Here is a 108359-nt window from a genome sequence, read left to right as displayed (position 1 = left end):
AACAAAAGTTTATCTCAATACTTTGTTATATACCCTTTGTTGGCAATGGCAGAGGTCAAATGTTTTCTGTAAGTCTTCACAAGGTTTTCACACACTGTTGCTGGTATTTTGGCCCATTCCTCCATGTAGATCTCCTCTAGAGCAGAAATGTTTTGGGGCTGTTGCTGGGCAACACGGACTTTCAACTCCCTCCAAAGATTTTCTATGGGGTTGAGATCTGGAGACTGGTTAGGCCACTCCAGGACCTTGAAATGTTTCTTACGAAGCCACTCCTTCGTTGCCCGGGCGGTGTGTTTGGGATCATTGTCATGCTAAAAGACCCAGCCACGTTTCATCTTCAATGCTCTTGCTGATGGAAGGAGGTTTTCACTCAAAATCTCACGATACATGGCCCCATTCATTCTTTCCTTTACACGGATCAGTCGTCCTGGTCCCTCTGCAGAAAAACAGCCCCAAAGCATGATGTTTCAACCCCCATGCTTCACAGTAGGTATGGTGGTCTTTGGATGCAACTCAGCATTCATTGTCCTCCAAACACGACGAGTTGAGTTTTTACCAAATAGTTATATTTTGGTTTCATCTGACCATATGACATTCTCCCAATCTTCTTCTGGATCATCCAAATGCTAGCAAACTTCAGACGGGCCTGGACATGTACTGGCTTAAGCAGGGGACACGTCTGGCACTGCAGGATTTGAGTCCCTGGTGGCGTAGTGTGTTACTGATGGTAGGCTTTGTTACTTTGGTCCCAGCTCTCTGCAGTTCATTCACTAGGTCCCCCTGTGTGGCTCTTGGATTTTTGCTCACCGTTCTTGTGATCATTTTGACCCCACAGGGTGAGATCTTGCATGGAGCCCCAGATCGAGGGAGATTATCAGTGGTCTTGTATGTCTTCCATTTCCTAATAATTGCTCCCACAGTTGATTTCTTCAAACCAAGCTGCTTACATATTGCAGATTCAGTCTTCCCAGCCTGGTGCAGGTCTACAATTTTGTTTCTGGTGTCCTTTGACAGCTTTTTGGTCTTGGCAATAGTGGAGTTTGTAGTGTGACTGTTTGAGGTTGTGGACAGGTGTCTTTTATACTGATAACAAGTTCAAACAGGTGCCATTAATACAGGTAACGAGTGGAGGACAGAGGAGCCTCTTAATGAAGAAATCTTGCTTTTTTGTAGGTGACCAAATACTTATTTTCCACCATAATTTGCAAATAAATTCATAAAAAATCCTACAATGTGATTTTCTGGATTTTTTTTCCTCATTTTGTCTGTCATAGTTGAAGTGTACCTATGATGAAAATTACAGGCCTCTCATCTTTTTAAGTGGGAGAACTTGCACAATTTCTGGCTGACTAAATATTTTTTTGCCCCACTGTAGATGGTTGAAACGATCCAGTCAGTGGTAGGGTGGGGACAGGGGTGTATATCCCAGATTTCAGAGTATGTAAGGGGTTAACTGATTATGTGTCAGTGTATGCAGCCGAGTTGATGGCCATGATTACAGGTCTGAGATGGGTGGAGGAGGTGAAAACTCTCAGTGGTGATCTACTCTGATCCGGCTGCAGTGTTGAGCAGTGTGAAGACGGGCAGGTCGGATAGGGGAGACTTACTTGTTTGTGGAGATGATGGTACTGTTAATGGGATTGGAGTGGATGGGAGTGGTGATAAGCTTTTGCTGGGCCTGTCATGCCAAATAATGTCCCCCAGACAAATAGTGTCCCCCTCTATGTCACAATGGGATTCGATAAACTATTAGCGTCAGTGTTATATCAATGGTGTGATGACCTTGAAGGTCATTACAGCCAATGAAGAGAAAGAGGTGCGGCTCTGTTCTGGGCCAGCTGCAGCTTAACTTGGTATTTCTTTGCAGAATTTGACCATATGCAGTGTTGTATTACTCAAGACAGGACTCAGACCATACTCAAGACCAGACTCCGGTCTCGAGTCCAGTCTCGAGACCACATTTTGAGTTTCTCGGTCTTGTCTCAGTGTTGGATACATTTGCACTTGGTCTTGACTGGGTCTCCAGGACTCCTAATTTCTTCCAGAGACTAGCCGAGACCAGTGGAGTAAAAACAAATAATTATCAGCTTCCATTCAGAAAGCGCATAAAACTGCTTCAGCCGGCCAAATATATACACTCCTTTCTTGAAACATTAATACCTGCAGACTTTATATCTATTAGAGCCATCTTTGCTCAGTGGATAACATATTGAACCTAGGCCTTCAATGTGTGACAGGTTCGTGATGGTGAAAGGACAACAACGGTAATACCAGCGCACTCATGTAGGAGAGTGCACTTTTTGTAAAATACAAAGGGCCAGTGCCATAGTGGAGGATATACGCAGGTATGCCTCCCCCATGCACAAATTAGCCTACACAATCGCAAAGCGTGTGGAATATATTCACATGCACACCGCACACATAGCTTAGTTTCAGCAGAATATCATCTGCAGGCAGAAACAGCAACAGCTCTCAACTGGTTTTGGCATGGAGCAGCTCACAGAAGAATGACATTGGTAGGCGGTAGGGTAGGTAGGAAAGACCTACCAAACTTATATCTACCAGTAAATGCTAACTAAGACAACAATGGGTATGCAAACCAGGTATTGAAAACGTTTGGTCCGAAGTCTTTGTCAGTAGGCTATTTGTGATGCCCAATTCAGTCATCATGTCCTGTTTGTATCAGGGGCGTAGGAAGATTGAGCAAAAACAAAAAAAGAATGCATTATTATTACAAAAATACTCCTCAGCAACAATGTTTCACACAACTTATTTTCAAAGAGATGGATAACAACAGCAAGCAAACTCCAATAAAAAAACACAGTACCACTCACCAGATGATGATAATTTGAAACACAACTTCTTGTTGAAATTTAGGAGAAATTAGCCACAACATTCTCTTCAATAACACCTGCCACAGCCGCTGCAAACTAGCCTACAACAAAAGATAGCTAGCTAGACCTTGGGAAAACTACTGCTCGCTGTTGTGCAGTGACCTGTTGGCCTTTGAGAAGGCAGAAATGTCCAAATTTTTTGTAAAAACGGTCCCACCCATTTCAAGTAAAAATGTAATTGGTTGATTACACTGACACTCCAAAATGTTGCCCTAATACAGCTGAACGGCAGATGCCTTCTATCTATCTATCTTCTGATGGCCTAGCCAACCGAGCAGTTTTCTTTTTTCCCAAAACAGACTGCAACTCTTTGTTAAGGGTTTCAGTGACATCATTTGAGGTGGTTGCTGATGTGTATATGGTTGAATCATCAGCATACATGGACACACATGCTTTGTTTAATGCCAGTGGCAGGTAATTGGTAAAAATAGAAAAGAGTAAAGGGCCTGGAGAACTGGTGCGGTACATCACTTTATATGTTTTACATTAAAAACTTCCATTAAATGAAACCCTCTGAGTTACATTAGATAGAAAGCTCTGAATTCACAATATGACAGAGGTTGAAAAGCCGTAACACAAATGTTTTCTCAACAACAGGTTATGGTAAATAATATCAAAAGCTGCATTAAAATCTAACAGTGCCGCTCCAATAATTTTATCATCACTGTCTTTCAGCCAATCATCAGTCATTTGTGTCAGTGCAGTACATGTTGAGTGCCCTTCTCTATAAGCATGCCGAAAGTCTGTAGTTCATTTGTTTACAAAGAAATAGCATTGTATTCGGTAAAACACCATTTTTTCCAACAGTTTGCTAAGAGCTGGCAGTAAGCTGATAGATCTGCTGTTAGAACCAGTAAAGGCTGCTTTACCACTCTTGGGTAGCGGAATGACTGACTTCCTTCCAGGCCTGACGACAAAGACTTTCCTCTAGGCTCAGATTAAAGATGACAGATAGGAGTGGTAATAGAGTCAGCTTCCATCCTCAGTAGCTTTCCATCTAAGTTGTCAATAACAGGAGGTTTATCACAATGGCTTCAAGTGATTCAACACGAATTTGAAGATGGAGCAGTTTTTTAGCTACATGGTGACATTCAACCATATATGTTTCAAACAGAATAGAGCGAAGAGGATTTGAAAAAAAGAGTTGGATTTAACTAGAAGCTCAGCTACAGCCAATGTCATCACTAATAGTAGGCGGAACAATAGAAGGAGTCAAAATTCACCCAAATCTGAAAAATGGCCAAAGAGCATTAGCTGAGCTGGAACACTAGTGCGAGGCCATAGCAAATTGAATTGAAACTAACCTTTGCTGAGCCTCTTCGGACTTGATCGATGCTTAGAATTCAATTTTCCCTAAATGTCACCAAAAAATGTGTACCTTCATATTTTACCACTATAATCCGTTCTTAGGACGAAACGGAAAAATAAAACTTGTGTAGAAAGTAAACATCCACACCTCGGTGTCAAGTGTGCTTATGTCTGCGTAATGAGGAAGTAGGAAAAAATGATAACTTCTGACTATTTCGGATCTGGCAATCGATGACAGCAGAGTACGCTGCCCAAATGTATGTCATAAGAAAGAGATTATCCTGATTAAAATGGTGTAGAACTTCAAAACATATACATTTTGAGATATTTTGCAAAATAGAGAGACATGTCCCTATTTCCCCAAAACAATGGCAGTCTGAAAGTTCTAAGAGCAGTCTTTTATTTAACCAGCTTACCATTTATCTGCTACCATTTGCCTTTTAGTGTTTAAATTTGTAGTTTGAACTAGGCCTCAATATGAGTGTGGCAATAACTTATTAATTTTTCATTATTCACAAATCTACTCTGATGACATGGCAGGCAGACTCCTCTGATGACATGGCAGGCAGACTCCTCTGATGACATGGCAGGCAGACTCCTCTGATGACATGGCAGGCAGACTCCTCTGATGACATGGCAGGCAGACTCCTCTGATGACATGGCAGGCAGACTCTTCTGATGACATGGCAGGCAGACTCCTCTGATGACATGGCAGGCAGACTCCTCTGATGACATGGCAGGCAGACTCCTCTGATGACATGGCAGGCAGACTCCTCTGATGACATGGCAGGCAGACTCCTCTGATGACATGGCAGGCAGACTCCTCTGATGACATGGCAGGCAGACTCCTCTGATGACAGGCAGTCAGACTCCTCTGATGACATGGCAGGCAGAGTCTTCTGATGACATGGCAGGCAGACTCCTCTGATGACAGGCAGGCAGACTCCTCTGATGACAGGCAGTCAGACTCCTCTGATGACATGGCAGGCAGACTCCTCTGATGACATGGCAAGCAGACTCCTCTGATGACAGGCAGGCAGACTCCTCTGATGACAGGCAGTCAGACTCCTCTGATGACAGGCAGTCAGACTCCTCTGATGACAGGCAGGCAGACTCCTCTGATGACATGGCAGGCAGACTCCTCTGATGACAGGCAGTCAGCACACTTCTGAAAACAAACTGCTCAGCAAAGCAAAGTATTTTTTTGAAAGCTACCAGATTTATTTTAAAAAGCTCATTTTCAATGTCTGTGTCCAGTGTCTATGTGTTTATATGTTAAGGGGGTATTACTTGTTATGTTATCCATGTAAAGAAATATAAACATTTTTATAATTAAATGTATGGTGTATTCCGTTTATGCGCAAAGCCAGTCAGTTTCATTGTTATGCTCTAAATTGTTATATTATGGTTGTAAGTGATAAAATCAAGTAATTACTACTTCAGTAAGGATATACACTTTATTCAGTGACTTTAGGTTTGAAACTTTTTGATCTGATCGACAGTTCCAAAAAATTTATGAAGTGCAATTGCTAAATAATTCCAATAGATAGCAGCATAAGACCACGAATGACATTGAGGAAGATGAGTTTTCTCCCTAGATACACCACGCCCCTTCATCAGCAGCCAGCTTGCGGTCACAGGAAACCGCCCGTGCATGCTTTTTTCTGTCCCTTTCCACACCGCTAACGCAATATGAAGGACTGAAAAAGTAACAGATTACTACGACTGGTCCTATCTGGCCGGACCGCCAGCAGGGCCCATCTGGCCGGCAGACCCTATCCGGACCTACCTACATGGCCGGCCGGACTAATCTTTGGAATTAATAAGAAAAATACACTTGATTTCTCAGATGCCTCTCCAATGTCTTTATGGTCTGCTATGAAATAATAACTTTTAATTGCTAAATAATTCCAATAGATGGCATACATAAGACCACGAAGTATCAGTTATAGGCTACAAGCAGCAATATGATTGACATAAAATAGCATGCAACCAAAGACTATATGCCCCATGATTTTCTAAAAATGATTACTCATTACTTTACAGTATATACACTACAGTTCAAACGTTTGGGGTCACTTAGAAATGTCCTTGTTTTCCATGAAAACATACATGAAATGAGTTGCAAAATGAATAGGAAATATAGTCAAGATGTTGACAAGGTTATAAATAATGATTTCTAATTTAAATAATAATTGTGTCCTTCAAACTTTGCTTTCGTCCAACAATCCTCCATTTGCAGCAATCACAGCCTGTTGAGGTAATCTGAAGAGGTTTCACCCCATGCTTCCTGAAGCACCTCCCACAAATTGGATTGGCTTGATGGGCACTTCTTACGTACCATACGGTCAAGCTGCTCCCACAACAGTTCAATAGGGCTGAGATCCAGTAACTGTGCTGGCCACTCCATTAGAGACAGAATACCAGCTGCCTGCTTCTTCCCTAAATAGTTATTGCATAGTTTGGAGCTGTGCTTTGGGTCATTGTCCTGTTGTAGGAGGAAATTGGCTCCAATTAAACACCGTCCACAGGGTATGGCATGGCATTGCAAAATGGATAGCCTTCCTTCGTCAAGATCCCTTTTAGCCTGTACAAATCTCCCACGTTACCACCACCAAAGCACTCCCAAACCATCACATTGCCTCCACCATGCTTGACAGATGGCGTCAAGCACTCCTCAAGCATCTTTCCATTTTTTCTGCGTCTCACAAATGTTCTTCTTTGTGATCCGAACACCTCAACCTTAGATTTGTCTGTCCATAACACTTTTTTTCCCAATCTTCCTCTGTCCAGTGTCTGTGTTATTTTGCCCATCTTGATATTTTATTGGCCAGTCTGAGATATGGCTTTTTCTTGCAGCTCTGCCTAGAAGGCATCCCAGAGTCGCCTCTTCACTGTTGATGTTGAGACTGGTGTTTTGCGAGTACTATTTAATGAAGCTGCCAGTTGAGGACTTGTGAGTTGTCTGTTTCTCAAACTAGTCACTAATGTACTTGTACTCTTGCTAAATTGTGCACCGGGGCCTCCCATTCCTCTTTCTATTCTGGTTAGGGCCAGTTTGCGCTGTTCTGTGAAGGGAGTAGTACACAGCGTTGCACGAGATCTTCAGTTTCTTGGCAATTTCTCACATGGAATAGCCTTCATTTCTCAGAACAAGAATATACCGACGAGTTTTAGAAGAAAGTACTTTGTTTCTGGCCATTTTGAGCCTGTAATCTAACACACAAATGCTGATGCTCCAGACACTCAACTAATCTAAAGGCCAGTTTTATTGCTTCTTTAATCAGAACAACAGTTTTCAGCTGTGCTAACATAATTGCAAACTGTTTTTTTAATTATCAATTAGCCTTTTAAAATTATAAACTTGGATTAGCTAAAACAGCGTGCCATTGGAACACAGGAGTGATAGTTGCTGATAATGGGCCTCTGTACCCTTATGTAGATATTCCTTTTTTTTTTTTTAAATGGCCGTTTCCACCTACAATAGTCATTAACAATGTCTACACTTTATTTCTGATCAATTTTATGTTATTTTAGTGGACAAAAAATGTGCTATTCATTCAAAAACAAGGACGTTTTTAGTGACCCCAAAATTTTGAACGGTAGTAGAAATATACACTGCTCAAAAAAATAAAGGTAACACTAAAATAACACATCCTAGATCTGAATGAATGAAATATTCTTATTAAATACTTTTTTCTTTACATAGTTGAATGTGCTGACAACAAAATCAAGATTATCAATGGGAATCAAATGTATCAACCCTTGGGAGGTCTGGATTTGGAGTCACACTCAAAATTAAAGTGGAAAACTACACTACAGGCTGATCCAACTTTGATGTAATGTCCTTAAAACAAGTCAAAATGAGGCTCAGTAATGTGTGTGGCCTCCACGTGCCTGTATGACCTCCCTACAACACGCTAGCTCCTGATGAGGTGGCGGATGGTCTCCTGAGGGATCTCCTCCCAGACCTGGACTAAAGCATCTGCCAACTCCTGGACAGTCTGTGGTGCGACGTGGCGTTGGTGGATGGAGCGAGACATGATGTCCCAGATGTGCTCAATTGGATTCAGGTCTGGGGAACGGGCGGGCCAGTCCATAGCATCAATGCCTTCCTCTTGCAGGAACTGCTGACACACACCAGCTACATGAGGTCTAGTATTGTCTTGCATTAGGAGGAACCCAGGGCCAACCGCACCAGCATATGGTCTCACAAGGGGTCTGAGGATCTCATATCGGTACCTAATGGCAGTCAGGCTACCTCTGGCGAGCACATGGAGGGCTGTGCGGCCCCCCAAAGAAATGCCACCCCACACCATGACTGACCCACCACCAAACCGGTCATGCTGGAGGATGTTGCAAGCAGCAGAACGTTCTCCACGGCGTCTCCAGACTGGCACGTCTGTCACATGTGCTCAGTGTGAACCTGCTTTCATCTGTGAAGAGCACAGGGCGCCAGTGGCGAATTTGCCAATCTTGGTGTTCTCTGGCAAATGCCAAGCGTCCTGCACGGTGTTGGGCTGTAAGCACAACCCCCACCTGTGGACGTCGGGCCTCATGGAGTTTGTTTCTGACCGTTTGAGCAGACACATGCACATTTGTGGCCTGCTGGAGGTCATTTTGCAGGGCTCTGGCAGTGCTCCTCCTGCTCCTCCTTGCACAAAGGCGGAGGTAGCGGTCCTGTTGCTGGGTTGTTGAGCTGCACTACCTGAGCCACTTGTGTGGGTTGTAGACTCCGTCTCATGCTACCACTAGAGTGAAAACACCGCCAGCATTCAAAAGTGACCAAAACATCAGCCAGGAAGCATAGGAACTGAGAAGTGGTCTGTGGTCACCACCTGCAGAACCACTCCTTTATTGGGGGTGTCTTGCTAATTGCCTATAATTTCCACCTGTTGTCTATTCCATTTGCACAACAGCATGTGAAATGTATTGTCAATCAGTGTTGCTTTCTAAGTGGACAGTTTGATTTCACAGAAGTGTGATTGACTTGGAGTTACATAAGTGTTCCCTTTATTTTTTGAGCAGTGTATATATAAACAAATCAAAATATATTTTATATTTGAGATTCTTCAAATAGCCACCCTTTGCCTTGATGACAGCTTTGCACACTCTTGGCATTCTCTCAACCAGCTTCACCTGGAATGCTTTTCCAATAGTCTTTAAGGAGTTCCCACATATGCTGAGCACTTGTTGGCTTTCAGTTGAATGCATCCAGTTGTACAACTAACTAGGTATCCCCGTTTCCCTTTCCCTAATACTGGTTGTTCTCCATTTCTGTTATCATGTATTAGGGAAAGGGAAACGGGGATACCTAGTCAGTTGTACAACTGGATGCATTCAACTGAAATATGTCTTCTGCATTTAACCCAACCTTCTGAATCAGAGTGGTGCAGGGGGCTGTCATAATCGACATCCACTCCTTGGGTTAACTGCCTTGCTCAGGGCCAGAACGACATATTTTTACAATGTCAGCTTGGGGATTCGATCCAGCAACCTTTTGGTTACTGGCCCAACTCTCTAACCACTAGGCTACCTGCTGCCCCTGTAAAAAAAATAGAAATTTCTAACATTGACAGTGTTCAGCAGCGAGAACCTCTCGTTCCAATAGTTGAGTACACCCTTGTGGCTGATTGACAGGTAGCGTCCATTGTGGGCACGGCCCTTAGGACCCCTGAGGTCCGGCCATGATCCCCAGAGTCTGTCTGTATTCTTTTTTGGGCTGGGGGCTTGAATGGGTAGAACTTCAGCCGGACAATGACCTCACAGTGTGCACTACACAGGCACAAATATTTCAAGGATGCACACAGTGCACACATACTACTTAGGAACCTGTAAAACATATTAAATGCCACTTATACAGGCACAATCTTGAGTGGTTTGGGAAGGTAGAGTGGTCTGTACTCTAAAAGCATGTAGTTTAGATATTCATCCTGTATAAACAACACAAAGCTTTTGTTAAAGAGAGTAAGAATTTAAATGTGTTAACATGTTTTTCACATACCAGAGGAGTTGGTCAACTGATGACAAAACAGCACTCCCATTCATTGTCTTGTTTTCCTCTCTCACCCAGTCCACACTGCCATCACAGTTGGTGTCCACCTTCATAAAGATAATGTCCAGATCCTCATCATCCACATCGCATCCCGAAACTGATCCATATCCAACCCTGACAGAGAGAATGAGAAGGACTTAATGGTATGCGTGTTTGTATGACAACACTATGTAAAAATGTGCAGCCGGTGGGTGAAACTGGCAGGGATCCACTAGGGGCTAAAATTGATACTGGGGTAGACCACTAGTTATGGGGAGGGGGAAAAATATGGTCAGGTCACTCACCCCCCTCCTCCATCCGTGTCAGACTCTCTGAATATGCTTTCGATGTGGCGAAGTTGCTGTTTGTTGATCTGATTCTCCACTCCCCCCTGAGCCTGCATGTCCTCCTCCCAGAGGTCACTGTTCTTCCCGAATGCTCCGTCTCCCCCGCCATACCCTGCAGAGGGAGCATATAGAGGACCTCAGTCAGGATTAAGTCCACAATTGATATTAAAACCATCTTGGATCATTTTTTCACTTGAAAATGTCTTAGGAATGGGAGATTAATCTAAAAAACTGTGAACAAAATGTGGGTGACAAGGTCACAAAAACCAAATTAGAATGGAAATGTTGTCTGTGCCAATAAAAAAAAAGCACTTTGGTGAGCACACCAGTATGTGGATTTATTTTGTTCTGGATTTACTTGAGTTGTGGTATGTTTCTGCTTGTCATCAGAGGCGGAGCTGTGAACGGTTTTGATTACACAGGCAATTTTATTCAATGAATAGTCAAGGGATTCCAAATGTGATTTAGTGATCAAACACATGCATTTACAGTTTAAACCTAAATTGATATTACCGTCTGACCTTCACAGTGCCCCTGTGACAGTCCACAAGCTCACACTGGCCATGGCTGTACACCTTTGACACTGGCTCAAATTCTCACAGAAGAGTAAAGCTCTTTTGGTCTTCATAACATTGTATTCAGTGGTATCTAGAGGAAGTTTTTCTTTTTCAGCAACAATTCAACCAAATTCTGACTACAGCAATCAAAATGTGGGGGATATAAAAAAGTTGTTTTCCAAGCATTTTTCTGTTTATAAAAACACCCTACTCTGGATGGCACAAAGATGACAGTCGGAAGACAGAAAGGAAGACGGAGAAGTCCTTACTATTTGACACAATTGTTACACGAAAAGAAGTTGACCAGTTTTCCAAATCTGTTTTTTATCGACACACACTGAGAAGCTTCTGGATGAAGAGATGCAGGAAAACATGTCCAATGACCCAGTGAATAGCCTTGTAGACAAACAACCTCTGCAGTTACCCAAGGCCTGGGCCCCATACTGGGCCAAGCAGATGGAAGCAGAAACCGGATGCCAGATCAAAATGCAAGAATGGGGGTCAGTAAAGGACAACAGAATGAAGAGGCAAACCCAGCATGGAAGATCTAGACGAGGACCTGTACGTACTGACCAGCGTGAATGACAAGGCAGAACACGCCAGGGTCAGAATGAGGAAAGCGTTGGAGGTCAGGAGAATCCTGGTGCTTACAGCAGAGGGAAAGAAAACATGAAGATGCCAATGGAGCTGGCGATTCTCAATGGAACATACCAGAATCAAGACACGAATAGGTCCTCTGTCCCACAGTGGCCGCCACAAGGCAGGTTCTCCCTATTGCGGACCCCCAGAGACCAGGCAGGGAGCCCCATCAGGAACAGCATCCGGCCTATCCAAAGGGCTGCCCTGTTGCTCAATGATGGCAGCATCAACACCACCCCAAAAAACCACCCTGCTACCAACGTCTCTGCTTGGGTCCCCCATCACACAGTGGGGCTCTAGACCTTTATTGTTTTTATGGCCCTTTACTCTGGGTATGTTTACATTTATATTTAATGATCAGCCAATACCAAGAACCTTCTGCCAATAGCAATGCAGAAGTCTGTCAGGACATTTTAATGGAGAAATAAATAAATTGAATTAGAAAAATGTATACATTTGAGTTTTTAATAACATAAAACTTGTCAAAACAAGTTATTTCTTCAACCTAAAAACATTTAATTTCTCCAATCAATACTTTATTTCTAAAGACAAGAGATGCTTATGGAAACCTTATATTGCTCCCAAGTTTAAAACAGACTTCCGAGGTCTAAAAGACAGCTCTCAGTTCTTCTGCTAAGAGCATATAGTTCTGCTCTTATTGTAGACTAGAAGGAAGTATTTCTTCAGTGTGGACAGGCAACCATACATCCGGTCTTTGCCTTACATGAGGAAGTAAATTAGAACATAGGTCGGTAGAGATGCTAGTCTCTAGTCTAAAACTAGCCTACATACAACACACAAATGTCAGAATGAGTCTATAATTTAGCATTTAAGTAAAAAGTACAGTATTTTATTTAAAGGTTATCAATAAAACATGACTTTTTTTACTTCAAAAAAAGTAATGTGATGAATAACTCCCCAGATAAACAGGAAACTAAATACAAATGCTGATCGCCTAAACCACAAATTTGAACTCAAGTATAATGAATATGCGTAAACATACCATAAAAATTACAGTAATTTCCATTGGCAGAGTAAACATATTCATATATCTTTAATAATTAATCATATTTGCAAATATATCAAAATCACCTAGTACAGTTTTGTTTAGGTCAATTGGAAATAAGGAATAGAAAGACCTGAACATATTTCAAAAGTAACAGGCCAAAGTTGAAAGGCACAGCAGAGGCCAGAATAAGAACAAGGCAGAAAAGAAACCAGAAAGGAATGGCCCTATTAGAATTTCATCCAGGGTTCTTCTTCTCTGGCAGCTGGATCAGCAGGCTCTCTGAAAAGTATTATGGTCCAAAAAACACTTGGACCAACAAAGACTTGGACCAAGGGGGCAGCCAGTGTATGATCCAAAGGCAACTTAATCCACAGTGGCAGTATGTGTGAGTAAGTGCATGTTCATTTCATTAGAGCACACGAGTGCGTATGCATGTACATTGCACATGCAAACGTGTGTTCACTAACCTGTGTGTGTGTGTGTGTGTGTGTGTGTGTGTGTGAGATTATGGCATGGACTAGAGTTGTGTCCATTTTTCATCAGAACTCTTCTGGTTCTTCTCCTTCAGCATCAGAATCAGGAATAACAAACCCCTCCTGTAAGCAGGAAACAATTTTTATTTAAATATTCAAATACAAAGCTACATTAGTTTCCTACTACAGAATCATTGGTTATGAAAAAAATATATGAACATGAACACTGAGCCTCTCTGCTGTTTGTGTGTGTGTCAAAGAGAGTATTCTGGTGAGGTGTCACTCACATCAGTGGCATATAGAACATCCATAATCTTCTGCATAGTTGTATCTGCCTCTCCATCCACTTCTTGGCAGATGACCTCAATGGACCTCAGCTTTCCAAAATAAAAGTCTCTCTCTTTCTCCATGTCCTGGACAGTGGCTTTCAGGGAACTGACCTGAAGTGAGAGCAGCAGAGTGATAGAGTGATAGGAGAATGAATGGGCAGGGCTGTCATGATGTTCATGTTACAACTAAACAAGCTTCAATTTCAATAAACTATTCAACTTGCACACAAAAAGCCATACAGGAGATTGAGGGGAAATCTCACCGTCTCATCAAAACAACTTATGTTAGCTCTGACACTCCGAAAGACCATACCTCTTGGGATAGCTCCTCCCTCTCCACATCCCCTGCTGCTCCGGGCCTACGCAAGGCACTCCCTGCTGACTTGGGCGGGGGTTTGGTCACTGTTGTTGTAGACCTCATGGGAGCTAGATGAAACACAAATCAGTTAAAAAAAAATAGAAGAGAATAATATAGCTGTGTATGCCCTCAACCTTAGACACACAACTGCACATTAACACCTACTGACTCCAGTGTCTAGCCTTACAGCAATATTCCTTTCCACAGTGACCATGACAGCCCACCATAGGTGCCCATTGGAGATCAGTTTGACCATTAAACCACCTTACCGACTCTCGCAGCTGGTTTGATAACAGGTGGGGAGCTGTGGGGCTGTACTGAAATAGAAATGCATACAGTATGCATTTACGGGTCCAAGCATCAAAGACACTGGATCAATATTTTTTTTGTTCCACCAGCTGACAGAGTAACTTGGATTATAACGTGACTTAGAACCCTCATTGCTGCTTGCAGCTATATTTTCAATTAGGTATTTAGAATACAATCAAAATGTTAGAAATTATAAATGTGTCTCCCTCACCAGTGCTGGGCTTCCTGGGCTTGGGTGCGACCTGCCCTGGGTTTGGAGTAGGAGCAGTGTCCTGGCCTTGGCGAGCACTGACCGGGTCATACTCCTTCCCATCGTAGTTGGCATCAAATAATTTCTTGAACCACTGCACAAACTCAAAGTTGTCCTGGAACTTGCCTTTTATCAATTTATCAACAGGAATGATCTGGAAATATATTAAAAAGTGTCACAATCTCAATGGCTGAAAAGTAGGAATAGCTGAATAGCCAACAGTACACAGAGGTAAAAACAACAACTTTTCACTCACCTTGTCAACCCCAATCTTCTTAAAACTGGTCTGTAGAAGTTTGAAGTTGTGGAGGAACTCAGTCTCTAGTTTGGCCTGGAATTTAACCTTCTTCAATGGTATGCATCCAGGGAAAAGCATGTCCATGAACTGACAGTAAGCAGCACCTGTGTGAATGTGAAAACATAATTAAATTACCAGCTAATCAGGTTTCAACTTCTATAGGCTATAATACTCTGCTCCTGCCATTAAATTTCCCCAACCCACTGCAAGGTACACTACATGACCAAAAGTATGTGGACACCTGTTCATCGAACATCTTCCAAAATCACAGATATTGATATGGAGCTGGTCCCCCTTGCTGCTATAACAGCCTCCACTCATCTGGGAAGGCTTTCCACTAGATGTTGGAACATTGCTGCAGGGACTTGCTTCCATTCAGCCATAAGAGAGTACATTCACCATGACGGCCCAATCTACTGTGGGGAGTACAATTTCCCTAGATGGTGAGTAGTTTCTAAAATGGTGGTAGATTAAAATATAGGCCTATACATATATGGGTATTGCACAGGAGGTTGATGAGGGAAGGACAGCTAATTATGGCTGGAATGGAGTGGTATCAAATACATGGAAACCATTTGATACCATTCCAGCCATTACTATGAACCCATCCTCCCCAATTAAGGTGACACCAGCCACCTGTGGCCGATGGTGGTGTAGTTAGCGGCCAAGCAGGCTCAAACTTCCAGCGCATAACTAGCGGTCGAGCAGAGGGTCCATTGATAATACGGTACCACTACTTTCAACCAACCTTCACCTGGCGATACTGTCTTTGTTCTCGATTCTGAGGGCACCGGTGTCTTAAACTTCAGTTTCCAGTTGCAGGTGGAACTTTTAAAAAAAATGAACATTCAGAAAGATTCAATTCACTTTTTCTATCAAGTGAGAAATGGCCTATCGCATGTGTGAAAATATTTGTTTGGGTCAAGTGCTGTCATCTTGTTCGACATGCAGCTACCGCTGCTTTGCTTAGAAATGACAAGCTCCTGCAAAGATGGGAAATACGAGATGTCTGGTCGCTATGTCGGCTTATAACTTCACATGTAGCAAAAATACTATTTATAGATTTTCTGAATATTCGGTTTTTTGGAGTTCCACCTGCAACTGAAAACATGAATTTATAAATCACAGGTGCCTTCAGAATCTAAAACGAATGAAGTATCTCCAAGTAAAAGGTTGATCGAAAATAACTGTACCACACTGAATGAGCCATCGGATCAACAGCCATCACAAGCTAGTTAGCCATGCCAATGAACGTACTTCTGGTTTGACCCAGACGTCATCTTACTGACCTGAGCACAACTGCTCAATCTTGGAGTAGTTCATCTGTACAGACTCGTTGATCCAAGAAAGCATATCATGGCGACTAAGGTTGTCGCCGGTCACAGATGTAGAGTAAACGTTCACAGCCATCTTCTAACGTTAACTTGGTAAGGGAAGACATGAGAATGTAAGTTACGTTAAGGAAGGTGACAAAGACATCTAACTTGCCTATTTTACATTACCTAGAAACCCGTTACATTTTAGCTAAGACACGCACAACTATTTATGGATAACATTAGCTAGCTAGTCAAAGCTTTAGCTAACGTTACGCCCTGCTAAATTATCGGGTTAGCTAAACTAGCTATCATTATATTAAACGAGTTGGCCATCGTTGACAGTGAGTACGAGCTAACATTAGTTATAGGTATTATGTTAACACGTTATACCGCTAACGTCGGTATAAAAAAAAATCGAGTTTCATTTGAGCTAATCCGGAACTGTTAGCTACCGATACAACAGCTAGCTAGCTATCAAACACACCCATCATTCAACAACGACATCATCGCTAACGTTAGCTATCTAGCTAGTTTTACTGACAATTAACCACTTAAAACACATGCTTTTGAACTTACATTGTCTTAATTTTCCAACAGATAAATCAAATTGCTCAAAAATACAAAAAGGTTAAAACTTGTAGATACTTTCTCGCCGTTCCCCGGCGGCTTATTTCGTTAGTGTCTTGGCTCTTGCACAGTTGTGATGTAGCTAGCTAGCCTGAACGACCTGAACATTGGAATATCTCAAATTGAACACCTCGCATCCTCGTCTCCTTCTTAAAACCCATTGGAGGAGAAGGTCAGGGGGGCGGTGCCTCTGGCTTTCTCCTCCAATGAGTTTGAGAGCCGAGAGAGGACGCGAGGAGGATACAAATGAGATCTTCCCCACGAACTCGTCTTATTCTTTAAAACGTATTAAGGGATCGCAACCATAGACTGTAAAAGGACTAACTGAAAGGTGCATACACTGCCACCTATGGTACAGGAGTGTGAAACCAGTCACGGTACCACAGATGAAACAATGAGCCTGATATTTTACCTGCTTTATACATGTGAAGCATCTGATAGGGGTTTTTATTCACTACCAAATATGGTGATGAGAGGAAGCCCAGTGGCGGGTAGTGGGAGAAAATGGAGCAAGATGGATTTTAGCCGACATGACGGTCATTTTCTCATCGATTAAATATTTGATCTCCATACAGTTTTCTGTTTCCAAAACTAGAATATGTAACAAACAGAGTGGACTGCGTTTTGTTGACTTTACCATTTGCCGAACAATTGCGTTGTTTAGAAGGAGCGCAAGAGCGAATTGAGTTCTTGCATACGCGCACTTCAGAGTTAGGCGTTCCCTAAAGGAAATATGCAAATAAATGCTAGAACACGAATAGCATCTCACTAGCTCGTGCTTGGCTCTGCCCACCTCCTCACTTGTTCTGCCCTCTATGATTCATTTGCTCCCATTGGAAAGGACAGGCTCTGGTCTATCTTAAGTTAGTTATACAAATCTTTGCCTATACTACAGGTAACTAAAATAACGGAAACACCAATAGTGTCTTAATAGGTAATTTGAGCCACCACGAGCCGCAAGAAAAATGTCAGCAACTCTATTGGAGGGATGTGACACCATTCTTCCACAAGAAATTCCATAATTTGGTGTTTTGTTAATGGTGGTGGGAAACTCTGTTTCAGGCGTCGTACCAGAAACTCCCCTAAGTGTTCAATTGGGTTGACACCTGGGGACTGAGAAGGCCATGGCAAATCGTATTACATCAGCAAGTTGAGCAGTCTTTGTCACTGAAGCTCCTGCCAAATGTGTGCGAACAATCACCCCTCTTTCAAAAGTCACAGATCTCTTTTTCTAGCCTGGTAAACAAAATAATGGGCACACATTTTTTTTTAAATGACCCTAAACATGATGGGAAGTTAATTCCACACCTGTGTGCAAGCACCTACTTTCAATATACTTTGTATCCCTCGTTTACTCAAGCGTTTCCTTTATTTGGGCAGTTACCTGTATATTCTATTTATTTTACCTTTATTTAACTAGGCAAGTAAGTTAAGAACAAATTCTTATTTTACAATGACGGCCTACCCCGGGCCAATTGTGCGCTGCCCTATGGGACTCCCGATCACGGCCGGTTGTGATACATCTAGCACTGAAATGCAGTGCCTTAGACCGCTGCGCCACTCAGAAGTCGAACTCTTAGCTACCTAACCCTGCATTTCTAATAAAATAAATCAAATCAAAGTTTATTTCTCACGTGCGCCGAATACAACAGGTGTAGGTAGACCTTACAGTGAAATGCTTACTTACAGGTTCTAACCAATAGTGCAAAAAAGGTATTACGTGAACAATAGGTAGGTAAAGAAATAAAACAGTAAAAAGCGAGGCTACATACAGTCACTGGTTAGTCAGGCTGATTGAAGTAGTACAGTGGGGCAAAACAAGTATTTAGTCAGCCACCAATTGTGCAAGTTCTCCCACTTAAAAAGATGAGAGGTCTGTAATTTTCATCATAGGTAAACTTCAACTATGACAGACAAAATGAAAAAAAAATCCAGAAAATCACATTGTAGGATTTTTAATGAATTTATTTGCAAATTACTTGCCCAAAGCATGTTGTTTCCACCCCCATGCTTCACAGTAGGTATGGTGTTCTTTGGATGCAACTCAGCATTCTTTGTCCTCCAAACACGACAAGTTGAGTTTTTACCAAAAAGTTATATTTTGGTTTCATCTGACCATATGACATTCTCCCAATCTTCTTCTGGATCATCCAAATGCTCTCTAGCAAACTTCAGACGGGCCTGGACATGTACTGGCTTAAGCAGGGGGACACGTCTGGCACTGCAGGATTTGAGTCCCTGGCGGCGTAGTGTGTTACTGATGGTAGGCTTTGTTACTTTGGTCCCAGCTCTCTGCAGGTCATTCACTAGGTCCCTCCGTGTGGTTCTGGGATTTTTGCTCACCGTTCTTGTGATCATTTTGACCCCACGGGGTGAGATCTTGCGTGGAGCCCAAGATCGAGGGAGATTATCATTGGTCTTGTATGTCTTCCATTTCCTAATAATTGCTCCCACAGTTGATTTCTTCAAACCAAGCTGCTTACATATTGCAGATTCAGTCTTCCCAGCCTGGTGCAGGTCTACAATTTTGTTTCTGGTGTCCTTTGACAGCTCTTTGGTCTTGACCATAGTGGAGTTTGGAGTGTGACTGTTTGAGGTTGTGGACAGGTGTTTTTTATACTGATAACAAGTTCAAACAAGTGCCATTAATACAGGTAACGAGCAGAGGACAGTGGAGCCTCTTAAAGAAGAAGTTACAGGTCTGAGAGCCAGAAATCTTGCTTGTTTGTAGGTGACCAAATACTTATTTTCCACCATAATTTGCAAATAAATTAATAAAAAAATCCTACAATGTGATTTTCTGGATTTTTTTTCCTCATTTTGTCTGTCATAGTTGAAGTGTACCTATGATGAAAATTACAGGCCTCATCTTTTTAAGTGGGAGAACGTGCACAATTGGTGGCTGACTAAATACTTTTTTGCCCCACTGTATGTACATGTAGATATGTTTAAAGTGACTATGCATATATGATGAACAGAGAGTAGCAGTAGCGTAAAAGAGGGGTTGGCGGGTGGTGGGCTGGACACAATGCAGATAGCGCGGTTAGCCAATGTGCGGGAGCACTTGTTGGTCGGACCAATTGAGGTAGTATGTACATGAATGTATAGTTAAAGTGACTCTGTATATATGATAAACAGAGAGTAGCAGCAGTGTAAAAAGAGGGGTTGGGGGGGCACACAATTCAAATTGTCTGGGTAGCCATTTGATTACCTGTTCAGGAGTCTTATGGCTTGGGGGTAAAAACTGTTGAGAAGCCTTTTTGTCCTAGACTTGGCACTCTGGTACCGCTTGCCCTGCGGTAGTAGAGCGAACAGTCTATGACTGGGGTGGCTGGGATCTTTGATAAGTTTTAGGGCCTTCCTCTGACACCGCCTGGTGTAGAGGTCCTGGATGGCAGGCAGCTTAGCCCCAGTGATGTACTGGGCCGTATGTACTACCCTCTGTAGTGCCTTGCGGTCAGAGGCCGAGCAATTGCCGTACCAGGCAGTGATGCAACCAGTCAGGATGCTCTCGATGTTGCAGCTGTATATCCTTTTGAGGATCTCAGGACCCATGCCAAATCTTTTTAGTTTCCTGAGGGGGAATAGGCTTTGTCGTGCCCTCTTCACGACTGTCTTGGTGTGTTTAGACCATTCTAGTTTGTTGTTAATGTGGACACCAAGGAACTTGAAGCTCTCAACCTGCTTCACTACAGCCCCGTCGATGAGACAGGGGGCGTGCTCGGTCTTCCTTTTCCTGTAGTCCACAATCAACTCCTTAGTCTTTGTTACGTTGAGGCATAGGTTGTTATTCTGGCACCACCCGTCCAGGTCTCTGACCTTCTCCCTATAGGCGGTCTCGTCGTTGTCGGTTATCAGGCCTACCACTGTTGTGTCATCTGCAAACTTAATGATGATGTTGGAGTCGTGCCTGGCCATGCAGTTGTGGGTGAACAGGGAGTACAGGAGGGGACTGAGCACGCACCCCTGGGGAGCTCCAGTGTTGTGCTCCATACAAACCTCACTAACCCCCCCACCCCCTATCAAACAAACTCTCCCTTTATACATCATTCAGTTCACAATAGACTAATAATACATGCTCAACCGTTTCCTCTACCATACACCCATCACACATTCCAGTACCATGTAGAATTCAATCCCATATGCCCTAATAACATCCTACTCAACATAACTTCCTCCCTTCTGTTCCCATTACATGGCACTAGGTTACCGCCCATACAGATTTCCTTGTACTATAAAAATTTATCCCCTTAGAACTGGCATCCTATTGCCTCTGCCAGCAATCCAACCCAGTCTTTCAGATCAATGTTTTAACCTCTCCTCTACCAAGCTGCTCCTGCATATCCACTTTGTTAATTTACATAGCTTTCTTTTCAATTATACAGTATCTACTATAACATTTCCATTGACTCCTGTATGAGCAGAAATCCAACAAAACCTCTGTGCCATTTCTGTTTTTCTAACAAAATCATAATTACTTCAAACCATAAATCGTCTCGCTCTAATTTTCCAGATATTAAACTACACAAAACTGATGCAGAATCCATTCATATTTATACTCTTCTTGGTTGCACATCCTCTATCCATTGCAATCCAAAAATTATTGCGACCATTTCTGTTAAATATACTGATCAATTATTTGTTAATCTCTTGCATAGATCAATATCGAACTCAGGAATAAATACACCTGTTCCTGTATTCACGTCAATGGGATCCTTCAAACCATCTGTGTACACTGCCAAACAAGAATACGACATATTACTAATATATTGATCCACTATTATTCTTATATGATCTTCTTCACACCACTGTTTCATTTCTTTGTTCAGGTTAAGATTAATATATGGCCTTGTATAAAACCACAATAGCACATTTCACCTACAGGCTTGGAGTGTACACAACAGGCTATGGTCCCAGAGACCACTGTCACGACTTCGGCCGAAGTTGGTCCTTCTCCTTCTTCGGGCGGCGTTCGGCCTCACCGGCTTTCTAGACACCACCGATCCATGTTGTTTCATTTTCATTTTGTTTTGTCTTGATCAAACACACCTGGTTTCCATTCCATTAATTATGTTCCTTATTAAACCCTCTGACTTCCCTCTCTGTTTTGTGCGTTATTGTTTGTCATGTGGGTTCTCGTTGTTAGTTCTCTGGATTATTGTGTTTGTTCCTTGTTGGAATCTTACTTATTTGAGTAAATTTTGGACTATTACTCATATCTGTCTCCTGCGCCTGACTCTGCATTTTTCCATTCACCAATGTCCTCACAACCACCTATAAGCTTTAAGTGCACACACACTATAATATAAAATCAATAAATTAACCGACTGACAAGGACAAAGTACAAAAAATACCATTTGGGAAGTTTATTTCTAATCTAACATGACTGTAGATGTGGGACAAAAGCTTTACATGCGGTTATGAGACAACTATATGTGACAACTATACATTAAACTAGTCTGTGGACAACTACACATGTTTTATACAACCTGACCAATATTAAACATACCATGCAAGAAAATAAGAAAACAATTGAATAATATAGCACCAACAGGAGTCTAGTGAAAACCCTAATAACATAATACTTTTATACCAATACCTCAAATGTTATCAAAACATACAGTACACAGAACAATATTGTTAATTCCCTTTGTGTCATTAAAAAAAAAAAAATTAATAAGGCCAGTAAGGCCTTATGTACGTAAATCACAGTCCAGAAGGTGTTCAACTGATGGTGCTTATTAAAAACAGATGGTAAGAAAAAACCCATTTGGTATCAAGTATGTGTTCGGTCTCTGAGTTAAGAGAAGTTTGACGTCAGTCACCACACTGACACACTTCACGAAAGGAAGGTATGGAACTGACACACAGCATGAGAGGAAGGTATGGATGCTGGAGGGGAACAAGGGTTCAAAACTAATAATTAAGTTAAGAATCTCAATAACCCCAAATGATAAACAGTACTTATGATTTCAGAATGTAGAGTAACTTGTTCTATGAAAGATGGTTGTGGTATATTTCAACAAACTTGATGAGAGAGGTGAACAGAACACTGAAGTTAAAACCATCACTTCAACTAAACACACAGTTTACTGGTCATAACAGCACACGTCAAACACAGGCATGAAACCGAAGTGGGTATTTTATGAGTAGGCCCTCCATGTGACCTTCATCAACACCCTAAGAACATACAAGGGAATTTTAAAATAGTTGCTTTCAAACTTACCAGCTGCCTGTCTGATTTACTGAAAGGATTACGAGACAACGTTTATGATGTACTCCTTTCCGCAGAGCTTTGTCCAGCTCCCTTTGAAATATTAAAGAATTCATAATAATTACAGGAGAAAAATAGTTCTCCATGTGTTGTTCCTGGGTTTAAAACAATTGTTTAGTAGGCACTTGCAATTAAAACCGTTCCTCTGCCCACTGCTCCAAGAGAGAGGGAGAATGTACACATCTTACTAATTAAATCACAGCTGTTAGGACTGGCTTGCAGCAACTTTTTCTTTTAAGAAAATAAGCATGCAGGTTTATATAGCTTCCACATGCTTGACTATATCACCCAAATTAAAGTCTATAAATGGCAAGTGAGACAATGTAAGTCAAAATGTGTGTCCTGTGACCAACTATCATTAAAAACCTAAATATACTCTAGCACCACAGAGAGAGTAACAATGGTGAATATTGGGCAAGTTAAAATACAAACAAACACTCAAGGCACATTTTCTGCCTTGAATTTCAGATTTTCAATTCTCAGAGGATCTTTTTTTCCAAACAAGTAACAAAACATTAGAAGGTTCAGTCATATTTACAAGTGAATATGATTTTATGACCATTTATAAAATTCTATTAAATACAGAAAACTGCAGATTTAAGACACAGATCAGTATTGAGGTAGATAGTGGGCAGGGTTTGAGGTCTGATCTCACCATCATTGACCAAATGTAAACAAAACATCAAATACATGATTGACAAACTTTAACTACTCCAGACAAACTGAAATAACCAAAAAGTGTCAGTGCATTCTGGGAATACTGTGATCATATGACCACAATGCATTGAAACAGCTGCTCATTAACTGAAAAGGAATAAAACAGACAATACAGACAGTAGTACAAAAAGACTAATATGATTGAGGTGAGTCTGATACACACAGGATAGTTTCATTCACTGAAAAGCAGGGAAGGATAAGTATACTGTTTTTATCCTCCCCTCTCCAACAATCAGCCATTTCATGTTGCTGTTGTTGTTGACAGTGCAGCATACAGGAATGTGAGGTTCCTACTCACAGGCAAAGTAGTCCTTGAGTGGAGCGAAGAGGTGCCTGATAACTGGTACACTCCATGATCGGCCCATTACTTTTTGCCGCTGGCTCTGACCCATATTGTTGGCATCAGTGTAATGCTTGGGAAAGCCAAAGATCCTGCAGGAAGGTCAATCATATAACGTGGAAAATGTTAGAACAATGTAAAAACAACCTGAGTGTAAGTGTATTTGTAGCAGAAATTACAGATTACATTCACTTAACTTCCACACTATAAGACCATTGACTTTGACAAGTGAGAGCCGTATCCATGAACAGTCATGGTATAAGAATAATGGTAACTATAACAACCTATAAACAATGTAATTACACTGTAATCACTTCTATATTCTATGCTGTCCACCCCTACCCCTTTACTCTCAATAATAAAGGCTTACTTCTCCATCTCTGTGCACCAAAGGGAGTCCTCCGTGCCATTAAAGTCGACGGGTAGGGGTCCCATCTTCCCCTGTCTGATGGAGTTGGACTTGGTGGTGATGGTAGGAACTTTGTTATACTATAAGGGTAAGAACAGACGGATAACAATCACAGCTTTAACCATGTTTCAAATATGACATCCCATCTGATGCTAGAAACTCATTCAAACATTTGAAAATATGCATTAGAATTAATCTGAACTTCAAACTTTTAACTTCAACCTCTTGCCAGTGAAGTACTGATGGCTAAAACCATCTAGAAAAGCTTATTAGTGTTACCTTGGCCGTGCGTCCAAGCTCCAGACAATCCTGCCGGTTCACCTTGTCATCCAGAGAGGTAGCTAGAGGTCTAAGGAGACAAACACATACAGATGAGTGAACTCTCTGCCAAACCATAGATGAGTAGATGAGTTGAACATAAGAAAAACAACATGATATTGAGTGCATGTGTTAGTGTTTATCAGTAGGTGTGTGTGTAGATGTATGGGGATGTGTCTATGTGTTAGTTGTATATACAGTTGAAGTCAGAAGTTTACATACACCTTAGCCAAATACATTTAAACTCAGTTTTTCAAAATTCCTGACATTTAATCAGGGTAAAAATTCCCTGTCTTAGGTCAGTTAGGATCACCACTTTATTTTAAGAGAGTGAAATGTCAGAATAATAGTAGAGTGATTTATTTCAGCTTTTATTTCTTTCATCACATTCCCAGTGGGTTAGAAGTTTACATACACTCAATTAGTATTTGGTACCATTGCCTTTAAATTGTTTAACTTGGGTCAAACATTTCAGGTAGCCTTCCATAAGCTTCCACAAATGTTGGCCCATTCCTCCTGACAGAGCTGGTGAAACTGAGTCAGGTTTGTAGGCCTCCTTGCTCGCACACGCTTTTTCAGTTCTGCCTACAAATGTTCTATTGGATTGAGATCAGGGCTTTGTGATGGCCACTCCAATACCTTGACTTTGTTGTTGTTAAGCCATTTTGCCACAACTTTGGAAGTATGCTTGGGGTCATTGTACATTTGGAGGACTAATTTACGACCAACCTTCCTGACTAATGTCTTGAGATGTTGCTTCAATATATCCACATAATTTTCCTACCTCATGATGTCATCTATTTTGTGAAGTGCACCAGTCCCTCTTGCAGCAAAGCACCCCCACGACATGATGCTGCGACCCCCGTGCTTCACGGTTGGGATGGTGTTCCTCGGCTTGCAAGCCTCCCCCTTTTTCCTCCAAATATAACAATGGTCATTATGGCCAGAGGACATTTCTCCAAAAAGTAGGATCTTTGTCCCCATGTGCAGTTGAAAACAGTAGTCAGGCTTTTTTTAATGGCGGTTTTGGAGCAGTGGCTTCTTCCTTGCTGAGCGGCCTTTCAGGTTATGTCGATATAGGACTCGTTTTACTGTGGATATAGAAAATGTTGTATAGATACTTTTGTTTCCTCTAGCATCTTCACAAGGTCCTTTGCTGTTGTTCTGGGATCGATTTGCACTTTTCGCACCAAAGTACATTCATCTCTGGGAGACAGAACGCTTCTCCTTCCTGAGCGGTATGACAGCTGCATGGTCCCATGGACTTGCATACTATTGTTTGTACAGATGAACATGGTACCTTCAGGCGTTTGGAAATTGCTCCCAAGGATGAACCAGACTTGTGGAGGTTTACAATTTTTTTTCTGAGGTCTTGGCTGATTTCTTTTGATTTTCCCATGATGTCAAGCAAAGAGGCACTGAGTTTGAATGTAGGCCTTGAAATACATCCACAGGTACACCTCCAATTGACTCAAATTATTGAAATTAGCCTATCAGAAGCTCCTAAAGTCATGACCTCATTTTCTGGAATTTTCCAAGCTGTTTAAAGGCACAGTCAACTTAGTGTATGTAAACTTCTGATCCACTGGAATTGTGATACAGTGAATTATAAGTGAAATAACCTGTCTGTAAACAATTGTTGGAAAAATGACTTGTGTCATGCACAAAGTAGATGTCCTAGCCGACTTGCCAAAACTAGTTTGTTAACAAGAAATTTGCGGAGTGATTGAAAAACAAGTTTTAATGACTCCAACCTAAGTGTATGTAAACTTCTGACTTCAACTGTATGTTTACCTGTTCATGCCCGGGAGGTTTCCCCAGAAGTAGCGAGCTCTGTGAGCTGGGCTCACTTTTACTGCATCGATCAGGATGGGATTGCACTGGACACAGATGAGATTATTAGTCATTATGAAATGAATACGCAAACATACAGCCAAATGTATTGACCAGAGAGAGAGTTAGAAAGAGCCCGAGAGTGAAAGGAGAGAGAGACAGGCCTCATTGACCATGGATTAGCGTATTCTTATAGAAATACCTAGTATCTTTACCTCAAGGAAGCGACAGATGTCAGCCTTGTCATGACCGCTCATGGCCACCACATTTTCAAAGAGCCAGAAGAATGGCCGATCATCATCTTCCCTTGGCCTCATCATGGTCAGCATCCTGTAATATTCAAAGAACAGCCTGCCTGTGCCCTCTGGAAACAGAGACAGAGAAAACCAATGAAACACCATTAAAACACGTTTACTAGGCCAATGGAGAGGTAAGCATGTACATGTAACAGTAGGCTACTCTGTTAACTGCTGATAAAACAATGTGAAAACGGACTGGATAAAGTGCTTCAGACATTTGCTCTCTACATTGTCTAGTAGAAGCACTCTTTTTACTTTGAAGTCAGGAGGTTCCTTACCAAATAAGCCTTTCCGAGCAGGGTTGACGCAGGCCAGATCATTGCAGGGGCTTCCTCCAATCAGGAGGTCAAAAGGACCCCATTCAGCCAGCTAAAGCAAACACAGACACACAAAGGTTAGCATCTTAGAAAAAAAAGGGTTGTACATGGAACCCAATGTGGTTCTACCTGGAACCAAAAAGGGTTCTTCAACGGGTTCTCATATGGGGACAGCTGTAGAACCCATTTCGGTTCTAGATAGTAAATTTTTTTGTAGAGAATGACCATAGGAGTGTGTGTGTGTGTGTGTGTGTGTGTTGTAATGTGTTCTAACATGAATGTGTGTGTGTGTGTGTGTGTATGCTGAACTCACATGTTTCCTGGTGATGGTGCGTACGTCGTTGATATGCTCTATCTGGCCCTGGTGTTTGATCATACCCACAGCAATCGAGTTCCCACAGATCTCAGAGGCAATGTAGCGTTTTATGATGAAGCCCAGGTCTTTGAGCACCAGGTACCCTGCAAGAGCACAATGGTCATACACAGCCATGCAACACCATTAACCACACCTAAAAAAGACCAAACCCTAACCTTCCTGCACACAGTAACCTGTCAGATAACAGAAGAAACACATGCCATGGCATACATCCTCATACAACACATCACCATCACTCATCTGTAACAATCTCCCCAAGAAGAATGAAAGCCCATATTGAGAATGTACAAACCTGTGGCAATCCCATCAAAGAGAGACAACACCCGGATGGGTCTGCGTTGATGTGTAGGGATGGAGGGATACATCCTGTGGGGTTCAAACTCGAGGGCACTGTTGTTGATGAAGAACTGTTGAACACGCACGCTCCAGTCAGGCCGTAGCTTGAGTGATCCGTTGCACTGGGATGGTAAGCACATGAAGCAGATCCATGGGTCCACGTCCTTCAGTTGCTTAAAGGTTCCATCGCCAACCAAAAAGTTCAGGCAGTCCTTACAGAAACACCTGAGAGAGAGAACGACAGAGAGGATATGCATGTAAAAAAGGAAATGGGAGTGAAAGAAGAGAGGGGAAAATGTACTCTTGAGCCGTGCTTACCTGCAACAGCTGGCATTGCCACACAGAATGACCTCTTGGCCAGCACAACAAACAGTGCAGTAGGACTGGTAGCCATCTTTGTCGTATCTGTACAAAGTCTCAATAAAGTTGTCCTGTAAAGGTTACAAGGGGACAGTTTTACCATGGGGATGAGGTTAATTAATGTCAACAAATCTTTCAAATGATAAGCAAACATGATCTAACATGTCTACGTTTACATAAATAAACTGAACAGTCATTAAAGGACTAGGAAGACGTAGTTGGTTTACCTTACACTTCTGGCAGAGACTCCCTTCAAACAGTGGGTGGAAGGTGTGGATGTGGGGGGTTCCACATGATAAACAGAATTCTGAAGTGATACAATAATTAATTGTATACATTAGTATAGTAAAATTACTGATTCCATTATATGTCATATTTCAAAAGCGCAGAGAAATACAGAGCAAGAAAGTACAATTACAGTGGAAAGAAATCTAAATACCTTCAATTTTCTTGCCTTTCATAACCTTTTGTAGCATTGCCCCTATGAACAACAAAAAAGGAATTGAATTGATGTAAATATAATTATTTAGTGACAGAGTAATTAGAAAAACTGCCCTCATTAATGAATATGGATTACGGTGGGTATAGGACTTACCTCTGCTGTAGCCCTGATTCCCAGAGGATGGTCTGTTCTTATTCACATACTTCTTCTTAGCTGGGGGTTGGTAGTCTGACAGAGCTGAGTCTGAAGATTCTGCCTTCGAGTCTTTGGGAATGAAACAAAACAAAAATAAACTGAGATGACCTGCTAATAGAAGTGTAACTACAGTGTTACTACACAGGAATAAGTGTTACCCTGTTGTGGAAATATAATAGAAGCAACACAAAGCACTACGGGGCGAAGTTTCACCTAGGTACAGAGCTTCCCCTCCCCCAATCCTAACTTTAACCATTTGTGGGGAGATCACCGTCTAGGAGCAACTTCACTCTAAACCACACATACCTGCAGGGGCTGTGGGGTTGAACCCATCTGGTCCAGTGGGCTGGAATCCACTGTGGGCCCAGTCCAGCATCAACTTAAGCTCCTCTTGTTTATTCCCCGCTGCAAGAAAGGACTTCTCACAGCGTTCACCAGCCAACTGCACAGACATGAAATATGAGTGGTGAGTAATGTGTTGCTTGGTGGTATTATACAGTATGGAATACTGTGATATATATGTTAAGGTAACAAACAGTGATGTACAGAGCTTTACAATGGAATGTTATACAGTGATAAAATAATTCCAGCCCTACCTCAAGGACCTGGTAGATGGCATCTTTGTAGGTGGGCAAGCTGGCATAGGAATTCTTGCAGAAGCCCTTTGCAAAAGCTGCAAAACACAGAAGCCTCTCTGTACAGATCTGAAACACAAAACAAAGGAAGGACTCAGATCAAACATCAATCTGTTCTGCAGATGAATCTTGTTATTTACAACGAGTCAAGTCAAGTCCTCACCTCGGAAAACATGCCGTCTCCAAACCACTCTACCCGGCGCATGGATACAGGCGGTGTTTTGTTGGACTTCCAGAGCACCACCACTCCAGGCCACCAGGAGAAGCCCTTCACCTTTCCCCACACCAGCTCTCCAGTGGGGAAACCCTTCCCATCCTACAGGGTGAGACCCGGGAGATGGAGGGTTATTCACATGGGTTTACATGATAAGGAAGCATGTTGCCATGCATAGCAAATATTTGTGATACTAATTGTCGTGAAAGTAGGAACCTGGTAATCAACGCCCTTCTTTGCTGCCCTGCGGCTCGGAGTAGACACATTGGATGTTGATGTTTGATTCTCATTCTTCAGGGGCAGAAAATCAAAAACATTTATGCTTGAATACACAGATAAAATAGTCTGAAGACAATGACAAACACATTCACAGATTAACCTGAAAAATGTAAACAAAGACATTTGAAAGGGTGTCTAATGGGTGACTGCAATTGTAAATATCCGTTTTTTTTTTTTTTTATACATGTAATACGCTACTCTGGTACTTGGTTTGTCAGCATTTATTTAAGCGACCTAATCCAGCTGACCATGGTGCACAATTGAAAATGATAAAGGTGATGAAATTGGAGACTACCATGCCCATAAAGTGTTAGAAGGGAAGTCAGAACGTTAGAATCCGAATCACAAGAGCCACGCACACAAATTATGATGTGCCTATGACAGCCAAGCACACCTTTATAATGAAATATACATGTTCTGTTGTTTTGACAGTACTGCGCCTTTCACTGTCCCATTCGCCAGAGGGGCTCTCCTACAGGCTGGTGGGTGAAGATATAGGAGGACGGGCTCATTCTTATGGTTGGAATGGAATTAATCCATGTGTTTGATACCGTAGCCATTACAATGAGCCTGTCCTCAGGTATCTCTGCCCACCAGCCATCACAGGTAGGAGCACAGGTGAGAGTACCTACCGTCACAGCCTCAGACTCCTGGTCCTTTTTGCTGTCGTTGTCAAGAACCTGTGGCTTGGCCCAGGCACCAGCACCGGCACCAGCCTGAAATACAGCTCTCGCCTGTGGCTTGTGGCGTAAGCTGCTCTCCCAGCCATAAATGCCCCTAATGTTGCCCTGAGGGACAACACACATGCACACACACATATTAAACACGTCGAGCACACACACACACACACATTCAAGCACTCACACACACTCACCTTCTCACATCCAATAACTAGCCCACTACTACAAACCATAAAGCAGATCACGTGAAAAAAATGGAAAGAAAAAGCTAAAAAAGCTGCTGATGAGGTTAGTTTGTTAGACAAGGCTGAAAGGCTGGCATGCACTTCTCCTAGGCATAGTTTAAGGTTTTGAATTCAAAGAATGTCAAATCTTAGAGAATGGTTGATTGGACAAGCAACAGCAGAGTTAAGCATACTGCTGACCTCTATTTAAAAAGGCCTGTAGAGAAAAGTTTACCATAATGTCAAGATTTGGAGACATCCATGTACACAAAAGATTCATGAACACTTTGCTTTGTTTGATTTGAAAGAATGATATTGTTTCCATTGTCAGGTGTTGTCACATGCAGTTTGAGCTTGAGGTTTAATTTGTCACACATCCCCCCCCCACTACAGCAAGGTAAAAACAAGCATAGGCTCCAATATCTATGTCTGTTTTCTACTGGGAAGCTCTGTTATGCGAAGTTGATTATGAGTCCCAAGAAAACAATAACGCCACTCTTAGCTAAATCTTAAGTTACCATATACGTCGAATTGGTTCACCCAATACTGCCAGACATGAAATATGGTTAAAAAAAGAAAGAAAAAAGAATACTAAACATTACCTCCATAGTATTTGTCCAAATGACATCATCCTCAACGAACACAGTATGTTCCTCATTCTTTGGTCCATCTACAAACACAAATTGTATTAAACCAAATAATTGTAGTTTTTTTTTTTTGCCTGAAATTGTCCAAAGGTGAAAAGACAGCGCATAGACAACTAAAGAGACAGGGTTTCATTGAAAAGCATTGAGAGAAATTTGAATTTCAGTTTACATTGACTGAATTGAAATGAAATGAACCCCAACCATGGGAAGAGCAGTAGGTGGATTGTGAAGCATTCTCTGGTAATGTGTCACCTGTACACTGCTTAAATCGAGTATAAAAGGTCCAATACAGCGGTTTTTATCTCAATAACAAATTATTTCTTAAGTACCCTACAGTGATTGTTTTCAATTAAAATGGTCAAGAAGAAGCAGCAGCAGGCCAAAACTCCATCCAACCAAAACAGGCTGAATTTTCAGGCAGTCTTTTCAAACAGCTCTTAAACTAAAAGGGCATAATCATTTTCACAATTTCGCAGTACAATTTCAACCTCATAGCATGGAAATACATAGAAAACACAGGAAAATCACTGCACTGGGCTTTAAAGGGTCAATCAGCAGTTGAAACAATAACAAAGTGTCGTCCCCACAACTGTTTTGGTAGAAATCTGAGGGACGGAGCTGGAGAAATGTAACCACTTTCAAATTCATAGACAAGTCTATGGATTCAAAGACTGACCATCCATGATATCAACAGTATCATTTTAAGGCTTTAAAGTGTTTGCTTACATTTACTTTGTTTACAAACATTGGAGTAAAACAAGCTTATATTTTGGGTTCTGATAGGAAAAGACAGTTGAAATAAGCCCATGAGGCATTTAGAAGTTATATTCTTCAGGAATCAATGGGTACATATCATTCATTTAGAAGTCCAAATGTGGATGTAGCAACTGCTGATTTCCCCTTTAAGTGATCTAGATGATTACCAATGATCATCTTCAGTAAATGTCAATATCTTACTGATTATCTTCTGCAGCCGCACTGTGCATGGCTTCACTGTCCCATTAAGGTAATTCACCCCTGGAAAACAACACATTGATGCTTCCATTATTAACAGGGATCCTGTAATACAAGTATGTGAAACACTGAATCAATGGACAGTGTAAGATTACAACCCATATAATACTGAATTCTGCCATCATGACTGCAATATTAGATGATTAGATGTGTAGCTGTTTTGGTGCTGTGTAGGGTGTCATGTCAAAATGCACTTTTGCTCTCAGGGCTTCTGCATACCAGACAATGCTAAGGGCACCACACACATGCAGAGATGATGACAAATGGTTTCTAATATGGGACAGTGCCCATGTCAGGGTATTTGCATGCACACGTTTTGAAATTCATATGAGAGGCATACAATTATAGCTAACTCAACCAATGGTATGGTATGTTGATAGCATCCCCTCTATGATAATACCATCCCCTTTAAATAACAATAATGATTTCTCACAAAAATATATACACATCTGTCTATTCAGTCTGTTAAACTTACACAACAACTTCTATAAGACTGTCCAAAAATGTAAACCTGAAGCATGCTCATGCTACACTAACCTACCCCAACAATGGAGAGCTGGCACCATCCTGAGCATCTCAACCCATTAAAGCTAACCCTTTCATGTGTTAATCCACGTGATAATCTGCTTGCCGGTACACACACACACAAACTAATGCTAAACCAAAATGGAACTGTACCTTTAAAAAAGCATTTGAGTGCTCTTGTGGGTGCAACTCAACACATTATTAATATACTTAATTATTATAATTATATCACATTCTATTATATTCCTATCCCAGTCCCCTAATGAAATAACGTACCTGATGGAATCTTTCTGGAACGACCTCGACTTTCCTTCTTCCTGCCAAGCCCGTTGACACTGTTGTTGTCTGAGAGAGTGCTATCATTGGTACGGTCTACTTTCTGAATGGAGTCCAGCTCACTCTCTGTCACACTGTCAGCGAACTGGTCAGCATCCCCATTCTCCACAGCCTGAGAACACAGACACAAATAATATAGATGCAGAGACTGACTGACTGACAGACACACACACACACATGTTTTGGACAGACCTCTTGACTTTTTCCACATTTTGTTAGGTCACTTAATCTAAAAGTGGTTACATTTTACCCCCACATCAATCTACACACAATAGCCCATAATGACAAAGCAAAAACAGGGTTTTAGAATTTTTTGCTAATAAAAAATACAAATAAAACCCGAAATGTCACATTTACATAAGTATTCAGACCCTTTACTCAGTGCTTTGTTGAAGTACCTACCTCAAATCTTCTTGGGTATGACGCTACAAGCTTGGCACACCTGTATTGTGGGAGTTTCTCCCATTCTTCTCTGCAGATCCTCTCAATCCTCTCGGTCAGGTTGGATGGGGAGCTTTGCTGCACAGCTATTTTCAGGTCTCTCCAGAGATGTTCGATCGGGTTCAAGTCCGGGCTCTGGCTGGGCTACTCAAGGACATTCAGAGACTTGTTCCGAAGTCACTCCTGCATTGTCTTGACTGTGTGCTTAGGGTTGTTGTGTGCTTAGGTGTACCTTCGGCCCAGTCTGAGGTCCTGAGCGCTCTGGAGTAGGTTTGCGTCAAGGATCTCTCTGTACTTTGCTCCATTCATCTTTGCCTCGATCCTGACTATTCTCCCAGTCCCTGCCACAACCATGCTTCATGGTAGGGATGGTGCCAGGTTTCCAGGAGTGTCATAGCAAAGGGTCTGAATACTGTAAATAACGTGTCTAAAAAAATCTAAAACCCTGTCTTGTCTTTGTCATTCTGAAATGTTTTTATTTATTCAATTTTAGATTAAGGCTGTAACGTAATAAAACGTGGAAAAGGTCCAGGGGTCTGAATACTTTCCGAAGGCACTGTAAGTACATAAATGGGACAGTACCAACGCAATAACTTCCATGCAGGCATGCAGTGACATACACATGTGTGATGCTTTTTATCTTTCACATACCTGTGTGAAGACTTTCTGAGCTTCAAGTGGGGGGCAGGGCATGGCTAAGAGGGTCAAAACAAGTTTCCTGAAGATGGTGGTCGACCCAGAAGCCTTCAGCACAGTGCTCCAATGTTGCTCCAGCGAAGGTGCTGCCGAGTCATTCTGGACCCCTCCATCACATCTGTTTTCTCCATCGTCCCCCTCTCCCTCCTCTGCCAGCTGGTATTCCAGGAACTCCTTGTTCAGCTGGCTGATTTCCTCGGGTGAGCTGCAGAGCCCCAGTTTGGCCCCCAGCTCTCCCACAGCCTTCCCTGTCACTTTCAGCCTGCCCTGAGGGCTCAGTAGCTGGGCCATGCTCCTCAACACACCGTCACTAAGAGGCAGCCCCTCCGCCACGCGGGCTGTGAGCGCTGTGTAGAAGGAGAGAGCCTGTTCCTGTAATAACTGCAGTGCTTCACTTCCTGTCTCTGATGACTCACACAGGAAGTCCTCCACTACAGCCCCACCCACGTTCAGCTCTGCCCCTGGCAGGTGGAACTTTGTGGTCTTGAGGAGAAAGGCGTCACGTTCCTTGAGGAAGAGCACGACGGCTTGAGGACGGAGGAAACTGGAGGCATAGGAGCGCAGGAGGCCGCTGGCATCCTGTAGGATCTGCACCAAGTCAGCCCGGGCTGAGCCCTCATGGTGATGCAGTCGCTCCTGGAAGACACGGAGGGGCTCTAGGGCCTGGTCCAGAAACATGAAGATAGCCCTGAGTTTGGGGTCCTGCAGCTGTGTGCAGATCAGCTTAGCCTTATTATCTATGTTATCCTCTTCATTACAGGAGCTGAAGTGGGAGATGAGATCAGTCCACATTCCCAAAACCTTCCTGACTAACATGCAGAAGTTAAGGCAGCAGGTGGTGAGGGGAAGGGTGAGGCCATCAGTACCGCTAATGCTGGAAAACAGTTCCTTCAGGTTGTCATTCTTGGTGGAGCAGGAGGAGAAGTGGGAGTAGATATCTACAATAAGCTCCTGGGCCTGAGTGGAGAGCTCCGACACCCCAGCATGGCAGGCTGCATCAGCCACCCCATACAGCCCACTTAGCACCAACATGTTGGTGTTGAGTTCCCTGAGTTGTGAGCATATTGGCTCTGAGGCAGAACCATTACCATCTGAGTAGAGAGCAGCGAGGTTAGCTGCAGGAAGCCCAAACCTCTCCAAGGTCTCCACCAGAGCTGCAGCTGTTTTCTCTCCAGCATTGTCATCATCTGGAGGCTGCAGAACATCCAACAGCCTGATGCGGTGCCTGGCTTCCTTTACATCAAAATACCCCACTAGAACTACAGAAGCCATGTCAGTCTGCCCTAGCACCACTCCTCCGTACATGTATATGCAGTAAGGAGTCTTTTGGCAGGCAGACACTATGTCCTTTGGGTACTGTAGTCCCAGGACATACTGGCCGTATCTGTTAGACACTTGGTCCTCAGCCGCGGAGGGACCAGAGACACAGTTGGCTTGAATGAAGCGAATGACCAACTCACTACAGGGTGGAAGGTCACTGCAGCTGCCCTGACTGCTTTTCCCTGGCTCTGGCGTTAGGGTGCCATCACTGGCAGCCAGGGAAAGCTTGCAGTGCTTCTTGGACTGTGAGTGACGCTTCAGGTCAAACAGACCTGAGTGATAGATGTTGAGGTTAAGATCACACAGACTGCAGTAGGCATAGATCTCTCCCAGAGTGCTGGCCCCCGCCCAGGAGTAAGTCTCCCTCCATATATCCTCATAAATAATACTTTTCCTTTGATACTTCCCTAAAGCTTCTTCCTCCGTGTCGGTTTCCAACACCCCTGTCGAAAAAAGGAAAACACAAATTGATTAACACAAAAAGATCAACAATAATCTATCTTGATTATAAGGTCAGAAACAGCACAAATAATATTTCAACCCATGATATGTAAAATACTGAACACCTGATTGACTGGGACTGTGGCTGGCAGAATTGTGGCCCTTGAGGTGAAGTCTCTGAGGAGAATGTAAGCGGAATCTGGCAGGCTGGATGTCCTGGCCTTGGCGAGCCTCTACAGGGTTATACACCTGCCCTGCCAGGTTAGCCTGGAAAAACCTTTTGAACCACTTCAGGAATATGAAGTTGGGATGGAACTTTCCGTTTATCAGCTCCTCCACTGGAACAGTCTAAAGGGGAGGGATTTAGAACAATAAGCAGATACCACAAAGAAACTAAGGGAGAATCCCTCTGCCCATATATAAAATATTAACATACAATAAAAAAAGATCCTTGACTTAAATGTGATGGACAAAAAGCTATGGGTGTAAGTAATTTATTTACGGAAACAAAATGGGGTGTAGTCAAACCTTGGTGACACCAGTCTTGTTGAAGCCAGCTTGGAGCATATTGTAGTTGTGGAGGAAGTCTGACGTGTCCTGGGCCTGGAACTTCACTGTGCTGAGGTCGATGCACCCAGGGAAGATCCAGTCCATCAGCTGGCAGTAGCAGGAACCTTCACACCACAGCCACACAAAAGAGGTTTAAGACCCTCTAGTAACCAGGGACAGCAGGACAGAATAGCCTGTAGTCTCCAACAGGTTAATCACAAGCTACCAGTAGCTCGCAGCCCAACTATGAGTAACAATTCTGAAAGTACATGCAATTTTCACATTTTCCACCGCAAACTGTCATAATCAAATCTCACAAGTATCAGACACTGCAAGCTCCCAGCTACTTTCTAATTAATGTAACACTGACATTATCCCACTCCTGATTAGTCACTATTGGCTTAAAAAGACAAACCGAACACAATATCTGCCAATTAAATGGCAGAGAACATGGTGCACTACTTTCTCTTGCACACTAAGGACATGGGGAAGAGTTTGCAGGGGAAAGGAAGAGAAAATAACGTGCCTATTTAAAAGCTAGAAAATAATGAGTAGATCAGGTTTAATTATTTTTAAAGTAGCTCTCATGCTAGAAAAGGTTGGAGACCTCTGCTATAGTGAAACGTGTGCTTTTCATCAGACATTAGAGAGAAAAGTACCTGTCCACTAAGTGTCAGGAGTTTTTCTATATGAGTTTTTCTATATGATAAAAGCATTGTAGACGGCTCTATGATTCTTGTTATAGCATAGCAATGAAGCTGTGTGACCTAGTGAGACAGTACCTGAGCATATGTTCTCCACCCGGGTGAATTTGATGTCCAGGGTCTTATTGAGCCAGTCCAGCAGTTCAAAACTGCTGCATTTCTCTGCAGTGGCATCTGGGGTCTGGTCCAGGTCCACATTTGTCGCCATTTTTTCTGTTATTTAAAAACTGACATAAAAACAGAGACATTTCACATGGACATCATAGCATTTCTTTCAAATATAACATTTTAACCTCTAATATTTTTTTAAATAAAAGTACTGGTTTCAAATGTTATACACCAACAACAAAATGACAATCCTTCTGTATTTAAGCCTATATTTTCTTGGGTCAAATTTGTAATTACCAGTGTCACATTTTGATTTCTTGACAACAGTATATCTGTCATCTGAAGCCATAACAGCCCCCAATCAGGCAAAAAGAAGATGGGGACCACTCTTTCATAGGAAGGTCCAAAGCTCTATGTTGTCATATCAACTATCATACCTATTCCATAATTAAACCAACCCTGTTCCCCTTCAGGGGGCAGCATGGGGTATTGGGGTAGACAACAGACCAATGGATGGGGCCACTCAATCTTTTGTTCTACAGACAAAGGGCTGCTTGACTTTTTGTTGTTGTGTGGCAATAGCCAAAGGACAGTTCTTCTCCAAATCAATCCTACTATTTTACACAACATATTTCAGTAATATTAGGCTAACCTTTTTATAAAGTCCTAATGGTTGTACAATATTAAACAGACCCCTTTAAGGGTTCATCGTAAGACTGACTGAAGGACTCGGAAAAGGGAAATTGCCAATGCAACGGGTAGTTTATCAAGTTTAATTATTGTGTAAGTATATGGGTGTGTTACATAGGCGAATTCAAATGATCAGATCCATGGGAGAATATTGCAGGCACACGTTTGCAAAACGTGCAACCCACATTGCTTTCCCTGTCTGTTAGTTCTGAGTTCGACACGCTGGGTCATCACTAGTTACCATAGCCACAGTCCTAATTTAGGCTAAACACCTCTTTCAACAATTTATTTTCTTAAAATTGGATTATAAACCTAACCCTGGCCCGAAACACCCTGCTAACCTTATGCCTAAACGTAACCGTAAACTACAACCAAAAAGCACATTTTTGTTTATGCATTTTTAAAGATATAGCCAATTTTTAGCTTTGTGGCTGTGGTAACTAATGATAACCGCCAGCTGGTTTCATTTCTCCCCCTTCCTATGTGTGTAAAGAACTCTCGCGGGGTAATTTTTGCCGCGAATGTTCCATGCAAAGGAAGAGCAGAGCAGAGGAGTCTTTTCTTGATCTTTTCTCCGATACAGGTTACTGCCAGACATGCACACTGACATTATGACACTATAAACTACTGTACTTTTTAAATCTAATCTTGTTCTTCAGCATTGCCCTCTAATCTAATATTCCCTAACAGACATGTAAACAAATACTGTAGGTTTATTAATTCTAAAAGACTGGGCATTACTTCTCCTGACATTGTATGATCAAATACAGTAGGCTACAGTAACATCGGGGTAAGCATGCCAGTTCCTAGGCTGTTGACTTGTCTTTTGTGTCGTCAACCAGACTGTGCTTTTGTTAATAGGTGGTAGTAGACCAATTGGCATACACAATGTTGGCTATAAGCAATAAATATACACGTAATCATAGCGTCACCATTCGTGTCGCATGCGAAGTCGTACAGTGGAGAATGATAACTAGTGGCTTTAAAATATGAATCATGGGTTACCTACCTTTGTTGTCCTTCCTCCTGGGAGACTGCCACCGGGATGGAGAACCACCGGCTACTTCCCAATACTCTCTGATGACGTCTCCCCAACCTGGCTATTCTGATTGGCGGACTGTACGAAAAGGGGACGTCCCGTATGGCTATACAAACAACCGTAGCTAGAGTTAGAAAAAAAGGGCAAGGCCCGGATGTTGAAATTGTGCAAAATTATACAATTGTATTTTATTCGCGTTTGCTCGACGATTTATGGAAACACTGTTAAAAGCTTGTGCGTAATGTCCCGTTGGCGACCGATTGATCTGCGCAAACTTTATTGCCAGTTCTTGACTAAGTTGGCCGACCAGGGAAAACCAGTCGTGGGCTATAAAGGGCCTCGAGCACGACTGAAAAACCTCCTGACCATATGGATATCACCATTGCTAGACTTGATCTGAAATAAATTCGAGTAGAGACCACCCCCCAGGCCGTGGCCATGGTACCCATGTAAGCCCTGGGGTGGTATAGAAGAAAGGGGGCCTCGACCCCAGGAGAAGGGTCCCCCACAACACCCAAGGTACCGGCGGCCACGGCCTAACAGCCTTGCGGCGCCTAGGGGAGTGATCTCCTCTGGGCCCCGAGGGACAGGACGGTTATTGATTCGGAAGCGCAGGAGGAGGCGAGTTTGTACAAAGGACCGAAGACATTTGTACACATTTTAAATGGCTTTTACAGTTTGGATGTTTTACAAGAAAAAATAATTTTATTCATGGCTGTTTCTATTGTTTTTAACAACATGTAATTTTTAACAAATGTAAATGTAATATTCAACTGCTGTGTTTTATGCTTTTATGCCATTTTATATTTTTTTATTTTATTTTTTATTTAACCTTTATTTAACCAGGTAGGCTAGTTGAGAACAAGTTCTCATTTACAACTGCGACCTGGCCAAGATAAAGCAAAGCAGTGCGACAAAAGCAACACAAGAGTTACACATGGGATTAACAAATGTACAGTCAATAACACAATAGAAAGTCTGTATACAGTGTGTGCAAATGAAGTAAGGAGGTAAGACAAATAGGCCATAGTGGCGAAGTAATTACAAATGAGCAATTAACACTGGAGTGATAGATGTGCAGATGAGGATGTGCATGTAGAAATACTGGTGTGCAAAAGTGCAGAAAAAAGCAAAAACACATATGGGGATGAGGTAGGTAGTTGGTTGGTATGGGTTATTTACAGATGGGCTGTGTAGTGCTGCAGGGATCGTTAAGCTGCTCTGACAGCCGATGCTTGAAGTTAGTGAGGGAGATATGTCTCCAACTTCAGTAATTTTTGCAATTTGTTCCAGTCATTTGCAGCAGAGAACTGGAAGGAAAGGCTGCCAAAGAGGTGTTGGCTTTGGGGATGACCAGTGAAATATACCTGCTGAAGTGCATGCTACGGGTGGGTGTTGCTATGGTGACCATGTGAACTGGGAAAGGCGAAGTTTTACCTAGCTTTTACCAAGACTTATAGATGACCTGGAGCCAGTGGGTTTGGGGACAAATATGTAGCGAGGACCAGCCAACGAGAGCATATAGGTCACAATGGTGGGTAGTATATGGAGCTTTGGTGACAAAATGAATGGCACTGTGATAGCCTCCAAATTGGATGCAGTCTATTTTGTAAATGACATCGCCGAAGTCAAGGATCGGTAGGATTGTCAGTTATACGAGGGTATGTTTGGCAGCATGAGTGAGGGAAGGCTTTGTTGCAAAATTGGAAGCCGATTCTAGATTTGATTTTGGATTGGAGATGCTTAATATGAGTCTGGAAGGAGAGTTTACAGTCTAGACAGACAACTAGGTACTTATAGTTGTCCACATATTCTAAGTCAGCAATTGGTTGAAGAGCATGCATTTAGTTTTACTAGCGTTTAAGAGCATTTGGAGGCCACGGAAGGAGTGTTGTATGGCATTGACGCTCCTTTGGAGGTTGATTAACACAGTGTCCAAAGAAGGGCCAGATGTACAGTATACAGAATGGTGTCGTCTGCGTAGAGGTGGATCAAAGAATCACCCGCAGCAAGTGCGACATCATTGATATATACAGAGAAAAGAGTCGGCCCGAGAATTGAATCCTGTGGCACCCCCATAGAGACTGCCAGAGGTCCGGACAACAGGCCCTCCGATTTGACACACTGAACTCTGAGAAGTAGTTTGTGAACTAGGCGAGGCAGTCATTAGAGAAACCAAGGCTGTTGAGTCTGCCGATAAGAATACGGTGATTGACAGAGTCGAAAGCCTTGGCCAGGTCGATGAAGACGGCTGCACAGTACCGTCTTTTATCGATGGTGGTTATGATATCGTTTAGGACCTTGAGTGTGGCTGAGGTGCACTCTTGACCAGCTCGGAAACCAGATTGCATAGTGGAGAAGGTACGGTGGGAATCGAAATGGTCGGTGATCTGTTTGTTTACTTGACTTTCTAAGACCTTAGAAAGGCAGGGCAGGATGGATATAGGTGTGTAACAGTTTGGGTCTAGAGTGTCTCCCACTTTGAAGAGGGGCATGACCGCGGCCGCTTTTCAATCTTTAGGAATCTCAGACGATACGAAAGAGAGGTTGAACAGACTAGTCATAGGGGTTGCGACAATGGCGGCGTATAATTTTAGGAAGAGAGGGTCCAGATTGTCTAACCCAGCTGATTTGTAGGGATCCAGAATTTGCAGCTCTTTCAGGACATCATCTGTCTGGATTTGGGTGAAGGAGAAGGGGGAGGCTTGGGCCAGTTGCTGCGGGGGGTGCAAAGCTGTTGGCCGGGGTTGAGGTAGCCAGGTGGAAAGAGTGGCCAGCCATAGAGAAATGCCTATTAAAATTCTCGATTATCGTGTATTTATCGGTGGTGACAGTGTTTCCTAGCCTCAGCGCAGTGGGCAGCTGAGAGGAGGTGCTGTGTACACTGACTGTGTATATTGGTTCCTGACTTCCCTGAAAAGTTGCATATCGCAGGGACTATCCGAAGCTAGTGCAGTGCGCCACAGGATGTTTTTGTGCTGGTTAAGAGTAGTCAACTCTGAAGTGAACCAAGGGCTATATCTGTTCTTAGTTCTACATTTTTTTTAAAGGGTACACTTATTTAATATGGTGAGGAAGTTGTGTGATGAAATGACGTACAAAAATATATTTGAGCTGTTTTTAAAGGAAATGCAACAATAAAACTTTTCCAAAAGAAAAAAAGAAAGAAATTCCTGAACTAATTTTGGGTGCTGGTACTGATTATATTTAGGCGCAGGAGCTCCACAGTACTTTTGAGCTAACATTCTATAAGAGGAACAGGATCTCAATCAGTAGAACATTTGAGGTGTTGGTACTCGGCTCCGGTGATCTCCTGTCTAAGTCAAGCACTTGATATCACAAAGGTCAACATACAGCCTAGCATAAAAGACCAGACTACCCTGAAATAAAAGGAAATCAAACAGACTAACTAAATTGAAGCAGTTCTTTGGGCATTGTAAAATGTATAACACCTAGGCTAAATTGCAAAGCCAGGCATTATTGACATGTCCATCCCTTGGTTTAGAAGATGGCAGTGCGTGCTCGGGGAGTTGGCCCGGGTGCTTGTATGGGGACGGTTGAAAGTGAGCGACTATAGTTTGGGCTACAAATGGACAATTTTGGGATGGATCATTAAATCATAATGAATCATATGGATGGACCAGCCATTTTTTATTGATAAGTTAAAAACTTTTGTCAGTCACTAATTGGCAGAAAGTAGACCCTAATTATTCAGAGTAGTATACTCAACTCCATGATCTATGCACCTTAATAGAGTTGAGTTGCAGTGAGTCTGGGCAACTACCTCCAACTACATCGAGTTCGCCATCTATACTTGTAAAAAAAATAATTTCATGCTTCCCTTGTGCTTATGTTTGTGCTGTGTAATGCAAGATTTTCTTTGTGTGTTGAAATCTGAAGTTTTTGATTAAAAAAATAGCATTTTATGCGACTCCTGCCAAGGTAGCCGTTGTTTGTTAACAGAGGAGCAGCCCATAATTGCACAGCAGATATTTTAGTTTGGGCAGGGGATGCATAGAATATATTTTTTTATATAAAAAATGATGTATTCCAAATCCAAGTGACAACTCTATAACAATCAGGACAAGCACAGGTACACAGAAGGCCCTAAGCGTGTACGAATTGATATTTATAAAAGTATTGAATGGTAGTGCACGCTTGAAGTCGTAACTTCCTACTCCATTGTAAAACAGTAGGAGGGGGCTTAGCTGTAAATACAAATAGCAGATACATTCCATTGCAGCTGAGCCATTGTAGGTTTGGACAATGTGTTTCTCTATGAAGGTTAACCGAAGACAACTCAAAATTCATAAAGTCAAACACAGACTGCGTATCTTGCCCACTTGACACATCGAAGTAACCCAAGAAACGTTACCTGACAATAACTAACAACTGCAAGTAGCCTGATTGCACCATAGGTCCGAGAGCGGGGGGGTAATTTTTACCTCCTGGGGCCTGGAGTTTTTCCTGTTAACCTAACTAGGAGAACTCTGCACCCTATGAGGTATGACAGTGAAATGTTTTATATGGGCTATGATGGGACCAGTTTTTCCTAGTCAGGTAACATGGTTTTAAGAAAACTCCTGGCCCTGGGAGGGATGAAACCCCTGTCAAACTGCAACTACCTTATATTTGTTCATTTAAATTATATTTAGACTAGATTAAGAGGGGGATTTCCTCTACCCAGACACATAGACAACAACCGATAGACAATATAATTCACATGGCTGAGCTTTCTTTATGAAGGTTTGCATCATGCAGGCCTTATGGTATGGGCATGCATAAGCTACAGACAACGAACACAATTGCATTTTATTGATGGCAATTTGAATGCACAGCGATACCTTGACGAGATCCTGAGGCCCATTGTCGTTCAATTCATCCACTGCCATCACCTCATGTTTCAGCATGATAATACACGGCCCCATGTCGCAAGAATCTGTACACAAGATCTGTAAACTGAAAATGTCCCAGTTCTACAATGGCCTGCATACTCACCAGACATGTCACTTGTTGAGCATGTTTGGGATGCTCTGGATCTACGTGTACAACAGCGTGTTCCATTTCCCACAAAGCTCACACAGCCATTGAAGAGGAGTGGGACAACATTCCACAGGCCACAACCAACAGCCTGATCAACTCTATGCGAAGGAGATGTGTCACACTGCATGAGGCAAATAGTGGTCACACTATTTGTAAAATCTTTGAAATTGTTGGAAGTTTGCATTTATATTTTTGTAGTCTTACTGCTGTAAGAACATTCAAAGATAAATATACAACGCAGAGAACTAGAGATCAAGGGAACTAAATATCAATAGAACTAGTTGTTTTTCTCTAATAGAGAACTAGAGATCAATGGAAGTAGTTGTTTTTTAGTTCAACATCTGTTTAGAATCTGTGTAGGGGTTCTAATTTGGACTCATAGCTATGTGTGGCAAGTTCTCATTGGTCCAAACTATCTACAGTGCAGGTGCATTTATACGGAGACTTGATTACACACAGGTGGATTGTATTTATCATCATTAGTCATTTAGGTCAACATTGGATCATTCAGAGATCCTCACTGAACTTCTGGAGAGAGTTTGCTGCACTGAAAGTAAAGGGGATGAATCATTTTGCACGCCCAATTTTTCAGTTTTTGATTTGTTAAAAAAGTTTGAAATATCCAATAAATGTCGTTCCACTTCATGATTGTGTCCCACTTGTTGTTGATTCTTCACAAAAAAATACAGTTTTATATCTTTATGTTTGAAGCCTGAAATGTGGCAAAAGGTCGCAAAGTTCAAGGGTTGTTTCTGACAGAGGAGCTGGTGGGAGACATAGTAGAGGAGACCAATCGCTATGCCTTAGAGCTACAGGAGAAGAGAGAGCCAGGAGTGAGGGGGAAACTCGCTAAATGGGTGACAACCACAATTAGTGAAATGTATACCTTCCTGGTGACAGTCCTTCTCATGGGAATAGTAAAGAAGAACTCCCTAAGAGAATACTGGAGCACAGATCCTATGTTTGCAACTCCCTTCTTTGCCACCCTCTTTTCCCAAGATCGCTTCCTAGTTCTGCTGCGATGCCTGCATTTCGTCAACAATGCTACTGCCAACCTAAATGACCCGTTACACAAAATAAGAAATGTTCTTATCAGCCTGACATCAGTATTTGGTCGGGTTTTTGTGCCATACAAGGACCTATGCATTGATGAGTCCCTGATGTTATGGAAAGGTAGGCTGGCGTTCCGTCAATATATTCCCTCCAAAAGGCACAGGTTTGGAGTCAAGTTCTTTGTCATGTGCGACGTGAAGACAGGATTTGTCCAGGACATTACAGTTTACACAGGGTCCACCACTGACATCAAACATTATGAGGGGCTTGGGGTGTCAGGGTCCGTGGTGATGACCATGCTGGCTCCTCATCTCGGCAAGGGACACACTTTGTACGTGGACAATTGGTACAGCAGTCCCACACTCTTCCAGCATCTGCTCTCCAACAGCACAGGGGCCTGTGGCACAGTCAGGTCGAACCGGAAGGGGATGCCGGCATTCGGGTGCAGGAAGATGCAGAGAGGGGAGGTGGAGTTCCAGGAGAACGGTCAACAGCTGGCAGTAAAGTGGCATGACAAGCGAGACGTCCATGTCCTCTCCACTGTCCATTCAGCAACCATGTCGGCCACAGGGAAGGTGGACCACCGGATCAGAGTTCACCCTCTCCATTGACTAGGGCATGCTGAGAATAGTCTCAACATCTTTAGTTCATAACAACAATCAAAACAATCAATCCCTAATACATTAATTGCTTCACTCATATTATTCTGCCCTTGAGTTGCGTTCCCATGCAAAACTAGACAGATAGCTAACAACTAAGTCTTCAATAAAACTCCCAAGGCGTGACTTTTCTTGAATGAATATATTGAAAACGTTTATGTTGTGAAACTGCAAAATACAGAAAATAATATACTTTAGTATTCAATTCACACCGACAGTAGCTGTACATTATACATTTGAAGTTGCATAAATACAAAGCACGTGCTAAGGTACCATGCATCTGGCATGATGCCAAACCATATAGCTAATTGTTACTCATATGGTAATTGGCTCCTTTCATTACTCTAATAGTGTACAACCATTTATGTAGAATAACAAAGCATATTACACTAGGAACAGTAACAAACTACAGTATTGTATATATTACAATTAGTTTGCATGACGCACGAGCAAAGTAATACTGCTAACGACATACATGAAAAGCATTGCAATTTGTGAGTAAATGCAACCAACATTGACATGTAAGCAACTCTATCAATAACAAGATTATAATCATTTGCTAAATGCTTGAATTGAACTTACAAACAAATATTTTCCAAGGCTGAAGCGTGACAAGAAATAACTACATTGAAAGACCTGCACCGTAGCGTTGTTTGTAGCTGCTTCTATGCGTGCAGAACAAATTCTCTACTTTCTGTTTGCGTAGTCTTTCTAAGTACCAGAAACATCCACTAGGGGGCAAATAACACCATTGCACACAATGAAAATCCAATTGAACCCTTGTAATAAAATAATCTGTTACCTTCTAACAGGATGGCAGCACACTCCCCGCCTGGTATAATGAAATTGTGCCACTATGAAATAAAACATATCAAGAAACAAATAATGCCCTTTCTATTTTTATCTTTTCTCTAGGATGCTTCAGAAAGAAGAACAACAATCTCTGAGATTGGTCTCAGAAACACCTTAGCAGCTCCTTGCTTGACAATTTTTAGTTCTACTTTCCTAACCTTTTTGTCAGTACTGGGAAAGGTTTTTACCACAAGCCCGACTGGCCAGTCATTTCTGTGTGCCTGACTGTCTTTCAATAAGACAACATCTCCCACTTTTACATTTGGCTTTTCTGCTGTCCATTTTCTGCATCTCTGCAGCGTTGTCAGGTACTCCTGTCTCCACCTTTTCCAAAAGGTGTCAGCGAGACACTGGACTTGCTTCCACTTTTTCCATGTCTCTTCTTTTTCTGTGGGAAGAGGGGCATCCCACTCACTCTGATCAGAAGAGAGTTCTCTGGTTAAGGCTTTACCTTGCATTGTTATTGGAGCCACGAACCCATGGGGGTCATAAAGACTATTCACTGTGGACAGGATGCCTCTCCGCGTAAAAGGCTTCTCATTGTGGGACACCTGGAATGAGAAGCTGTCTGTTTCCAGGTTCCAGGAAAGTCCCAGACTCCGTTGAAAGGGAAGAGGATCCACTCCTAGGTCCAGATCTTTTAAGTCTTTTGCACGGTCCTCCATAGGGAAGGCTTCCATAACTGTTTTGCTATTGGATGCAATCTTGTGTAGTTTCATGTTGGACTCCGCCAACATTGCTTGTGTTTTTCTTAGAATGTTGATAGCTTCTTCTGTAGTAGCTACTGATGTCAGACCATCATCGACGTAGAAGTTCCTCACTACATATTGCTTGGGTTCTGACCCGTGTTCCTTCTCACCCTGTAGCGCTGCTCGTCTCATGCAGTAGATGGCTACGGCTGGTGAAGGGCTGTTCCCAAATACATGGACTTTCATCCTGTACTCAGTTATGCTTCTATCTGGGTTGTTATCTTCATACCAGAGAAACCTTAAGTAATCTCTGTGATCCTCACGTACACCAAAACAGTAAAACATTTGTTGCACATCTGCTGTTAGTGCAATGCAATCCTTGCGGAAACGCATTAGGACACCCAAGAGTGTGTTGTTTAAGTCTGGACCACTGAGCAGAACATCGTTAAGTGACACGCCTTGACACTTAGCACTGGAGTCAAATACTACTCTTATTTGTTCAGGCTTTTGTGGATGGTAAACACCAAATATGGGCAGATACCAACGTTCTTTGTCTCCCTCTAGTGGCTGTGAAGGTTCGGCTTGGTCGTTATCCAGCATCTTTTGCATGAAGTCAATAAAATGACGCTTCATGTCAGGTTTTTTGTCTAAAGTCCTGCGAAGTGATGTGAGACGGTTCATGGCCTGCTCCCTGTTATTAGGGAGGCGACGTCTAGTGGGGCGAAAGGGTAGTGGAGCCACCCAGTTGTTTCCATCATCCTGGAAAACCTGTTTGTCCATAATGTCCAAGAAGGCTTTGTCCTCCACTGATGGTGCTGGTTTATCATCGTCTTGTGTTTTGTCGAACACGGAACATCCCAGGCTGTCTGTGTTCACAGTTGTGATTGGATCTCTCGAGTGCACTGTAGAGGGAGAGATGTGTTTCTGAGCTACGCTGTTGTAGTTCTCTTTTACCTGGATGATGTCAGGGCAAGGGCTCAGATAGGATGTGCGACCATTTTGAAGTATGTTTGTCCTGAACACGTTAACATTGGCTGGTCGGTGAGCCGTTCCCAGACAGACCTCACCCACGATGACCCACCCGAGGTCGAGTCGCTGTGCATAAGGAGTGTCGTGGGGCCCATTGATTTGCTCTCGTACCTTGTGTACCCTTAAGATGTCTCGTCCTAAGAGCAGGAGGATGGGAGCGTCTGGGTCCACTGCTGGAATTTTGTCCATAACTGGTTGCAGATGGGGATGATGATACGCAATGTCGGGGGAGGGAATCTCCATCCTATCGTCTGGCATCATATCACACTCTATCAGAGTAGGGAGAGTGAGCTGCATGTGTCCATCTATAGACTCCACCATGAAGTTTACGGCTCTCCTGCCCGAAGTCTCTGTTACCCCAGAACACGTCTTCATGGTGTATGGAGCAGAGTTGTCATTGATGTTGAAGAGACTGAAAAACTCTGTCTTGGCCAGAGATTTGTTACTCTGTTCATCAAGCACTACATACATTTTGACAGCTTTCTCTCTTTTCCCAGCCGGATAAGCTTTGACTAGGCATATTTTTGAACATGATCTTGGATTGACTGCCTCACCACAGATCTCTGTACACTTTGAGGTGACAGAGAAGAGCATCGTCACCTTGCTCCCCACCATGCTCTTTCTCTGCTGTAGCGGTGTCTGTATATGAAGGGGCTGGGCCTGGATGCAGAGCAGCAAGATGCCTGTCGCTGTCGCACTCAGAGCACTTGATTGAAACCTTACAGTCTTTAGCTCTGTGCTGAGTTGACCCACAACATCGGAAACAAATGCCATTGTCTTTGAGATATGATTTGCGCTCATCTAGAGTTTTGTATCTAAACCCACGACACTTTTTAAGAGGATGAGGCTTGTTATGTATTGGACAGTGATGGTCAGGGTTTTCAACCTTTGTCTTACTGGGTTTGGTTTGGTGGTCTGAGGCCTCAGATGACACATCTGTCTTGTATACAGTCACAGGTGTCTTGCTGCTGTACCTGGCAGGTTTCTCACTTTTCATGGGCACCTGGTTAGTTGAGGTGTAGAGGGTGAAGCTGGGGTCATTTCTAATTTTCGCCTGATTCCTGATGAATCTCGAGAAGAACGAGAATGGTGGGAATGCTACCCGATAGTCCTCCTTATATTTGGATCCCTGTGCTATCCATTTTTCTTGTAAACTGAATGGAAGTTTCTCTACAATAGGGTTTACCCCCCGAGATGTGTCCAGATAAGCGAGGCCTGGAAGGTACCCTTCTACTTTAGCACACTCCAGTTCGAGAAGAATGTCACCTAGTTCTCTTAGTTTGTGATTGTCTTTGTTAGCCAGTTTTGGAAAATCCTCAATTTTCTTCAACAGTGCATTCTCGATCACTTCGGGTGTACCATAGCACTCTTCTAGTCGTTGCCAGACCATGTTAAGTCCTGCTGTTGCGTTGAAAATATGGACAGATCTAATTCTGTTTGCTTGCTCAGACGACTCTGCCCCTAGCCACTTGGTAATTAGATCTAACTCTTCCCCGGCTGATAAATTCAAGTCTCTGGTCGCATTGAGAAAGGATGCTTTCCATGCCCAATAATTTTCAGGACGATCATCAAACTTCAGGAGTCCGGAACTCACCATCTCACGGCGTAGGAGGTACTTGATGAGGTCTGGTGCCACTTGTGACTCAGGGAAGTTTTGTGTGTGTGACTGGAAGTGGGCTTGTTTTCCATTTCCACCATGCTGCTGTTCATTCCTTTTGAACGGAGAGTCTCTGCTTATGCTCCGTTGTTTGCTACTTTCTAGATTGTGGCATGTAGCTGGGTCAACACTAAGCTCTTGTTTCTCCACTTCAAATGGAAGTTCAGCAAAGTAGGGCCTAGCATGTTGTTGCACATACTCACATGTACGTTGGACTGGACTTAAGGGCTGTGTCCCTGTGTCTAGTTCTTTGCGAAGCTCTCTGCGTTCTGATCCTACAACTTCTTCAAAGGCTGCAGCTTCAGCCAACGCAGCAGCAGCTGCTCTCTCAACTTGGAGAACAGATAAACTTGCCTCGAGGTCAGCTTTTTGCTTCAACAAGCTGGCCTCTATTTCTGCCCTTTGTTTCATCACAGAAGCTTCCTTCTCAGCATAAGAGACTTGTGCGCGTGCTGCATCCGCCTTGGCGCGTGCTTTGACGGCTGCAAAACTCACCGTTGAGGATCTGCTTGACTGTTTTGATGACCTTGATCTTGTAGATTGAGACTTGGTCCCAATGTGCTGAAGAGGCTCTTCCATCTCTCTCTGTTGAACACCTGACTCTGGTTGTTGCATCGTAGACTGCTGGTCTTCCCTAGGATAAGAGGCTTTGTTGGCTGATGAACGTAGAAACATAACCACCGTGTGCAGTTATTCTTGTGCTTGAGCCCGCTGTGATGATGTTTTTTCACTATTCTGCCCTTGAGTTGCGTTCCCATGCAAAACTAGACAGATAGCTAACAACTAAGTCTTCAATAAAACTCCCAAGGCGTGACTTTTCTTGAATGAATATATTGAAAACGTTTATGTTGTGAAACTGCAAAATACAGAAAATAATATACTTTAGTATTCAATTCACACCGACAGTAGCTGTACATTATACATTTGAAGTTGCATAAATACAAAGCACGTGCTAAGGTACCATGCATCTGGCATGATGCCAAACCATATAGCTAATTGTTACTCATATGGTAATTGGCTCCTTTCATTACTCTAATAGTGTACAACCATTTATGTAGAATAACAAAGCATATTACACTAGGAACAGTAACAAACTACAGTATTGTATATATTACAATTAGTTTGCATGACGCACGAGCAAAGTAATACTGCTAACGACATACATGAAAAGCATTGCAATTTGTGAGTAAATGCAACCAACATTGACATGTAAGCAACTCTATCAATAACAAGATTATAATCATTTGCTAAATGCTTGAATTGAACTTACAAACAAATATTTTCCAAGGCTGAAGCGTGACAAGAAATAACTACATTGAAAGACCTGCACCGTAGCGTTGTTTGTAGCTGCTTCTATGCGTGCAGAACAAATTCTCTACTTTCTGTTTGCGTAGTCTTTCTAAGTACCAGAAACATCCACTAGGGGGCAAATAACACCATTGCACACAATGAAAATCCAATTGAACCCTTGTAATAAAATAATCTGTTACCTTCTAACAGGATGGCAGCACACATATAGTTATTAACATACTAAACTCAAATCAATCCTTCAGTTTTAAAAATCATTCAGTTTCCAAATCATAATTAAGAACCCAGTAAATTATCCAACCAACATTTAGAATGGCATTGCTCAGTGATTCAAATCAAGATTCAAATCACTCATAGTTAAAAAATAAAAAAAACGCAATTTAATACACATCAATATTGGCAAAATGTACATTTATATTAACATCCAGTATAATTATCCCATAATTATACTATAATTTTTTATAAAAATATGATTACAAGACAGACCAGTATCTCAATGCATTCTTAATCTAAATGTGTAGACCTCTACAATCAACCCGATACCCAAAAAGTCTAAAACAATTTTGGGCAAAGTTGACTACCCCCCCCCCCCCCCCCCACACACACACATACACACTGATTCTTCTGTCTTCTTCAGATAGCTTTACAGTTCAAAGTGGATGACCATGATAATGTCCCAATTTCAATGTCACACCTGAGCCACCATCACCTTTCCCACCCATTATGTCTTGTCCATTCGTCAACCAGTATACCAGCAGCATAAGAGAAGTTTAGAACAGATCTCTCCCCATGCTCACTCCACGTGGACTCCTCTCACTCTCCAGAGAAAAGCAGTTGATAGCTTAAATCGGATGCTGTACACCGGTTGCTGGTTTCGAACTCATTTATCTCGGTAGAAGTGGTGCGTGCGGTCAGGGCCGTATTGAACGCCTTTGTCACTCTTCTTCAGCCAGCTAGAGGGGGGTTTTAGGTACACACACTGTTTGGTCCAATTATCTCGTCCATGCATTAAGATACCGTATGATGTCACTTTTCATGATAACCTCGAAAGGACAGATCAGAGCAACAGTTTAGTTCAGTTCATTAACGATATGATAAATGATTACTTTGACCAATTATTCTTAATACAAATGTCTAAACATAAGTCAAAGAGAATAACAACACATTCTATTGAAACTATTCTTTCAAATTGGCTTATACTCCCCATCACACTGTCAACTTCATCACAGAGCCACAGGATCAGGAAGTTAGACCTATAACCCATCGGGAATAGAACAGAACAAACGACACAACAATACACTCCTTCACATATCACTACATACACTCCTACACATCAGGTGTGAACTTCAATCCAAAACCTCAGAGGACTGTTCCCTCCCCCATTTTTAATGTGAGTAATGTGTAAAAAAACAAACACTACTGGTCAAAAAATAAAACAAAATTCCTTAAAACAAATCAAATTAAAATCACTACTCTTAAGAACTCCATAAAGAAAAATAATTGTACCCATTATGGTCATAGGAAAATAGATTTAAGGCAGCCAACCCTTAGTCAAAGGCCCTTTCCTTCTTCACATTGGTCCAAATCACAAATATGGCTAAGAACTATAAAGTTCATCATAATTATCAATTTTACAAATTACCTTCAAATAGGTATTACAAATGACCATAAATTCATTATGCAAATGGCTTTCCAATGAGGGTGATCAAACCACAATGGAAAGTCATGACAGAGGCCATAGGCCTCCTATGTTGAACATAATAAACGGCTCTCTATCCACCGGATGTGTACCAAACTCACTAAAAGTGGCAGTAATAAAGCCTCTCTTGAAAAAGACAAACCTTGACCCAGAAAATATAAAAAACTATCGGCCTATATCGAATCTTCCATTCCTCTCAATTTTTTTTAGAAAAGGCTGTTGCGCAGCAACTCACTGTCTTCCTGAAGACAAACAATGTATACGAAATGCTTCAGTCTGGTTTTTAGACCCAATCATAGCACTGAGACTGCACTTGTGAAGGTGGTAAATGACCTTTTAATGGCATCAGACCGAGGCTCTGCATCTGTCCTCGTGCTCCTAGACCTTAGTGCTGCTTTTGATACCATCGATCACCACATTCCTTTGGAGAGATTGGAAACACAAATTGGTCTACACGGACAAGTGGCCTGGCCTGGTTTAGATCTTATATGTCGGAAAGATATCAGTTTGTCTTTGTGAATGGTTTGTCCTCCGACAAATCAACTGTACATTTCGGTGTTCCTCAAGGTTCCAATTTAGGACCACTATTGTTTGCAGTATATATTTTACCTTTTGGGGATGTCGTTCGAAAACATAATGTTAACTTTCACTGCTATGCGGATGACACACAGCTGTACATTTCAATGAAACATGGTGAAGCCCCAAAATTGCCCTCACTAGAAGCATGTGTTTCAGACATAAGGAAGTGGATGGCTGCAAACTTTCTACTTTTAAACTCGGACAAAACAGAGATGCTTGTTCTAGGTCCCAAGAAACAAAGAGATCTTCTGTTGAATCTGACAATTAATCTTAATGGTTGTACAGTTGTCTCAAATAAAACTGTGAAGGACCTCGGCGTTACTCTGGACCCTGATCTCTCTTTTGAAGAACATATCAAGACTGTTTCAAGGACAGCTTTTTTCCATCTACGTAACATTGCAAAAATCAGAAACTTTCTGTCCAAAAATGATGCAGAAAAAATAATCCATGCTTTTGTCACATCTAGATTAGACTACTGCAACGCTCTACTTTCCGGCTACCCGGATAAAGCACTAAATAAACTTCAGTTAGTGCTAAATACGGCTTCTAGAATCCTGACTAGAACCAAAAAAATGTATCATATTACTCCAGTGCTAGCCTCCCTACACTGGCTTCCTGTCAAGGCAAGGGCTGATTTCAAGGATTTACTGCTAACCTACAAAGCATTACATGGGCTTGCTCCTACCTATCTCTCTGATTTGGTCCTGCCGTACAGACGCAGGCCTCCTAATTGTCCCTAGAATTTCTAAGCAAACAGCTGGAGGCAGGGCTTTCTCCTATAGAGCTCCATTTTTATGGAATGGTCTGCCTACCCATGTGAGAGACGCAAACTCGGTCTCAACCTTTAAGTCTTTACTGAAGACTCATCTCTTCAGTGGGTCATATGATTGAGTGTAGTCTGGCCCAGGAGTGTGAAGGTGAACGGAAAGGCTCTGGAGCAACGAACCGCCCTTGCTGTCTCTGCCTGGCCGGTTCCTCTCTTTCCACTGGGATTCTCTGCCTCTAACCCTATTACAGGGGCTGAGTCACAGGCTTATACTAGGGCTCTTTCTTACCGTCCCTGGGAGGGGTGCGTCACTTGAGTGGGTTGAGTCACTGATGTGATCTTCCTGTCTGGGTTGGCGCCCCCCCTTGGGTTGTGCCGTGGCGGAGATCTTTGTGGGCTATACTCGGCCTTGTCTCAGAAGGGTAAGTTGGTGGTTAAAGATATCCCTCTAGTGGTGTGGGGGCTGTGCTTTGGCAAAGTGGGTGGGGTTATATCCTTCCTGTTTGGCCCTGTCCGGGGGTGTCCTCGGGTGGGGCCACAGTGTCTCCTGACCCCTCCTGTCTCAGCCTCCAGTATTTATGCTGCAGTAGTTTATGTGTCGGGGGGCTAGGGTCAGTTTGTTATATCTGGAGTACTTCTCCTGTCCTATCTGGTGTCCTGTGTGAATTTAAGTATGCTCTCTCTAATTCTCTCTCTCTTTCTCTCTTTCTTTCTCTCTCCCGGAGGACCTGAGCCCTAGGACCATGCCTCAGGACTACCGGGCATGATGACTCCTTGCTGTCCCCAGTACACCTGGCTGTGCTGCTGCTCCAGTTTAAACTGTTCTGCCTGTGATTATTATTATTTGACCATGCTGGTCATTTATGAACATTTGAACATCTTGGCCATGTTCTGTTATAATCTCCACCCGGCCCGGCCACCCCTCATAGCCTGGTTCCTCTCTAGGTTTCTTCCTAGGTTTTGGCCTTTCTAGGGTTTTTTTCCTAGCCACCGTGCTTCTACACCTGCATTGCTTGCTGTTTGGGGTTTTAGGCTGGGTTTCTGTACAGCACTTTGAGATATCAGCTGATGTACGAAGGGCTATATAAATAAATACATTTGATTTGATTTAGCGAGGCTATAGAAGTAGCGAGGCTGTAAAAGTAGCGAGGCAACATACAGACACCGGTTAGTCAGGCTGATTGAGGTAGTATATGCATGTAGATGGTTAAAGTGACTATGCATATAAGATGAACAGCGAGTAGCAGAAGTGTAAAAAGAGGGGTTGGCAGGTGGTGGGTGGGACACAATGCAGATAGTCTGGTTAGACAATGTGCGGGAGCACTGGTTCGTCAGCCCAATTGAGGTAGTATGTACATGAATGTATAGTTAAAGTGACTACGCATGTATGATAAAAAGAGAGAAGCAGCAGCGAAAAAAGAGGGGTTGGGGGGCACACAATGCAAATAGTCCGGGTAGCCATTTGAATAGGAGTCTTATGGCTTGGGGGTAAAAACTGTTGAGAAGCCTTTTTGTCTTAGACTTGGCACTCTGGTACCACTTGCCATGCGGTAGTAGAGAGAACAGTCTGTGACTGGGGTGGCTGAGGTCTTTGACAATTTTTAGGTTCTTCTTCTGACACCGCCTGGTGTAGAGGTCCTGGATGGCAGGCAGCTTAGCCCCAGTGATGTACTGGACCGTACGCACTACCCTCTGTAGTGCCTTGCGGTCAGAGGCCGAGCATTTGCCGTTCCAGGCAATGATGCAACCACTCAGGATGCGCTCGATGTTGCAGCTGTAGAACCTTTTGAGGATCTCAGGATCCATGCCAAATCTTTTTAGTTTCCTGAGGGGGAATAGGTTTTGTCGTGCCATCTTCACAACTGTCTTGGTGTGTTTAGACCATTCTAGTTTGCTGTTTGAGTGGACACCAAGGAACTTGAAGCTCTCAACCTGCTCCACTACATCCCTGTTGATGAGAATGGGGGCGTGCTCGGTCCTCCTTTTCCTCTAGTCCATAATCATCTCCTTAGTGTTGGTTACGTTGAGGGATAGGTTGCTATTCTGGCACCACCCGGCCAGGTCTCTGACCTCCTCCCTATAGGCTGTCTCATCGTTGTCGGTGATCAGGACTACCACTGTTGTGTCGTCTGCAAACTTAATGATGGTGTTGGATTCATGCCAGGCCATGCAGTTGTGGGTGAACAGGGAGTACAGGACGGGACTGAGCACGCACCCCTGGGGAGCTCCAGTGTTAAGGATCAGCGTGGCAGATGTGTTGCTACCTACCCTTACCACCTGGGGTCGGCCCCGTCAGGAAGTCCAGGATCCAGTTGCAGAGGGAGGTGTTTAGTCCCAGGATCCTTAGTGTAGTGATGAGCTTTGAGTGTACTATGGTGTTGCACGCTGAGCTGTAGTCAATGAATAGCATTCTCACATAGGTGTTCCTTTTGTCCAGGTGGAAAAGGGCAGTGTGGAGTGCAATAGAGATTGCATCTGTGGATCTGTTTGGGCGGTATGCAAATTGGAGTGGGTCTAGGATTTCTGATATAATGGTGTTGATGTGAGCCATTACCAACCTTTCAAAGCACTTCATGGCTACGGACGTGAGTGCTGCGGGTCTGTAGTCATTTAGGCAGGTTGCCTTTGTGTTCTTGGGCACAGGGACTATGATGGTCTGCTTGAAACATGTTGGTATTACAGACTCAATCAGGGACATGTCCGGAGCACATGTCTTGGTAATCCGTCTGGCCCCGCAGCCTTGTGTATGTTGATCTGTTTATAGGTCTTACTCACGTCGACTACGGAGAGCGTGATCACACAGTCATCCGGAACAGCTGATGCTCTCATGCATGCCTCAGTGTTGCTTGCCTCGAAGCGAGCATAGAAGTGATTTAGGTCATCTGGTAGGCTCGTGTCACTGGGCAGCTCGTGGCTGTGCTTCCCTTTGTAGTTTGTAATAGTTTGCAAGCACTGCCACATAAGACGAGTGTCGGAGCCGGTGTAGTATGATTCAATCTTAGCCCTGTATTAACGCTTTGCCTGTTTGATGGTTCGTCGCAGGGCATAGCAGGATTTCTTGTAAGTTTCCAGGTTAGAGTTCCGCACCTTGAAAGCGGCAGCTCTACCCTTTAGCTCAGTGCGAATGTTGCCTGTAATCCATGGCTTCTGGTTGGGGTATGTACGTACAGTCACTGTGGGGATGACGTCCTCAATGCACTTATTGATAAAGCCAGTGACTGATGTGGTGTACTCCTCAATGCCATGGGAAGAATCCCGGAACATGTTCCAGTCTGTGATAGCAAAACAGTCCTGTAGTTAAGCATCTGCTTCATCTGACCACTTTTTAATAGACCGAGTCACTGGTGCTTCCTGCTTTAATTTTTGCTTGTAAGCAGGAATCAGGAGGATAGAGTTGTGGTCTGATTTACCAAATGGAGGGCGAGGGAGAGCTTTGTATGCGTCTCTGTGTGTGGAGTACAGGTGATCTAGAATTTTTTTCCCTCTGGTTGCACATTTAACATGTTGATGGAGATTTGGTAGAGCTGATTTAAGCTTCCCTGTATTAAAGTCTCCAGCCACTAGGAGCCCCGCCTCTGGGTGAGTGGTTTCCTGTTTGCTTATTTCCTTATACAGCTGACTGAGTGCGGTCTTAGTACCAGCATCTGTCTGTGGTGGTAAATAAACAGCCACGAAAAGTATAGCTGCGAACTCTCTCGGCAAGTAGTGTGGCCTGCAATTTATCACAATATACTCTACTTCAGGCGAGCAAAGTCTAGAGACTTCCTTAGATTTTGTGCACCAGCTGTTGTTTACAAATATGCACAGACTGCCTCCCCTCATCTTACCGTGTGTGCTGTTCTATCATGCCGGTGCAGCGTATATCCCGCTAGCTGAATATCAATGTCGTCATTCAGCCACGATTCCGTGAAACATGGGATATTACGCTGTCCTGATATCCAGAAGCTTTTTTTTGCCATAAGATACGATTGCAGAAACATTACGTACAAAATAAGTTACAAATAACGCAAAAAAACCCACATAATAGCACAATTGGTTGGGCGCCCATAAAACTGCTGCCATTTCTTCCAACGCCATTTTGGACTACTGCAATGGACAATGTGATAGTGACAGGCACGTTACCTGCAGGAACATCAGCTCAGGTGGCGGAATTGATGGCTTTGACAGAAGCATGCAAACAGGCTAAAGGTGTTATCCATGATTTTGGAAAAATATGGAAAAACAGAGGATTCATGACACCACTGGGCACTCCTGTGAAGAATGTTGATTGCTCTACTGAATACTGAATGCTCTCCAGTTGCCTGCACAAGTTGCAATTATGAAAATGAAAGCACATGGAAAAATATTTACAGACAAGAGTAAAGGTAATGACCTGGCTGACAGAGCTGCCAAGGCAGCTGCCAAATGAACACCTCTGTCACCTAAACTGATTAGGAAATGCACCTTGGATGCAACACATTAGAGACATGCAGAGCAATGCACCAAAATATGAAGTGTGGGAATGGATGGCAGCAGTGAAAGAACTCAGTCAAGAAGGTGTGTGGAAATGCAACCTAAAATGTGTAGTGCCAAATGCACTCTTACCCTACTTGGTGACACATATCCACTCTTTTGACACATTGGTGTGGATAAGATAATTAATCGCTTTGTGGGCAAATGGTGGAATCCTAGTGTGCGGAAAGTGGCTGACATGGAAAATTACAACATTTATGGAAAACAACACCAAGGGACGAGGGAAAGTACAGACACGACGAGCGACTGCCCCACCAGGACCCTTCAGAAATCTACAGCTTGACTGCATCACACTGCCCAAATATAAAGGGCCGGGAGATGTGCTGGTTGTTGTTGATCGTTTCTCACGATGGGTTGTAACCTACCCTACTAGGAAAGGAACCGCACAACACACAGCCAAAATCCTGATTCGAGAAGTAATTCCCAGATGGGGATTTCCGGACCAACTAGATTCAGACCAAGGCACTCATTTCACAGGAACAGTGTGTCAGGAGGTAGCTCGTCTTCTGAACATAGACTGGCAACTACACTGCCATTACCATCCTCAATCAAGTGGTCAGGTAGAACACACAAACCGGGGTTTGAAAGAAAGACTGTCAAATATGCATCAAGAAGGGATAGCGTGGCTGGATGCATTGCCTACGGTCTTATGTAGTATACTCACAAAAAAAAACGCAGGCTTGAGTCCATTTGAGGTTGTCACAGGTCGACCCATGTCACTACCAGGCACGTCAGATTTTAGAAAGGCAGACGTACACATTGTGTGTGACACAATGCTTAACTACTGCATACAACTTTCTAATGCAGTAGGGGATGCAGACAGACAAGTGAAAAAGGCATGGGGAAAAACGCTCGAGGGGAGACATGCCATAGTGCCAGGACAGTGGGTGATGGTAAAAAAATACGTAACAGAAACATTAGGGACAAAATGGGAAGGTCCTTATCAAGTTTTGCTCATAACGAGGTCAGCAATGAAAGTACAGGGCAAATCACAATGGATACATGGCACTCATTGCAAAGTTGTCCATTTTGATCACAAAGTGGAGCCTGGAGAATAAAAAACTAATTGATTAGCTGTCGGGGGCCGATCTCGGGTGAAGAGGCATAGTAAGCCAATCAGAACCTGATAAGCTTTTATGTTGTACACCGCAGTCATCATGTTAGGGATATCTTCCAAAGAATCGGGACATGCTTACTTAGGGAGATCTAAGTGAAATATACATTTTTCCTGATACCAGGACATGTCAACTTTCACTCTTTTTCCCTCCGTTACAGATTACGAGTATCTACCTTCTGAGGCTGCAGCAATATCCCCTGACCCGAGGCCTGTACCTAAAACGATACAAAGTCACCGGTGAAGTGTTTGTTAGAGATGTCCTTATCAACCAGTGGAACAGAAGAAGAATTCCTCACTACCGGCAGGCTGTCAGAACATACTCTCTAATAGTTATCTATGTGGGACTGATACCGCGGTGTGGAACAGCCGGTCAATCTTAAAGGACTCTGTGAATGATTACCATGCCAATAGGATGATTGAATATTATTGTCTTGCAGACAAGTGGAAGATGTTAGAAATTATTTTTCTTGTAAGTTTCCTCCTAATACAGGATGTGGGTGGTGTTTTCATTTCTAACACAGAGATGAAATCAGTCAGAAAGAGTAGATTCACACAAACATAAAGGAGTCACACAGAAGGAGGAAGATTCGCACACCATGAAGAGTAAGCAAGGTGAGATCCATTTTCATGCATTTGGAAAGGAGGACACTAATGTGATGTGGCTGCAACAGCCTTCGTCAGAGTGTTTCTAAAGTTAAAAAAGTGCCACAACAATGACCAGTTTATTAAACACTACAGAAGGTGGCTTATCACTACCCAAACTGTGCATGCAGCTCCCCTGTCCAACACAACCTGAGTGTGTTAACCCACAGAGACTTAATAAATGTGCGTTTAGCCATTGCTGTAAATGATTTGACTTTGAGACAAACACATGGTGCCCAAACACAGTTTGTTTACTTGGCTGTGGTAGGCTTCTAAGGCAATAGTCTGTAGGAAAAGTTTGAATTAGCAGTGTTACTGTAGACATTGCTAATGCATACCATCAAAGAGTGAGCTTTAAAGGGATACTGCGAGATTCTGGTAATTAAGACATTTTTATACTTACCCAGAGTCAGATGAACTGGTGGATACCATTCTGGGTAAGAAGAAAAACAGCTTAATTGTCAGAATCTTGCAATATCCCTTTAAGAAACAGAGGTAAGTATGTGGGCCTAGGTAATAACTTATTTCAAACCCTCAGTTAAATAGAGAGGGAGATGGGAGAGAATGGGTTGTATTCGTTAGTGCGAGAAAAGGGGAAGGGAAAGGGGGAGTCTTAAAAGGAGAGAAAACAGAGACAGGGGTCAGAGAGAAGGAAGGGTTGTGGTGTAGGATAATGCTTTAAGGATAAGCACTGACAGGTGCGATCAGACATGTCACATGTCCAGGCCAAAGTGGTTGTTAGTGTGACCATGGGGGGTCACTATAAGCATGTCACAACCAATCAGAGAGCTAGATTAGGGGTGCAGGGAGTGTTTGTGTCCCACCACAGTGAACTTGTTATTGCCATGGATCAGAGCTGGGATTGACAGGGGAGAAGGGACAAACACAGGTGGCTGCGACAGTTGAAAAAGACAGCCATGATAAAGTGTGAAAGTGTACCTGTGTATGTAAGACAAGCAGATGTATGGACATCTAAGTGGCTTTTTGTATGTATGAGATTAGGTAAGAGGAAGGGAAAGTGTGTGGCATTTGCATCATGTTTGTGTCATGTTGGTAGAGTAAAGAAATAACTTATTAAAAAAAATATTATGAACAAAGGAGTAGTGAGTAAATGCAATGAACCCTTCACGCATCTGACAGAATTGGAACATTTTCTTTGGTAAATATTTTTTCACAGGAAGTACACATAGGTATAGTATAAATGTTTTCTGGTAGGCCTTCTAACTGACCAGGAAGACTATTTCTTGTCCAACAGGATTTGTGATTTATTGTCTTGAGCTTGCCAACCCTTTCTACCTGGTGTTATGTCAAAGTTTAATGTGCTCTGGTAAGTGAGGGCAGGGTCACCAGGGTCACACACACACTTATAATATGTTGTGCATTATACCCTTCACAATGGCAGTGCAAAGAGAGTGTAAGGGGTTGGATTTGGCTTCAAAGGAAGTGTGGAAGGTATGGTATGTGACGGGTTGTAAAACATTGGACTTGAGCAAACACCTGTCTTTCCACTGGGATGGGGTTCAGAGGGGTCAGAAGCAGGAAAACTTCTACAAACTGAAACACAATTTTTCAGATCATGAACATTTGTATATAAATCCAATCACATTAAATCAAATGATATAGGTCACAAAGACACATTTAGCAGATGTTATTTATGGGTGTAGTGAAATGGTTGTGTTCCTAGCTTCAACAGTGCAGTAATATCTAACAATTCACAACAACACACACAAATCTCAAAGTAAAAATGTTTAATTAAGAAATATATAAATATTAGGATGAGCAATGTTGGCGTGGCATTGACTAGAATACAGTAGAGTACAGTATATAAATATGAAATTAGTATAACAGTATGTAAACATTATTAAAGTGACCAGTGTTCCATTATTTAAGAGACTGGATATTCCATGTCTATGTACATAGGGCAGCAGCCTCTCAGCTGCAGGGTTGAGTAACCGGGTGGTAGCCGGCTAGTGACAGTGACTAAGTTTAGGGCGGGGTACTGGGTGGAGGCCAGCTAGTGATGGCTATTTAACAGTCTACTGGCCTTGAAAGATAAGCTGTTTTTCAGTCTCTCGGCCCCAGATTTGACGCACCTGTACTGACATCGCCTTCTGGATGATAGCAGGGTGAACAGGCCGGATGCTGACATCAGGTGCTGTAAGTGTCCCGGTGATACTTTGGACAAACTGCACCAACCTCTGGAGAGCCCTACGATTGTGGGCTGTGCTTTTGCCATACCAGGCGGTGATACAGCCCGACAGGATTCTCTCAATGGTGTATCTGTAAAAGTTTGTGAGGGTCTTAGGGGCCAAGCCGAATGTCTGCAGCCTCCTGAGGACATAGCTTTGCAGCCTAGAGAGGGACTTGATGAACACCTCAAAGACCTCCGTGGCTCTGAGTCTCAGTTACAATGGGAACCACACAAGTCCCAAAAAAAGTACAGCCTGCACACATGCACATGCATGCACTTGGACACACAGTCCTCACATTGTAGACTTCACTAAGACTTTAGGATTGTTGAACAGCGCCATCTATCATCTTGGGTTCTGACTCACTTAATTCAATGAAACCCACGTTGTTGTATTTACACAGTATTGTAGGTTTTCCCCCCATGGTGAAATAAAATCACGGATGTTTTAAGAATTGTGATACCCATGGTTATATATAGATCAATGAAATATATAATACAGATGATAGAAAATATAATATTTATTATCAAATGTATTATCTATCCATTTTTATCTTTTGCTATTCTATAACCTTTTATTTCACACATTTGGCAGAATAAATCAGAAAGATTATCTGTAATGTCCAAATACTATAAGTGGACATTCTATTTCTCTAATGGCCAGAAGAAACTGGAGAATCTCAATGCAGGTGTTATTGGCTGAGTGTTTGCTGCATGGGTATAAATAGAATGACTGTATGTGTTTGTGGGGTTTTATCAGTTTGAAAAGTGTAGCTCTTCCAATTCAACAGCCTATGACACCTATTGCTTACTCCTTTCTCTCCTCTCCACAAAGTGCTTCCTGCGTATTAATACCGTGTGGTTTCCAACTGAAGATTATTCTGTAGTCTATAGAGCAAAGCTAAGGCCCCCTCTTTGTGTTATCAGCCTCTCTCTGGGAGCGCAATTAGAGTTGAGTAAACAGACCCAGAGTTAATCAGCCTATAAGAGTCTCTTAAACAATCAGAGCCCAACCCATAAACAGCTGCAATGGGGTTGGGGGAGAAATAATTGGCCTGCAGTATATGCTCTAGCTCTTTGTCTTTGTGACACACACACACACACACACACACACACACACACACACACACACACGCGCGCGCGCGCACACATACACACACACACACACATAAGAACAAGCACACACACACACAAACAATTACCAGACTATGCTCAAAGGTATTCAATATTTAATTTTGTTCTAAAGCATGAAAAGAAATATGCAAGCATAATTGTCTATATCTCCTTCTCTCCCATACCTCTTTTCCCTCCATGATTAACCAGGCCTATCGGCCTCTATGGTCTGTCATTTCCTGTTACTTAGTTACCAGTTGCCATGATTTGCCTGGGCCGTTTGTGTTTCCATGGTAACTGTGCCCATTCTGTTGTCTCCAGGCTGCATACTGGCTTTGCTGTCCCAATGGTTTGGGATGAGTTGGACGCAGAGTGAAGCATATGTAGGAACTCCTTCAGGACTGTTGGAAAAGCATTCCAGGTGAAGCTGGTTGAGAGAATGCTAAGAGTGTGCAAAGCTATCATCAAGGCAAAGGGTGGCTACTTTGAAGAATCTCAGATATATAATATATTTTTATTTGTTTAACACTTTTTTGTTTACTACATGATTCCATATGTGTTATTTCCTCGTTTTGATGTCTTCACTATTATTCTACAATGTAGAAAATAGTCAAATATAGAAAACCCCGTGAATGAGGAGGCGTGTCCAAACTTTTGACTCAGACTGTATATTTTATAGAAATAAGTACATTTAAAAACATAATTAGATGAACTGAGATTGTTTGTTTGATTTCGCAACCCTGAGCTCGCCACCATTCCAGATCAGTAATCTAAATTCTGGTGGTCCAGAAGTTAGATTACTAATTTCTGGTCCATGATACCATGTCTGAATAAACAGGTAACCCAATCTCCCCCACCAAACTGATAGCAGGAGTTCTAAAGAATGACCTCCAGGTGGCAGCAGTCAACAGATCGTCTCTCTGAGAGTGGAGTATCATATGGAGAAGATCAGCACAGAAAGAAGAAGGTGCTGTTACCAGTATGTTTGGGATCAGCACGCAGAGCAAGGTTAACTTGTCATTCTAACTGAGACTGATTCAGCAGCCTCTTATTCTCTCATTCAGTCTCACACTGTCTGTCTCCATCCATCTCAGCCACACTCTCTCTCTCTCTCTCTCTCTCTCTCTCTCTCTCTCTCTCTCTCTCTCTGTGTCTCTTTCTCTTTTGTTCTCTCTCTGTGTCTTTCTCTCCCCATCTCTCTCGCTCTGTCTCTCTCTCTCTCTCTCTCTGTCTCTATGTTTCTCTGTTTCTCTCTCTCTTTTTCTCTCTCTCTCTGTCTCTCTCTCTCTCCCTCACTGCCTGACACACTGTAAGCTCAGCCTGTCAGTACCAGAGTCACCCCTGGCCACCCCTGGGGTGGAGAATTGTAGTGGGGGATAGTGGCAATAATTCCAGCACTATATCGCCTCATTAGGAGTGAGAAAGTGTGACTTCCCACCAGCTGAACCTCATTTGATTGTGGAATGGGGTGCTGGACCAGGTTAAAGGTCCTCTCAGTCAGAGGTCTTGTCTTGTGTGCGCACGTGCGTGTGTGTTTGTGTCATGTATGCTCGCCCATGTCTGTGCTCAGTGATGGTGTGTCTATGTTTAATCCAAATTCATTTCAGGTTCAAGTATACCAAACCCACACACACGTGCCTTTGGTTATGTGATTTATCACATTGAGCAGCCTTTACATCAGTGTTCCTGTGACATCAAGAGTTAACAAACAAGAAAAACTGTGAAACAACTTAACATTCCTACTCCGGTGGCATCTCAAACCAGGTCCCTAGCAGATGCTGGGACTTATGTAGCCTTGAGCCGGGCCATTCAGTGGGCTGGCTAATCCACTCAACCTTTACTAATGCAGGCCAGTCCTGCCAGAGAGATATGTATCAAAATAATACCACATGAAGAAACTAAAAGAAATAGTCTAATTTGTGTGTGGCTGGGTAAAACTCTCTCTCTCTCTCTCTCTCTCTCTCTCTCTCTCACACACACACACACACATTGTTATTTGGTCAGGGACCTATTGATTGAGTTGAAGCTGTTCATTATTCAGTGTTAGGATATGGAGGCAAGAGCAGAGGGTTGGTATTATTGTCCAGAATTCCGTTGTGTGTTGGTGTGAGTCAGGGAGGGAGGATGGAGAGATGAGGATGGGGCATCCCACCTCTGCTGCCCTGCTGTCATGGCAACAGGAGCAGTCACCACCAGCAGCAGTCCCAGCATGGTTCTACAGAGGCCTCACACACATATGGACACAGAGAACACACTGGAACATTATAGGACACTAGCCAGGCGAATGCCAAAACATAAGAGCATTTTTACCTCAGATCGGAGTCTATTGAACTCCATGGATTTTCTTCTGGTCAATGTGGGTGGAATAACACATAGACAGAAAGAGTTGATACTTTACATGCTCGTGAATCTCTCACTGTAGGCTATGTGCAATAGTTATAATTTTTGGGTGGGACAGATGCACAATTTATATTTCCTATAGGTCTATAATTCAATCTTCTGTCCGGACCAGATCTGATATCAGTCTATTTTTGTGAGTGAAGATAAGAGACTGTTTTCTCATGACCACCAAATTAACAGTGTATATTTAAGATGTCTTATTCATATTTGAGGAAATTCTTCAAAGAATCATAGGTCTTCATTGATGCAGAGGCGTCGTCGGTGTATTGGACATTCTACGATTAGGCTGCTGCCTATAATGCACCTTGTAATTCCCTTACAGATAACGCCTTTAAATTAACCTAAAATGCTTGGTTTTACAGATTGCCTTTATATCCTATTGCTTCTTTGAGAATATAATTTATACGGAACGTCCTATAGGCGGTTCGGGATGGTGCACGCGCAGGTCCCATTCAAACAGGTGGGAAGCAGGGAAACATCCCCGGTGCGCGTGACTGGTTGTGATGATAGGATAGCCTATATGGCTCAATACCGAGTAGCCTAAATGTTTGAGAATTGTCACGGTTTTCACTTGAGTCTGCATCAGCTCGGATGCCGAATATAGGTCATTAGAAAACCACAGTTCAAGGTTTTCCCTCATCCTTTGTTCTTTATTGTTTAGTGAGCACTGTGTTTTTTTTTATCCATATCTCAGCTTCCAGTCAAGAGACCGTTTACGCACAGGTGGGAAATACCCGCTCTATAGGACAGCCCCCTCCCTCAATTCCTCATCGGAATATGTGAGCAAGTGACATTTTGCCGTTGCGGTTCGGGACAGCAGGCAAAGCGTCTCTGCAAACAGGTGTGCAGCTGCTGCCCGAATCAGTTTCCTACGCCTTTAATCCAGTTTAAGGAAAGGCAGAAAGCCATTCCATTTGCGGAACCATCCTCCTCGACGCGGGACGGGCAGAGGAGGGGTAAATCTGCATTTTAGTAGCCTAGCTATTATAGCCTATTATTTGAAGGGACAAGCGTGTTACAAGAGCGAACGCTATGGCAACAAAAAAATCATCATGCACTGATATAACGAAAAGGAGCCAGAGTCCCGTCGTTTTAGAGGCTGAGATGTTCCGTGAATTTCAGGACTGGTGCCTCCGGACATATGGGGACTCGGGTAAAACAAAGACCGTCACCCGGCGAAAATACAACAAAATCATGCAGACATTGTTGCAAAACGAAGAGTCGGACAGCATGTTTGTCGACAATAGTCACATCAATGCTAAATTCAAATTCTGGGTGAAGTCGAAAGGGTTTCAGGTCGGGAGCAACATCCTCGGGGAGCACAAGAAAGGAGCGTCAGGGAAGCCGGTCCTATATGTCCCGGTCAAGTCAACGGTAAAGTGTGCGTGTTTGTGTGTGTATGTGCGCGGTTGCATGACACGTCCCATGCCATCAGTTAAACCTAGGCTATTTGAATTCACCACAACCACATGTACCTGTCATAGGCTATTTGATTACAACTTTTCAGTGTTTGGTTTTCCCTCCTCGCCCTAACCTATTCACAGACTCTAACCTATTCCGACTCTCATCCTCTGAACAGAGCAGTCATACTCCCATCCCCATCAGCTGCCATAGCAACGCCGGTGCATAAAGAGGGCAAAATCGCCAGTGTGGGGTATCTTTCTGTGCTCGTCTCGCGAATGACTTGGTTAATGTTCTGTTAACGAATCGTTATCATTCTTTTTCATTATTATTAAATGTAACCTTTATTTAACTAGGCAAGTCAGTTAAGAACAAATTCTTATTTACAATGGCGGCCTACACCGGCCAAACCCGGACGACGCTGGACCAATTGTGCGCCGCCCTATGGGACTCCCAATCACGGCCGGTTGTGATACAGCCTGGATTCGAACCATGGTGTATGTAGCACTGAGATGCAGTTCGTTATGCTACTAAGCAGTATTTATGAGTTAATAGCCCATTCACAAAACAATGATAAAAAGTAGGCATATGCCTAGTAGCCTATCTCTGGTCCAGACTCCTGCCATGTAGGACAATTGAGTGAACGCGCATACATTGGGTGCCAGCAGCGTGCCCAAATGGGGGATGTCGGGGGGTTGGTGTGTCCCTTGGAGGAAGGAGGGCATTGTATGGAAGGTGGAGGTGAGGGCTTATAGATTATCCAAATATTTGATCACGTTCACCTTTACCTCGTATGATAGCATAAATCCACAAAAGCCATCCTATTTTCAATGGGGATGGCTAATTGTGCTCCATAAGCCTTGAACATCCGAACCTAAATGTATTGTAAACATTAGCATATTTTTTTTGTTTGAATGTCTTGAACTAATTGACAAACATTAATTTCTATTGACAAGATGGTCATGCTATGAAAAGCAAAACTAGCTATAGTTACAGTAGGATATGTGTGCACCCCACCACTTAGCATTGTCCTGTGCAGGATAGATGCAGATTGGTCCACATGCACTCCTTGCGCTGGTACACTACATTGCATGTATTTTTATGACTTTCTCCCCCTTAGTGCATTTATTCACATTCATCAAACGTTCTATTCTGATGTTAGCTTATAAGTAGATAACAGTGATATTGCATTTGTACAGTGTTTGGCATGAGCGCAGTAACCGTGCATATTTGGTCTTTGAGGGTCTCAGGCAGGAACAAAAGTGTAGGCTATTCAGCATCAGTATAATGGCATCCTCCCTCCATTAAAGTTAAAACCACTTCTGTTTAGGATTTAAATTAGAATGATTTCACCATTTGATCATCTCATACAATAGACATTGATTTGGATTTTGTTCATCCTGTGTTAATCTAAGGTGATAATCTAAATTATTTATTTAGGTAGGCTATTTTTAGGGTTGGAGATGGATGGATAGCCATTCTGATACAGTGATTGTCTAGGATGACTGACCAAAGGTTAAGAATACATACACCATTTAGGCACAGTATAGTAGAGGTTTTGTGTGTGTTCAGTGTCAATTGAGATTGCCACCATTTTAAATGATGCCTTCAGGGAATCACACCAACCCCCACCATGGTGTTGGGTCAAGCTCTCCAAGGACCCATAAGACTAGTGTGAACAAAAGACTCAAATTACAATATCAGTACCACTAAGGTGTGGATTCTTCAACCGATTCTTCCTCAGGTGTGTTACCTGTGTAAATGCATAGCCTTTATTTTTCTGCTTAATTAAACACTTATTTCCAATAGGTTATATTGTTTTCATGATAAAGCCTCTTGGCAGGTGCATCTAGAGTTTGAGATTTAGTTTTGTTTGTCTTTCTTTTTTTCTGTCTTTGATGATGGAGCATTACATGACCTTTTGATGATGGAGCATAGCATTACCTTTTGATGATGGAGTGTTACATTACCTTTTGATGATGGAGCATTACATTACCTTTTGATGATGGAGCGTAGCATTACCTTTTGATGATGGAGCATTACATTACCTTTTGATGATGGAGCATTACATTACCTTTTGATGATGGAGCTTTTTTATTTATCTGTTATTTTACCAGGTGAGTTGACTGAGAACACATTCTCATTTGCAGCAACAACCTGGGTAATAGTTACAGGGGAGAGTTGAGGGATGAATGAGCCAGTTGTAAACTGGGGATTATTAGGTGCCCGTGATGGTTTGAGGGCCATATTGGGAATTTTATCCATACACTGGGGTTAACACCCCTACTTTTACGATAAGTGCCATGGGATCTTTAATGACCTAAGAGAGTCAGGATACCCATTTAACGTCCCATCCGAAAGACAGCACCCTATACAGGGCAGTGTCCCCAATCACTGCCCTGGGGCATTGGGATATTTTTTTTCTTTTTTTTTGACCAGAGGAAAGAGTGCCTCCTACTGGCCCTCCAACACCACTTCCAGCAGCATCTGGTCTCCCATCCAGGAACTGACCAGGACCAACCCTGCTTAGCTTCAGAAGCAAACCAGCAGTGGTATGCAGGGTGGTATGCTGCTGACGTACCGCCATCGCTACCTTTTGATAATGGAGCGTTACATTACCTTTTGATAATGGAGCGTTACATTACCTTTTGATAATGGAGCGTTACATTACCTTTTGATAATGGAGCGTTACATTACCTTTTGATAATGGAGCGTTACATTACCTTTTGATGATGGAGCATTACATTACCTTTTGATGATGGAGCGTCACATTACCTTTTTCTTTTGTGTTTGTTATCGATGACATGATAGATTTTTGAGCAACAACATTTATTACCCACAGGAATCAGTCTTTACGTGTCATTATGTCACATTATAGTTATTAAATGTCCCTTTTTTCAACACTTTATCAATCTTACATTGCTTGTGGGCCACAGCCTTTTATTTTGACATAGATTGATGTCCAAGGAACAAACCCAGAAATGGCTAAACTGAAGTCAATCTGTAAGGGCCAAGTTTGTAAATGTACAGTAACTTGATCTACAGGAATACAAGGTTGGAGCCTGGGCAGGGAACCATTTTTTACTCCATGCATGAGTGAGAAGAGCATGCAAATTATGTTATAGAGGACTATGTGGGATTTCCAGTCCTACTAAATGAGAGTATTCCTGAATATCACATATGTAATTATTGATGGGAAAAAGCAGTGGACTCCCCCATGTCCAGCCCCCACCTGTGCAAAACTCCACAACAAAGAGAAAAACATAAGCAAACACAAGGCAGTAATTACAGCATTAATTAAAGTGGGAAGTAGAAGGTCAAATAGTGAAATTGAGGTGCAATTAGACATGAGAAAGGTCCATGTGTATCAATGTGAGTGTGGAGGGGGTTTGTGTGTCTGTTCTCTTGTCTGTCAGCCAGTGGTATGTCATCCTGAACTGTTCCCTTACTGAGTGGTAGATAGTGTATCAGTCGATTTAACGGTCATGTGCTATCAGTCCTCAGATCTCCTTCTCTTTCTTCATTCTCTCACTCTGTCTGCTTCAGGCCTACACCATGTGCCAACCAAATAAATACATACAAGATACAGAAAAAAGGTACGCCTAGACCTGACCTCTCTCTCTCTCTCTCTCTCACACACACACACACACACACACACACACACACACACACACACACACACACACACACACACACACACACACACACACACACACACACACACACACACACACACACACACACACACACACACACAGACAGACAGAGAGTACAAAACCACAATGCCCAATGCCCCCCGGGACCACTCCTGTGTGGTGGGGTTGTGTTTCCACAGCATGTGCGTTGGTGGCCTCTCTGCAGCTGCTCCTGGGGTCTGCCAAGTTTCACTGTGGGGTCTAAACGAGGGGGTGTGGGTGGGGATGGCATGGTGGTTGATGGGCAGAAAGGAACCTGTTTTCAGTTGGTGTAAATACATAGATAGTTATACAGGATTGCCCAGGAGTGGAAGGAAGGAGACAGATACTGACTAAAGGGAATTGTGGATTTAAACAGTTTTGCAGCATGGACCTAGTGTAATCTTAATTTCAGACAGTTGATGGGATTGTATGGAATCTCTATCTCTCTTTCACACTCTCTGTCTCTGCCTATATCCCAGTCCTCTCTCTTGCTCTCCTTCTGTATGACTAATGCTGCATTCAAGTCATGTCGGAAACTGAGACATCTACGAATTGGTTACTAATTGTAGAACGATGATACCCGAGTTTCCAACTTGGGAAGTTTCAACCAATAAGAAGCTCTAGCAAATAAGTTACGTTCGCTTTAACTCGGTAGTTCCGAGTTTCCGAAATATGTAGTGTTGTGTTGGCTCTCGTGTCCTGATGTGTGTTTTGTCCTATATTTTTATTTCATTTATTTTAATTTTTAATCCCAGTCCCTGTCCTCCTCTGACTTGCCTGGTTAAATAAAGTTTAAATAAAAAACTTAAATGTTGTGAACGCAGCAGAACAGCCCGTGCTTAGAGAATCCAGCAGGACTCAGTGTGGGGATGCAACTTCGTTTAACTCTCATTATGTTGTGATTAGGGCCCAAGCAGAGAGGAGGTGAATATAACCATAGATAGACCATGGCACGGTGACATGCACACTGTAGTGGTACATTCACACACCACTATTACTTCATTCATTCATACCGGCCTGTTATTTTTAGTTATACATTATTATTAGCAGATATAAAATACTCTGCCACCATATATAGTATAGTCTAACACTAATCTGGTTTGCACATATAATCATTTATTCAGCAATAGGTGTGCCCTCCATTTCAAAGAGGAATGTTGTGTTAATTTCTCTTTTGTTGCTCAGAGTATGGCAGCAAATTTTTTTTTAATGGATGAGAGCTGTTGCTTTTTGTTGCCATGCCAACAGCAACCTGTAAATATCTCTATCCCTCGTTCACAGTCTGGGTTATGGTAGGACTTTCTCACCACACACAGCACAGCCTTAGGCATGGGACTCCATATGTAAGCTACCCGTGTTGAGACTAAGGTTGTAGGAAGTGCTGTCATAAAGGACATAAAGGGTTAATTGACGTCTTAAACGCTCTGTAATCCTGTAACCCAGTGAGCTGTAAACCAGTGAATATATTATTGTAACTTAATGAAAGACAACAGAAGGAAAAGGCTGAGCGGTGTTGGAGTAGTTGAGTATGTCCCCCCTCTGAGGCAGACATGGAACGGAAATTAAGTACAAAATATTTGTGTTCTGCCATCAAAATGGAGCATGAACATCATCATTATTATCTGATTAATTATTCCACTTCTCCTGAGAGCTCCCCTCTGTTAGAAGGGCACGGAGTCAAAAGAATAGTGCTCCTTTCATTCAACAACATTTGCATTAATGCTAACAGTTTTGCATGGCACAACTCCAGCATAATCTAGCCATTGTTTTATCCCTCCTGTTTAGTCTCTATGGGTTGGCACATGGGTTAGTAAGTCTACACCAAATGCTGAATACTTTACCCAAAAACACCACTTCACCACACCTGGCGAGATGGGGGAGAATTGACCTTAAAGCGGCAATCGGCAGTTGAAACAATAATAAAGTGTTCTCCCCACCCCTGTTTCTGTAAAAAGCTGAGGGATAGGCCTGGAGAAATGTAACCACTCTCAAATTCATAGACTTAACTATGGATGCAAGGATTGGCCATCCATGATGTACTGTATATCAAAATTATAGCTTTAACCATGTTTTGAGGCTATATGATGTTTGTTTGCATTTGCTTTGTATCAAACCTTGGAGTGAAATAAGTTTATTCTTTGGGTTCTGATGGGGAACGACAGTTGAACTAAGCTCATGAAACATTTATAGGTTAATATCATGGGGTGGCAGGTAGCCTAGTGGTTAGAGTGTTGGACTAGTAACTGAAAGGTTGCAAGATCCCCAAGCTGACAATGTAAAAATATGTCGTTCTGCCCCTGAACAAGGCAGTTAACCCACTGTTCCTAGGCTGTCATTGAAATAAGAATTTGTTCTTAACTGACTAGCCTAGTTAAATAAAGGTAAAACAAATATTCTTCAAGAATAAATGGATACATTTAATTAATTCAGATGTCCAAAAATGGATGAAGCAGATTGCCCCCTTAATATAAAAAGGAGAAGGCATTATAATACAGACTGCTTTTGATGTTGATATTTCTGCAACAAGGCCTCTCTCAAACCATATCTCCAATTTACCTACTTTTTTAGTAGTGATTGTGTGCTGTGGTTATTTTAGTGCTTCTTTGGCCATGGGGGAGTGCCTCTAGTGCCTCCTCAATCTGATCCCTATACAGTTCATTTTACACATAATAAAATATATTGAATTTGGGCCCTCAGTGTCCCCTAATAAATGATGTGCAAGGTTCCTCTGCTTTGGATGTAGATGACACACATAGACACACAATTGAACCACTTTTATGTGTGAATGAGGCCTCTTCTAGGACAAGGGGATTCGATAGGTCTACATATTTGAAGCCAATATGTTCCTAGTCTTTTGATAATATTTTTGTAATTCATCTCTAGTAAGCTGTGCACGGAGTGTGATATCACAGAGGGTTCATATGTGAGTGTGTGTGTTTTTGTGTAAAAATATGTATGTTACTGTGTGTGTGTGTTTGTGTGTGTGTGTACAAAGAGGGGGTCGTTGATCGCCCTGCTCGGTTTTCCTCCTCTAAGCACCCTCTCTGTTGCCATGGAGAGACAGTTCTTTGCTCCCATAGGAGGAGAAATTAACACAATTTTTAACTGGTCTGGAGGCCTCGCCCCTGTGCGGGAGAGAGTTTGAGCTCTGCTCCAGATCGTAACACACACACACACACACACACACACACACACACACACACACACACACACACACATACACACACACACACACACACACACACACACACCCTTACGATTCAGTGTTGCATCTTACTACTACACTCTGTAGTGCTACTGTAATTTTCTTATGCAGTAGTAGGACCAATATTTAACAAACTACATCAGAGTAACATAAATAGAAAATATATAGTATTATGTAGTAATAACACAATGATAAAAGGAATGTGTTAGGCCCAGATTGCAGAACAAATGTGTAGTACATCAGAATGTTCCGTTTGGGGGTGGTGACTGGAACATTAACAGAGTCTGGAGAACAGAGTGAGCAAAGGAACAGGGAGAAAAAAAGAGAAAGGGAGGGTGGCTGACAGAAAGAGGAGAGGGTGAAGGTACGTATTAAAAAGAGGGTCAAGGAGATTATGTTTTATATATTTTTCACCCTATTAGGTTGTCCTAGTCCCTTAGCCCCTTCCTCACTGTGGTACCCCCCTTCTACCCCCTCCCCACTGAGCACACTAGGGCTTTCCTATTTATGCGTCTATTACCTCGCTGATGGGTTTACCACGATGAGATGGGACTTTAAAAGGTGACCTGTTCTCACATCTGCAATGAGATAATCTGAGTCATTGGCGCTGTTGAAACAGCCATCCTTTATCCCAACTGTCCTTCTTTATTTCTTTGGAGCGCCGTCTCTCTGCCAGAAGCCACCCATAATAATATTTATAGGTTAATATCATGGGGTGGCAGGTAGCCTAGTGGTTAGAGTGTTGGACTAGTAACTGAAAGGTTGCAAGATCAAATCACTGAGCTGACAAGGTAAAACTATGTCGTTCTGCCCCCGAACAAGGCAGTTAACCTATTGTTCCTAGGCCGTCATTGAAAATAAGAATTCATTTTTTCCTATCTGACTTGCCTAGTTAAATAAAGGTAAAAAAATAACAGCTATCTTTTCATGTACTGTAGCTTATTATATCTCATACATATTCATTCGTTTACACATAAACTACCAGTCAAAAGTTTTAGAACACTTACTCATTCAAAGGATTTTCTTTATTTTTACTATTTTCTACATTGTATAATAATAGTGAACACATCAGAACTATGAAATAACACATATGGAATCATGTAGTAACTGTCAAGGCTCAGGAGAAGACCCAGATGCAGACTGTTTCGAAGTAACAAACGTTTATTACAAAAAGAGGGCAAACGACAGGTCAAGGGCAGGCAGAGGTCAGTAATCCAGAGCAGTGTCCAAAAGGTACAGAATGGCAGGCTCAAGGTTAGGGCAGGCAAAGGTCAGTAATCCAGGGAGGTGTGACAAGGTACAGAACGGCAGGTGGGCTCAGGGTCAGGGCAGGCAGAATGGGAAAAAATGGGAAAACTAGAGAAAGACAGGAGCAAGGGAAGATCGTTGGTATGCTCGACGAAACAAAACAAACTGGCAACAGACAAACAGAGGTATAAATGCACTGGGGATAATGGGGAAGATGGGCAACACCCGGAGGGGATGGAGACAATCACTAAGACAGGTGAAACAGATCAAAGTGTGACAGTAACCAAAAAAGTCTTAAACAAATCAAAATATATTTTATATTTGAGATTGGCTGCTTATTCTTCACTCTGCTGTCTGACTCATCTCAAACCATCTCAAATTGGTTGAAGTCGGGGGATTGTGGAGGCCAGGTCTTTTGACGCAGAATGCCATCACTCTCCTTCTTGGTCGTACAGCCTGGAGGTGTGGCACACTTAACCAGCATGGCTACCACAGCATTCTGCAGCAATACGCCATCCCATATGGTTTGGGCTTAGTGGGACTATCATTTGTTTTTCAACAGGACAATTACCCAACACGCCTCCAGGCTGTACAAGGGCTATTTGACCAAGAAGGAGAGTGATGGCATGCTGCGCCAGAAGACCTGGCCTCCACAATCCCCCGACTTCAACCAATTTGAGATGGTTTGGGATGAGTCAGACAGCCGAGTGAAGGATAAGCAGCCAACAAGTGCTCATCATATGTGGGAACTCCTTCAAGACTGTTGGAAAAGCATTCCAGGTGAAGCTGGTTGAGAAAATGCCAAGAGTGTGCAAAGCTGTCATCAAGGCAAAGGGTGGCTATTTGAAGAATCTCAAATATAAAATATGAAACACTTTTTTGGTTACTACATGATTCCATATGTGTTATATCCAAGTTTTGATGTCTTCACTATTATTCTACATTGTAGAAAATAGTCAAATTAATAAAAACCCTTGAATGAGTAGGTGTTCTAAAACTTTTGACTGGTAGTGTAGCTATACTGTACCTGTAGTATTGCTGCTGGCGGTATTTGAGACAACATATAACTGTAAATCCTATGATGTATGTGGTGTGATGGCTGTAGGGCTTTATAGTGTTTGCTCTCCCTACTCCATTGAGGATAAAGTGCCCTTTCCATTTTAAATGTTTGCTGTGTTTTTCTCCCTTCCTCTCTCCACTGGCCTGTCTGTGTGACCCAGCTGCCTCCAGCCCCTCCGACTCGTCTGTGTGCAGGACTGCTCTCTCCTCTTCTCCGCTCTCTCCTCACCTCCTGTTCTCCCCTCCTCCGATTCAACCCCTCCAGTCTCCTAGCAACAGAGCTGTTTGGAGCGGGACAGGGAGAGGAGAGAGAGAGCGAGATAGGAGGGGATGGGGAGAGCAAAGTCCTATGGGATTAGAAAGATGGGGAGAAAGAGAGAGGGGAAGAATGAGAGAGAGAGAGTTGGAGTTGAGTGTTGATAGGTTTATGTGGTGATGGTGATTAGGGCTGCTGACATGTCTTCCTCCTGTAAAACGCTGTGATGCTGATGAGAACACATAGTTACACAACCATTCAACAGCTGGTCTCCTCCAGCAACGCAACATACACCTTGTGGACTATGCTGAATAAACAGACAGAGGAGCATTTAAACACAGAAACATGAGCGTGCGCAAACGCACACAGACACTGACACTGACACTGACACTGACACACACACACACACACACACACACACACACACACACACACACACACACACACACACACACACACACACACACACACACACACACACATGCAACCCTTCAAAGGGATCCAAAATATTTTAGCAAAATGGATGGCTGTACTGACTCTGGGTTGATTCCTGCCAAGGGAGGTGGAATCTTTGCTGTACCACAGTTCACTCAAAAACGAGGAGGCATAAGAGGCAACAACAGCTATTGGAGTGTTGCTGTGTTAGAGGACAATAGCAGATCTAACACTGGTAGATGTCCAAGTATGTGCAGTACAAAAGCATCCTAGGTTGGATTACTATTTTTTAGAGAATGCAAAAAAAAATAGCAAAAAAAAATAGCTCATTCACTATTTCTGTCCTGAATAATGATGATGTCATCAGGAAAATGAGACAAGAGTGATGTTGATCAGGATTGTTAGCATTATCATTAGGCTATTACATTTAGAACATGCTGACAGGGAAGGAGAGTGGCGAGAGAGAGAGAGAGAGAGAGGAGTGGGGCCGGATTAAAACAAACCTGCTCTGGGAGCTGGTTTTAGTTGCCATGGCAACGATCATTACCTTGCACTTGGGAGAGCAGGAGGAAGGAGAAGGGGAAGAAAGAATGAACGGGACAGAGGGAGCGAGGAGGAGAAGGACACCGTTGGAGGAAGAAGAGAGAAAGAAACGTCAGACAGCAGGAACAGGATAAAAATGTCAAAGGAGAGAAAAATAGTGAGATTCCTCAGTGATGCCAGAGGAGAACTTTCTGAACTCTGGACCCTCCTCCGGGAACACTAGAACACATCCCCTGACATCTCACAGCTAGTCACAAAGCACAGCTTTTGGAACCTACATCTGTGCTGTCTACCAGGAACTCAACTAGATGCATATAATATTCCATTATTTTGTTTCACTGACCTCAGCTTCTATTCAGAGCTATAAACCATGCACATAAGCCTCAGTTCACATGTTCTTTTGTTTACATAAAACTCATTTCTCAAGGAAATAATACACCAGATAAACCTACACAGGGAAGTTATAAAGAATAGAGACAAATGTAACAAGGAGATACAGAAAAGTTGAGGGAGAAAAGGAGAGAGAGAAAACCCAGCGGTGACGCGAAAGAAAGACCATGTGGTAGGTAGGCTATTAAGCAGAGAGGACACTGTCGTAGGGATGTGAGTTCCAACCACACCTGCCCGAGAGAGAGATTGTGGTAGTTTCTATGGTTACGGGGTCAGCTACATGGGAAGCAGGGTAGCTGCTGGGGCCTGGCTGTAGGAGTAGCTTTCTGAATTGGACAGGACTAGAGGTGGTGTTATTTTTAAACACTGACTGCAGGGGTGAGGTGGTGTTGGTGGTGCCCATCAAATGAAGCCCCAGACATCTCTCTCTCTCTGCAGTGGAGCGATCTGAGTGTGTGTAACAGAGAAAGAGACTGACTCTACAGGGGTGAAGAAGCTCTGCTAAGGGGAAGCTAATCTGGCAGCTAATTCCCTAAACACAAAATAAATCAGTGCCCACCGCAGTACACTAGACCCAGTGCTATCCCCAGTCTCAGCAGTGCTCTGGACAGTGAGTGGGTGATGATACCAAGAGCCAGAAGCAGCAGCCTGGATCAGTGACATCTGTCAGGAGACACTCTGTTAGGCTAGCCCCAGACACAGACAGGCACCCAGCCTGTAGAGCTGGGATCTACATAGACACAGACAGGGAGCCAGCCTGTAGAGCTGGGATCTACATAGACACAGACAGGCAGCCAGGCTGTAGAGCTGTGATCTACATAGACACAGACAGGCAGCCAGCCTGTAGAGCTGGGATCTACATAGACACAGACAGGCAGCCAGCCTGTAGAGCTGGGATCTACATAGACACAGACAGGCACCCAGCCTGTAGAGCTGGGATCTACATAGACACAGACAGGCAGCCAGCCTGTAGAGCTGGGATCTACATAGACACAGACAGGCAGCCAGCCTGTAGAGCTGGGATCTACATAGACACAGACAGGCAGCCAGCCTGTAGAGCTGGGATCTACATAGACACAGACAGGCAGCCAGCCTGTAGAGCTGGGATCTACATAGACACAGACAGGCAGCCAGCCTGTAGAGCTGGGATCTGCATAGACACAGACAGGCACCCAGCCTGTAGAGCTGGGATCTACATAGACACAGACAGGCAGCCAGCCTGTAGAGCTGGGATCTACATAGACACAGACAGGCACCCAGCCTGTAGAGCTGGGATCTACATAGACACAGACAGGCAGCCAGCCTGTAGAGCTGGGATCTACATAGACACAGACAGGCAGCCAGCCTGTAGAGCTGGGATCTACATTGACACAGACAGGCAGCCAGCCTGTAGAGCTGGGATCTGCATAGACACAGACAGGCACCCAGCCTGTAGAGCTGGGATCTACATAGACACAGGCAGACAGCCAGCCTGTAGAGCTGGGATCTACATAGACACAGACAGGCAGCCAGCCTGTAGAGCTGGGATCTACATAGACACAGACAGGCACCCAGCCTGTAGAGCTGGGATCTACATAGACACAGGCAGACAGCCAGCCTGTAGTGCTGGGATCTGCATAGACACAGACAGGCACCCAGCCTGTAGAGCTGGGATCTACATAGACACAGGCAGACAGCCAGCCTGTAGAGCTGGGATCTACATAGACACAGACAGTAGCACTGGACATCTCAGGAGAGCTGACCCAGTGGTGATTTTTCCTGCACCCTGTTTGAGTTGCTCCATATTCTTCTCTCCTGTGTGCTGATCCATATTACTCTGCTGAATCATACTCACTGTTCTCAATGCTTGAATAAGAAAGCCATCTTGTTAACATTCACACTACGAGCCCTGCATCAGCTAATAGGGGGTTAGGATATTTTCAGATTTTCATGACTATTATGTTTCAGATATATCTTTCCATATAGAACTGATACATACACGTGCATGTGTAAAGGACGTCACGCTGCTTGCTTAGTGAGTACACTCCCTCCCGATTGGGCTCACAGTTGGTGCGAACTCGGGACCTCTGCTTTGCTAGCACACTTGACCGCCCTCCTGAAGTGTCTTACCAGTCGGTGCCACACTAAAAGCTAGCTATTTGCTGTCGATAGGGGGGACATTTCAGGCTGAGGAGTGTGTTTCACACATCCCCATGTGCTCTATTCACCCCTTAAACTTACTCAGTAGCGACACCATCGTTGAGCTGAAAGCAACTGTAGATCTGGGTCACGGCACCATCTGTAACGGAAGACAAGCTGCGAGTACCATTTCCTCCCAAGTTGGAGGTACCTGATGCGAAATTGTGACCTCTGCCTTGCTAGCACACGTGACCACCCTCCTAAAGTCTCTTACCAGTTGGCGCCACACTAAAAGCTAGCTATTTGCTGTCGCTAGGGGACACACACATCCCCATGTGGTATACATGCATGTGCTCACACACACCCTTACAAAAAAAACACATGAAACAAATCACGTGAAAAATAAAAAAATACATCTATATCATATGAGTGAGACGTGGTTCTGGGACAAGTGTGAAGTTCCCACCTTTTCCTTTCTTTTCACTGGTTTGTTTTTTTTACTACATCCAGCTACACCTGGTCTCCCATCCAGGAACCAACCCTGCTTATCTTCAGAGGCAAAGTAGTAGTGGGATGCAGGATACTATGTTTCTGGAATGAATTTGCCAAAACGTGCAACTGGAAAAAAGGCAGCGAAAGCAAAGGCCAGTGTAACATAACCAAAGATGGAGAAAATTGCAGGAAAGAGGGAGACGTTTTATTTAATAATGTTATCATTTTTAAAAAATCACAGATTACATTTTTTATGGCAACCATTTATATTTTATTTGTTCTCACATTTCGAAATTATTTCCTTGAAATGTTTTGTTTTTGCTATCAATATTTTGGGTTTTATGTTTTGCTTTCAATATCATTATTTTTGTTTGCAATAGTAAGAATTTTGTTCTCGACTTCAGAAGTTTGCTTGATATTAATGGCACAAAAGTAACTCACTCACTAGAAGATTGCACCATATAATAACACTATTACGGCAATCCTTAATTGAAACAACAACAAAGTGTTTTCCCCACCACAGTTTCAGTAACAATCTGAGGGATGAGACTGGAGAAAAGTCCTTCTCTCAACCAGTAGACTACACTATGGATGTCCATGATATCAAAATGATAGTTTTAAGCATGTTTTTACGCTATGCAGTGGTTGTTTACATCTATTTTGTTTCAAACATTGGAGTAAAACATTTTATATTTTGGCTTCTGATGGGATGTAACAGTTGAATAAAGCTCAAGAGGCATTTATTTATACATTATATTCTTCAAGAATCAACGGGTACATATCATTAATTTATATGGATGTAGCAACTAAGGATTGCCCCTTTGACAGGCAGTGACCTTCATACAGCGGAACTATGTCGCCATTTGCACATGATCCATTAACCTACCCCCCAAACATGTATTCTGTCGACTGTTCCACAAATGTCCCGCAAAATCGTTGCCTTGGCCCACATTTGGGCTTTTTAGATGTGGTCACCCTAATTCCACCAGTGGAAACATTGCTACTGTTAACACCATCTTTTCACATGTATGGAGAATAACATTATTTCAACCAAACATGTGAATCTGTAATTCCACATGTCAAAGTGAGATTTGTTACACAGTTGGAGTTCTTACATGTAAAACGGAAAATGTGATTTTCACATGTGAGGTGAAAACATGTTATTCTCCTCACGTGAAAAAGTGGTGTTAACATGTGAACTCTACATTTCATACATGTGAAAATGCAATTTGACATGTGCTTTTTTTTGTAAAGACACACAGACAGACACACACACACACACACACACACACAGGCCTCAGCTTCCTCAGGCAGGGTCCTGAATGTTTCCCTCTCTGTCTTCCAGTGTGCAGATGCAGGCTCGGCCCAGGACAGCTCGTCCCTGAAGAGGGTGGCAGTGGTGGAGGACTTCTTCGACATCATCTATGCCATGCATGTGGAGATGGGTGCTGACCTTGGTAGAGCACCTAAACACGCTGGCCAGAAGAAGACCTACAAAGCTGTAAGAAGCCGTCCCGCAAGTGATTTATTTTGTCCCTCCAAAGTATTTAGAAGGAAAACAATCTATATATGTTTTTTGGGGGGGGGGGGGGGGGGTTAGTTGTTGCAAAAAACTATGAAAATCAACCAGTATTCTGCTAAGAATGAGTTTCATTTAGGAAATCTGTTCACCAAGTATTCACACAAATGAAAAAAGAGACATGTGATTGTGTCTCAATGTAATCAAGGTATGAAATGATTGTTATTTTCAAATACAATCTGTTTGGGGCTTAGTTGTGGTCAATTTGCAGTGTACAAATTATTATAATTATGATACGGCTCCCTCCTCATCCACACCGACAAAAATCGGCCCTTGGTTGAATCTAGTTGCCTACCCCTGCTAAAGACTGTACTAAAACATATTATTACAATTCTCTTAGAGACTGCCACATAAAATAGACATTTTATAGACTGGCTATTTCTTATTCATAGCATCAGTAGCGACTAAGGAAAAAAGGCATCCTCAACTGGAGACAAAAGTAAAATCCATATATACCACATAATCAACAGCATATGTATTCCTAGATTAAATTGTTCTATGGTGTATCTGTATTCACTCAGTCCTAGTGTATTCACCCAGTGTATTCACCCAGTGTATTCACCCAGTGCTAGTGTATTCACCCAGTGTATTCACCCAGTGTATTCACCCAGTGTATTCACCCAGTCCTAGTGTATTCACCCAGGGTATTCACCCAGTCCTAGTGTATTCACCCAGTGTATTCAGCATCTAGTTAGGTCTGAGATGCCATGTCTGTGTCTGCAGCTGGGGGGTCTTTGTCTGTGTTGTGAGATAGTTTTTTGGAAGCATGGCTGTTACACCCCCCAGGGACCAGGGCCTTTTCTCCCTCGCGCCTCTCGCCCCTGCCCCGTAGAGAGGTCCTGTCATGTCTCATAGTACGTACCCTTTTGAGAAGGCACTGAGCGCCATTGGGGCATAATATGAAGCTGTCACTGTGGCCTTCTGGGAAGTGCAGATTCCTCTGGGTGGCCTTTCCTTCTCCTCTGCCTCTGGGGGAAGGAGAGAGGGGGGTGAGCTGGGCACCCCTGCTGCCTCGCCATGGTCACATGAAGGTCGCCTTGTTTAGCAGGGAAATGCCAGGGGGGGCAGAGAAGCAGGGATAAACAGGGAAGGGAGCTAGAGCGTGAGAGAGGGAAATATACAGCCAGGTCTGAAATGATTGGCACCCTTGATAAAGATGAGCAAAAAACACTGTAGAATATAAATAATACAAATACTGAGCTATGTTGTATGATACAAAAAGTGGAAAATTATATTATTTTATACTAATACAATTGTTCAGAGAAAGAGACTTAGTTAAACAAGTAATAATAACAATCACAAAAAATGTGTTATGAGATTGGGAGAACACATTGGGGGGGATCTTAGACCATTCCTCCATACAGAATCTTCCCAAATCCTTGATATCCTTTGTCTGCGCTTATGGACTGCCGGCCTCTTCAATTCAAACCACAGGTTTTCAAGTCTGGACACTGAGATGGCCATTGCAAAATGTTGATTTTGTGGTCTATTAATAATTTCTTTGTGGATTTTGATGTGTCTTTGGGGTCATTGTTTTTCTGGAAGATCCACCTGTGGCGAATTTTCAGCATCCTGGCAGAGGATTTTGGCTAAAATGTCCTGGCACTTGGTTAAATTCATGATGCCGTTAACGTTAACAAGGGCCTCAAGACCAGTGGAAGCAAAATAGCCCCATAGCATCAAAGTTCCATCACCATATTTTACAGTAGTTACGAGGTACTTTTCTGCATATGCTTCTGTTTTTCAACGCCAAACCCACCATTGATGTGCGTGGCCAAAGAGGTCTATTTTCATGTCATCTGACCGTAGCATCGCCTGGATTTTGCTAAACGGCATTGGCACTTGGTGTGCTATGGTCAGATTACATGAAAATATAGCTCTTTGGCCACACACACCAGTATCTCATACCTACACTGTACTGTAAAATGTGGTGTTGGGTCTTTGGGGCTATTTTGTTTCCACTCGTCTTGAGGCCCTTGTTTTTTTATTACTTGTTAAACAAAACCTCTTTATCTGAGCAATTGCAATAGTATAAAATAAATCATGTTGCCAATCATTTTGAACCTGACTGTATATGAGTCAGCTACACCTGAGAGAGAAAATTAGGAGGAGAAAGGCCCCAGCTCCGACCATTCGGAAAGTATTCAGACCCCTTCCCCTTTTCCACATTTTGTTACGGTTCAGCCTTATTCTAAAATGGATAAGTTAAAACATTTTCCTCATCATTCTACTCACAATACCCCATAATGACAAAGCGAAAACAGGTTTTTCGAAAAACATAAATACTTTATTTACATAAGTATTCAGACCCTTTGCTATGAGACTCGAAATTGAGCTCAGGTGCATCCTGTTTCCATTGATCATCCTTGAGATGTTTCTACAACTTGATTGGATTCCACCTGTGGTAAATTCAATTGATTGGACATTATTTGGAAGGGCACATACCTGTCTATAGAAGGTCACACAGTTGACAGTGCATGTCAGAGCAAAAACCAAGCCATGAGGTCCAAGGAATTGTCCGTAGAGCTCCAAGACAGGATTGCGTCGAGGCACAGATCTGGGGAAGGGTACCAAAAAATGTCTGCAGCATTGAAGGTCCCCAAGAACACGGTGGCCTCCATCATTTAGGCAGGGTAGCCTAGTGGTTAGAGCGTTGGACTACTAACCGGAAGGTTGTGAGTTCAAGCCCCCGAGCTGACAAGGTACAAATCTGTCGTTCTGCCCCTGAACCCACTGTTCCTTAATGAATCATTTATGAAAAACCTGCTCCAGAGCTCTCAGGACCTGACTGTGGTGAACAGTCCAACAGGACAAGGTGAAGACAACGTAGGAATGTCCTTGAGTGGCCCGGACTTGAACCCGATCAAACATTTTTGGAGGGACCTGAAAATATCTGTGCAGCAACGCTCCCCATCCAACATGACAGAGCTTGAGAGGATCTGCAGAGAGGAATGGAGAAACTCCCCAAATACAAGTGTGCCAAGCTTGTAGCGTCATACCCAAGAAGATTTGAGGCTGTCATCACTGCGAATGGCGCTTCAACAAAGTACTGAGTAAAGGGTCTGAATACTTATGTAAATGTAATATTTGCAACAATAAAAACAAAAAATGTATCCTGTTTTTGCTTTGTCATTATGGGGTATTGTGTGTAGATTGATGGGGAGGAGAGGGGGCAATTTAATCCATTTTAGAATAAGACTGTAACATAACAAAATGTGGAAAAAGTCAAGGGGTCTGAATACTCCAAATGCACTGTAAATAGACGGTAGAGTCAAACGGTCAGGGCTTCGGCAGTAGACAAGAGAGAGAGAGAGAGGTTGTTGCAGTCCTTGAGGGAGGATTCCTTCCTCATTCCTCACCATGCCACATAACACAGCATTAACATAATCATTGATCCCAGGCTTTAATAACAGTTCATGCCTCCTTTGCTCCTGTCCTTCCTGAACTGTGCATTGTCCTCTGACCTTTCCCCTGGCACAGATAGCGGAGACATATGCCTTCCTGCCCAGGGAGGCAGTGACACGCTTCCTAATGAGCTGTGGAGAGTGTCAGAAAAGGATGCACATCAATCCCAACACTGCAGAGTTTAAAGGTAACTAACTTCCCAGTCAGTCAACTGGTTCCTTTTTATTAATTTACTGTATATATTAATTCAGTCATTAAATCCTTGTTTGAAAAGAAAGGCCTCTTTCAATTTGATATCTATCTGAATAGCAACAATGCCAAGTACTTTTAATGCATCATTATAACATGTATCACCTTCTTACTGCCTTTGTTTAAATTATTAATTGCAATGCTACCACAAATAATGAAATATTAAATTGACTGCTAGTACATTTATAGCTCCATATTCGTTGTGTTTCACACCCTCAACTCAATGTCCAATATGTCGTTTAAATATATCTTAGGTCTCTGTGTATGTTTCGTCAGCCAATTAAAGGTGTGGACTTTGGTTGAAAGCAGAGGCCATCAAGTGATGCAAGAAAGACTCAAGAGGTCCTAAATTATGAAAGAGATGTTCCAAAAGAAGTAGCATGGGGTCCCTCTAGTGGCCATGGTGGGGAACACAGACGGCTTCCTATTTAGTTTACAGCATAGTTGTCAAACTCATTCCACGGAGGGCCGAGTGTCTGTGGGTTTTCACTCCTTCCTTGTACTTAATTGATTAATTAAGGTCACTAATTAGTAAGGAACTCCCCTCACCTGGTTGTCAAAAACCTGCAGACACTAGGCCCTCCATGGAATGAGTTTAATGCCCCTGGTTTACAGCATTAGAACAGCAGTCCATGACTCCAGATCAAATCAAAGTTTATTGTCACGTACACAGGTTTGCAGGTGTTATAGCAGGCGCTGCGAAATGCTTATGTTTATTGGCTCCAACAGTGCAGTAGATTGTATCTCAAATAGAATACAAAATAAAAAAGAGAAATCAAAACAAAAAAATCAAGAAATATGGAGTCCAATTAACAATCCAGAGTAGATATATTACAGTGAGCATGTGTCAGAATCCAGAATATAAATATGTGTTGTGTATAGAGAGTATACCATTTGGAAAGGAAATATTAGGATATGCTATTTTGAGAATACAGTATATACTGTACATATACACAGTGAGAAAACAACAGTATATAACAGAATATGAAAAAAAGGGCCACAGTGCCTACTGGTTGTCATTATTGCCTTTTAATCAGAGACTGCTTCTAATTAAGATCAGAGAAACCAGAGAAACCAGATCAGATGAATGAACTCTCTGGTCAAAGAAAACCAATAGACAGTGCAGGGGAGTATCAGAGCCCAAAGAGCACGTGGGAGAAGTCAAAAAGCTCTAATGGCATGTCTGTTTGGTTTGAGCCATGAGAGTTTTGTTCAGTTAAAGTGGTACAAAAGAGATCATACCTGGCTTGCTTTACTTGATTGTTTGTTTTGAAAAACATCTTACTGTATCTATCTCTATGTCAGTGAAGGCTGCTGAGTGCAGGACGGCTAATAATAATGGCTGGAATGGAGCAAATGGAATGGCATCAAACCATGTGTTTGATTTATTTGATACCATTCCACTTATTCCGCTCCAGCCATTCCCACGATCCCATAATCCCCATTAAGGTGCCACCAACCTCCTGTGCTCTATGTTCTGTACAGAAAATGATCGACCAGCATCCCTGGTCCCGGACCTCATTGACTACAACATGCCCCTGACGGCCACCTACCTGAAACAGATGAAACTACAGTGCATGACTGCCAATGAGCGGGTAAGGCATAGTGTGTGTGCGCACGTGTGTGTGCTTGCATGTGTGTGAATGCTGAGCTGTGTGTGTGTGAGAAAGAGAGAGGGGGAGAGAGAGAAAAATAAGAGAGAGTGACGGTGGTGTTTCACATATCCACAAATTTCTATTGCTTTGTGAGTTGGAGAGACACAGAGGTTTACATTCCCTGGAACCGGAGGACCCACTCAACTGTAATTGTTTGCAAAAATAGAATCACAGATCGACTCAGTTCATTATCTTTGTCTAGAATTTCCCATTCAGCACAAGACATAGGCCTACTAGAAATTATCAAAAAGTGTGAACATTTTTTTAAAGATGCAGAGGTGGGAATCAACAAATTAACCAAACAAAGCATAGGAGGCAGCAGCAGATTTACCAATCAAAATCTAAAGACACCAAGAGATTAGACTGTATGCCACTGCAGGATACTGAACTCACTGTACTGTGATAGTGACATCAGAGGCAACGCTCCGCCTTGTTCTCCTCCAACACTGGACTTCAATGCACACCCATGCAGTAGGATTTTTGTGAAATCACCGGAAGGATAGAAGTGTTGTTGACAAAGAGAGGAAGCATGTATTATACAACTTGCTGTTTTTTATTTAGGTGAAAACCAGGACCCTATCTAGGTAAGAGCTATTCCCTGTGCTTAAAACCATGTTTAGTAATGTGTATTTTACACATTTATATTTATTTACAATATTGACAATAATTTGATCCATTGGCTAGTAGCAATATTATGCCTACTAAACATATTTTTCAGATATTGTAGTGATACAGCTCACTGTCAGTTCCGTGCCCAGATTACATTATGACCGCAGGGAATGTTAGCCTATGTCATCATGATGTCACTTTTCACAGCTTTTGTTAGGAGATTGTGCATGTTGTTTAGACATGCATAAGTGGCTAAATGAATCTCTATATCTCTCTGCCACTCTCTCAATCTCTCTCTCTCCCCTCTCTTCACCTCCTCTCCCTCTCTTTATTATGTCATGCATCACTAATAGAGCCTTCAGTAAATGCCTCAGTCCTCTACAGAACCCTCAGAGGGGTGTGTTGTGTTTCCTCAGGAGGATAGCAGTGTGTGCTTAGTGCTTTTTGTACTGTACTGTATGTGTGGGGTTCTGCCAAACGCGTTCTCTTGCATTCATGATATATGCAAGGTTTTTATTCAGAGGCATTAGCAAGTGTATTCATAAATTAGCTAACCCCATCGGCAAAACCCCTGGCCTGGAAAGAGCAGATTTTGTTTTCATCATGCATATAAACCAGGGCTGCTTGTAAAGTAGCCTAAATTACCAGATTAAGTTAGCGAGATCAGGCGGTTTGCAAGGCTAGCTTGTAAGTACCGGTAACCACTTTACCAAAGTATTGGTCATTCATTCTACAAGAGGACCAAAAGCATGTTGATTGGTGGCGACAAGACAACACTGAGATGTTGACAGACACAATATCAAAGATGGAGGTATTGTGGAGGTTGTTTCTCTGTGTTGGGTTGCTTCTCTGTGACTAGGTACTCCAGTGTATTGCAGAATGTTACATTCAGAGTTGTTGTCCTCCCTGTTGGTAGAGGTTCAGTAGCAGGTAGCCTGGTGGGTAGGAGCGTTGGGTCAGTAACCCAAAGGTTGCTGGATTAAATCGCTGAGCCGACAAGGTAAAAATCAGTCTCTCTTTCTGAGCAAGGCAGTTTACCCCCAACGACAACTGCCCCCTGGGCGCTGATGAGGCGCTGATGAGGTGAATGTTAATTAATGCAGCCCCCCACACCTCTCTGATTCAGAGTTAAATGTGGAAGATACTTTTCAGTTGAATGCGTTGTTGTACAACTGACTAAGGACCCTTTCTCCCGCTATATAATTAAACAATGTTCAGCACCACCATCGTCGTAGTCTGTGTGTTTGTTTTTTATTTTCCTCAAGCTCTGGCAACTAACCCACTCTGGTCCACTCCTGTCTATGTTCCGCTATAGTGAGCATGTTTGAGGTTTCTTCTTTCCACAGTTAAAAATAGCAGTACTGCAAGACACATTATTTAACAGGGAGATTTTTTCCCTCATTCTTACCCTTTTGCTGTCAAAGTTCCACAGTGGTGTTGGCAGTGTCGGGAGAAAATGGTGCTTTCTATTGACATTTGTAATAATGCATATTATTATGTGTGTTTGACATGTGTACTGAATGCTCGCTCACATGAAAATTAGTGTATGTGATTTTACTCCTGTAGTCTGCTGCTCTCTACAAGTTAGTGTGGGAGAGGTGGGGAAATGATTGTTATCGATCAATAATGACAAACTTCCTGGCATTGACAGCGTAGATGGAAAGCTAATGAGGATGGTAGCTGACTCCATTACCACTCCTATCCGTCGTCTTTAATGTGAGTCTAGAGGAAAGCCTTTGTCGACAGGCCTGGAGGGAAGTCAAAGTCATTCCGCTATCCAGTGGCGTTTTTAGCTTGTATGGCTCCCTGGGCAGACCCCCCCCCCCCCCCCTCGCCAACCAAAAAAAAAGGTGTCAGGGTGTGACATGGGTGATATGTGTGTTTTGTCTCATCTAGGGTGTTTTTACTGTCTAGGGGTTTTGTAGATTTATTGGGTTGTTTCCATCTAGGTGTTTATTTAGGTCTATGGTTGCCTAGATTGGTTCTCAATTAGAGGCAGGTGTTTATCGTCGTCTCTGATTGGGAACCATATTTAGGCAGCCATCTTCTTTGGGTATTTTGTGGGTTATGGTCTATGTTATATGTTAGCACAGTGTTTATATAGCGGTCATGGTTGTCGTAATCGTTTTTTGTTTAAGTATTCTTGGTGTTCTTCATTCAATAAAGAAGAATGTATTCACACCACGCTGCGCTTTGGTCCCCTCCATACGACGATCGTGACAATAATAATAATAAGATTGTGGGAGCTATACTGTGAGATTTCAGTGCAGCCTTTGATAATATTGACCATAATCTGTTGTTGAGTAAAAGCATGTGTGTCCATGTATGCTGATGATTCAACCATATACGCTGTCACGCCCTGACCTTAGTATTCTTTGTTTTCTTTATTATTTTGGTTAGGTCAGAGTGTGACAAGGGGTGGTTTGTTGTGTTTTGTCCTGTCTAGGGTTTTTGTATGTTTATGGGGTTGTTTACTAGTCTAGGTGTTTAGTATGTCTATGGTTGCCTAGATTGGTTCTCAATTAGAGGCAGCTGTTTATCGTTGTCTCTGATTGGGAACCATATTTAGGCAGCCATATTCCTTGGGTAATTCGTGGGTGATTATCTATACTACGAGGAGAAGTACCGAGGGGAAAGGACTCTGCAATGGAAGCAGGTGGAGAAAGCACAGGAGGAACGGCGACGTTATGAGGGTACAAGGCTAGCACGGAAGCCCGAGAGGCCCCCCAAAATCTTGGGGCACACGAGAAGATTGGCTGAGTCAGGTAGGAGACCTAAGACAACTCCTTGTGCTTACCGTGAGGAGCGTGTAACTGGTCAGGCACCGTGTTATGCAGAGATGCGCACGTTGTCTCCAGTGCGCTATTCTAGCCCGGTGCTCTCTATTCCAGCTCCTCGCATTTGCCGGGCTAGAATGGTCTTCCAGCCAGGACGTATTGATCCAGCTCTATGTTCTGGATCTCCAATGCGTCTCCACAGTCCAGTGTATCCTGTTCCTCTTCCCCGCACTCGCCCTGAGGTGCGTGTCACCAGCCCAGTACCACCAGTGCCAACACCACGCACCAGGCCTATAGTGCGCCTCGGCAGTCCAGTACGCCCTGTTCCTCCTCCCCGCACTCCCCATGAGGTGCGTGTCCCCAGCCCGCTACCACCAGTGCCGGCACCACGCACCAGGCCTACAGTGCGCCTCGCCAGTCCAGAGCGTCCGGCTACAGTACCCAGTCCAGAGCGTCCGGCTACAGTACCCAGTCCAGAGCGTCCGGCTACAGTACCCAGTCCAGAGCGTCCGGCTACAGTACCCAGTCCAGAGCGTCCGGCTACAGTACCCAGTCCAGAGCGTCCGGCTACAGTACCCAGTCCAGAGCGTCCGGCTACAGTACCCAGTCCAGAGCGTCCGGCTACAGAACCCAGTCCAGAGCGTCCGGCTACAGAACCCAGTCCAGAGCGTCCGGCTACAGAACCCAGTCCAGAGCGTCCGGCTACAGAACCCAGTCCAGAGCGTCCGGCTACAGAACCCAGTCCAGAGCGTCCGGCTACAGAACCCAGTCCAGAGCGTCCGGCTACAGAACCCAGTCCAGAGCGTCCGGCTACAGAACCCAGTCCAGAGCGTCCGGCTACAGAACCCAGTCCAGAGCGTCCGGCTGCAGTACCCAGTCCAGAGCGCCCGGCGGCAGTACCCAGTCCAGAGCGCCCGGCGGCAGTACCCAGTCCAGAGCGTCCAGGCGACAGTACCCAGTCCAGAGCGTCCGGCGGCAGTACCCAGTCCAGAGCGTCCGGCGATAGTTTACAGACCGGAACCTCCTACGACGGGCCACAGACCGGAACCTCCTACGACGGGCCACAGACCGGAACCTCCCACGACGGGTGACAGTCCGGATCCCTCGAGTCTCGCGCCTGTCCTCTAGTCCGGGGTCGGTGGTGAGGGTTCCTGCTCCAGAGACATTACGTAAGTGGGCCGAGTAAGAAGTGGAGCGGGGTCCACGTCCCTCACCAGAACCGCCACCTCGGAGTTATGCCCACCCAGACCCTCCCATATAGGCTTAGGTGTGCTGTTGAACAAGTTGAAGAGACTGTCATGGTCAAAACATAGAGATTCAATGGTTATAAAAATGGGGAGCGGTCTGTCCGTAATGAAGAGATGCTCTGATTTTTGGACACTATACTCTACAAACAAGTCTTGCAGGCTGTAGTTTTCTCTTATCTTGATTATTGTCCAGTCATATAGTCAAATGCTGCAAAGAAAGACCAAGTTAAAATGTAGCTGGCCCAGAACAGAGCCGCTTTTGCTCTTTATTGTTATCAGACATGCCACCAGGGGTTTTGAGAACAAATTCAAGGATACGTACAGTATTATACAGAGCCAAGAGTGTATGGAACTCCCTTCCATCTTATATAACGTAAGTGAACAGCAAATCTGGTTTTAAAAAATGAATAAAGCAACACCTCGCAACATGTATGTGTAACTGATAGATGCCCTCACACACACACACTACATGTTAATGTTTTTAAATGTATATTAATTGTATAGTCTCTAGTCTTTAATGTCTTGTTCGTTATGTCGGACCCCAGTAACATTAGCTGTTGCCATTGGCGTCGGCTAATTCGGATCGTAATAAATGAAATACAATCAAATCTTCAGCAGCCTATTCAATCGTCCTCAGGGACGAAATCGTAATTTGAGAAATGTCTAAATTTTCTCTCCTCTTTCTCTCTCTCTCTCTTCTCAGGATGAAAGTTCGGTGAGCAGTGAGGACATGGATATGGCTGAGCCCACGTGGGTCTCTGCTGAGCGTCCCCCTGTCCCTGAGCTCAGTCCCCCCAATGGAGGGATGGTACACAGCCCACAAGCCGCATTGAAAGAGGAAGACGGTAAGCCTTTTTGTGTGTGAGTGTGTGTGTTTGTGCGTACTGTATGTTTGTTTGTTTACAGTATGTCCCTGTTTTCATTGGTTGAGCGTGATTTGGGATGTACAGTCGTGGCCCAACGTTTTGAGAACGACACAGATACATTTTCACAAAGTCTGCTGCCTCAGTTTGTATGATGTCAATTTGCATATACTCCAGAATGTTATGAAGAGTGATCAGATGAATTGCAAAGTCCCCCTTTGCCATGCAAATTAACCGAATCCCCAAAAAACATTTCCACTCCATTTCAGCCCTGCCACAAAAGGACCAGCTGACATCATGTCAGTGATTCTCTCGTTAACACAGGTGTGAGTGTTGACGAGGACAAGGCTGGAGATCACTCTTGTCATGCTGATTGAGTTCGAATAACAGACTGGAAGCTTCAAAAGGAGGTGGTGTTTGGAATCATTGTTCTTCCTCTGTCAGCCATGGTTACCTGCAAGGAAACACGTGCCGTCATCATTGCTTTGCCCGAAAGGGCTTCACAGGCAAGGATATTGCTGCCAGTAAGATTGCATCCAAATCAACCATTTATCAGATCATCAAGAACTTCAAGGAGAGCGGTTCAATTGTTTTGAAGAAGGCTTCAGGGCTCCCAAGAAAGTCCAGCAAGTGCCAGGACTGTCTCCTAAAGTTTATTCAGCTGTGGGATCAGGGCACCACCAGTACAGAGCTTGCTCAGGAATGGCAGCAGGCAGGTGTGAGTGCATCTGCACGCACAGTGAGGCGAAGACTTTTGGAGGATGGTCTGGTGTCAAGAAGGGCCGCAAAGAAGCCACTTCTCTCCAGGAAAAACATCAGGGACAGACGGATATTATGCAAAAGGTACAGGGATTGGACTGCTGAGGGCTGAGGTAAAGTCATTTTCTCTGATGAATCTCCTTCTTGATTGTTTGGGGCATCCGGAAAAAAGCTTGTCCGGAGAAGAAAAGGTGAGCGCTACCATCGGACCTGTGTCATGCCAACAGTAAAGCATCCTGAGACCATTCATGTGTGGGGTTGCTTCTCAGCCAAGGGAAGGGCTCACTCACAATTTTGCCTAAGAACACAACAAGAAGTTTCTCCAGTTTGGTGACGAACAATGCCTTTTCCAGCATGACGATAACTAAGTGCCTCGGGGAACAAAACTTCGATATTTTGTGTCCATGGCCAGGAAACTCCCCAGACCTTAATCCCATTGAGAACATGTCCTCAAGAGGTGGGTGGACAAACAAAAACCCACAAATTCAGACAAACTCCAAGCATTGATTATGCAAGAATGGGCTGCCATCAGTCAGGATGTGGCTCAGAAGTTAATTGACAGCATGCCAGGGCGGATTTGAGGTCTTGAAAAATTAAGGGTCTCGAACCCAGGCTCTGTCGCAGCCGCCTGCGACCGGGAGGTCCATGGGGCGACGCACAATTGGCCTAGTGTCGTCCGGGTTAGGGAGGGTTTGGCCGTTAGGGATATCCTTGTCTCATCGCGCACTAGCGACTCCTGTGGCGGGCCGGGCGCAGTGCGCTCTGACCAGGTCGCTAGGTGCACGGTGTTTCCTCCGAGATCCTCACTGAACTTCTGGAGAGAGTTTGCTGCACTGAAAGTAAAGGGGCTGAATAATTTTGCACGCCCAATTTTTCAGTTTTTGATTTATATATCCAATAAATGTCGTTCCACTTCATGATTGTGTCCCACTTGTTGATTCCTCACAAAAAAATACAGTTTTATATCTTTATGTTTGAAGCCTGAAATGTGTCACAAGGTCGCAAAGTTCAAGGGGGCCGAATACTTTCGCAAGGCACTGTAGTATAGGATAGGGAGCACTTTGTGCTTCTATTAATGTACTAATCCAACCAAATCCATCATTATGTGTAGTGTTTCACTACTCCAACCCAACCTCAATCATCCCTAATGTCTGAGGGGCCTCCAGCCACCCCCACCTCCATCCATGACTAACTCATGATGGGAAAGTGGACATCCACTAAGAAACTACAGATATTAAAAGCTCTAGACAACCAGACACTCTGGTAGCCAGTTTGTATTGAATAGTGTATTCAAAGAAAAAGTCACAGATTTAGCATTGGCTGGATTCTAGCTAGTCAACACAATAGAAAAATGCCATATCACCTTTTAGATTTGGATGGGGGAAAGGGAGACTTTGATGGCTCCCCTGCCTCAAGGAAAAGGTGATGGTAGAAATGAGTCGTCTTCGTGGTTTAACAGCATAACCCCACATTAGTGTTGTTTTGACAGATTATTACTGTTCACTTGTACTTTGCATGGCACCCTGTGAGGGTCTGTTCCCCCCCTTAGCTTCTCCCCCATTACATCCTCCCCTACCATCACATCCTCCCTAACCATCCCATCGTGTCCTCCTCCTCCCTTCCTCTCTCCTCATCTCCATCCCTCCATCCCCCATTAGAAACACAGCCCTCTACTGTGGCAGCACCCTCTATTTATTTTGACAGTTGACCCCAATACCCTCCTCTTCCTATACAAACACTGAGAGCACAACATATAGCATGTAAATCCACCCCAGCCCTCACACACACACACACACACAAATAGAGTGATTGCTAAGGATAGAAATAGTTGAGTAAATAAATACACATTTACTCTATCAAAAACAACTACATTGCACATCCTCACAACACACCAAGTCATCTTACTTATATGACAGTTAGCAAAAACCTCCATTTGTAGGATTTGGCAATTCACATTTTCAAATGGGGGCCGGGAAAAGGAACAGGGATAATATCTGGATTTATTGAAACTATATTTCATTTATTATATCATGCCTCAATTTCTCGCTCGCTCTCTCTCTCTCTTTCAGAGGATGACTCTGAGAGTGCCAACGGACTGCCATCCCTGACCCCCCTGGAGGCAATGGTTGTGGGCAGTGTCCCTTCAGATGGTGTGGCTCCATACAGGGAGGTGACTGAGAACGGGGTGAGTGCTCCCCTGGACTTTAGCACCTCCTCCTCTTCCTCCTCAGAGGACCAGCAACCAGTCAATATGACTGACAGACTGCTGCCTGTGGGGAGCCCTGTTGGGACGCCCTACTCAGCTGACCCTACGAGGAAGTCCCCTGGGAAACCAGACTACGGCAACAAGGTAAGGACAGAAATTCATTTGAATATGGTGTTGTGGTGATAGCCACACCAGATGTTTTATTACAACTTGAATGCTGTTTTGTGTCCTTATCTGTGGCAATAGTAACAGTGTTTGTTTCTTTGTGGGTGTTTACAGTCTCCTCAGCACAGCTCCGGAAGCTATGACTCGTTGAAGACAGAACTGAGCATGAGTGCTGAGGACCTGACCTCTGGGCGTGCTCAGATCATCGATGATGATGATGACGATCATGACGACCACGATGACAGTGACAAGATCACTGATGCTGAGGGAATGGACCCAGAGAGGCTGAAAGCATTTAATGTAAGAGTATCATCGCAGCTGTCACAACTAAAGTGACAGCTTTTTCACACCTTTTTCAAAATAATATAAATGTCAGAGGGAAAATGTAAAATGGCACTCCTCAACCTTAAGACCATTGTCATGTTATTGTGCATTTTGAATGTTTTTTTGCATTCACTATATCTTCTCTCCTCTCATCTCTCCCCCCTCTTTATTTAATCCCTCTCCTCCCTTATACACCCAATCGTCCTCACTCTCCTCCCTTCCCCCCCCTCTATCTCTACCCTCTCAGATGTTTGTTCGTCTGTTTGTGGATGAGAACCTGGACCGCATGGTGCCCATCTCCAAGCAGCCCAAGGAGAAGATCCAGGCCATCATCGAGTCATGCAGCCGACAGTTCCCTGAGTTCCAGGAGCGCTCCCGCAAGCGCATCCGCACCTACCTCAAGTCCTGCCGCCGTATGAAGAAGGTTGGTTTTGAGGTAGGCACTGTTCCCCTCAGTATCCTCCCCATAGTCCCTAGCCCCCCTCCCCCTATTTAGTAGATGGTAGTCTTATGATCTTACGAAGGGGGGTTGATTGTAGAGTGGACTTTATTAGTTGCCATTTATGACAATGACTTCAAGTGAAATCCCAAGTTCAAGAACATTGGAAAACAGCAGCACACGAACATGCCCAGACCATCATTTCTAGCTCAGAAGCCCGAAAAGGACAGCACGTCATGGCTGTGATTTGTAACAGACTTCAAACATTGGCCTATTCTACAAACAGAGCTGATGCTCCAGCCTGGTGTGTTCTCATACAGACGATCAGAGACATGCTGGTCCATTCTTTCCAAATGCCTTACTGTTCAAACTGGGAACTATAAGTGTGGAAGATGTGCTCAATGCAGTGGCGATTTTAGCATGTAAATCTTGGTGGGGCAAACAAAATTTGGGGATGCATGCCTCCAAAGCCACTACACAACACTGAAACAATAGATTAATTGCACTATAACGGTGACAAACTCTGCCCACAAACTGTTAGGGCCTACATAAAGCTGTCCTAACAGTAGAGTCCCAACAGCAGTCCCAACACCTTACCACTGTTACATCTGGCTATCTTGTCTGGCAGCGAAACAGTTCATTCAGCCTAATTACTGCCTTTTAAAAAAACAGCTGATATGGCTGACTTGCTTAAACAAATGTGGTTCCTACTGACAATTGAGATATACAAACTATGGCATAAGGGGACGAAAAGCGGATAAGAGGCTATCCGTAATTTCGATTAAGACATTAATGAGCGAGCTAGGACGGACGTAGTCAATAAAACTATTTGTTCAACACTTTTGTAATGTACAGCTACAGAATTCAGAACATGGCCATTCTTTTCTTACAGTGTTCTCCCTGTACACCAAGTCAGAACCGTAGGATAAATAAAAGGGGGTATATAAGCAGACAATGAAAGCTCTTACAATATTCAATGATTACATTTCTCTAAAATAGGTTAGCTAGTTTTTTTCCCAAGTTCCCAGTTGTCTTGACTCAGTTACAAGATTTCCCAGTTACAAGTTCACAGTTGTTTTGGGTGTGACAGAAAGCATGGATTGACAGCATGGCCAATGTTGAATGTTTATCATTTTAAGCTTGGAAAAGAGACCCTTAAACTCAGAATTAGAACCACACACCCACTCCACTGAATAGCAGTTTGTATGCAGCTTTATTAACTTAATGATTTAGATTTATTTTTTTTATACATTGTTTGCAAAGTGATATGTGACACGTATTAATGCCAAAATAACATGCAAAGCAGGCAAACCCACCCCCCAAAATAGATATATATATATATATATATATATATATATATATATATATATATTATTATTGTTTTTTGGTGGGTTGGGTGTGCCTGTTTTGCATGTTATTTTGGCATTAATACGTGTATATATATTTTGGCATTAGTACGTGTATACATATTTTCAGTTTGAGTTTTTTGTAGCTAAAAATGTGGTGCACAAAACAGAATGACGTGTCGCCACTGGTTCAATGTAACAACACTGCAACCTGTAAATACTTCCCACACCCTCCCACATGCTCTTGATTCTCTGATTTAGAAACATTTTGGAGTGCCGCAGTTTCCCAGTGTTCTGGAACTTGGAATTTCATTTGAAGGGGGTTGATTGTTTGTAGAGACTGGGATGGCCAGGATGTGTAGAAGGCTATCATTTTGTATCTGCCAATGTAACATTTCAGAATCAAGTTTCATGAACATGCATAAATATTCACTCTTACATGAATATTATACTGCACACCCTTAACACTATTGTCTGTGCTGTCAGACACGGCCCACACCCCCACACCTCACCTCTGCCATGGCAGAGAACATTCTCGCTGCTGCTTGTGAAAGTGAGACACGCAACGCTGCCAAGAGGATGCGACTAGATGTCTATCAAGGCCCTGTGAGTGTACATGTATTTATGTGTTCACAGAATGTTTGTATTGTATTTGTTAATTAATGTTATTTTGGAGTGTTTATACATGACAGTAAATGAAGTCCATGTTCTTCTGTCGGTAACATCATTACCAGTATGTACATACAGTAGATTCAAATACTGTAGATCTTGCTAAAAATGTACATGTTCTTATTACTATGTTATTTTTCCTATTACAGTGTAATAACTATTGTAGCTACTCCTGTAGGAGGAACCTGCTACTGCTGATAAAAACAGCTCCAGGGACCCGGCCTCAGTTGCCCCCTCAGGCTTCTCCCTGGCTGCCTCAGCCTACTCCCAGTCCCAGGACCCAGTATACACCAACGGCACCAACAGGGGCCTCAACTACAGCTTCCGCAGTTACGGAGCAATGAGCAACAACCTGCCGACCACCGGTGCCACCACCACACAGACCAATGGTAATTAGCTTCTACCCAAGTCCGAGACTGAGATTCAGTTAGAATGTGTTTTTGTACTGTATGTACCTGTATCTATATTAGTGTGATTATTGATTGCCTATATTGTATATAAATAATTGGTCACACTTTATTTGGATAGTCCATCTGTAGATGCTCAACAGGGTATCTACAGACTATCAGTAATTTTTTAACGAACTATCTACTAGCCCTAACCTTAATCCTTACCCTAGCCCTAACTCTAACCTTAACCCTTACCCTAATGTTTTTCTAAACCTTACCCTAACCCTAACCGTAGGAAGCAGTTGCATAGCAACAGCTAGTTTGTTGACAGTATGACCATCTGTAGAGCATCTACAGATGGACTAATCTAATAAATTGTGACCCAGTAATCTTGTGCTTTCTTTACTGTATGGGGTTATCACACTTAAAGTACACTATCATTTCTCTCTCCAGGTCCCACTGATCTCAGTATGAAGTCTGTGGCTCCCACATCCTCTTCCTCCAGTTCTAACAGTCACAGTGGTCAGGGTGGAGGTGGGGGAGGTGCCTCGGCTCAGCTCAGCCCCCCTGAGGTCACAGCAGTGAGGCAGCTCATCGCCGGGTACCGAGAGTCTGCCGCCTTCCTGCTCCGATCTGCAGACGAGCTAGAGAACCTGATCCTGCAGCAGAACTGAACCATAAACAGGCCAGGCCAGACCGGACAAACTATGCCGTGCCAAGACCCGTCTCCCCAGGCTGTCTGTCTGTACTATCACCCTCAGTCAAACACATTCAGACAGACAGACACTTAATTAAGAGTTTAACTGAGTAAAGTGTCAAAGTAAAGACTAGGAGTAAAACTGCATCGCACAATTGGGCCATACAGATAGCAGATATATGGTCACAGGAATGCAAAGAATTTACACAAATATAAAATCCATACATTCAAACTAATCTTAGTGCCCAGTTAGCTGTTTCCATTCCCATAACAAACCTACTCCTCACCCACTTCATTCATACCCCAGAAACACCGCAAAGTCACCTCCTTCCATGGATTTTCTTTCTAAACTGAGGAGGTATTTGTCAAACATGAATTATTGCTTCATATTTGGCATTATGACACTGCTCTGTTAACCTCAACCGTAGTTTTTAAAGTTTGAAGGTTTAGGTATGCAAAGTGTGATCATAGAAAAGGGGGATGTTAAACCTGGAGGGTAAAGTACTGTAACGTGTCCAAACCTACAGGCGTTGGATTGTAGGCAAAAGGTTCATGCTTCTGGGGAAAGTGTGTAACAGGGTGCAATATGGAAGAGAATCAGTAAATGCAAGCCAATTTCCACATACTCAGTCTTTTTGTGGGACTTTGTGCAAAGGGAGGTCTTCTTAGCGTACCTCTACCTCCTCATGCTTTTAGTCTCAGCATGATGAGCTAACCTGTAAAACATTCCCCAGAGATAGCAGATTTACCACAAACATCCCATAATATTTTGTAAGGCTCCGCTGGGAGCAGTAAGGTAATTTGTCAATCAGGAATGCTGTGTAAAAAGAAAGTGTCTCATGGCAGCACTGTAGCTTCATTGTTGTCTGTTCTGAAAGATGCTCTTCTTTATCTGGAACCTCATAACTGAGGCCTTTCATTGACTGGCACCAATCAGACAGATGTAAATAGGACAGAACCTGATATACAATGATAGTAGACTTGAGGTCAATGAACCTTTGTTCAGTAATTTGAGTTTATTTCAGAGACTAACAGTTTGGGTTGGTTTAAGTCAGTCAGATATGAACAGCATATGGTTGTGTCATAAACTTTGTCTCGTGAACGTCACATGGTCGTCTCATGGAAATGTATGGTGAATGCATTGTGCTCCTTGTAACGGCTGTTGGTCTGCTATAGAGAAAGATTTCCCTCAAAATCCCACCAGATTCTCTCCACCTCAACTCCTTTTTCTTATCGGTCTTTGCATTTCTCATTAGCAGAAATTATGACATAAAACACACGGTTTAAAAAAGAAGCAAAAGACAATCTTGATCATGTGTGATGGCATCACAGTTTACTCAACAGTTCCTTGCTATGGTGTGTGTACTGTATGTGAGAGCAGCACAGAGTACTGTAGCTGTAACATCCTCTCTATCAACATACTTTGACAGGCCAGTCATTTGGGCACTCTGTCCTAAGTGGTCGTTTTATTGTTGGTAAACGTTGGCATTATTTCGGTTTGTTGTGTAAGTGAAGTGGAGTTGCCCTTTCAAAGCTCTTTAGTAAAAAAATTGCTCTGTACACTTAAATTATTTTAAGTAGTCAACCCGGTCAGCACCTTAAACAGTGCATTAGGAAAGTATTCAGACACCTTGACTTTTCCACATTTTGTTACAGCCTTATTCTAAAATTGATTACATTGTTTTTTTCCCTCATCAATCTACACTCAATACCCCATAATGGCAAAGTAAAAAACATGTAATTTATTACATATTAAAAACTGAAATATACATTTACATAAGTATTCAGACCCTTTACTCAGTACTTTGTTGAAGCACCTTTGGCAGTGATTACAGCCTCAAGTCTTCTTGGGTGTGACGCTACAAGCTTGGCACACCTGTATTTGGGGAGTTCCTCCCATTATTTTCTGCAGATCCTCTCAAGCTCTGTCAGGTTGGATGGGTAGCGTCGCTGTACAGTTTTTTTTTCAGGTCTCTCCAGAGATGTTCAATTGGCTTCAAGTCCGGGCTCTGGCTAGGCCACTCAAGGACATTCAGAGACTTGTCTCGAAGCCACTCCTGTGTTGTCTTGGCTGTGTGCTGAAGGTCGTTGTTCTGTTGGAAGGTGAAACGTCGCCCCAGTCTGAGGTCCTGAGCGTTCTAGAGCAGGTTTTCATCAAGGATCTCTGTATTTTTCTTTGTTTTTCTCTGTTTATCTTTCCTTCGATCCTGACTAGTCTCCCAGTCCCTGCCGCTGAAAAACATCCCCACAGCATGATGCTGCCACCACCATGCTTCACCGGAGGGATTGTGCCAGGTTTCATCCAGATGTGATGCTTGGAATACAGGCCAAAGGGTTAACTCTAGGTTTCATCAGACCAGAGAATCTTGTTTCTAATGGTCAGAGTCCTTTAGGTGCCTTTTGGCAAACTCCAAGTGGGCTGTCATGTGCCTTTTATTGATGAGTGGTTACCATAAAGGCTTGATTGGTGGAGTGTTGCAGAGATGGCTATCCTTCTGGAAGGTTCTCCCATCTCCACAGATGAACTCTGGAGCTCTGTCAGAGTGATCGAGTTCTTGGTCACCTACCTGACCAAGGCCTTTCTCCTCCAATTGCTCAGTTTGGCCGGGCGGCCAGCTTTAGGAAGAATCTTGATGGTTTCAAACTTCTTCCATTTAAGAATGATGGAGGCCACTGTGTTCTTGGGGACCTTCAATGCTGTAGAGATGTTTTGGTACCCTTCCCCAGATCTGTGCCTCCACACATGCACTGTCAACTGTGGGACCTTACATAGACAGGTGTGTGCCTTTCCAAATCATGTCTAATCAATTGAATTTACCACAGGTGGACTCCAATCAATCTCAAGGATGATCAATGGAAACAGGATGCACCTGAGCTCAATTTCTAGTCTCATAGCAAAGGGTCTGAATACTAATGTAAATAAGGTGTTTCTGTTTTTTTTTTTTATGTGCTAAAATGTCAAAATACCTGTTTTCGCTTTGTCATTATTTAGTATTATGTGTAGACTGATGAGGAACATGTTTTATTTAATCCATTTTAGAATAAGGCTGTAACGTAGCAAAATTTGGAGAAAGGGTCTGAATACTTTCCGAATGTACTGTAGATTTGTCAGATAATTCATATAAGAGAGGAATGTATTTCAGTGTAATTTATAATATATGATGTCAGCAGCACATATATCTACTACATTGCTGTGACGATGATCATTCCAAGAACAGGACAGTCTAAAATGACATGCACAAAATAATCTGTAATTTATTTATTGTCACCATCCATGACATAATTTGACTTCTTTATTATATTTCAAATGTATAATCTATTGCAAGTTTGGAAGCACTTTACAGCTCAGGATAAAATAACATGGTATATATTTGTAACCGGACATTGTTACAGAACAATCATACTTGATTCACATGTTCAATTTCCACATTTAAGATACACATGCCTGACAATGGGTTGATCATGGTGGTCTATGATGAGAGCTGATATGAGTGTGTGTTTTACTTTTTAGTTTGGATGTCTGTATTGATTTAAATGTAGATTATTTTTGTCCACTAAACTGATCATCTTATGGATAACATATTGTGGAAATCATTATTACAATGCACAATATTGGGTTTTAAAGTACATGGCAAGGCTCATGCAAGAATCAGCCAATCTCACAGTCTTAACTAAATCACTTCAATCTGAATTTTTACTGGCAACACAAGAGAAGTGCTGTTTTAAAAGATAATTATATTTTGCACGCATCAGACTTCAGAAATGTTATTTTAGCTAGACTAGTCAGGCTTTAGAAACTGGTATTTTGAGCTCAGGTGTGTGTACACATTTGAATGCAGGTAAAAAATGTATTTGAATAGACTCATTTGGATGAATCAACTTGATAGCCCCTTTTTTTTCAAAGAGTGTAGGTATAGCTATGTAGAACATACTGTATGAGAATCCTTTGAATAATAATTTGTGGTTCCAGGGTAGAACCCTATTGGGTTCTATGTAGAACCTTTTCCCCAGAGGGTTCTACATGGACCCCCAAAAAGTTATACCTGGAACAAAAAAGGTTTCTCCTATGGGGACAGCCAAAGAACCATTTTGGAACCCTTTTTTCTAAGAGTGTACCCACTGGGGAACACACTGGCTGAATCTCTGTTGTTTCCATGTCATTTCAAGGAAATTACGTTGAACCGACGTGGAATAGATGTTGAATTGACGTCTGTGCCCAGTGGGTAGGGTTCTGTCCTGATACACTCAAATGTCTTCCATGTCTCCTTCACCTTGCCCCTATTTTACTTTTGGCCAGCCATAAGCTCCAACAGCCATCAGTAAACTGCCATCGTCACTTAAATTGACATTTCAGTCATTTAGCAGACGCTCTTATCCAGAACGACTTACAATGAATGCATTCATCTTAAGATGGCTAGGTTAGACAACATACCACAATGCAGATACACATTATGTTATTGATGCCGGGTTGATCTAAATTCACGTTTCTAACTAACGCATCACTTTTCTTTGTGTCCAGCAAAGGGTCTCTTCTTAATGTGTCTTAAGACTACGAGCTACATTTTCATGTGTGTGCTGCAGTTACTGTGACCAATGAAACAACCATTTGTAGACATATTTTGTTCCAGTGGATTTCTCGTTGCATTGGCAGGACAATTTAATGTATAGATGTTTTATAAAAATGTAGCGTAAAAGCCCTAGTAACTTGTGGATTGCTGATGTGGTCAGATATATGTATAGCTGTACAAAAGGTTGTAAAAGAAACATTTTAAACCTAAATCCTTTTTCTGTGGTGTACAGCACGGTTCCAGAAAATGTATGTGGTTTCAAGTTCAACCCTTGCCTGTTTTAACAGTTGGTGGTGCTCTGTAAAACTTCTATTGTTCTTGATATTATTTTATTTGTTACTTCTCCTGCATTGGCCAGAGACTGTAGTTCTGTGCAGGGGGTTGTAATGTACTGTATACCAATGTGAAGCTTTGTATTTTTTCTTTCTGTTTTTTTGGACTCAGTGAAAGTGTGATGTTTACATGTACAGATTTTTCCAAATACTTTACATTTTTGTCCATGATATTTTCTCACCTACCCTTCCTGTTTATATTTGCTCAGACATTTATTTAGTGCATTATATCAAATGCAGACAGATGTGACTGCTTTGAAAGGTGGTCAGATGACATTCACATGGTCGAAGTGAGGCTAGACTAAGACAACCAGGTTGGGGTTGGTATCTGGTGATGGCTGATAGCATCAGACTCTTTAGGGATTCAGGAGTGAGAGTGAGCGTCATGCCAGTTCAAAGTGCACCATGAATAGCCTACCTCTGTCTGAGATTTATCAGTAGCATAATGATACACAGATTCCTATTGAACGATTGCAGATAACCCAGCCACCTTTTCCCTTCTGAATAGCCGTGTTTTAACAAGCTCCCGGCGGGTGGAGTCAAATGGATTCATTAGCATGTAACTCAATCACTGAGCAACATAATAGAAAGGTAGGAGGATCACAGTAGTTAAAACGCAATGGTAGCCACTCATTCTATGATGGTTCTATTGTGATCACATTTCCTGGTTGTTATAAGGTACACTTTGACCTCTCGTAACAGCTCCTCAATGATGTGATGTAAAAGCCATTCCCCTCTCCTGGTCCTCAAGGGGGAACACAAGAACCTCAGGAAACGCTGATGAATCTCTGAGTTTATTTTTGTTCCATTATGATATTTAATGATGAAAGTAAAGTCTCTCTACCTGTTACCATAACATTTATATGAAACGTTTATCATTGTTTTGTACATTTATCATTGTGATTTAAAAGTGGAGCTTTTTCCAGTACATGTGACTGAATATTTAGATTTTTTTGAAAAGTGTTTATAGGTATAAATATTAATTAATATATGTGAAGCGACTAAAAATACAAAATAAAACATTTTCATCTGTTTGTTTCATGCAAAGCCGCCCAGGCGGGATATTCTCTGCCTCTTACATATCACTAATGATGAGGGACTTGTTCTTGTTTTGAAATAGCACTTTTTCAGTGTAACGTCAACGCTACGGTAAAAAATGTTGGTTACCAACAGCAGAATTGGCAAGCTTCTTTTCAGAGATGTCAGTAACTGAATAAAACCGAAACTTGGCTACTTTGATTAATTTCTTGGATTGGGAATGTAGTGCAGACAATGTTTGAGAGAGATGGAGAGATGGATATGGAGAGATAAAGTTCGAAAGATGGAGTAACCTTGTGGATAGATGTGCTCTGTTGCCATGGTGAGGCCTTTGTTCTCTTTATATAGATACTGTATATAATAACCACAGAATGACCAGGTTAGGATGCAGCTGTACATAATAATTTTCAATGTCACTATCTGAGCTGCTGCACCTCCTGAATGTGCCTATATCCACTGACTCCAACACAGTTATAAAGATTTGTCCATACTCTGTCACATTTACCTTTGCCTTGCCAATCACTTTTTTTAAATGAGTTGAAGTACAGTGCCTTGCGAAAGTATTCGGCCCCCTTGAACTTTACGACCTTTTGCCACATTTCAGGCTTCAAACATAAAGATATAAAACTGTATTTTTTTGTGAAGAATCAACAACAAGTGAGACACAATCATGAAGTGGAACGACATTTATTGGATATTTCAAACTTTTTTAACAAATCAAAAACTTAAAAATTGGGCGTGCAAAATTATTCAGCCCCTTTACTTTCAGTGCAGCAAACTCTCTCCAGAAGTTCAGTGAGGATCTCTGAATGATCCAATGTTGACCTAAATGACTAATGACGATAAATACAATCCACCTGTGTGTAATCAAGTCTCCGTATAAATGCACCTGCACTGTGATAATCTCAGAGGTCCGTTAAAAGCGCAGAGAGCATCATGAAGAACAAGGAACACACCAGGCAGGTCCGAGATACTGTTGTGAAGAAGTTTAAAGCCGGATTTGGATACAAAAAGATTTCCCAAGCTTTAAACATCCCAAGGAGCACTGTGCAAGCGATAATATTGAAATGGAAGAGGATCAGACCACTGCAAATCTACCAAGACCTGGCCGTCCCTCTAAACGTTCAGCTCATACAAGGAGAAGACTGATCAGAGATGCAGCCAAGAGGCCCATGATCACTCTGGATGAACTGCAGAGATCTACAGCTGAGGTGGGAGACTCTGTCCATAGGACAACAATCAGTCGTATATTGCACAAATCTGGCCTTTATGGAAGAGTGGCAAGAAGAAAGCCATTTCTTAAAGATATCCATAAAAAGTGTTGTTTAAAGTTTGTCACAAGCCACCTGGGAGACACACCAAACATGTGGAAGAAGGTGCTCTGGTCAGATGAAACCAAAATTGAAC

General features: G+C 42.9%; 4 protein-coding genes across 7 annotated transcripts; 1 reads left to right on the top strand and 3 right to left on the bottom strand.

Annotated features, from left to right (window-relative positions):
- Positions 1–12230: 12230 nt before the first annotated feature.
- On the bottom strand, positions 12231–17173 carry LOC110532516 (microtubule-associated protein RP/EB family member 1). Of its 2 annotated transcripts, XM_021616488.3 has the most exons (8): positions 16698–17048; positions 16095–16228; positions 14764–14909; positions 14469–14661; positions 14218–14265; positions 13904–14016; positions 13549–13701; positions 12231–13384 (listed from the first exon to the last, which is right to left on the bottom strand). In XM_021616488.3, exons 2-8 carry the CDS (start codon positions 16213–16215, stop codon positions 13328–13330), a joined length of 831 nt encoding a protein of 276 aa, XP_021472163.1. In that variant the 5' UTR covers positions 16216–16228; positions 16698–17048; the 3' UTR covers positions 12231–13327. The 2 variants fall into 2 exon arrangements, with proteins under 2 accessions (XP_021472163.1, XP_021472165.1); XM_021616490.3 differs by lacking the exon at positions 14218–14265 and having other exon boundaries at positions 16698–17173.
- A 4926-nt stretch (positions 17174–22099) lies between these two features.
- LOC110532515 (uncharacterized) lies at positions 22100–44575 on the bottom strand. 3 transcript variants are annotated; one of them, XM_090184990.1, is made up of 26 exons: positions 44505–44575; positions 37748–37896; positions 36945–37090; positions 36542–36764; positions 34611–36418; positions 33459–33630; positions 32601–32660; positions 31599–31666; positions 30725–30880; positions 30030–30104; positions 29763–29915; positions 29561–29668; positions 29271–29406; positions 28923–29033; positions 28767–28808; positions 28555–28634; positions 28286–28398; positions 27924–28192; positions 27569–27714; positions 27217–27307; positions 26855–27003; positions 26601–26686; positions 24768–24837; positions 24450–24568; positions 24038–24171; positions 22100–23055 (listed from the first exon to the last, which is right to left on the bottom strand). In XM_090184990.1, exons 2-26 carry the CDS (start codon positions 37875–37877, stop codon positions 23003–23005), a joined length of 4698 nt encoding a protein of 1565 aa, XP_090041116.1. In that variant the 5' UTR covers positions 37878–37896; positions 44505–44575; the 3' UTR covers positions 22100–23002. The 3 variants fall into 3 exon arrangements, with proteins under 3 accessions (XP_090041116.1, XP_021472161.3, XP_021472162.3); XM_021616486.3 differs by lacking the exon at positions 44505–44575 and adding an exon at positions 39477–40070; XM_021616487.3 differs by lacking the exons at positions 22100–23055; positions 44505–44575 and adding an exon at positions 39477–40071 and having other exon boundaries at positions 23556–24171.
- A 1813-nt stretch (positions 44576–46388) lies between these two features.
- On the bottom strand, positions 46389–51884 carry LOC149981293 (uncharacterized). The gene is made up of 2 exons (XM_090184993.1): positions 51759–51884; positions 46389–51344 (listed from the first exon to the last, which is right to left on the bottom strand). Exon 2 carries the CDS (start codon positions 49630–49632, stop codon positions 47173–47175), a length of 2460 nt encoding a protein of 819 aa, XP_090041119.1. The 5' UTR covers positions 49633–51344; positions 51759–51884; the 3' UTR covers positions 46389–47172.
- A 15709-nt stretch (positions 51885–67593) lies between these two features.
- LOC110532514 (nucleolar protein 4-like) lies at positions 67594–106961 on the top strand. The gene is made up of 11 exons (XM_021616485.3): positions 67594–68186; positions 82982–83137; positions 86696–86807; positions 88355–88464; positions 93861–94002; positions 96849–97129; positions 97265–97450; positions 97722–97910; positions 99746–99865; positions 100107–100317; positions 100771–106961. Exons 1-11 carry the CDS (start codon positions 67845–67847, stop codon positions 100989–100991), a joined length of 2070 nt encoding a protein of 689 aa, XP_021472160.2. The 5' UTR covers positions 67594–67844; the 3' UTR covers positions 100992–106961.
- Positions 106962–108359: the final 1398 nt, after the last annotated feature.

Source organism: Oncorhynchus mykiss, chromosome 9 (genome assembly GCF_057628025.1).
Source record: "Oncorhynchus mykiss isolate SJ-2025 chromosome 9, ASM5762802v1, whole genome shotgun sequence".
Classification (NCBI taxonomy): Eukaryota; Metazoa; Chordata; class Actinopteri; order Salmoniformes; family Salmonidae; genus Oncorhynchus; species Oncorhynchus mykiss.
The sequence above is the reverse complement of the archived record's forward strand: the minus strand, read 5'-3'. Positions and strand labels throughout refer to the sequence as shown.

Excerpts from the sequence above, each read along its gene's own strand:
- LOC110532516 (XM_021616488.3), bottom strand. The coding sequence starts at position 16,215 with ATGGCTGTGAACGTTTACTCTACATCTGTGACCGGCGACAACCTTAGT. Across the intron at positions 14,910-16,094 it reads GATTGAGCAGTTGTGCTCAG|GTGCTGCTTACTGTCAGTTC; the intron begins GTCAGTAAGATG and ends ACATTCACACAG. Across the intron at positions 14,017-14,217 it reads CAAACCAGCTGCGAGAGTCG|CTCCCATGAGGTCTACAACA; the intron begins GTAAGGTGGTTT and ends TGTTTCATCTAG.
- LOC110532515 (XM_090184990.1), bottom strand. The coding sequence starts at position 37,877 with ATGGCGACAAATGTGGACCTGGACCAGACCCCAGATGCCACTGCAGAG. Across the intron at positions 29,916-30,029 it reads AGAAGGGCGTTGATTACCAG|GATGGGAAGGGTTTCCCCAC; the intron begins GTTCCTACTTTC and ends CTCACCCTGTAG. Across the intron at positions 24,838-26,600 it reads AACCTCCCGGGCATGAACAG|ACCTCTAGCTACCTCTCTGG; the intron begins GTAAACATACAG and ends TTGTCTCCTTAG.
- LOC149981293 (XM_090184993.1), bottom strand. The coding sequence starts at position 49,632 with ATGAGCGCAAATCATATCTCAAAGACAATGGCATTTGTTTCCGATGTT.
- LOC110532514 (XM_021616485.3), top strand. The coding sequence starts at position 67,845 with ATGGCAACAAAAAAATCATCATGCACTGATATAACGAAAAGGAGCCAG. Across the intron at positions 68,187-82,981 it reads ATGTCCCGGTCAAGTCAACG|TGTGCAGATGCAGGCTCGGC; the intron begins GTAAAGTGTGCG and ends TCTGTCTTCCAG. Across the intron at positions 83,138-86,695 it reads AGAAGAAGACCTACAAAGCT|ATAGCGGAGACATATGCCTT; the intron begins GTAAGAAGCCGT and ends CCCCTGGCACAG.